At 35.2% G+C, this 139,119-nt stretch overlaps 1 pseudogene; it reads left to right on the forward strand.

Annotated features, from left to right (window-relative positions):
• The first annotated feature begins 4,864 nt into the window (after positions 1-4,864).
• Positions 4,865-119,028, forward strand: LOC139702422 (ubiquitin carboxyl-terminal hydrolase 31-like; annotated as a pseudogene).
• The last annotated feature ends 20,091 nt before the right edge of the window (positions 119,029-139,119 follow it).

A 139,119-nucleotide genomic window follows, 5' to 3' on the forward strand; every position in this document is an offset into this window, starting at 1 on the left:
ATGTTGGCCTCGTAGAATGAATTTGGAAGTTCTCCCTCTTTTTCTATTTCCCGAAGTAGCTTGAAAAGTATTGGTATTAGTTCCTCTTTAAAGGTTTTGTAAAACTCTGCTGTATACCCATCCGGTCCTGGGCTTTTCTTAGTTGGTAGTCTTTTGATGGTTTCTTCTATTTCCTCAATTGATATTGGTCTGTTTAGGTTGTCTATATCCTCCTGACTCAATCTGGGCAGATCATATGACTTAAGAAATTTATCTATGCCTTCACTATCTTCTAATTTATTGGAGTATAAGGATTCAAAATAATTTTTGATTATCTTCTGTATTTCTGAAGTGTCTGTTGTGATATTGCCTCTTTCATCCCGTATGTTAGTGATTTGAGTTCTCTCTCTTCTTCTCTTCGCTAGCATGGCTAAGGGTCTGTCGATTTTGTTTATTTTTTCAAAGAACCAACTTTTAGTTTTGTCAATTTTTTCAATTGTTTCTTTTGTTTCGATTTCATTAATTTCAGCTCTGATTTTAATTATTTCTTGCCTTCTACTTCTTTTGCTGTTGTTTTGCTCTTCTTTTTCTAGGATTTTGAGATGAAGTATGAGATCATTTATTTGTTGGTTTTTTCTTTTTTTAAGGAATGAACTCCAAGCAATGAATTTTCCTCTTAGAACTGCTTTCAATGTGTCCCATAGATTCCGATATGTTGTGTCTGTGTTTTCATTAATCTCTAAGAATTTTTTAATTTCCTCCTTGATGTCTTCTATAACCCATTGATCATTCAGTAACCTATTGTTCATTCTCCAAGTGATATATTCTTTTTCCTTCCTTCTTTTATCGTTGATTTTCAGTTCCATTCCATTATGATCAGATAGGATGCATGGTATTATCTCTACTCCTTTGTATTGTCTAAGAGTTTCCCTGTGACATAATATATGATCTATTTTTGAGAAGGATCCATGTGCTGCTGAGAAAAAAGTGTAACTGTTTGATGTTGGGTGGTATATTCTATATATGTCAATTAAGTCTAGGTTATTAATTGTGTTATTGAGTTCTATGGTTTCCTTATTCAACTTTTGTTTGGAAGATCTGTCCAGTGGTGAGAGAGGTGTGTTGAAGTCTCCCATGATTATTGTATGGTGGTCTATTAGACTCTTGAACTTGAGAAGAGTTTGTTTGATGAACATAGCTGCACCATTGTTTGGGGCATATATATTTATGATTGTTATGTCTTGTTGGTGTATGGTTCCCTTGAGCAGTATGTAGTGTCCCTCTTTATCCCTTTTGATTAACTTTGGCTTAAAATCTATTTTATTTGATATGAGTATGGATACTCCTGCTTGTTTCCGAAGTCCATATGAGTGATATGATTTTTCCCAACCTTTCACCTTCAGCCTATGTATGTCTTTTCCTATCAAATGCGTCTCCTGTAGGCAGCATATTGTTGGGTCTTGTTTTGTGATCCATTCTACTAGCCTGTGTCTCTTGATTGGTGAGTTTAAGCCATTAACATTTAGGGTTATTATTGAGATATGGGTTGTTCTTCCAGCCATATTTGTTTATTTATGTTACTAAACATGGTTTGTTTTCCACTTTGATTATTTTCCCCCCTTTAGTGTCCTACCTCCCACTGTTGGTTTTCATTGTTATTTTCCATTTCCTCTTCCTGTAATGTTTTGCCAAGGATGTTTTGAAGAGATGGTTTTCTAGCTGCAAATTCTTTTAACTTTTGTTTATCGTGGAAGGTTTTAATTTCATCTTCCATCCTGAAGCTTAATTTTGCTGGAAACACAATTCTTGGTTGGAACCCATTTTCTTTCAGTGTTTGAAATATGTTATTCCAGGATCTTCTAGCTTTCAGAGTCTGTGTTGAAAGATCAGCTGTTATCCTGATTGGCTTACCCCTAAATGTGATCTGCTTCCTTTCTCTTGTAGCTTTTAAAATTCTCTCCTTGTTCTGTATGTTGGGCATCTTCATTATAATGTGTCTAGGTGTGGGTCTCTTATGATTTTGCACATTCGGCGTCCTGTAGGCTTCTAGGATTTGGGGTTCTGTCTCATTCTTCAAGTCTGGGAAGTTTTCTCGAATTATTTCATTGAATAGATTGCTCATTCCTTTGGTTTGAAACTCTGTTCCTTCCTGTATCCCAATGACTCTTAAATTTGGTCTCTTGATGTTATCCCATATTTCTTGGATGTTCTGCTCATGGTTTCTTAACAGTCTTGCTGAGCTGTCTATGTTCTTTTCAAGTTGAAATACTTTATCTTCATTGTCTGATGTTCTGTCTTCTAAGTGTTCTACTCTGCTGGTAGTATTCTCAATTGAGTTTTTAAGTTGGCTTATTGCTTCCTGCATTTCTAGGATTTCTGTTTGTTTGTTTTTTATAACCTCTATTTCCCTGTATAGTTGATCTTTTGCTTCTTGGATTTGTTTATGTAATTCATTGTTGAAGTGATCTTCCATTGTCTGATTTTGCTGTCTGATGTCTTCCTTGAGACTCCAGATCATCTGAAGCATGTATATCCTGAATTCTTTATCTGACATTCCATCAGCTGCAGCTATTACCTCTTCTAAAGTTGAGTTGACCTGCAATGCTTGTGGTCCTTTCTTTCCTTGTCTCTTCATACTGTTCGTGTTCCTTTCTTCTTGGTGAAACTGTTGTGCTATTGAATTTTCCCCCTATATATTTATATTGGTCTTGTATAGTTGCAAAGTCTCCCTCGCAGGCACGGGCGGCGGCTCTGCCCCTCCTCCAATTGGGGCAATGTGCCTACCATGCCGGCAGGCCGCTGGGCCTGCTCTGCCAGTCGGTAGCAGGTCCGCCGACCTTGCAGGCGCGGGCGGCGGCTCTGTCCCTCTGCAGGCCGCTAGGCTTGTTCTGTTGGTGGTCGCAGTTCTGCCTACTTTGCAGGCGCAGGCAGCGGCACTGCCCCTCTGCAGGCCTCTGGGGCTGTACTGCCAGTGGGTCGCAGGTCTGCCTACTTTGCAGGCGTGGGGGGGGGGCGGCTCTACCCTTCCTCAGGCCACTGGGCCTGTTCTGTCTCTCGGTTGCAGGTCTGACCTGTTCTGATGGTGGTCTCAGTTCCGACTACCTTGCAGGCGCGGGGGGGAGGGGGCGGCTCTGCCTCTCAGCAGGCCACTGCTCCTCTTCTGCCGGTGGGTCGCAGGCCCGCCTACCTTGCAGGAGTGATTGGAAGCTCTGTCCCGCCGCGGGCCACTGGGCCTTTTCTGTCGGTGGTCACAGTTCCCCTACCTGGCAGGCGCGGGGGGTGGGGGGCGGCTCTGCCCCTCAGCAGGCCCCTGGGCCTGCTCTGTGTTTGGTCACAGTTCCCTCTACTATGCCGGCGCAGGGGGAGGGGGGTTGTTATTATTTTTAAAGTATCAAATTAAGGAATTCTTATCACTAAAGATTATTTTTATCTTCAATTCTAAATTTTGAGTTAATTTTTGGCATTATCTCTGTCCTTTTACTGTTATTGTTACCACTTTTTACTGGTAATGAGGACTTGCTTCCCCCATGCTGAAATATAACACCAGAGAAGCACACCAAGGCATGTTTAGAGTGGAGAATTGAAGCAGAAAACACTTCTCCCTGGAGAAAGAAGAGGACTCAATGAAGTGACACCTCCTTTCTCCACAGAAAAGCCCTCTTCACCATGGCTTATTTGGGGACTGTCAGCCAAAGAGTCTCTGCAAAAAAGTTCAATGTAGATAAACCCTATTTTTGTGTCACCCTGTTTACTTGGCCACTGGCCGAGAAGATACCAGCACTCCAGGTGCTGGACACCCCCTTACTAGTTTTTCACAAAAGTATCCAGTAGAGCACTTTGAAGAAATTTGCAAACAAGGCATCTGGCCATTGAGCTGAGCTTCACAGAGATGTCTGCATTTTTAAGATAAGTTACAAATGGGCTCCATGGTAACAGCTGGTAGGGGAGGGAAGAAAGGGGAGAAGAAGCTCTCCCCTTCTCAAGTGTTGTCCTTGAAGGGTTAATTTGCCCAGAACAGTGAAAGAAAAAGCTGCTTTTATGTGAACTTCTGCAGACTGTGAACTTCTGAGCCCCTTCCCTTACATGCTGGGTATAAAACTCTGAAACTCCCTGAACTCGGGGTTCAGGGGATTGATTGATTACAACAAAAACTGTGCCCTCTGAACCTGGTTGCAGCCAAATAAAACTGTTTCCTGCTATCTTCAGTGCCTTGCCTCGTTTTTCCCTACAACAAACTGGGGCACAGTGCTGGAGGGAGTTCTGTCACGTGTGGTGAGTCAGGGTCTGCAGGAGAAAACACCAACTGGGCTGTTACCACATACATCTTTCCCATTTCAGGGTAGCAACCTGATTCTGAGCATTGCCTCGAAACCTCTTCCCACAACAAAATGCCTATACATATAAGAGTCTACAGGCTGCACCATGTCAGTCACATGTCATTTTGAAGCCAATGGCAGATCCACATATCCCCACCACAGATGTTTTATCACACACTTGCACTCCACTGCTCCAGGCCCAGTTCCCAGCGGGGTCCAACTCACTGGCATCTCTGTTCTACACCATTTTCATGAACTCCAGTCAAAAAAGGCACTCTTTGGCTCAGTCATGATGAGCAACAGGAGATCCTAAGGTTCTCCAGTGCTTCCTGGTAATGGGAATTTCAAAAATTTCATGGTGTCATGTAGCCATCATTCAGGGATGAAGTAGGTGGCACTGTGGGTTTTGATTCATTCAGGAACCAGTAAGTGGTGAGGAATCTCCTTTCAATGAAAGCTCTGAAGAAGTCACAAAGGCAAGGCTTCCCAAAAAGCAGCCAAAAGTTCACGTGAAGCCAGGCCCATTGGGATCTAAAATGTGAGGTCCATGTGTGTTTTGGCTCTCAACTATGGCTGACAAGGCTTTCACAAAAAAATCATATGATTCCCAGTTCTGTGGAGAAAGCCACCCTGGGCCTAAATCTCAGTTTCCAAGGGCACCTCTCATGCTTGGCCTTCCCAAATCCCAACACAATTCATGGCAATACTTCTCTGAGGTCAGTTCCAGAACTCAGTCTCTAATGGGAATCACACCAGACATCAAGCTGAGGTTGGCCCACTCATCTCTTCCAACCACCACAAAAATGATCACAATTCCAACAAAAAACACTCCCAAAAGTCCCTCATCTTCTTCCATATAAACACTCATCATAACATTCTGGCTGGAGGTTTCCATATGGGAAGCAGTCCTAGATGGTGTCCAAAATAAGCTCCCATGCCCTCATTTGCCTAAAGCCATGGTGGGCTAGACACCCTTCTTGAGAACCATAATAGATAAAATGAGCCTGTAGTTAATACTGCTCTGCTTCTCAAATTAGATGCCTACTGACTGCTGGGGGTAGATTCTTTATGTGTACTGGAGTCATAGAATAAACCAACCACCTCTGTGCTAGCTACTGCAGGGCTTGGAACAAACCGTTTGACCCAAAGGATTCCTATTCTCACTTCAAGGAGGTCAGGAGTCTTACAAGAGGAAGGCAAGAGACTTCTTCCAAAATTACTGCTTTTATTTTGTCATTTTAGTTTTGCATGGACACATGGCATCTTTATTTAGTTTCATGAGGTGCTGAGAATCTAAGCCACAGCCTCACACATGACCAAGAGGCTGATTAAGACATATCCCCTTACAGAACACTTTACCTAAAAGCCACAGATGAGGCCTCTTCATTTCCGATTGAAACTGTTTTCTTGAGGATTCATAAAGGGGTGGCCTGAGACAAAGACCTTCCTGACATTCAGGGGAACAGATCAATAGGTAAGAAAAAAGCCTGGGGACAGACTTTTCCACAAGATGAACACTACGGCACTGACAGCTCCTGATCATGCTACTTGGGTTGCTATATAGTCAAGCAGGGTTTCTCCACTGAGAGCCTTACCAGTCACAATGATTTCTGAGTTTTCTGAGATGCTTGGAATTCCATTCAGCAATCCAGTGCATGGCTATGTCACAGAGCTTGGAGGTGATACATATCTTGGACACAAAACCACAAGCCCCTTCTGAAGAGTGGCCAAAATTCAGAAAGAATACAGAAACTTAGGAACATAGTAGGTGTTGCTTATCTGCAAGGCAAACAGCAATCCATTCATATATTCACCAGGAGGAGTTCTGGGAAGCTTTCATTTAGACAGGCACATCCACTGATGCATTATTTTTTACTGTCTACCACCACACACACAGTGGGATACATTGACATAGAAACACTCACCTTTAACAAAAGGACTCACTAGTAAATTCACTGTTTACTATTGAATACCAAACAAACTGTATTTCCTCTGTATTCTCAGAACATGAGACAAAACCAGAAATTCAAACACACACCCACAAAGACACACATACACCACTCTGGAGTTAGTCTGCATCTATCCAAAGTGTCCTCTGACTAGTGGGAGACAGTATGTTCCCCAAGAGTGGCCTGTCCTGTGTTAGCTCTGGTCTTCTTGGCCAACTCTGTGAAGTTGTCAGGAGCCAGCAATGAGCCAGTACCTTCCTTCTTAGGAAAGGCCCCTCTTCAGAGCTTTCCTGGTATTTGGCCATCCCCACATCAGTAGGTGCCAAGAAAGAATGACTCTGTCCTTGGTAAATCCAAACAAGTGAGCCCACAGGGATGGGACTGGCTCTGGGTGCCTCGCTACATGGATCCCAAGTAGAGAGTTCTATCACCAAGGAAGTGAGGTGAGGTCACTTCCTTCAAGGAAATAAATGAGGTCACTGCCTTGACAACCACTTTGTTTTAACAGTGGTTTTCAAGAGTCCCATGAGATGGAGGCTGCCCCATCCTCCTGTGACATTTTCACAAGTTATAAAAGTATATATACCATTAGCACCTAGGATCAGCTATTCCCACAGGCCTGGTTTGGTCCATATTGCCTTCATTGAGAAGAGAGAGGCTGATTCAGGCACATCCCTTCATCCTGACTGGGTTAATTGCCATGGAAGATGACTTTACACCTCTCAGGTCCTACATAGCTGCCTACATCTTCTCCAGGGATCATTTTTACATCTACCTTTGAGGTTCTCAACAGGTGTAGGATCTTGTACATACCTGTATTGCAAGATCAACTCTGTACTTGCTCTTACATGAAATTAGATTGAGGAAGCAGAGTATGTTTAGGGTTAATATCATGTTCAATTTGGGTTAGGAGTCATTCTGCTGGATGAGAATACTGGTATTGAGAAACTGAGATTTTTATCAGAATGTATAGGTGAAATGTAAGTACAAAAACAGAAAACTAGGTAAGATCTGAAGCACAGAAAGGCATTGGGCCCTTGATTTGGATACATAGTTTTGAATTCACTTCTGCACAGATATATCATATAAATCAATATACAATGGCATAGGATCTGGTAGTTTGGATTATTGAATATAGAAGAGAACATCCATTGAAATAGGGATAGTAGTGTTAGCATTGCAGTGTAGGTTTAGGATGAAGAGTGAGTTTAGCATTTGGAAAAAAATTTCTTTTGCAATAGGGTTTCTGTTAGAGAATGAATGTAAATATCAGCACACAGGAAGAGTCAGCCACAAGAATGGACTTGGGAAACTGTAGGAAAATAGATATCAATATAGATGTTAGGCGATCGGGAAAAGTATAAAGTGAGTGATAGGATTAGGGATATATTCAACAGGGGGGAGGTTGAATATATAATCTTAGGAAGAAACAAATATATAGTCACCATTAGGATTGAAATTTGAAAGCATTAGACAACATAGATATGGATGTTTTTAGTAATCCATGCTGTCATTAAAATTAAATCATTAAATCATTAAAATTCTTTGGTAGAATCATAAGACTGGATTCCCCCTATAGTACATATTCTTCATCTCATTTTTGAATTTCCCTGTGAAATGTTCCAGTGTCCATTCATTGTATTCAAGATAAAACTCAAAGAATTTATCTTGTTCTGAAAAGGTTTTCTGAGCATATTCCTTGACATGAACTGAATTGTCCATTACCACTAGTGGACACCAGTGCTGAATTAGATAAGCTGGCTTCACAGGCTCTGACCTGGAGCACCCAGGCCTTAGACAATTTTGTTTGACTGCTGGGCCGGTTTCATCCTTTTTCTTCTATGTCTGCCTCTCAAAATTGACTCTTCATTTGTGACCAAATTCAAAATCCATCTTCTTGAATTGGCTTTGTAAAACTACAGAGGCAAAAGGAGCTTCCCCCTTTCTTCCCTCCTGCTAGCAGATTGCTAGAAACTCTGCTCAACAAATACATCCATTCAAGCCCCAAGTGCTTTGGGGATTTTACCTCTTAAGGCACAGGATGATTGTTGGCTCCTATTAAATGTTCACAAACTATTTGTTGAATGACAGGTTAATATGTTTGAAATTATGTTCTCTTTCCCCAAACTGACACTGCTGACAGGTCCCATCTTCTCACGTAATCACAAAACAGGTCCCCATCAGGGCATAAAGCCTGAAGTCTTTCCTCCCCTACACTGTTGTCATAATGATCTCTCTGAAACAGAAATCTGGATGTGCCATGCCATTTTAAAAATTGCCATCATCCCTCCCTCATTTAAAGGCTGAATTCCATAGGCTTCATGTGACTTCTAAGGTCTCATGATTTTCTCTTTTTTCTGCAGCCAATTATCTGCAACTTGGAATTATGTGCTTCCCATCAACATCAGGGAGTTGCTTCTTACACAAGTGCCCCAAAGTCCTGCATCATTCAAAAGTTTCATTATTTAATAAAATTTCTTCCCTGTGAATAAATCTAAACTGTATAGATGTCATGGCATTCTGGAACAGTAGATTCACCTTGGAGGAACACATTTCACTCCACATGCCTCTGCCCAGAAGCTCTGTTATTAGTTCATAGCAGACATTTTCTTAAATCTACAGAAGAACATGTGATAGTGGATTGGTGAATTTCTTCCTTTTATTTTATTACATTCAAATCCTGTTTCAAAGTTTGAGATTTGGAAACATTACCCCAGACATTTGCCTGAGCCCTAGTAGCACTATTTAATAAAGATTTTAGTTATGTTTTTATAGTGTACAGGAAATTTGTAGAGTCGTGATTATGATTCATATGCCCCACCAAAATTCATGTTGAAATTTAATACCCATTGTGGGTTATTAAAAAGATAGAAATTTAATCCTTGTATGGGATTCAGGAGGTAATTAAGGTTAAATGAGGTAATAGGAGTAGAATTGTAACAAATGGGACTCTGCTTTTAACAAAAAAGAGGCAGAGAAACCTGAAATGGTACATTCTGCCTCATCCTGTGATGCCCTACACCACTTTTAGAATCTACAAAAAGGCTCCAACAAAACGAATAACTTTTCCATTTGATTCCCAAAACCATGAGCTGGGAAAAAGAAAACAAACAAAAAAAACTTTACTCTTTTTATAAATTACTTTGTCTGTGGTATTCAGTAATAGCAACAGAAAATGGACTAAGATAATTATGCACACTAAAATTATAGAAAAAAAAATTCAACAAATGCATTCACAGAAGTTTGAAGATAAACTTTGAAAAAGGAAAGGAGAAATTTCTCTGAATCAGCTAAAGTGGTAACATGAAATTGTAGAAACTGTTAACAAGGTTAAAGTTAATAATCTTTTACATTTAGGAAATTTTTCACCTTTCAGTTTCTATGCATAAAGTAATAATTTATTAATACCTCTCAAACTTTGTTACTTTAAGTCTGCATGTCTGGATTTATACAAAATAAAATGGCATTGTGTTCATATTTTCCTAGTACTTCTTGCCGTGACGTTGTTCCCTACTGCCTGGGGTTCATCTCAAACATCCCACTATGCCACATGTCATCCACAGTTCCTGATTCCTCTGTCACTCAGCAGGTTTTCTCCTCCATGCTGGGTCCGTTATTTGTTCTTGTGTAATGTGTCCCCATGCATAGCTTTGCCATTAGATTCACACCCACCCTACAGTGAGGATCATTTACTCCTTCTTGCTCTCTCCATGGTGAATGCAGTGTGTGGACATATGGATTCAGATAACACTGTTCCATAATGGAGGTCGCATGATACAAGTGTGTTAGTCAGATTTTCCTAACTGTGGAAAACCCTGAAATAGCGTTGCTTGCTGGCTTGGGGCCACTGGGGTGTGTGGGGCGCAGAGCCTCAGAGCCAATGAGGGCAGAGGGCGAGATGCGCTGGAGGCCACGGCGGGTCCAGGCGGGCAGGTGGGCGTGGTGAGGAGTGTCAGTGGCTGCCACCATGCCCAAGGTATGTGTGCTCCGGAGGGCCGGTGGTGGCAGGAGGGAATGAGAAGTGCTCCCTCAGCAAGGGGTGTTCTGGAGTGGCCGGCGGTCGCGCCCTCCTCGCCCTCTTTGGCGCGTTTGGTGGGCAGCTTCCAAGCTGCGTCCTCAAGATGCTGTCCATGCTCTGGCACCTTTGCTCCCAGGGCAAAGCCCGGACCACAGCGGCCTTCACAGCTGCTTCCGGCCAGGGCCCACAACTCGCCCGCCAGCCCGCCTGCACCAGGAGCCAGTGCCCGGAGTGAGGGGGCCGCAACCACACAACGCCTGATCTGAACGCTGTGCTGCAACGCCTCAGCAGCACCGAGCTCTTCCCAACCACCTGGGCTAGGCCAGTACCGGGCGGTGCAGACTGAGCCCTACCGGACGTGCGCAAAGGGGCCACGGCGAGGTCAAGGAGCAGCTGGCGCACCGGGTACACCCCTAGAGTACACCCCGCAGCACAGCCGTGATGTCAAGAGTACTAGGTCAAAGAACGCACTGCAGGATTGGGAAATCCGAGCATGATGCCCAGGAGTCTCTGCTGTGGCTTTTGTACCTAGTTCACGAAGACCTCAATCCTTCTGTAAATCAGAGTGGCCATCCTCCTCTGAAGCCTCCATCAGAGACTGATGTCATACCCTAGGGACCATCTTTTCCTGAGTGTAGCACTTTTGTACAAGAACTTTTTCAAGCCCAGTGCAGATCTTCTTTGACATGTACTCATTGTCAGAAACAGAGCAACACTTTAGATCTTTTCCTCTGCATTTCTTTGTCAGTTTCTCTAACCCACATAAGACCTCTCCATTTCACTGTAGTGTATCAAGGGAAATGTCCTCATTACATGAGGATTGCTGTGGGTGTGCCTCTGTTTGGGACTGTTGCCAGACTTCAGGAAGCAATATCTATGAAAACAAAGATCCCCACTGATCAGATTGTGTTGACAATCTATGATGGATTCCACCTTTCCTTTTGTGTTACAGATGACATGGAGACAGGCCATGAAAGTGAAGGCATTTTTGCTTTGAGACTCCAGAAATATTTCTACCTGAAGGAATTCTCAAATAGGAATTCACTTAAACAACAATCTCAATCACTTGAAGTTTGGCTTGGATCATCAGACTGTCTTCCTGCACATAAACAGCAGCAAAGCAGGGGAAATTGGACCTGCCCACCACCAGAGCAGGCAGTGACAAGATTGTCCTGCTGGTGTGTAACTGAGCCTGCATTGGGCAGCACAGGAAGACTGTCTTTTATGCTGCATTTAGAGAAGATGATAGCATGGGACCTTCTGCAGAAGAAAATTTTGGAGAAGATGAAGTATTTCCTGTTTGCACTCAAGTGTGTCCATTCAGTTTGCATGTGGTCAGTTTTGTGGGAATTACATACTTGCTGCCCCAGGAGGAACAGCCCCTGTGCCACCCAACAGTAGAAAGAGCATTAAAACCTTGTGGACCAGGTGGCACTGCTCATGTGAAGTTAGTGGTAGGATGGGACAAGAAGACAAAAATTTCTTATTTGTACACACTGAAGATGAGTATATCCCAGATGCAGAAAGTGTCTGCCTGCAGAAGGAGCGGCATCAAACCTCAAACCTGCACTTTATCCCAGTGTTTCCAACTGTAAGCCAAAGAGGAATGACTGGCCCCAGATGATGCCTGGTGTTGCCCACACTGCAAGCAGCTGCAGAAGGGGAGCATCACACGGAGCCTGTGCACTCTGCCTGATGTGCTATACACCTCAAGAGCTTTCAAAAGGAAGGAGACAGAAATGTGAAACTTCAGAACATGGTCAAGTTCCCCTTGACTGGCCTGGACATGACTCTTCATGTGGTCAAGAGAAGCCAGAGCAGCTGGAGTTTGCTATCCCATTGGTCCCCATGGAGGCAGCCCTATGGACTCAGGAGGGACCCTGAGGACAACATCTATGACCTGTATGCTGTGTGAAATCACCATGGCACCATGCAAGGGGGGCACTACCCAGCATACTGGAAGAACTCCATGGATGGCCTCTGATATTGACAATGGCTTCAATGACAGTGATGTGCAGCAGCTCTTGGAGAACAAGGTGTGCACGCAGACAGCCTATATAATCTTCTACCAAAGCAGACAGCCATCCCATTATGGTTGGCTAACAGCTCAGTAACCGGCTCCACAAGTTCTTCCCTGTGCAAGCACTGGGTGAGCCAGCTTCCAGGGAGCAAGCAAGCCAGTGTGACTTCAGCGGCCTCCTCCAGAGGCACCTCCCTGCCTCTCTCTTCAAGTCCATGGAAATGACCGGGGAAAGGAGTGAACATGATGGTGGCTTTTCAAGTGAGCCATTTTTGAGGAGTGTCCAGTGCCAGAGCTTATCCTCCAGATCATCTGTGACCAGCCCCTTGGCTGTTAATGAAAATTGTGTGGCACCTTCTTGGTCCCTGTCTGTGAAGTTGCAGATGTGCTCCAATTCTCCTTCCCACTTCTCAGGTTGAAGCCAGATTTAAAGATAGGTAGTTAGTGTAGTTATGTAAATCGGGTCTAATATTGAGTAAAATTGAAAATGAAGGCCATGTAGAGAATGGAGCCACAGAAAGCAGAGCAGCACTTGGGAAATTGAAATGTTACTGTTCCCAAGGCCCAGATCCCATCCCAAGGAAATGTTAATGAAGCAGCTCCAAGCAAACAGGGAGATGCTAATCCAAAAGTCCTTCCTGGCCAGATTACTCCTTTGGCCCACCTGCTCCCCACCCTTTGGGCCTTCCCATATACAATCCATCACTGAAAGGTAATAGAACAAAGGACAGGAATGCTGACAGAAATGCGGGAAAGCTGAATGAAGACCTTAGTTATAAAAGAGGGAAGACCTCCCCTCTTCCATGGATTCCACCTCTTGGGTCTCCTTCTTCCTCTGGGAGAAGTCTTTTCTGCTGTCCTTATTTAAGCTTCTACTTTCCACTCTAAACTTGCCTCAGCGTGCTTCTCTGGTGTTATACTTCAGCATTGGGGAAGCAAGGACTCATCACCAGTAAACAGCAGTAACAAGGGGACTCTCCAATTCATAGCTCTGCCTCCACCTTAGAGAAGATCCGGGAGGCAGTGGATGACAAGGTCTCCATCTCTTGCCTTGGCAGCTTGAGGAACCTTTCCAGCAGTTATCAGGAAACAAGTGATAGTCGCAGTTGACAAGAGCACAAGGCTGTGAGCTGAGTCCACCTGGCTGTCAAGGAGGGCGTGTTTAGAGATGAGTCAGATACCCAAAAATTGAACCCCAGTGTTCAATTTTAGATACACAGAGCAAAAACTTAGCCCAAGGGGATCACTTACCACCTGTCTCCAATGCATTTGATAACAATAACCAGATTGCTTACATGGATCATAGTGATCTCATGGACTGCTCTCCAGTCAAAGAAGTGAAACCCCCAGGCCACCCAGGCTTACTCAAAAATAGAACCAGAGAGCACAACCAAGAGGTCTCCCAGCTCCAAAGGCATTTCTGAGCCAGGTCAAAGCTTGCAAAGGGGAGAGCATCTTTGGCAAGCCAAGAATCATCTCTTTCAAGTACATCCCCTTTTTCTCCTGTTCCTTCCAAAGTTTCTCTAAAGCCTTCTTGCTCTTGAAGCAAAGCAGGTTCTTCCAGGGCCCATGGAAGGCATTCACGCCCTGCTTCTACCCAGCCTAAAAAGAAGTTATCCCCCCAAGTCCCATGATTCTTCACCATCTCCCTCACCACAGAAGCAGAAGTCAGCTTCTGCCCTCGATTACACTGTCTCCTCTACATCTGCCAAAAAAGCCTCATGCTCTGCCAGCAGGGGCCCCTTCCCTTCTGGGAAGAACAGGACTTCAGAGTGAACCGTGAGTAGGGAGGGCTCCAGACAAAGCCTGGGTTCACACAGAGCCAGTGTCACCTCCATCTCCAAACCCAGCTCCTCTTGGGTGAGCCAGGCCAGAGCCGGGGAGGGCAGAGGTGAAGACAAACATGTACAGAGCTCCTCTGTGGCCACCCTGCACCCTGCCCCCCCAGCCCAAGTGTGCAGTCTGGTCTGAATAGGGACAGCAAGTCTGAGGATAGGGGGCTGACCTCCTTCAAGTCAGCCTGGAGATACAGGAGACTAGGCGGTCGATGGACCTTGGCAAGACAACCTTGCTGTCTAAAAAGACACGTGGGAGCCCTGTCAAGTTGGACAGTAAGAGTGCCAGGGATGACAATGCTGAAAAAGGCCACCAGCCTCCGGGCCCCCAGCAGCCAAATGCACATGCAGTTGGAAAGGAGCAGCTTGTCTCCAAGGACCCTGCCCCCACTGAACATTCTCTGCTCTCTGCTCACAAGGCCATGTCTTCCCAGCTATATTCCAGACTTTCCCATCTCCCAGCAGCAAGCAGCCTGATGAGGAAGCCTCCAAAAAGTTTCCTTCTAGCACGCAGACCTCTGCATGGACTTCTCAGAAACCTCAAGGTCGTTTCTGCAGCCTAAGTGTTCTGTCTGTAAAGATGTTTATTTATTTAGCAGCCCTCCTCTCCCACCAAAGCCCTCTATGCATTTGTTTTGTTACTTTTTGGTTATGTGCCTGATTGCGTGTGCATGCATGTGTGCGTGCGTGAGTGTATGTTTGTATACAAGAAGAAGTAAGTTGTAAATTGTTAAAAGAGTCACCTTATTCTGCCATTGAACCAAGTAACAGCCATAGACAAAACATTGATACCAGGCTAACTGGAGTCATTATAGACAATGCCTGGACAGTCCCTTTACCAATTGTATATATTTCTTTCTAAAGAACTCTAATGGCTCTCACTGGACACTAGGGTCTTGAAACCTGTGAACCAGTTAAGCTATCATTAGTGTTTGGAAGAGTGGATTATTTGACTTGGGTTTCATCTGAGCAGCATTTGTCTACACTGTGGATTGTCGAGTAGTACCAGGAGCACTAAAAACTGGGACAATAACATATTAAACAAACCGAGGGAAAAACTGTTGCTTTCAGCACTTGCACTCCGTTTACCAGTCTTTGTAAAGGGAAATATTTTATCACTAATGTTTCTCAGGTATTTACACTCAGCTAGTCCAGGATGGATGTGTATCAGTAAATGGATTAAAGAGAAAAAAACCTGAAATAAATCAATTTAGAGGAGAAAATTTTCAATGTGGTTCATGGTTTCAAAGTTGACAGACCATGGTCAGTTGGCGCTGTGGCTTTTGAGTCTATGATGAAGCACAGAACGTCATGATATGGAAGACATCAGGAAGCAAAGCTGTTCATGGCAGCTGGGGAAGCAGAGAGAGGAAGAGGAGCCGTCAGGCTCCTAATATTTCCTTTAAGGGCATGCTCCAAATAACCTGACTTTCTCCCACTAGGCCCCACCTCCTAAAGGTTCCACCATATCCCAATAGCACCACTGGCTGGAGACCTGTGGACATTCAAGATCCAAAATATAGCAACGGGTATTTTGTACTTAAATATTTGCTAACTCTAGAGGTGGAGATCATGGAGAAGAGGAACTGGTACCCTAGGTCTATAACGAAAAGCTTTGTACATAACTATGCCCAATGTATGTCAAAAAAGTGCAATTTGCCTTATGCAAAAAAGACCTCTTCATTTATGTCATACTTCTTTTAACTCCCAGGTTACATATCTTTGGGCTAACGTATTCAACCAGAAGAAAGTGGATTTTTTTTTATGCTAGATTAATTAAGAACTGATATAATTAGAATGTAAAGATATTTTTATTTGGGGTTCAGTTGTTTCAAGTTAGATGGCTTGCCCAGGAAAACAATGCAGGAGATTTTGTCCTCCACTTCACCCCAATTGTATGGAAAAAAATATTATTTTTTAAATTAAAAGTTGAACCCACAGGCAATCTAGAGTAGGTATTGAAAAGTCATGATGAGACACCAAATTGCAGTTTTTTTTTTTGTGGTTTTTTTGTATCATTGATTACTGTGGAATTTGATTTGAATGTTTGAAATATAAAAACAATATTTAAAAATAAACATAAAATATTCTTTTGTATTTTAAGGTAATTTGAAGGCTCATAGCCTGAGGTCATAATACACAGTATAATTACCTCATATTTTTTAGCAGAATATATGGAGGATGAACCAGAAGATTTCTGAAATTGTGTATTTTTGTGGCTGGAAAGTCTTGAAAGGTACATCATTGTTATTAATGGAAAAGACTGACTAAAAACAGCAATGTTCTGTAAGTTGTATGTAAGTGAACAAATCCTTTATTAACCAAAAATGCCCTGTGAAACCAGGGATGGCTGAAATACATTATACTGAGACTCTGGAAATCTCAGTTCTATTTTTTACCTTTAACTAGTAACTTTTTCTAGCTCAATAAATCTCTCTCTATTTTTTTCTTGCTTTTCAAACCAGAGGAGCAATACTTCTTTTTTTTTTAACTTTCTGGATTGTTCTTCAATTTGACTGAAATAAAACATGCAGAAATCTTTCGGAATGTATTGCAAAGCATACAAATGGAAGTGAATAATCTTTGATAACTTTGTGACTCTATTTCTTTCAAATGCTGTTCTAGCTCAAAGTGGGTAATTTATCTTTCTTCAATTACCTTTGGTTATATGTCCATTATCTCCCTACCATTCGGAAGCCACACTTCATCCATTATTGGTCTCTTGTTTAAGTCTTTAAAAGTTTTTATTTGTATATTGTTGTGTGTTGATCCAATTGATTTTTATTCTCATTTAGTGTAGTTTCATGTATAATTAAACTGGTATAAATGTGTCCATATTGGAGAGTGTACAATGTCCCCAGACCTTGTTCTTAGCCATATATTATTGTAAACTCAGTTCTTCATGAATTATATGTAATATTAATAAAATTGTGAATGATATTCAATATGATTTTTGTATGGATTCCATGTATAAGAATCCCTATTGTAGCTGGTAAGACAACAATTACTCATAAGAAACTTAATCTTTACATACAACCTTATCAGTTTACCTCTTATTAATTGGTCCACAGAAAATAAGACTATGAAACATAGCTCACTGATTATTTTGTCATAAGTATAAGACCACACTCAACCTTGACTCCAGATCCATTTCTCGGATTCCTGCCCTGAAATAACACTACCTATAAAATAACAGTGATGTCAGAAATTTACTAATGTACATGAAAACACTGATCATTGATCTCATTCAGAGAAAAATGAAATGTCTCCAATGAGGCTGATGTCTAGAAGGCTATTATGCACACACAAGAAAGATAAAGCTCTTCTCTCATGCAAGAGCTAACTTTAAGTTTGTGGAAATTCAGTCTATTCAAATCACTAGGAAATGTTAAAATGTTAAAAAATTAAAATGTTAAAATTTGTAATTCAAGATATGAAAATCTGGGGCTTATTTTCTTTATCTATGTCTTTCTTATAACTCATAATTTCACCATAAATACAAACAGAAAAAAAATATAATGATCTGGCTTATGCAAATTATATTCCACTTTAAGTTTTATTAAAATGTGTAAAATAATTAAGAGATGATACAGTATTATTTACTCAGTAGTATGTTTTACTGTTACATAAAACATTTAGTCAAGTGGAACAATGTGATGTCTGTTATTTAACAATAGGATGAAATACATGAGTGTTAACATATAAACAAATATTCAGTTATAAGGACATATTGAATACATAACGTAAATATAGGTAAAAACAATGCACTATAAATTGGGAATGATGGTCCATGCTTGTAATCCAAGCAAATTGAGAAACTGAGGAGTTTCAGAACTTTAAATTCAGACTCAGCAACTTAGGGTGGTTTCAAGCAACTTAGCAAGACAGTCTCAAAATTTGAAAAAGTGGGGAGAGGGCTTAAGAATGTGGCTCAGTGTTTAAAAATCCCTAAATATAAACTGAAATACAAAAAAAATACAGTTTAAAATGTTACAATTCAGTGTTAAACATCAAAAAAATAGATTTCATATAATTCTTTTCTCCAGTATTCAAAAATGAAAATCGTAATTTTTTGATTTAGAAAACAAAAGTTATATGCTTTCAAAGATGAGATTTCTGCACTATGCATATATGATATTTATGACTGATATTTCTACCAAATAACTTGATAATGCTTAAAAAAATTAAGCAAAAGTTAAAGACAACTACTTATTTTCTATATTTAAATGAGTAATGTCTTTTACTGACCCTCATATACATCAAGGTGTAATGTAAAATAATGACTTTACTATACTCTCACATTTGTCAAAGTGTTTATTATAAATGTTTCACTTTTATATAAGGCATACATTTTGGACAAAATCTGTTCAATGTTCACTACTGGTATGAGTTTTCAGATGTTCAATGAATTCAAAATTTGAATAAGTTTTCAAAATATTATTTAACTTTTTAGGGTTTCTGGGCACAATGAATTCTCCAAAAATCAGTAGTTTTTAATAATCATATGGTTACAAAATATTTTTTTCCATTTGTATTTTCTCTAACCAGTATGTATCCACAGGTGCTGAGTATTGGTGAATAAATTTTGGAGGCATTGTCACATTGTCAATTTTCACATTTCAAATCTTTGTCTCTTCTATGGTTATTGTGGTGAGGATTAAATGTTGACTCTTTCTTAGAGGAATGGTTTGATGGTATCATTTGTAAATCTTCTCTCCAGTGTGTTTTCTCTGATGTCTAGTAATGTATGATATATAATTGAAAATGTTTCTACATTCTCTACATTTATGTCTTCTTTCCAGAATAAATAGCTTAGTGGTGAAAAAGAATTGATTTCTTATTAAAAGCTTTGCTACATTTTTTCATTAGTAGGGGTTCTTTTCTGTATAAATTCTGTTGTTAATGAGGTTTAGTTTTTCTTTAAAAGTATTATCACTTTATTTATATTTCACATTCACCAGGGTGTCGTCTGCTGTGCTGAATAAAGTTTTATTTTTTATTAAATGTTTTGCCACTTATTCACATTTGTAGGGCTATTCTCCAGTGTGAGTTCTGATGTGGTGAATAAGGCCTGATTTATGGCTAAAAGCTTTGCCACATTCCTTATATTTATAGGGCTTTTCTCCAGTGTGAATTCTGTTGTGGCAAATAAGGGTTGATAATTGAGTAAAAACTTAGTCACATACTTTGCATTTGTGAGGCTTCACTACAGTGTGATTCTGCTGTGCAAATAAGGTGTGACTTTCGAATGATAGCTTTGCAACATTCTTTACAATTGTAGGGCTTCTCTCCAGTGTGAGTTCTTCTGTGGCAAATAAGATCTATTTTTTTGACTGAAAGCTATTCCACATTCTTTACATTTGTACGGCTTCTCCCCAGCGTGAGTTCTCTGTGGCAAATAAGGTGATTTTCAACTGAAAGCTTTGCCATCTTCTTTATATTTGTAGGCCTACTCTCCAGTGTGAGTTCTCCTGTTGCAAATAAGGTGTGAATTTCTACTGAAAGCTTTGCCACATTCTTTGCATTTGTAGGGCTACTCTCCAGTGTGAGTTCTGCTGTGGTAAATATGGTCTGTTTTTTGACTGAAAGCTTTGCCACATTCTTTACATTTGTAGGGCTTCTCTCCAGTGTGAGTTCTGCTGTGGTAAATATGGTATGTTTTTTGACTGAAAGCTTTGTCACATTCATTGCATTTGTAGGGCTTCTCCCCAGTGTGAGTTCTTCTGTGGCGATTAAGATGTGATTTTTTACTGAAAGCTTTGTCACATTCTTTGCATTTGTAGGGCTTCTCTCCAGTGTGAGTTCTGCTGTGTTGAATAAGGTGTGATTTTTGACTAAAAGCTTTGCCACATTCTTTGCATTTGTAGGGCTACTCTCCAGTGTGAGTTCTCCTGTGGCAAATAAGGTATGATTTTCGACCAAAAGTTTTGTCACATTCTTTGCATTTGTAGGGCTTCTCCCCAGTGTGCATTCTGCTGTGGTGAATAAGGTGTGATTTTTGACTGAAAGCTTTGCCACATTCATTGCATTTGTAGGGCTTCTCTCCAGTGTGAGTTCTGCTGTGGCAAATAAGGTGTGATTTTTTAATGAAAGCTTTGCCACATTCTTTACATTTGTAGGGTTTCTCTCCAGTGTGAGTTTTGCTGTGGTAAATAATGTCTGTTTTTTGACTGAAAGCTTTGCCACATTCTTTACATTGGTAGGGCTTCTCTCCAGTGTGAGTTCTGCTGTGGTAAATAAGGTGTGATTTTTGACTGAAAGCTTTGCCACATTCTTTACATTTGTAGGGCTTCTCTCCAGTGTGAGTTCTCCTGTGGCAAATAAGGTGTGATTTTCGACTGAAAGCTTTGTCACATTCTTTGCATTTGAAGGCCTCCCCCCAGTGTGTGTTCTGCTGTGGTAAATAAGGTGTGATTTTAGACTGAAAGCTTTTCCACATTCTTTACATTTGTAGGGCATCTCTCCAGTGTGGGTTCTTCGGTGGTAAGACCTATTTTTTTACAAAAATCTTTGTCACATTGTTTATATTTGTAGGGCTTCTCTCCAGTATAAATTCTCTGGTGATGAACAAGGTCTGAATTTTTATATGATTTCTGGTGTTCACTCTCACTTGTAGTTTTCCATATTTTCTTTTGATGTAAATAGTCAAGATTACAACTTCTATATTTTACACTTATCACTTTATGAAATATATGTTTTATAACCTTTTCTGGTGAATATTCTTGGGTGTCTTGAGAAGTCATGACTGAAATAAACAAAAATTTAAAAAAAACAATACCTACTAGAGTGGGATAAATATACTTTGCATACATAATGTGAAATTAAGGTAAAATAAGTACATCAGGAGTGTAGCAGATTAGTATGTTCAAAGTCATCATGAATTAAAAAATATATCAGTTCAATAAAAATGTACAAACACAATTAACTTGAGAATATTACCCAAATTCTTTTAGAGACCACAGTATCCAAGAGGAGTACATCATTAAGAAGAGTAATATAACAAAGAGAAGTAAAGTATGCTATTTTTATCATCCACAGACTTTTGTCCTCCATAAGATAGCATTACATACTTAGGAAATATCCAGCAGCTATCTTCACTCTCAGTAGAATAAGAGAAATGTAAAACGTATACAAACATTTGTGGCTTTTTCAAAGAGTGTCCAAAACCTGGTTTTTGTCTACCATGACATAGAGATGTGAAAATAACTAGTAAATTTTGAGTGATAATACCACAAATAGTCAATAAGGGTAAAGAGGCTATGGACTCTTAAAACCAAATATGAACAAATTTTACTAAGAAATATACACATATATGTCTATAAAATTTTCCATAAAAACATTTTAAAAGACTATAAAAATCTTGCATAGTCTATGCCATAATACTTGGCTGAAGTCAACACCTGACAATCAAGTGTAATAAATTGATTTTCATATTTGTAAATTCATGTGATATGACGATTTCTTTCATTGACAAATACAACTTTGTTTATTTACTAAATATATCATGGTATTTTATACTATATATAAAAGATAATATGACTAAACAGAATGAATTAACACAATCATTATTTCATATAATTATCAGTTTTGTTCTTACAAGGTATTGTATTCCTTCAACTAGTATTTATGAAGAACATAATACACTCACCATTTGATAAAACAAAACTCTTGACCCTCTTATGATCAATAAAACAAAACTATGGAAACTTTGACTATAGTATCAACCCTACACAAAACACAGTATCTGGTGAGCACAATTTTACTCACTAAATTACTGACTTCTACATGTGAATCAAGTGCTCCTGCAACTTAATCTCTGCCTGCCACATTTGACTTAATGCAAAGTCCTACATGTATTTCTTAAAACACTTTATGAGACAAAATATTTTCATTACTAACTAATAATAGTATATAAGTACAATATTTTTACTCATTTGATCATTGATGGGCACATACCATTGAGTCCCTACTTTTAATACTGAGAACAATGTTTGCACTAAACACAAAAGCAGAGGTATCTCTTCAATTTTCTGATTTAATTGTTCATAGATACATATTTAGTACTGGCATTTCTGGATCTTTACATCATCAAACTTTTAATTTTTCATGTGTGGTGCTTGAAAAAATTCTATATCACTGAACTATAAATCTTTTTAAAATTGTTTGAGTCATACTGTTTCTAAATTTCTGTGACTTCCCTCAAACATGAAGTACTTTTGCATGGCCTCCCAATTAGCAAATATTACAAGGATTCAGCACTGTTCTTGTGTATTTTTTATTTTTTTTTAAGTTTTTATACTTTTTTTCCCAAAATTGACTATATAATCTACTGTTGGCTCCTTTAATGAACAAATAAAAAACAGTACAGCAAATATAAACAAAGATTAGAATGGCTTAATCCAAGTAACAAAAGAAGAAGAAAAAAACATTAAGAACTGAACATTAGGGTACTGACCATTATGAATTACTCAAAGAACACTAAATAACTATTTAAAGAAAGTTTAGAGAGTAAAATTGAGACCAAATAGTAATATAATTGGGCACAAATTGTGTATGTTTATAATTTTTAAGAATAAATGACATGGGGATTCCTAGTGTGCAAAGCTGAAATGTTACCAATATGGGAGAGGCTTATCAAGCAGGACCAATGTTAAGACAAGTCTAAGCAACTTGTGAAATACTGGAAAAATTCAAAACTTATAGGATATATAAAGGGAATATATATATATATATATATATATATATATATATATATATGAAAAGAATCCAAGCATACCACAATAAAAAACAATGATCCAGAAATTAAATCATTAATCAAAATAGAAAATAATAAGAAATATAGAAAACAACTTACAAAATAGAAGTATAATGAGCTATTCACTTCAAAATATTTATGATTATTAATGCATTGTTGCAAGTCACAATACAAAAGAAAAAAATTGACTAACAGAATTGAATCTAAAAACAACAACAAAAACAAAAAACAAAACAAAACAAAACAAAACTGCCAATTCAGTTCTAGCAGAGAGCATGGAAAGAAACCAAACGTAATCTGCTCCTAGAAGCCCTATTTGTTTAAAGATGGATAATGCCCCTGCCTTTACATCTCATCCTTTTGCACAATTTTTAGTCAATGAGATATAGTTTTAAATAATGAAATTTCTCATAATCCTTTTGGACGAGCTATGGTTGAATGAGCAAATTGTATCCTAATACTTGCCTTTTAAAACAGAGACAAACAAAGATCTAGCCTCTCTCATATTAATATGTATTAAATATTGTTTTATTTACAGTTAAGGTGCTCAATATACAACATAAAGTTAATAATCAAAATTGGTCATGTGCATTCAATAGACATTTTATTCTCAAACAGCCATTACAAAAAAAAATGTAATATATAAGATTCCACCTGACCAGCATGACAAGATCCTATGCCTTTGATCATGTGGGGAAAAGCATGAACTGCTATACTTATGCCAACATGTCCTGTTTGACTCTAGCTTGATGTATAAAATATAGGAATGTTGAATGTACATCAGAGACTTCACAAGCTGATTCAAAAGTTTCATTTAACCCTGGAAGATAAGAGTCCCTTCAAAGAAGAGAATAATCATTCTCCTCAGATGAGGAGAAACATTAAAAGATGAACACAAGACACTATAATTCCACTTACTTGGAGGGATATAAAACCATTAACAGCCTTAGCTCAAAAGGTGTTGGCTCAAATAGGTTAGAATGTACTCCAGATAACTTAGTTACTGCTTTGATTGCTAAACTCACACAAAACTCTGTAAATGTTTTGGTCTCAATAACAATGTTACTCATTTTTTGTACATAAGCTGTGGGAAATTTAGTACTGTCAGATCCTGGACTTCTACAACCCATTAAAATATCTTGACTCACTTGAATGAAATTGTTACTTGCAAAAATTTCTCACAGTATTCATTCTTTTCTTAGCAGAATAACTGTGTCCTTACCATCCACATAGTATTTAATAGGTCACCATCCTATGCAATTTATTTATAAAAGATCTATACTTCTTGATAAAAACTGTGATAATTCAGTGAACCTTCACACTAAGGCAGAATTTGATGCTTTGACATTCTCCTTAGAGGGTTTTCCTGGACTAGGTCTACGGGCTTACAAAACTATTATGAAACTCACCTATCCTATCATAAAAAGTATTAGCCATGCCTCCATGGCCGTTAATATGCTTAATAAAGAATAAAAACAACATTGTCAAGCCATACTTGACATTCATGCTGCAATTGATTGTCTGGTATTGCTACATCATAATGGATATCAGAAGTTTAATAACATGTGTTCCTTCAATTTAAGTGATAATAGTAATTTTATTTCAAAAGAGTTAGATTACTTAAAGATATCATTAATAAGGTCCAACATGATGATTGATGTTTAGCCTTGTTAGATTGGATAATTTCATGTTTAATCAATTTGATCTGGGTCAAAAAATATTCATAGGTGGATGTTTACTGATGTTGGCACTTGCTGTTTTCAATGGCTGCCTTATTTTTTGCCCCCACGAGCATTAAGAAGATAAGTAATATTATTTATTCAAAAGGCCTTAAAAAAGGAGGGGAGGCTGTAGGTATTCTGACTTTGGAAATAGACAGGAAAGGATAGGGGTGATGATAACTGGAACCCTGAGTTCCACAATAGTAATGCCTGGCAGTTTCTCCTTGAAGCTATTAAGACAACTCTACAGGTGCACTATCTAGTTTCTGTGGTAATGTCCTTAGGGAGAAGGGGCTCTATGTTTGTAGTAACTGTACCTTATCTTCATTAGCTAGCACTTGGGGTTAAAATAACACTAGGTTATAATGTAGTCATGGTAACAGAAGCTATGTAATTTTGGGGTATACTATGTGCAGCCATGAAGAGGAGTGGCAAGTTTTTTTCTTTGTTCCTTTTCACTGTGAGTGTGTCTCTCTCTTCTGTTTGCTTCTTTACAGGTTTCCTCACAAGATTTGTAACAGATCATGATGGCCCTCAGCACAAAAGGTAAGTTTTGGTGGTTAATCTGAATAAACTGGGACATCACTAAAGAAGAAAACAGAGGACTACAAAAAATTTGAAAATGTAATAAATGTAGGGCAGTATGTGTTCAATGATTACAATCAAAAGAAATAAAGCTAAGCATCTGAAAATTTTTTCTGCTGAATAACTACTCTGCCAACATTTTTTAGTTTGGTTTTCTCCATTTGAACGTCTCAGCTGTGTCCCCTGTTATGTGTAGACTACAATAGTTACATCACTAAATTATGCTAAGTACTACTTATCTAAAGTGGAGAATGTACAACACACCAAGAAAGAGAGAGATTAAAGAGTAAAATAATATAAAGAGTACAATATCTGTACTAAAAATGTCCTTTTTATTTGAAACACAAATCTGAAACTCATAGAGAAGTTCCCAGAAGATACAACAGAAGTAAATTAAATAATAATTATTAATTAAAAATTTTAAAGGGAAATTAAACTTACCAAGGAAGGCAAAGTTTCTATAGTTCTCTAACATCACATCTTTATATAAGTTTTTCTGAGCAGGCTGAAGGCATTCCCACTCTTCTTCAGTAAAATCAATGGCTATATCCCTGAATTTTAACAGGTCCTGAAATAAGAAAACATAAATAAATAACACATTGACCACATGAACATTTGCACAGTCTGTAAGGTAATTGAAGTTAAAATGACAGTTAATATACTATCATGTAGGTGGTGTTTTGGAACACAATGATACTATTATCTACTTCTGCAGATAAACTGATTTAAGTTCAAAAAAGTATATATACTCTGCATTTATGAAACACAATATAAAACTCAGGCATTACCACAAAATATATATTTTGTAATTTTTTATATTATAATCTATATTACACACATTGTTCAGATGAGAAAATAATGGTAATTAAGAAAGGGAATGATCAAATTTTAATGCACAACCACTAATCAGAGATTTAATAGAGTGTAGAATCTCATTTCTTATTTCTCTGATGGATCTGGCTATTCTGAATATGTAGTGAAATCTCTAGTAATTCCAATACCAATGATATAAGAGAAATTTTGAAACGTAACAAGGTAGACAGACCACTTAATGGAAATATTTAACAATGAATTTAATTTCAAACATTTTATGGTATTTAGTATGTTATTAATATAAAAAATAGCAAAAACAATCCTGTTTGGATTTTCCTTTTTATAATTTTAACAATTTATAACATACAAAATAATAAATACATATATATAAAAACTTTGATTGATGTATATATTGTATGATGTTTATAATAAAATATACATGTAGCTTTACAAACAAATATAATTTGTTTTTTTTTATTTTAATGGTACTTTCTAGTTCTACCTGATAGTAAAATCAATTTTTATGGCATTATGCAAACATGGGATATATCTTATACTAATTAAAATCCTGTTCTTTTTGGTGGCTATCATGGTAGGCTGAGTATATGTTAGAGGATAGAAATATTAAAGACATATATTTAATATTTCTATCCCTTTCCCTTTTGTTTATTTATTTATTGTTTACCATTGTGCAATCTACTGATCTTTTTTTCTTACCCTTCCCCACTTTATGAGCTTTAGATTTCATATATCAGCAAAAACTTTCAACCTTTGGTTTTAAAGAAATGGTTTGTTTTACTTAGCATAAAATCTTCAGATTCATCCATTTACTGACAAATGTCATAAAATCATTCTTCTTTATGACTGATTCATAGTTTATTGTGTACATAAGCAACAATTTTTTATCCTGTCATCACTGAATGGACCCATTCATCATTGAATGGTTGTATTTATAGCTTAGCTATTGTGAATTGTGCTGCTATAATCATTAATGTGGCTGTGTCAATGTAAGTATGCTGATTTTATATTATTTGCGTATACACTGTAAAGTCAAAAAACTGGGTAAAATTGTGGTTCCATTTCATTAACAATATCTATACAGGATATTATGTTTTACTTAGACCTCCATAGAGCTGGAAAAAAAAATGGAATTCATCTAAACCTGAGGTTGAAATAAAACATACAGAAAAAAACTTAGTAAGCCATAAAATGACTAGAATTTATTATCAAATCATCCATTCCAATGAAAAGTAAATTTTATAAACTAAAAGTAAAGAAAATCTTAAGCAAATGAGCAAAATTAGAAGCTATTAAAGGTGAACATAGCACAGAGAGAGTTACCAATATCAATGTTGGTGCTTTTAAAAAGCAAATGAGCCCGGTCTAGTGATGGACAACTTTAGTTCCAGTGACTGAGGAGGATAAAAAAAAGGATCATAAATTCTTAGACAATATTATATACAATATATATAGTATTGAACAACTTAGTGAGCACTTAGCAACTAAGCAAGACTCTGTCTCTAAATAAAATATTAAAAAAAGGACTGAGAATGTGGCTTCATGGTTAAGCACCCCTGAGTTCAATCTTCAGTACAAAAAAAAAAAAAAAAAAAAAAAAAAGCAGATACAACTTAAAAAGCACAAGCAAATGCAAATTTGAAAATTCAACAAAGAAAAGTTATCTCAATTATACAGTATATAATTTCAAATATATGCATATATAATAATTTCTCACTTGATGGAAATACACTCAGGAAAATTTATCCTAAGAATCTTTTGCAATTTTCCAATTCTCTGAGTGTAATGACAAGAATCTAGATGATATAGACTAGTACATGGATAAAACTTTTGATATATCCACTGTTGTACATAAAGTCTACTGCCGACCGAACTACCATGATGCCACATGATTGATGTTATGAAGTTAAATCAATCAGGGTAAACCTCATAATAAAATAAATGGTGGAACTTCAGAAAACATCAACAAAACTCTTAATAAGTCTCTTGTTACTTAAGCAGTTATACATAATGAAGATTACTGTGCATGGAAGAGAAAAAATGGCATTCATTTCAAAGAAAGATGCTAGGATATTGGGAAAAGAGTGTGATAATAAAATGCTATTTTATCCCTTAACTCAGAAATTATAACAACATATTTTGACACATTAAATGCTGAATATAACTTATTAATAAATAATACTGAAATATGTAAGAAAGTACAAAGCTCAGGGTTTCATACAAAAGATAGGGTGCATATGGTGGTGCACACCTGAAATATCTTCTATTCTGGAGGCTAAGACATGAAATTGAAAACTTATGGCCAACTGAAGAAATTGAGCAAACCCCATCTGGAAATAAAATTTAAAATAGAACTGAGAATATGCTCAGCAATAGGACACTTTGGTTGAATCCCTAATATCACAAAAGAAAAAAAATAGTTTATTTGTTTTCAAAATTATACAATATAATAGTTTTAAACTTATGAATTACAAAATATTAATACAAAAAAATCTATTCATCAAATTATTACATTAAAGGTGCAAAAGTGACAAGGTAAAAAAAATAATTTCCTCACATATAATCGAATGCTTATAAGAAGAAAAAATAAAACATATTGCAAAAGAAAAACAGAATAAATTCTTGAAGAGCCACTTTAAAAGGGATATATCTAAGTGTTAAATAATCATAAAAACTCAAAATCATATCATATAGATGAATTAAATAGTATTGATGAAAATGTGGAATAAATACATTCACAAAAGAGGAAAATAATAATTTAAACTTTTATTATCCATTTGTAGAAACTATTTTGTAATGAAATGTATATGATACACTCACACAAGAAACAGAGACTAAAATTAAACCAACTGTAAATGAGAATACAGCCATATTCCTCCAGAGTTGAAACCAAGGTGCATGGTTAAAGAGAAAGAAATAATTATTAAATTCTATAAAAAGTAAATTCTAGGAGCTAGAATTTTTTTGATGTATTATATCCAGTTTGACAAATACTATAAAATAAAATGTATGTTTTTTGCCGGTGTCACATGAATATTGCATTTCATGAAAGTATATTTATAAAAGGAATATGCAGTATTTGAGAAAATAAAATTATGGAACTAAATTTTCTTTTCTCTTGAGCAGATATCTTGAAGTAGAAACACAGAGTCATGTAGAAGATATGTATAAGTTCATTAAAAATATGTTGTTTTCTAAAGTCATTGAAATATCTTCAGTTCCCACCACTCATGTAAAATTGATTCTTTCACATCCTTAATAGCACTTGATATTATCAGTATTTAATTTTGGCTATTATAAGGCAAATGCAATGGCATCTATGATGTCTTGATTTGCATCTCTTTAGAGAAAACTAAGTTGAATACCTTTTCAAATGCTTCTTGGCCATTTCTGAGTCCTTTAGTAAAGGGTCTGCTCAAATATTTTGTCCATTTTATTATTCTTTTTCACTATGTTAAAAATTCTTTATATATTCTGTATACAGGAAATGATTTTTCATATTTATACTAACCTAATTATCCAGTTTTCTTGCTATTTTTTAAATTTTCCTTATGGTCATTTAAAACAGAAAAGATATTATATTCATTCATTTATCAAAATATTATTTTTTGTGCTTTTTATCTTCCAGTTAATAAAACATTGCTTGCCCAAACCCCATTGAAATTTCTTCATTTCCTCCTGAGAATTTTAAATTTAGATTGGGCATTTAAGTCCATGATCTATTTAATTTTAATTATTGTATATAGCATTAAGCAAGTTTTTTGTTTCTGTCTTTCCATTGACATTTAATGCATCTTACACAAACTGTAGAAATGAATACTATGGAATTACCTTATCATCTTCAGCAAAGGGAGTATCAGAAACAGTGAATAAAAATATTTTTAACAAAATATAATAATACTGGCATTATTATATTTGCATGCCAGATCCTGTTAAATGTAATTATTAACCATGTACTAATAAAGTCTTACAGACAGCAATTTCTACACTTGTGAAACTTGCATTCTGTTCCTGGTGCCACAAAAACATTTCATAAATACTTTTAAATGATCTGCTGTGTGAGAGGATGATACATGCTAATGCAAAAAGGAAAAGCAAGCTAAGGATGTTTGGAAATGCTGGGGCAGCCTGGACGTGGTTGCAGTGGCCAATTGGGTCATCAAGAGAAGGCTCATTGAGAAAATGAGATTGTGCAAATACAAAAATGAGCACCAAGAATCAGTAGAGCAGAGATGGAGAAAGCATGATTGAGGAATGCACAGCTTGAAATATGTATAAAAAGTCAATGTCCATCATTTGGCTCCACTGGGTTTCTCCCCTCATGCCCTCATCATGATTGATTTAACTTTTATTAACATATACTGATTGTACATGAGTCACTTAATATGATTCGTAAAGTACAGTTAGACATCCCTGCAGTGTGATGTGTTGAAATAACACTTTCTATCCTCCTGACAAGAGCCAACAGAAGAAAGCCATCCTCACCCACGAGGGTGATGCTCCTGGAAGACAGAAGGCGTCATCAAACAGCAGCAGCCGACATGGGAGAGAGTCTCAAAAGGTGAATGTCCCTGCCATGTGGAAAGAGATGTGGTAAATTCAGAAAGACTTCAAATTTCTTCTTTAGTCAAATAAATGACAAGCCCAGCTCTATGTTTTTATACCCTTATGACATAAAATGCCTGGGGATTCTTTAGAGGAATTATCACTTATTAGGGTACTTTGTAGGGTGTGGAGTTCAAAGTTCTTTATGAAATACACTCCAGACACTGTGGCATTTCACCAATTGTCAAAGCACGATTCACAGATTTGACCCTGTCTTAAAATGAAATATGTGACTGCATTTCAATAGACAGTTTTAAGAAACTAGTCTAATCTCTTACAGTGTTAAAAGACATAGTCTTAAAAATGAGAATTGCTTTTTGACTTAATGTCATAGTCACCCTTGGTAAAGCCAAACAACTGGCACCTGTTAGTCTGACCCTACATAGTCCCCTCCAAAAAACAAAGACCATACTGCATTCAATAAGGGACAGTTCTTATGTTTCAATGAAAAAGGAAATCATCTGACAGCTTCACTATTAATATAGAAAATGGATAAATTAAGAAAAGTTTATAAAATTAATTCTGGATACACATGTTCTGAAGTTTCAGTAGTGTTCTGTAGTGACTTTCTCTTTGCCTCCACAGACTGTGTGTGAATTGCACTTGGCTCAACAATAAAGACAGTGACAACTGAACTGTGACTCATTAAGCATACCTTTTACCATCTTTTGGCCTATTCTTAAAATGGCGTTTTCCATATCTCAATTGCATCTCTTAAGATACTGGACTGTTTCAAGGTGCATCTTGTTGGTGTGAGTTGAGGGACAGACACATAGCTTGAGAACTGCATTAAAGGTCAATCAATGTTCCCATTATCAGTTTCAGATCAATCAATGTTCACATTACCAGTTTCATATATTCTTACATCATCATGTTAAATTTTATGGTAATACAACCTGCTTACTTCTTTTCTTTGCATTTGGATTCCAGCTTTATTTATAAAAGATAAGACAATGGGAAGCTGATTTTTCACACATTTTAATATTCACTAGGCATAGCATTTTTGAGAGTTGTTTCTTTTAGTAGAAAATAGAATACAAGACAAGATAGAAAAAAGTAAATTCTATTTTGTTTTATATAAGACATTGCCACATAGAAGTAGAAATATGTGAAGAATTGGCTGAAGTAAACATATTATTATCCCCCCCCCCAAAAAAACATAAAATAAAAGAAAATAACCTAGAAATTTCTTTGAGGGTTTTGGTCACAAGGTTGGTGACAATGTAATTTCATGGAGGAGAAAATTAAACTTTTGTTTTCTTGCATTTTTCTCCGTAAGTTTAAAATATTGGACTAACTATAGATATTACATTACAAAAAAAAACATATCTAGATGGAGCAATGTCAGACAATAAGCCCCATCCCATAAAAACATATCTAAAACTCCCTTGAACATTGGATAAAGAATATTAATTCTCTATTCAAGAACATGTGAAACTTTAGGGGACAAACACAATTACAAAAAAAAAAAAAGTGCCCTAAAATGAAAATTGAAGATTGAAGGCCACTGAGTGAATCTTCTGTATACAAATGCCTTAACAATGTTAGTTATGCAACTTAATGTAAAGAGTAAGTAAATGAAGGTAAATATCACAAAGTGACCAAGTTTGGTTGCTTATTCTTATGCTACGCCACGTTCTATGGAGAGAGAAGACAAATTGAATCAAACCTGATCTAAGTAGTTTTTAAACTGTATTAAGTTTACAGTCCCATACCATTGATATATATTCTGTGGAATGACCACAGATGGACACACATGCAAATATACAAACATTCACAAAATATCAGATTCTGTCTCCCTGGGTTCATTTAATGGAGTAACAGCCATTCTGCCTTCTGTCTTCTCAAGTCAGAGAGCTGGGGCCTTGGAATGGTAGCCAGCTCCTTCTAAACACCAGCGACTAGCTGGTATCACACATTCTCAGATGTATTTTTATTAAAATCACTGCCTTCTTAGGACCATCAATTGCTTTCTGTTTTTTGTGGCTTGCTCAATTAATTTCTGGTCTTTCCTGCTCTGTACCTATTTCAGGGTGGCTCTTCTCTGACTTCCTCTTAAGTCCTATGACTTGGAAGTTTTCCATCTTGGATTTGTTTTTAGTCAAACTTCATGCACATTCTCTGAACTATTTAACTTACTCCCTTGGGTTCAATTAGTATATATAAGCTGAAGACATCTGATGCAGAATCTTTTAATTATGATTGCACCTGCTAAATACCCATAACCCAAAGTAGCATTCCCCATATCTCATTCAGACATTGCGTCATCTCCATGACTAATCACAGGATTCCTCTTTGAGTTCCAATAGTGACCAACTGCTTCATATCTGACTCCAAATTCTTCCCCATCACAGAATCTTCCGGCTTTCCTCTTCCATGTTTTCCATTTTGTCTTTTAATGTTCGATCTTGGCTTTCTCTCTGTTCTGCGACTGTCCCTCCTGTTGACTTTGCTGTCTTCATTTTGCCTCTCCTCCAGGATCACTCTTCTGACTCCTCACAATGTGCTCCTCCGGCTGCTCAGATTCATCGGAGAAGCCAGCCTTCCGTTGCTCAGAGTTTTCCCTTTCAGCCTATCACAAAGGACCTCCTCAAACCCTGAACTACTTTGTTACCATCCTGGCTTTTCCTTCTTATAAATCTTTCCAGTACTTATGTGTCTTCTTTCTAAGTGGTTTGGTTGCATTTTTATTTCCTTCAAGTAGAACACCAGCTCTCAGAGGGCTGCCTTTCCTACTGTATCATTCCTAGGACATGATGCCTGCTGCATAATGGATTTGGTTACTACTGGGAATAAGCGAGTGTCTTTTTCTATAGCAAGGCGACATTTATCAAGTCACCAAAACACAGTTTCAAATTAGTCTATGCTATCTATAAAGGATGCTATAAAGAAGGATGTGTTTTCCTTTGATTGGAATTCGTATGGAATTTAAAGGATACTATTTTTGCTAGTTCATTAGGGGTATACATAATATTGAAGTTCATTTTGACTTATCATAAAAGCATGGGTATAATCTGCTCCAATTAGTTCCTCAGTACTTCCCCTTTCCATCTTCTCCTCCCGTCCCATATTCTCTTCCATGTACTCTACAAGGATTTTTTTCTATTAATTTATAGTTTTTTGAGTGAGTGCATTACGGATAAACATAAAGGTGAGATTCACTGTAGTATATTCTTGTATGTACACAGCAATGTTTGGCCAGATTCATTTCATAATTTTTATCTTTTCCCTCTCTTCCAACCTCCTCCTCAATCCTCTTCCTCTACTCGATGGGCTTCTCTTCTATTTTCATGGGGTTTCCACAAACCTTTCTTCCCCGCCTTTTTTTTGGTCTGCACAAGAGAAATTATCAACCCTTGACTGTCTGGGCTGTCTTATTTCACTTAGCCTAGTATTCCCTAGTTCCATCCATTTACCAGCAAATGGCATAATTCATTCTTATTTCTGGCTGAGTAAAACCCCATTGTGTATCTATACCACATTTTCTTTATTCATTCATCTGTTGATAGCCACCTAGGCTGGTTCTAGAGTCTGGCTATTTTAAGTTGCTCTGCTGATGTGGCTGTGTCCCTATAGTATGCTTATCTTAAATCTTTTGGATGTATATAAAGGAGCGGCATAGCTGGGTCATGTGCTGGTTCCTTATGGTGGATTTTTGAAGAATCTTCATACTTCTATCCAGAGCTGTTGTACTAGGTTGCAGTCTCAATAACAAAGCATAAGTATACTTTTCCCTGCTCTTCATTGCCAACATTAATTATAACATGTATTCCTGATAATTGTCATTGTGACTGGAGTGAAATAAAATTTCAAAAACCATCTGGATATCATTTTCCTGATTGCTAGAGATGTTGAACATTTTTCATATATTTATTGATCATTTGTATTTTTTTTCTTTTAAGGAGTGTGTCTTTAGTTCTTTTGGCCTATTTATTAATTGGATTATTCGGGGGGGGGTTGGTGTTAGGGTTTTTGAGTTCTTTATACATGCTGAATGTTAATCCAATATCTAAGGAACAGGTGGAAAAGATTGTTCTCCCCAAAGTATACAATTTTAACCATGACATCTTAAAAATGAATAATCGGGGATTGCAACAGAAGAGAGACAAACAGAATGTGGGATCACAACCTTTGACTTTGGAGGAAAGCTGATAATCACATGAGTGTGATTTTGACATTCAAATCAAACATTATGTTTTCTGACAGTGTTCTCTTGTTTCTTATAATTATGTTATTTATATTAACATACACTCCAAAACATATTTATGTAAGAAATGCAGGAGGCTTACATGTCTGATTACCCTTCCATGGTTTGGAAATCACAATGAATTATGCTTATTCACAATGCTGTTTACTGTGATTACACAAGATAGAAAAAATATGGACACAACATTTTAAATACTTTAAATTATTCCTGAAATGAAATATATTAAAATAATTTAATAAATCATTTAGTGTTAGTATTAACTAAAGTTCAATACTTCATTTATAGAGAAACACAACAGAATATTTTCATAGATTTCCTTGAGCTGGACAAAGAAGTAGGTCTTATGATAAATGTTATTTCTAAATTATCCTGTTGAAAACCTTGTATTTGTTATCAAGCAATTGTGTTTATGAATAATTCTACTGCTACAAAACAAATCAATCTCAGTTTACTCCAAAAAAAATTAAAGTTCAATGAGATTACACTGCATTGCTTTTCAGGATTGAAACTAATAATTGATTCTGAAATATGTTTTTCTTTGCTTATGACCATGTTTGAGTAGATCATCTAGATCTCTTCAAAAAGTAAAACAGTAATCATACAGTATCTCAGGCGAGAGAATTTTTTCACTTGATCTTACATAAAAAATCCACATCATAAATGTACTTTATGAAATATATGAACTCCCAGAGGTTATTCCATATGGTGTCAAGTTGAAGAGTTAATTATATGATCCTTGACCCCAAAAATATCAGGATTTATCTTCTGATACAAATTTTAAAATCCCCCGACTTAAAAAAAAATCATGAAAAAGACCCTTTCTCTTACCCAATGACCTGAGAGTAATATCAGAGTAATGAAATAATCCCCAACATTCTTATGATGTCCCCATAATTTTCTGTCTTTCTTTCTTTTTATTTTTTGGGGTTCTTTTTCACTATACATGATAGTAGAGTCCATTTTGATAAAATTATACAAGCATGGAATATATCTTTTTCTAATTAGGATCTGTTCTTGTGGATATACATGATGGTGGAGTTCAAAGTTATTTTCATATATGTACATATATGTACATAAAATTATGTTAGATTCATTCCACTGCCTTTCTTGTTCCCATCACCCCCTCTTCCCTTCATTCCCATTTATCTAATCTACTGAACCTCCCCCAGCCCCTTTTCTGTGGTGTAGCTTCTATGTATCATCAAAAAAGATATAATCTTTTGTTTTTTGAAATTGGCTTATTTCACTTGGTGTGACTCTTTAAGAAGGTGAAAGTGATACACCCTAACTTTGGTGGTTCTGTTTGTTTACTTGTTCACTTGATTTGTGGGATGGGGACTGCACCCTGGGCCTCTCACAGGCTTCCATGTTCCTTTCAGTTGTAACTCAAGATCCAAGGACATCAATCTCTACAGGATTGATTACTTTGCATTGAACTCATAAAAGACTTTCACTTTTTGAAAGACAAGTATGTATTCACACTTCTCCAGAACTAATCACCTTTGACAATTGTGTTCTTGGGACTTGTTTTTCATCATTTTATTATGTATTTATTTTCATCTTGATCTTGAAGCTGGTGTGGTACCAGCAGCAAATGGATATGTGTTACCTTCCCTCTGGAAACCTTGGCTGTTGAACTGGAGCCTCTGACCCTGCACACTCTTGATTTTTAATTCAATTATCCTATATTGCCATCTTACTATTTATTATCTTTTGCACCATCATTTTGTTCTTTGTTTTCTATCTTATTTTAATTAAAATGGATTTTATTACACCTCCTTATTGTCAGTTATTCATTTATAATTCCTATATGTGTGGGTATTTGTAGCTACTTCAGGATTTGTAGTCTATATTTTACTTCTCAAAGTAACATACCATGTCACATATATTATTTATAAAAATGTGATGGCAGTTTATTGTCACTTCTCCCTGGTGATTGTGGTGAAACATTTCATAAGGCATATGAGTGCACACAAACAAACACATCTTCTACCTAGGTCATAAGCTTCACAATGCATTAGGTCAGATTTTGCTGTAGGATATATTACTTTTTCCAAGAATCCTACAGATAAGAAAACACTTATATTATCCTTGTTTTACAATTTCCAGAAGTTGCCATTCTTTTGTGTTGATTCAGGTTTCCATCTGATATAATTTTATGCTTGTTTGGAAATCTTTCCTTAACATTTCTTAGAGTAAGGAGATGCTGGAGTTGAATTCATGTAGCTTTCATGTATCTTAATTTTTTAAAAAAATTTTTCTTTGGTTTTAGAAGAATTTCTTTTATAAATTCTAAGTAAAAAAATGATTTCAGTACTTCAAAGACATTTCTCAGGTGTTTCCTGGTTTGAATTATTTACCAGAAAGAAATACACTATATTCACCTGTATCAAGGAGTTCCTCATCATTTTTACTCTCTATCTCTTTTTTTGCCTTACAATTCTTAATATACATATATACCACAATTTATCATATCTCTGTTGGTATATAAGGTATGTTGACACCAAATTCAAATCTTCATACATGTATTTTGTATAATGATGACCATCCCTTCCCACCATCCTTAATATTCCCCTCCCCCTTCCCTTTCTCTCCCAACCCTTTTCCCTATCCAGAAATAATCTTCCTCCTATGCTCTCCCTCCCTATCCCACTTTGAGTCACCTCCCTTATATCAGAGAAAACATTTGGCATTTGTTTTTTGGGGATTGGCTAACTTCATTTAGCATAATCTTCTCTAATGTCATCCATTTACCTGCAAATGCCATGATCTTGTTCTTTTTTTAGTGCTGAGTAATATTTCATTGTGTATAAATTCCACATTTTTTTATCCGTTCATCCACTGAAGGACATCTAGGTTGGCTCCATAGTTTAGCTATTGTGAATTGTGCTGCTATAAACATTGATGTGGCTGTGTCCCTGTAGTATGCTGTTTTTAGGTCCTTTGGGTATAATCCAAGAAGAGGAATAGCTGGGTCAAATGGTGATGAGTCCCTCATAATTTTTAATGCACAGGTCCTATGTAAGACGCCTATTTATTTTGACTTAGTATTAAGAAAAAAGGAAATAAGGTCAGCAATTATGGACTTCTCTTAGTGCTCTCCGATAAAATGTTCATATCCCCTCACAGTCATGGGAGACTATTACCTTTTCATTCTGCTTTTCATTGTTGTGACAAAACAGCTGGGGAGCTCAACTTAAGGAAGGAAAGGCATATTTTGGGTCAAAGTTTCAGAGGTTTCTCTTCATGGCCCACTGGCTCTGATGCCAGGGAGACACTGTGGCATGTGTGACAGAAGCAGTCGATTACCTCCTGGTAATCAGGAAACACAGAAAGTCAGGGAAATGGGCTGCGGACAAAACACACCTTCCAAGACATGACCCAGTTGCCCTCTCATCCTCCCAGCCCCGCCTGCTAGAGTTCCCTTCCCCTTCCCACAGCACCACCAGTTAGGGACTGAATCACACAAACCCTCAGGGGACCTTCTAGATTCCAATTGTAACAGTAATCATGCTTCCTAGATTTGGAATCTGTACTGTTTTGGTGGACTTCCCTTAAGAAATGCTTGTATTTTCAGAAAGAAAGAAATTAAAATGACATTTAAAACTTTATTTTAAAGAAGAAAAGTAAAAATCATGTGTTTTATGTTTTTCTATTTCTAACATTTCATTTTGATTCTTTCAGAATTTTTGTCATTCTACTTACCTTAGCCTTTTTCTCCCCATTGTGTATTGTCCAGATTTTTCATTAGAACCCTTTTCCTACTAATAAAAGGTATGTTAAAACCCCTGTTCTGACAATTCAATCAAAAAATCTTATCTTAGTCTGGTTCTGCTGCTTGTCCTGTCTCTTCCAGATTTTGAGGGGGAAGGAGTCCATTAGTATGCTTGGTAATTTTTGTTGAATAATAGACATGAAATTTTCAGTGAAAGGAATTGAGTTTCATCTCTGAGTGTGATGTTTTATGTTTTTCTGGCAATGAGTGAGGCTGCTTATTGATTCCTGTAGCTGTTGATACCAGAGGCTTCAGTTTCTACTTTTGCTTTTTCTCTCCTAATATTTTTAAGTTTCCCTGGAGACACTTTCTTAAATAGAACAAGACCCTTGAAGTTACTTCCAGTTGTAGTACCATTTCATTTTACAGGATCCCCACAGATGGTGGGGCCACAGGAAGTCTCCCATGATGCAATGGTGGGCTCTCCATCTTTAATAGTTCCAATATCCTGTGCTGTGTCATTCACAGATTTCCTTAAGAACTTTTTTTTTTTTTTTGAACTTTGAGGTGAGGCAGAATGGCTAAATGGAGCTAGAGATGAGTGTTTTCCTTCTCCCAACTTTGTAAGACTCTAGTAAAACCTATGGTAATTAATACTGGACAAAACACTTTCTACTGAGGTAAAGTCCTTGTTAAGAAGTGCAAAATAGCCAGGTGCAGTGGTGCACAGCTATAATCCCAGCATCTCAGGAATCTGAGGCAGGGCCATGACAACTTTGAAACCAGCCTCATAAATTTAGTGAGTCCCTAAGAAACTTAATGAGATCCTGAATTAAAATGAAAAAGGGATAGGAATGTAACTCACTTGTAGGTACCCCCCCCACAAAAAAAATTGAGCATATTTCTAAGGGGTTACATTTTTTTCTCCTATGAGTCACATGAGGTGATTTTTCTCCGTCCTGAGCATCAGGCATGACTCCTGATGATGAGATGCACAAATGGGGGCATCCCTCGTAAGACTTTCCATCCAGAAATGTATGTCCCGCCATTCCAAAGCCCTCTGTTTGCTCCACGATTGCTCCAATAAGCTCTGCTACTCTGTACCAGCCTCTGTGCAGCTTCCAAGGTGTGGCCCAACCTGGGGTTTCAGTTCTCTGAAGGCTCCAACAACAGGTATTGATTTTCTGTCTTCTAGCTTTTTCCTGGTTATGAGGATAGAAGTGATTATTCCTAAGAGTTTTTGTATGTTGGATTGGAAACCAGAAGTTAGAAACGGATTTTTATATACTAATTATATGTACTGTTTACTGTACAGATTAATTCATATTTAAATCAAAATATTGACATTAATGTTTAGAAACAAGAATGATCACTAATTTTTTCTTTGCAAATTATAGGAGTAACATTAGTGCTATAGTAAAGAAAAGTTAGAAAATTATTTCTGTAGGACAGCATGTGTAAATATATCATATTGATGTAGTGGGGCCTTCTGCACTTTGACCATGTATTTTTAAACTAACTTCCTGTGGTCAGAGAATATAATCAGGGTTACATTTAGATTTCTTAAATTTATTGATATTTTTATAAATTCTTATTTGTAAAGGTCCTCTTTTATATTTTGAAAATAATATTCATTTTCTGTTTATCTGGTTTAAGAAGATATAAATCTGTTAAATTCTACCAATGGTGTCGTATTTCTTAAAGTTGCTATTTAAGGACTGTCAGTTATGAATTTGCTTTTGAGGTTAATTTAATCTGTATTTGGGGTAAAATTGGGAGTTCAAAACCCACTTGAATCAAATGTATGAAATATGATATGTCAAGAGCTTTGTAATGTTTTGAACAACCAATAAAAAAAGAATAAGAAAAAAAACATTAGTATACATTATTCTGCGTGATTATTCCATGATTACTCTGAATTCTTATTGAATTAATTGATCCTTTATTTTTTATATTTTTCACAAATTAGTCAATTTCTGGTCATTTTAGTTTAATTTTTTTTTCTCAAACTAGTTCATTGAAACATTGCTAAGCTTGTGATATAAATATATATTTTAAATACTTATTACATAATAATATATACTATTACTTATTATTACATACTTGCAATTTTGGGGGTAATCTATAAATGCATACAATTTTATTCATTGACTAAAAGTAAAATTAATTTGATGAAGCATTTGTTACTATTGCCTTATTTCTAGCATAACTTGCACAATTCCTTGGAAGATTTTTTAAAGTTTATTATTTTGCCATAACTTCAGACTTAGTTGTACCCATATTTTCTTTGTATCCTTTTTCCACTTCTGTCATGTGCCAAATAGTCCATCATATTTGCTACACCTTTCAAGTTCTCTTATTTTCTCTGTGTCTTGGTCTCTATCCCTTATTTCTGTGTCAATCAGTCCCCTTCATTTTTGTTTTTCTGAATTACGTTGCAGCAATTTGCAGAGTTGCACAAAGCATGACATATACTTTTGATTAGGTAGTCCTGATTATTCCTCATGATTTGGTCCATGAGATTATAGCTATTTCACATTATTATCGCAGTAATTCTGTATTCTCCCCTGTGCTATTGGTCATGAGGTACATGCTATTACTGTGTCCCATTCATTGTGATTTTACTATAATCACTTGCTTAGAGAAGTATCCGTCAATTTTCTGTATTGTAAATTACTCTGTCCTTTCATAGGCAGTAAGTTGTTGTTTGCGAGGTACTTTGAGCTGAATCATGAGGTTGTTCTTTTTAGTGACCTGTCAGAGTAGCAAAGTGTGGTGAATTTTGTTTGTTTGCTTGATTATTTGTGTAGAGGATAACACAAAGAATGGTTCTGTATTCCTCTTTATTTTCTATTTTCTTGCAGGCAAAATAAATTCCCCATGTTCCTTCTATTTCCTTTTACTGTCTTTGCCAAAAGTAGTTTTTATTTTTATATTCTTCTCCCCTGAAGCATAATATCCGCTAGTTCAGAAGCTATAAACATACTTTATTCTTGCAATGTCTATATAAATTTTTTAAAAAATTTATATTTTAGTATACTTTCTAGAGTTTAAAATGTTTCAAATCTCTATCATTTTCTTATTTATATATCGTAGTATACTTTAACAAGAGAGAGCTCCACGCCCACACTCCTGAATATCTTCTTTTTATACAATCTGCAGTATTTACTTTTAAAATCGCCAAAATATTGTTAATGTGTTTTGAAAGTCAGTGACACAATGCTTTTTCATGCATAAATGAATTTATTTCACCTTTATCTTTCTCCTTGCTCCCACAATTTGGAAGGATGATGTACGTTCTTCTATAATGATTTTAGTCAGTGTGGATGGGGTGCTCTCTTGGTCTCAGAATGTTTGTAGTTTGCCTAGAGTGAATCCAATTTCTAATTCTTATATATCTTCATGTAATCTTGGCTTAAAGCTTTATTTTGTGTGCATGTCAGTGTATTTGGTTTAATCTCTCTCACCTTGTCATCCTTCCCCATGTCTTGTCTGATATTTTAAGGATTGGATTCACTAGGAGCCCCAAGGCTCCCAATTCAAAACCATATCTTTGAGTTGCCTCACAGCATCTGAAATCAATCACTCAGCAGCGTGTGCTTGACTTAGTCCTGATATGTAGGACTCTGCTCTCCATCTTCATAGGTAACATGCCTACGCAGCCATAACCCTGAGTGACAGGAAACAGTTCTGTCAGTCGCTTTCACAAGACAGCCACCTTGTCCACCATGTGCTTCAACTGAGCTCCAAGTTTCTCATGGAACACATTTAGTCTCCAACTCCCCATGAAGAAATGATCCACCCACCTTTGCTTTTGTTCAGAGCCAAGATCTACAGTTTCAACCCTTTCTCTTTTGTACATCTGGCCTGTTTCTACTCTCCAAATCATGTTTCTCTTGTTATTTTTTTTTGTGTGTGTGTGTGTAGTTAACAATTTGAGTATTTGACATATTTTATGTTTACAGACTAGTGTGTGCTTCAAATAAAATACCCAAAGAAATTATTATATTTTTTAACCAGGATCTCTGAGTGTTTTTCTAAAATTTAAAAATATTATTTCTGGTAAAAAGTATACATAAGCATGAACACACAAAGACCTATACACACACAATTTCTGTATAACACGTTTATTCAGAATATGAAATATTCACCTGAAATTAACCAAAAATAAACACACATAACTCATATAGTTACTAACAGCATTGTAATGATTGATGAATAGGTAGAACTTAGCCCATGATAAAAACAACTGATATATTCAAGCTAACAATAATAAGAAGTAAGAAATATTAATCTAAATCATAAATTTGGACATAGATTTTCCTCTTATTTTGGAATTTTACAAAGTACAAGAAGAGATGTATGAAAAAAACTTCAACTTAGAAGTTAATTCAAGTTAAAATAAAGTAATAATTTTGAAACAGAACATTTTGAGAATTCTTTGATTGTCTAAGAATTGGACATGACCCCTCTGAGTCCTTCTCCATCTTGCTAGGTGTTTGTTTGACTTAACACTAGGTTTTTCATTGTTTTTGTTAGCTTTAGAAATGGTTCTACTATCTTTTAACTTGTTCTACAGCAAAGTCATCTGCTTATTTACATTCATTCATTAGTCAGGTATTTATTTAACATGTAGTATGAATCTGGCATTGGTAGTTGACAAAGTAATTGACAGTGTAGACAAAATTGCCACTACCATAATTCTACTTGCTTATGTTGGAGTCTAAGTTTACACAAACAAAAAACTATACACACAATTATAAAATGTGCCATATTGTAACCTGAAGGTGTATCATGAAGCAAGCAGTAATGGAGGACAGTCTCCAAAAATGTATATCAGAGGCATCCAAATGACTAAGTAAGTGAACTGAAAGATGTGTGTCCACCAGCTTTGTGACTCTTTGATGGAGGCTCTATAGGAAAGTTCACAATGCCTTTGCATTGCTGGCCTGCACTCTGAACTCAGGGGGCACATCTTTTAAAATAATTCTATCCATCTCACAGCATTGATCACTAAAGAGCTGGCATTTATGTCATTGTAAAAGTTGAAATTTAAGAAACCAAATAAAGCTACCTGAAAATGTGTATGGATGAGTAAATAGTTATACATTTTCTCCTTTTAAATTTATCTTTTAATTATATGTGGTCTTAAATGTGTGTGTGTGTGTGTGTGATGTATAGTATGGTATTTTATACAGGGTATACAGAGATGCAATATATAAAAGGAGATCATATGCTAGTAATTATATATAATTGTGTGGCATGCTCTTGATATTCCATATAAATTTGGTTTGTGATTTAATGGAATTGCTTTGTTATGGATATCCTCACAGTCTTATGAATGTATATGATGATTGACAAATTAGAAGGCCTTCAAAGTGGCCTTATTTTGACACCTGTTATCACATAAGTAATTACTTTCTGGTTATTAGCTAAGGCAACATTTTCTTTCATTTTAAATGAACAGATTTTGAGATCAGGTTTTGGAAACATAGCTTTTACAGACATATTAAAAAAAATAAGCTTTGATGTTCAAGAAAGTATGACCATTCAATCATCATCATCATCATCATTATTATCATCAAACTATTGTTCTTCCAAAAAAGAAAACAAAAAAGGACGGAATAATAAGTCCTCATGTTGAAAAATGGCAATTCTTTTTTTTTAATCCTTAATAATGTAAGTAACATCCTATTGGAAAAAACAGAAAACAAAGCTGACAAATAGAAGAGAATAGAAAGCACTCATAAATACAGATACTTATGTATGTATATGAAAACATAATGCTTAATAAAGATAATACTGCAAATTGATGATAAAATAGTCTTGAGAAAATCATATAAACACAAATATTATAAGGTATCAATTAATATTATACGGAAGGCAAACTTAAGGTATTTTGAATTGTATGTAAAAAATTATGAGTAAAATAAAATATTAGGCAATATATTATTTAAAATGGACATGAATGTCTTTACATTAAAATTTCAAATGCAAATTTTTGAAATGTTAATAAATACAGCAACATTAATCTTTGAAAACTTTTATTTCAAAGGAATGGAAGAAAGAAAACAGAAGGCAAGGGCAAATCACAGAGATGAATAAGGTAATCTCTCATTTATATTCAGGATACAGAAAACACAACTAAAATCAAGATGAAAGAGTATATATTCTGCTAGTTAAACTGAAAAGAGGTTTCAACTAATCCTGTAAAGGAGAGTACCCAAATACCTAGGAAACTTATGAACATATGGTTATTTTATTAGCCATTAGATAAATGCAAAATGAAGCTTAGAGAAGGTACATTGCACACCTACCAGAACGCTGACTTCCTCATCTACAGGGGTGTCTCCCATATTGCAGTGGAAAAAGAATTTCTAGAGGAATTCTGGGAATAGTCTTCTCAATGTTTTCTAAAGCTTTACAAATGAATGTAAGATTCGGTAGTAATATTTTTTGTTGATTTTTGTATCATATTCTACTTTTTGAAAGCTATATCTTATAAATCCTTAAAATTAAATATGCATATTTTAGTTATTATGTGCTTTGGTTTACCATTAAAACATTTCCAACCATAATTACATACTTCACAATCCTCTATCGAAGATTTAAAAGTAAAATTATTTTTATGGTGTTATAAATCGTACTTTTCAACTCTTAAGAAGATGGAGAATCAGTAACTAGGAGGATATAGGATGACTTGTGAAGTGCTATTGTCACACTGTCTCGGAATTTCCGTTATATATTTATGAAATTACCTCAGTGAAGGGAATGGTGGGTCATGCTAATTTAAGTAACCTTTGTGAGCTCTCTGAAAGAGTAAAAAGAAGAGAAACAGCACATAAGCACTGTTATTTAGTTGATAATGCTGCTCCCCAAGGGCTATGGGTTAACAATTTTGAAAACAACATGCATGTGTACTGGGATCCAGTCAATGAAAAATGTGTCATGGGTGTTGTGAGCCAGGTTTCTAAGAGCTGATGTGGAAGGTTACAGATGATGCTGAAGAAGAAGGTAGAATTCTTCATGTGATTACTAAATTGAAGAAATAACATAAACTTATTTTTTTAAAAAAATACAAATTCTGATAGAGCTATGTGGATATATTTAGAGGTATATATTGTTTATGCAGGAGTTAAAAACAGCACCGTCAGCTAGGATGGCTTAGAAGCAGCAAAATCCTGGAAGCAGTGAACACATCTAACATCTCTCTTAAATAAATGGAAGCAGGGGTCCTTGAAAATGCAGTTGATTCTAGAATAGTGATAGGAAATATGATGAACAAGTGATTTTATAATTGCAGAATGTAAGACCATTGCATTCAATAAGAAGTAAAAAACCTATAATGGCCAGGGTACATGAAAGAACCCAAGAGCCAACTGACTTGATGTCTAACAACCCAAGCTGTAATAATCTGGGCAACAAAATAGAGAAGTCATTTTGCATGTATAGACCACAGTACAAACCAAGTACCTAGGAGTCCATATTCATAAAGGCAAATCATGACATTAACAACCAAGTGATGGGGGAGGAGTAAACCACCAGAGTGCAATTCCAAATAATGTACAGACTGTCCTCACTCCAAGGACAAAAATCACCCACTGGACAGAAACTACTCACTAGAGTGTGGAACGTGCGTATTGACCTTTTCCAGTATAGAAAGGGGAGGAAAAGAGAACCTTGACAGCTGAAGAACTGGACAAAAGCTACCGTGCATTACCCTTCAAAATTCTCAAGGTCATTAAAACAAAAACTTGAGAATTTGACAGCCAAAAGGAGTCTAAGGTTGCATGAATACTATATTACTGTGAGAGCCAACGAGTATCCTGTAATAGAAAAGAGCATTAGCATACATTAAGGACATCTGAATAAAATATGAACTCCAATTAATCATAAATATCAAAATTGCTTTAATAAATCTCACAAATGTACCATACTAATATTAAGATTAAATAATAGGCCAACGATAGTGGAACATAGGTTCACCCTCTATACTATCTTACATTACTGTGAGATTACAGAAGGCTAAAACAATTCTCATATATGCTTAGGAGTGTAAAATACATATATGGAGATACTGTGCAATTGTAGAGGCAGGAAACAAATGATAAATCTGTACTAGTTATTTAAATTCCCTGTGAAAGTAATATTGTTCTAAAAATGGCCTACTAACAAGAAATACAAGTGCAGGTGTGTACATGTGTTCTTGCATGTTAACAAGAAGACTCATAAAATATTCCATATATGAAAAAAGATTTAAAATTATATAAACATTAAAAATGTATTTGTCTCCATCATTCCAACCAAACAATATGGTTAGTTTAGTTATAGAAAATCAATATATTCAAATTTAATAAAATGGGTTGCATTTCAGAAGGTCATCAAAAATTATTCAGTGAGTTAATGCTCCTTATAGTCATGTAATTATGCTTTCCTTTTTGATAATCTAGGTTCCAGTATAGACCCTTCGTAATATTTGGTGTAACTGTTAATAAAAATGATGATACCATCTTTTTTGTTCTGATTAGTTATACACGACAGTAGAATGCACTTTGACACATCATATTTAAATGGAATATACCTTCTCATTCTTTTGGCTGTAAATGATATAGAATCACACCAGAAGTGTAGTCATATATGTACACAGAGTAATAATGTCAAATTCATTCTACCATTCTCACTACCCCCATACTCCCTCCTCTTCCTTCACTGCCCTCTACCTAATCTAAAGTAACTCCATTGTTCCCAAGCTTCACCCCCCATTGGAATTAGTATCTGCATATCAGAGAAACTATTCAGCCTTTCATTCTTGGGGATTGGTTTATTTCACTTAGCATGATATTCTCCTGCTCCATCAATTTACTGGCAAATGGTATCATTTCCTTGGTTTTAAAGCCCAGTAATATTTCATTGTGTTAATAACACCATCTTTGACAATAGTTTACATCTATTATCTTTTTCTTGCCTTTGTTTAAAGTGATTTATACACATCGGTTTATTTAGTTTGGGGGCAGCTTCTGGAGGGAATCCACACCACTGAAGCCTTTGTGTTGCTGGAGAAATGGAGGCAGAGAGCAGTTGCACTGAATCCTCACGAGAACACAGCCTAGGAGTCCATCTTCCATGCTTCTTTCATTCTCATGAAAGTAGGAGAAAAATCTTCTGTTCATGTTATTTAAGACCTGATATTAGTTAAAAGATAATATTCTTGAAGATTTAAATTCTCCTCAAATTGCACTGTTCATTCAAAAAAAAAATCAATGAAATAAACACAGCTCTAGCTTTTTAAACTAAACCTCAAGGCAACTGTATATATAACATAGTGAAAAGTGCGATGAGTCAAGTCAGTTTTGAAGAATTAAAAAAAAAAGTAGGTAATTACCCTTTCAGACATCAAGTCTTATTATAATATGAAAATATTTGAAACTGTGACATATCAGCAAACAAATGGAAAATTTTAAAAGATACATTTAGAAAACAGATTTCAAAAGTTCATACATTGTGAAACCTTGATTTACTATGAACACACCTTTTAACGACAACATGAAAAAGATGGCTCTTTTAAGAAGTCTTGTCCCCCAAGAGGTATGTAATATTGCTAATTGTTTTAGAATTAATACTAGAAGGAAAGAAGCCATTATGCATATCAACATTGGAATGGATAAAAAGCAGGAAGTGAAAATGGTATTATAGTAAATTCTTCAAGGGAATTTTTATATGTCAACTTCACTGAGTCCTTGTGCCTGGACAATTGGTCAAACACTGTGCTGTGTGTTTCTGTGTGAGTGGAAGAATTTTATGAAACAAGAATTTAAATTGGTTGATTAAGTCAAGTAGATTTGCCTTCAGAATATCAGTGCACCTCAACCAATCAGTTGTTGATTGAATAAAACAAACACTGACTTTGCCCAGCTAAGAATTCCACAAAGCCCAGCAGTGCATAGCTGTAATCCCAGCATCTTGGGAGGCTGAGGCAGGAGAATCTCAAGGTTAAATCCAGCTTCAGCAATATACCTAGCCCCTAAGCAACTTAGTGAGACCCTGTCATAATTAAAAAACAAAAATGGTAGAAATGAGGCTCAGTACTTAAGTACCCCTGGATTCAATCCCAGCTACAAAAAAAGGAAAAGAATTATTGTTGTTGTTGTTATTATTATTATTATTATTATTATTGCTTTGAATTGGTATAACAACATTTCCCTGTCTGTGTACTCAAACAAAAACATAAAACATTTGGCTCATTTTGAGAATTTTGGCCTTTGAACTAGAACTAAACCATTGTTTTTCCTGGTTCTGTAGCTCACCACCTCATCTTGAAATTCTTGGGGGCTACTTAATTCAAAGGCTCTATAATTTCTTGGGCCAGTTTCTTATAATAAAAAAGAACAAGTGTGTGTATATACATATGTGTGTGTGTGTGTGTGTGTGTATGAAGAGAGAAAAAATACACACACACAAACACACACAGAGAAAGAAAGAGAAAATGAATAATAATATCTCCCTACATAGTGTTATATTTTTTTCTCTCTAGAAAACCCTTATTAATACACTGGCTAATGGCAATATGTTAAAATATCAAAATAAGCTATATATTTTATACATCAATCTCATAGTCAGACAGTTGAGCAAAAGAAGTCATAATGAAAAAAGAAGTAATATAATTTAGTATGATTCTATGGGAAAAATAGTGAAGAAAACAGATGTGAGGTTAGTACTCAGGATGGGGATAAGGTCATGGGATGGTTGGTTGGAGCAAGAGGCATATGTGAATATTCAAATACACAAAGGTGTGTGCTTTCACATCTATTTCTTGACAAGGGTGTCCCCAACTACTGTGCATTCATTTTGTGGTAGTTGAATTGTACACCAAGAATTCATGCATTTTCTCTGTAGGTTATAAAAAGATAAAGTTTCTATAATTTGGTCTACATCTAACTGTGTGTATTTGGGGAGAACCATCATCTTTTATTTAATACAGGACAACCAACCTTCAGAAAAATGTGACTTTAAAAGTGGCAAGGGCTACTTTTTTTAAAAATTTTTATTGTTGGTTGTTCAAAACATTACATAGTTCTTGATATATCATATTTCACACTTTGATTCAAGTGGGTTATGAACTCCCATAGGAACTCATAGAGGATAGGAAAGGCAGCAGAATACAACAGACACTAGTATGGCAATATGTAAATCAATGGATGTGTAACTGATGTGATTCTGCAATCTGTATAAGGGGTAAAAATGGGAGTTCAAAAAGGGCTACTTTTTTAAGTATGATTATATTAGCTGTTAAGGAGATAGCTAATGAGAATCTTATTATATAGCCTTTTGCTCTTTATGAAACAAACAACATAAATTCAAATTATATTCATAATAAACTTTATTGCAAGAAGTAATATTTCCACAGTAATATTAATAATAGCTTCATAGTTCAGAAATATTGAGAAAGATCAAAATGTTTGCTCTTATCTACTAAAGCCATAGGTCACCTGGCACAGGGAAGTAACAACCAGAAAGACACTGATCCACAGTGAGAAAGCTGTACTGCACACTGAATGCTTTGTGAGTGTTGGAGAGCCTCGCTGGGCCTCAGGGAAGGGTCATCTGGAAGTCACATGTCACTGCGTTGATTCACCCAGGATCATTCATTAAACTTACAACACACCATGAGGTTCAATTACCTGTCAAATTTTTTAGGTACTTTTAAATCTCAGCTTTCCATCTGGAAACAAACAAACAAAAACTTTTGAGGGGAAACTAAAGAGACCATTTACTCCTGCAGAAACTGAGGCTCAAGCATGAAATCCGTTTCTCCAACACAGACACCATCCACTTCTGCCCAAGCGGAGGGTTTTCCATTGTGCTCTGTATGTAGAAATCCTCTGTGGGTGGAGCCAGGCAAGCAGGACCAGGAGGTTGGGCTGTAAATAATTTTAAAAAATGAAAGTCAAGGGCTGGGATTGTGGCTCAGCGGTAGAGTGCCCTGGGTTCGATCCTCAGCACCACATAAACATAAATAAGTGAATAAAGGTATTGTGCCCAACTACCACTAAAAAATAAATATTTGGAAAAGAGGAATGTAGAAAAGACATAAAATATTTTCTGTATTTTTCCCATTTTTAATAAGGGAAGATTTTAATTAGCTCCTATTAAGGTTAATTTTATATAATTGTCCAAGCGTGGGATACAAGTTGCTCTGCTTGGGTTTCTATTACCTCCCTTATCTCTCCCATCTCCCTCTCCATTCCCTTCTCTCTTCTCTGCTGATCTGTTCATTGTTGTTGTATTTTGTTTGTTTGTTTGTTTTTTGTTTTTGTTTTTAAATTAGTTCCTTAGGTATTTTTAGAAGGAGACTTTGAACATTGAGGTGAGTGGACATAATATAAAATAAATACACTTGATTTTAGTATAAGAAATGCATAAAAAGAAGTTTTGGTCAGAGATCGACGGAACCAAAATTCACCACTGGGAAGCTCAAGAAGAAAATTATTTAATCACATGGTTTAGTATCTCTATTTTTAAAAATGATATTGCTTTTTACTCAAAACTTAGAGAATTAATTTTTACATGGGTTTATAAAAAGAACATTAAATAACGAACTCAATCATATATTTTATTACTTTAGTAATTTATTTGTACATAATTAATAAAGTGATATTTTAGGATATACTGTATATGATAGACGTAAGTATAAGGGCCATTCCCTAACATCATCATATTTAAGCAGAAAGCACAATGTCATAAGGTCATACTGTTGTCAGTAAAATTGATTTCTCAAACAAAATACAGAGCTCTGTTTGGTAGACTTGTATAATTCAAGAAGGACATTAAATTGAAATTCAAGTTTTTCTTTTGGGTATTTAGGAAGACAACTGATATGGCATTAACTTTACATCCCATGAAATTGCTTCACTCACTAGTTTTAGGAGTTTTCTTTGTTTTTAGTTACATATTTATATAGATAAATTTGTTTTCAGATATACATATATGTTTGGAATTTGGAATTTTCTCTGTGGCTAATCATGTAATCATGTCACCTGCCTATAAGAATAGTTTTCTTTCTTTCTTCCCACTACAGGTATATTTTGTTTCATGTTTTAATGAACTGGTTAGGATTTTCCATACCATGTTGAATCACAGCAGTCAGAGAGGACATACTGGCCTAGCTCCTGATCTTGAAAGGAATGATTCCCATTTTTCACCTCTCAATATGAAGTGGCTGAAGTTTTTCGTAGATCATTAATGAGTTGGTAAATAAAAATTGTTGTATTTTGTTTGCTTGTTTGTTTGTTTAATTAGTTCCTTAAGTATTTTTAGAAGGAGACTTTGAACGTTGAGGTAAGTGGATATAATATAAAATAAATACACTTGATTTTAATATAAGAAATGCATGATAAGAAATGAGTAGATAAACTCTGCATTCCTAGAGTGCTGATAGTTTTGCAGTTGTTGGTGCTGTTGTTTTAGATCACAAGTAGCTCTAGAATTTATTTTCACACATTTTTCTATCACATAAAATAATATGAACATATGATTTTTCTTCTTTACTCATTTGATGGATGATGCATTGGTTGATTTTCAAGTGTGAATCTGTGAAAAACAACCTCTTATATCATGGAAAAATTTTGATACATTACAGCACTTGATTTGCTAATAGCAGTAACTGTAGTTTTGTAGAGTGTCCTCACATTTGGCTTCTGTGTAATATTGGCCTCATAGAATAACATGAATTGTGTTTCCGCATCTCTCTATTTTGGAAGAGTTTGCAAAGAATTTTTAAACCATTCTTTAGCAGTTTAGTAAACTTCAACTATTAAACAAGGGAAGCTATCTGTTCTGGGCTTCTTTTTTTCTAATTACTAATTCAATCTCTTTTTGGTCTATTCAGATTTTCAATTTCTTGCTGAGTCAGCTTCAGTAGGTTCCCCCCCCCCCTTGGAATTTTTCAATTTCATCATAGTTTTATACTTTGTTGGCAGGAAATTGTTCATAATATTCCTTTATTTCTTTTTATTTATCTGAGATCTGTAATAGTGAATCCTCTGTCTTTCCTGACTTTGATAATTTGAGTATTCTCTATTTTTCTTGGTCTGGATTTTTGTTTACTTTTTTCAGAGATCCAAATTTTGAATTTGTTGGTATTTTGTACTTCTTCATAATTTTGATTTCACCGATTTCCACTATAATTCTCATATTTTCCCTTTTTATTTTTGGAATTAACTCAATCTTGTTTTTTCTTTATATTCCTTTTTGTAGATGTGTGGGTGGGATAAGTAGGTTGTCAATTGAAGATATTCCTTTCAAAGCTGTTAGCAAGACCTTGTCTCTAAATAAAATCAAAAAAAAATAATGACTGGGGATGTGGCTCAATGGTTAATACCCTTGGGTTCAATCCATGATACCAAAAAAAAGGCTTTCTTATTGTCATTTTAATTTTTTTATTTGTTTTTGTTTTAGTGTTTACTTCTATAAATTTTCTTTTAAACTGTGCTTTCAGTCTATGACTTAACTTTGGGATGTTGTGGTCTCATTCTAATTTATTTCAAAGAATTTACGAATTTCTCTTGTAGATTCTTCTCTGAACATGTAGTTAGCTGGAAGTGCAATTTTTAATTTACATCTATTTGTGAATTTCCTAAATCTCTTTGCCATTAATTTCTAAATGTATCTTTATGTATTCAGAAAATATTTTGTACACTTCCAGTTATTTTAAACTTAGAAATAATTGTCTTATCTCCTAGTATATGATCTAACCTAGAAAAAGTTCCCTGTACATTTGGAAAAAAATGTTTTCTGTTCTGATTAAGCAGGGAGGTCTACACATGTGCCTAAGGTCAAGGTCTTACCTAGCACAGGCATTGCTCACTTTCTACTTGTTGATATTCTGTAGAGTTTCTGTCCTCACTGAATATAAAGTACTAAGTGTTCAACGTTGATATTCTTGTCATTTAATAATGTCTATCTTTATCATTAGTAACTTTTTTGTTGTTTTTGTGTCTATTGTTTCTTGCACTTTTATAATTAATGTGACTTTTCCATGCTTGCTGTTTGAAATAATAATGCTTTTCTCTTTCTTTTACATTGAACCTACTTGATTCTCTGAAAATGAATATTTGCTTTAGATGACACATATTTGGATCTGGTTTTATTATTATCCATTTTGACAATTTCTAAAATTTTATTGCATTGCTTACTATATTGACATTTTATGTTATTATTGACATAATTAGTTTTGAATGGGTCATTTCACTTTGTTTTCTTATTTTCCCCTCATCATTTTTGGTTTCACTATTACTCCTTTATTGCTTTCTTTTCATAGAATGATAATGTTCAGGGTAATTCTTGAATAATTGCTTTGAAATGTTATATGAGTTAATTCCTTACTAATTTCTCTAGTTTTATCATCTACCTCTCAACATCAGATTTGTTCTCACTCCTTTCAGGTGACCTAGAACATGTTTCTCCCTTACAGATCTATTCCCTCTGCCCTCTTTTGTACTAGTATTGTGAAAACATATTACATCTATGTTTCCTTTTTCCCTAAATTTCATAGGATTTTACTGAAATTTCTTTAATATTCTTAACATGTGTTTCAGTTCTCCCTTAATTATTAGTGATCTGAACATACTTGTAAAATTATCACTTTTAGTCCTAAGTCTTTCTTACCATAATAAATCTAATTTCCATCTTCCATTGCTTAATCAAAATTAGTCTCACTACAAATAACTACAACTGCTTAACCCTAACCTTAAACTACCACTTCTTATACTTCATGTCAGGCACCCAGTTTTCCAACCTCCAAAATCTTTTGACTCCTCCAGAGCAGAAAATCAGATGCAGAAAAAAACAAATGAACAAAAACAAAAACACAAAAGGAAACAATAAGCTAAATTTAAATTTTGCAACAAATAATTTTTAGTACATCTTATGCATACTTTGAGCATATTTGTTTACAAAGTCATTGTTTATTTGAAATTCACATTTAACTAGAACCTTATATTTTACCTGGAATCCTTACTCCACAATGAATTCCTTTAGTCAAGTTTTCATGAATCCAATCCCTGCTCCTGTTTCTTTTTATTCAAACTGATTTTAAAAGTCAGTGACTAGATTCACTGTCTGGAAAACACTCAGTTCTAGAACACACAGTTCTAAAACCTTGCCTTCTTCCTATATACTTTGAGACCAAAAAAAACCTCAGCCTTGTGAACAGGGATGGAAATTGAAATCCAGCTCTGCCCTGTCCTCTAAGCTTGCACAGTTAATTATGGCTGAAGGTAAATTCTGGACATGTGGCCACTACGTTCAGGTGAGCCTGAGATCAGTGTCCCTGATTTAGCCACACTTTTTCCTAAGCAGAGAACATAAAGTATAATATCCCAAATCTGAATGCAAGAAAATTGCCTCAACGAGAAGAACCTGCTCAGTGGGAAGTCTGTTGAAGAAGACTGAGAGGTTATCATGTCTTCCACTGTCCTTCTGTCCTTCATAACCTTTAGTATAACACAATGAACCAAAAATATAGACAAATTTAAAAGTTCTTACAACGCATAGCAAATACTACTGTGGAAGTTGAATGTTATCTTCAAAAGTGTATCCGAAAAAAAAAAAAAAGGTGTTGCGACTTATTAAATACGGCTGAACAAACCAGACCCAAGGTGATTTAAAGTTAAATCCTGAACATGTCACCATGATTTCTAGGTTCAAAAGATAGTTTCAACCAAAGAGCCAGTAACATTTGAGGGGGCACATGGCACTCTCATACTCAAGCACCTCATACTCCCTAGGGTTTTCTATCGCCACAAGTATCAATGGCAAGCAATGTTCTTTGCAGCTGTAAGTTGCATAGATTTAGGAGAAGAGGTCATTGAAGATGTCAGCAAGGCCTCGGGTACTTTGCAAAAATAACTGAAAATCCTTGTGCCAGCTATTCACTTGAGTCCACTCTCTCCATTTATTTACCTTTTGCCACTGTCCATAGGTGAAGGAGGTGTAGTATTTTGTTTTACACATTTCAACAAAGGTGATATTAACTTTCAGCACAATGCTCAGAGAATTGACATGGTAAGTCTCTAGTCCTTTGCATAAAAGCAAATGGCTTTCATGGATTGCCACATTACATGTTTCTTCAAAACGTCATCCTGTAAAAGACAAAACTATGTAAATGTATGATAACATTGGATAAGGAAAGTGAGAGCACATAAGAAATTAAATAAGAAAAAATTACACAAAAACAGCAAGAATATTTTAAGGTTAAAAATAAAATAACAAAATTTTAAGTAGAAAACTGGATGAAATGGTCACAGTGGAAAACATATAAAATGATATTTTCAAGAAAGAGTAAATCAGATATGCTGTAATTTGGAAGAGAAATATGGCTTTTGGATATTATAAATAATCTTCTCTACAGAAAATCTAAAATAGTCAAAGTATAACTTGTAATCTAGAAAAATATTTTAAAAATAAAACTAAAAAGTAACCTCTATATTAGTAACAGAAAATTAGAAAATGAAGGGGGAAAAGTAGCTTTAGCAGGAGCAACAGCTATTAAATACCTCTAGAAATAAACCTAAGAAATACAAATATCTTGAAAGAAAAAAAGTATATTGTATTAAAGAAACAATGATACGATCAGCATATGCAGATCCTTATTATAGTTAATTTTGGAAAACTTTATATTCTGCCTCAAATTTAAGTATAAATTAAATATAACCAAAATTTAAATCTAGTTGAAATTTTATGCTAAAGAAATTGTGTATGAAAGTATAAAAAGCTTCAAATAACTAAGCTATGCATGAAAAAGGAGAATGAATTTAAAAAAATTCACTCTCCTAGGTGTGAAAACAATCCTTAGCATAAAAACTAAAATGACACGCTAGAGAAAATTTGAAAACTCAGGAATAGACTCATATGTATTTCATAAAATTGACTTCACAATTCAATGAGCAAAAGATTACTTCCTAAATGGATTAGGTCTAAAAAATGTGGTTCTGAATATGGAGAAAACTCAATGTGTGTACATTTCTAAAATAAATGGAGTGAGTATTGGGCAAGGACACTCATAAAGTAAAGGAGCAAAGCCAGTGGGGAAAAGAAAGGGGGGAACATACCTTGTGGTCACTGATGTCCATGTGCTATGTATATGAGAAGTTTGGAGCTAGGTATGTAGCTCAGTCTTAGAGCACTACCCCGGAATGCCTGAGACATTCAATCTCCAGCATCATAGAATAATCAATCAATCAATCCAGTGAATTATTGAAGACATTTTTTAAAAATCAAAAGGAAAACAATGAAATTCAAGAAAAAATAAAATGGATTAAACCCAGAAAAATAACTCAAAAATTACCAAATGTTGTTGGAGGGCTTAAACTTAATCTAGTTAAATGAAAACATGACAAAAAAAATAACCAGATAGCAATATTTTTGTTAATGGGTTCAAAGATCCAATGTGTTATGATGTGGTAATTCTACTTTTGAATTTGTGTCATTTTAGAGAATGACCACATAGAGGTACAGTCCTCTGTACAGATAATCACTCATTAGTGATTGTGCTAACAACCAGTTGAAGTTTATGTGATGAGCCACACCAGCAGAGAAATAAGCAAAACCCCAAGGATCATCATTACATTTTGCTGGTGCTAGATAGAGGCAAAAGTCTGTAACCACACCATCGTGAGCAGATTTTAGAACTTAAATGCTTGGTGAAACATTCCAGAAAGGAAGACAGCCATGTGGCAAAGTATCTTAGTACGTGGAGTTGTACACATACAAGTACAAGTACACATTCATATCTGAAGAAATAGAAATCAGACGCTCAGAACAAGTACTTTCAATTGGAACAGAAAATTGGTATATAAGTCTTTGTACTTACTGAAATTCATGGAAATTAATGACAATAACAATTTAATGCATAAAGTAGTTTTGGCATTCGGTCAAGCCAATGTTCAGGCAAAATTCATAGGCATATTTGTAAGAAATTATTTCTTTCAGACTTTCAAAAGTCTTAATTGACTTTCTTCTAAAGAGACAAGAAAAATGCAAAAACACCAGTGTTTTAGTCAGCTTTTTCACTGCTTGACTAAAAGACCCAACAGGCACAATAGTAGAGGAGAAAAGTTTTTTGAGGGTTCGTGGTTTCCAAGGTGTTCATAGTGGAAGGCCGACTCCATTTTTCAGGGTTCAAGAGGAGCCTGAACATCATGGAGGAATATGTGGCAGAGGGAAGCAGCTCACATCATGGTGATCAAGAAGCCGAGAGCGTTTTCCATTTGCCAGATTCAAATATATATATCCCAAAGCCACGTCCTAATATCCACCTCCTCCAGACATACCCTACCACTTCAATTACCACTTAGTTAATTCCTATCAGGAGATTAAAACATTGATTGGGTTAAGACTCTTGTAACGCAATCATTTCCCCTCTGAACCTTCCTGTATTGTCTCACACGTGAGCCTTTGAGGGACACCTTACATGCAAACCATAACAGTCCCCCAAATTTTAATAATGGCATATAGAAAGGAAGATCTGTAAATGGGACATGGAAACATCCATTAAAGCTCCACATTCCTCAGGATATTTTTTTTACTAGAGTCTATGAATGAATATTCCATAATGTTTAATAAGAGTGTTCGAACAGAATTGACAGAGATTTATTACTGTTGAACTCTTGAGAATTGTATTATGCTGGTCTAGTCTATACTTTTCCATAATAGATATAAGCGATATCCTATACTGCCAAATATATGTGATTCCAGACACTTTGGACTTTTGTTAGTTTACTTTTATGTTAAAACAATATAGCAGCTGGACACAGTGACACATGCCTGTAATCCCAGTGACTCTGGAAACTGAGGCAGGAGGATCACAAGTCCTAGCAATTTAGTAAGACCCTATCTCAAAATACAAAGTAAAAAAAGGACTTGGAATGTGGCTTAGTGATTAAGTACCTCTGGGTTCAATTCCTAGTGCCCCCCCAAAAAAATATATATAGACACACACACACATACACACACATATGTCTATATATATATATCATACATAAATCTATATAATACATAGATACATAGACATAGATCTATACACAGATAAATATATCTATGAGTCTATTTATATATATATATATATATATATATATATATATATATATATATATCATATATATCTCTATATGTTATCATACATATGTCTATATAGCTATATGTCATATATATGGAAGGTATGGACCTTAGATTATTAAATAATATGTTTTTAAATTTTGAGAAAAATTAGCAACCTAGACAGATTTATCTCATGTACTAAATACCCAATCACGACCAGAGTGAATATTGCTCCCTTCAATGTCGGCTGGCTCCTGTTGCATGACACTCACTATGCACCAGCTTTTTGATGCAACTGTTGTTTTCCACAGTAAACACCCCACAGCTATTTTTCACTTTTGTAGACCACATGTAACAACTTGTTAGCATTATGACACAGACTAACTATTGCTTTTCTAGTTGTGATATTTGTTAGTTTGTTGGTTAACAGGGGATTGAACACAGGGGTGCTTAACCCCTGAACCACATCCCAATTCTTTTTATATTCTGTTTTGAGGTAGGGTCTCACTAAGTTCCTTAGGGCCTCACTAAGTTGCTGAAGCTGTCTTTGAACTTTCTATTCTTCCTGCCTCAGCTTCCTGAGCTGCTGGGATTATTGGTGTGTGCCCCTAAGCTCAACCTAGTTTTAGTATATTCTTCTTTTATTTTTAAAATTTATTCTAATTTGTTATATATGACAGCAGAATGCATTTCAGTTCGTATTACACATATATAGCACATTTATACCCCAAAGAAATAAAAACAGCATACTACAGTGACACAGCCACATCAATTTTTATAGAAGCACAATTCACAATAGCTAAACTGTGGATCTAACCTACATGTCCTTCAGTAGATGAATGGATAAAGAAATTGTGGTATATATACACAATGGAATATTACTCAGCATTAAAAGAGAATAAAATCATGGCATTTGCAGGTAAATGAATGGAGTTGGAGAATATAATGCTAAGTGAAGTTAGCCAATCCCAAAAAAACAAATGCTGAATGTTTTCTCTGCTATAAGGAGGCTGACTCATAATGGGGATGACAGGGGGAAGCGTGAGAGTAATAGATGAATTCTACATAGGGCAAAGGGGAGGGAGGGAAAGGGAGGGGGATGGGGTAGGAAAGGAAATGGAATGAGATGAACTTCATTACTCTATGTACATGTATGAAGACACAAATGGCGTGACACTACATTGTGTGTACAAACAGAGATATGAAAAACTATATTATATAGCTTTACTGTATTCTTAAAGAAATTATAAACATTTGAATTTCATCTAAGTAAAATGAGAATGCAAATAATTTACCTCTTATTAAAGCAATTACAAATAACTTCTCTGTGATCCTGCTCTTTACTTTATAAGCATATTTGTTTTTCTATCCACTTTCATTCATTTTTTTTAATCTAATGAGTGTTGAAAATCATTTTTCTCTAATTTCATTTTAAAATGTTCAACAATTTTCTATTTTTCATTATGAGGGTGCCATTTTAGAAAAATTGGTTATCTGAAAATGTAATTTCATCTCTACTGAAAATAATGACTATTTTTACATAATTTCATTTGAGTATTATATTTCAAACAATATTTTCTTACAAAGGTGGTTTTGAAGTTTTTTAAAGATTTAGGGCCACTTATAGAAAATACAAAGTTTTGGAAGTTCTATGTTTTAACAAGCAACCAAATCTTTTTCATTTCAAAGACTTAGGTTTTATTTCCAGAGGAAAAAAAGTGTATATTCATCAGCCATTCATTATTATTGTTTAGTTTTACCACTGTGTAGGATGGCAGGGATGCTGGGAGGGGCGGTTTTGAGTCTGGACAGCTGTGAGTAGTGAGACAAATGAGTGGACTGCCCCTTGTGAAGTGCAGCTGTTAAGCTGTTTCTTAGCCTCCATGGGATTACTTAGCAGTAAATGGATAAAATAGTCATCATTGTGGTAATTCCTTCATAGCATGGTATGAAAGCATGCAGCATTTATCACAGAGTTAGACCTGACAATAAATGGCATGTGTTAATTTACATTTGATAAACCATCAACATTATCTGCTAAAAATACATAAGTTTCATGAGAAATATAATTTTACTGTATCTAGTAATTTTCTTTGGGTAAAGGGCAAATGAATAGTGAAAAGAGAAAAAGCTTCTAAAATAACTAATTCATTAGGAACATGTTTAATTTAGACATTTAAAGCACACTTCAAAATAATTTTAGTGTGTTTACAAACATCTGAGGAGGTCACATTTTTGTGTCAAAAGCAGCCCAGAGTAGGCATCATCCTGCAGTTGGGTGTGAGGCTGTCCCATTCTTCCATGACACATCTGAAAGAGAAAGGACATTTAATGCAGGGAACTTACCAATCAATAGTACATCAAGACTACCCTAAAAGAAAAGTGCTGGGGCATTTACTTATGTTTATCAACTTCTTTGTGGTATGAGTTAATCAGGGTTCTCCAGAGAGAAGCAGAAAGGATATTGTGTGTGTGTTTCTATGTGTGTGTGTGTGTGTGTGTGTGTGTGTGTGTGTTTGCATGCGAACACACTCATGTGTGCAAGTGTAGGCTCACTATGAGGAATGGGTAATGTGATGAGGAGGAGGCTTATCTCACAATCTGCCATCTGCAAGGTGAAGAGCCAGAAAAGTGAGTGGTGTAATTCAGACCAACTCTGAGGGTCCAATAACCAGAGCAGTCAATAGTCTAAGAGCCAGTCTGGGTCAAAAGCCTGGGAGAACCTGGTCTTAGGCCTAGAGTCTGAAGCCCAGCAACCAAAGCTTTGATATCTGAAGACAGAAGATGTTTTCTTAGCTCACAGAAAGAGTAAATTCTTCCTCTCTGTTGTTTTGTCTTCCTTTCTCAGTCTCCTGATCCAGATTCTCATCTCTTCAGGATATGTCCTCATAAACAGCCCAGAAATAATGTTTTGCCAGCTACTAGACACCCTATAGTTCAGACACGTGGACACATAAAATGAATAATCACACAAAATATTTAATTTGACAAATAAAATCAATCATCACATAATATGTTTAATTACAGATTTAGTCATTATTTTAAAGAGCTGTTAAGCCAAGATGATCTTAGACAATATTAATTATATTCAGTTGTCCCCTCTGTTCACATGTGACAAACAAAGCAGAACTCAGAACATCTACAAAGTAATTCAGGCTGTTTGGAAACCAGAATTAGGTCAGTGTACTTTTTAGCTTAGCCAAAAATTTATGCAAAATGTTTCACAGTAGTAAACAGCTAATAAGAAGTCATAAAATATTCAATTGAGATTAGGTTCCAGGCAAATAAGTGATAAAAATGTGAAGAAATCAAAAGAAGTCTTATACATACAAAATAAAATTAGTGGAATGAACACAGAAATTATAAAAGAGCTAGTGACTGTGATATAACTATAAAACTGTTAAACAGAAGATGTTTCATTAACAGAATCATGATTTCCAGAGTATCCTTGGTGAATAGAAGAGATGTACCAGGCAAACACACAAGCATGTAGAGGAAGAACCAGCATTGTGAGCTGTGGAAGACCATGTAGACCTGAGAAGAACAGATTTTTCCCCTAAAACTGAGATTAATGAGCCCTCTATAGTAATTTTATCAGATAACAATATTGAAACTGCATAAACCAAGCTTTCAAATATAAATTCTTTAAATATTCAATAATTGTTCTACAGTTTATTCTTATCTGTATCTTCTACAATATCTCCATATTTGAATATATTTTATTGACATTTTGTACTCAAAAAGGCATGTCCATCTACACTATCTGGCACCTTTTAGACCAAAGATTGTCAGACATTTTTTTTTCTCTAAAATATCAGGTGAGAAGTACTATTTCCGGTTTTGGAGCCATGCATTCTTTGTTACAACTACTGGACTCTAGCATTGTCAAACAAAGCAACTTTGAGCAACACATAAATGGATGGATGTGACTAGGTTCCAAAAACATTTGCATGCAAGAACAGGATTTGGCACATAAGCCACCATTTGCCAAGTCCTGCTTTATAAGCTTAAAATATATAATGATCATTCTGACAGCAGCTCTATGGTATTGATGAGATCACATTACTTTCTAAGATTAGTGTAATTTTCATTGTTACTATTTCTTTATCAGAAAGATAGTTTAACACCATCTTTATTATTTTTGCTCCCCTCTTTTTATCTGTAGCTATCTGGGTGAAACTGGTGCCCAATGTATAAAAAATATGATTGAATTCCCGCTACTATCCATAGACATAAAATCTATTCCAAATAAAATCATGACAGTTTTAAAGGAGTAAATGTTAAAGAGAAACCTGATAAAATATTTTCAACCACTATTGTCAATAAATGGAATAAGCTTTAGGGCTGGGAAGGAGTTCTTAAGAAATCGTTGTGTAAAATACAGATAAAATGAAAATAGTCAATATATTAAAACAATAACTTAAAATGAATAAAGCCAGAGAGCCAATAATCATGTGGAATATATCCCAAACTTCATTATCCATTATGGAAGAATTATGAAAGAACAAATTTTAAAAGTATCATACCTAATGTCATTTTATCAATACAGAGATACATCTATACACTCAATAAACTCGCAAAAAACAAATTTTTAAAATTATCACCCAACTAAGTGTTGGCAGAGTTGTATACAACAAGGAGACATTGCCAAATTGATTTGTGAGGTATAAACTGGTAAAAACGCTAGAAAATAGTTTGTCATTCCAAAATGTTTATTCTTCAAGATATTTAGTGTCTGTAAATAAAGATATACATATGTTGATTCATTGTTTTAGCTTTATTCTTAAAGTCTCCCAAACTGATAACAAACTAGATTCTCTAGAAAAAAGAATAAATCAGATCTTGATGTATTTATGCTATTAGCTATTATACTGCAAAGATAGTTAATGGATTTGTTCTATTCCAATATTGAGGCAAATTATCTCTAACAAAATGGATATAGAATCAGTGCACACAAGCATGCATTTGGTTAGATGCAAGTTGTATAAAACTCAAAAAGAGAACTTCATACAATATTTAGAGAGGAATCATTCACAGGTAATGTGGTAGATAGAATTGTAAGATGATCCACATGATTTCCCTTCCACTTTGTGTATAAACCCTGAATATTCCCTGTAACTCTTAATATGATGGATATTAGCCCAGTGACTGGGTTATGCTATAGGGCAGGTGACTTTACTATAGGGAGAATTTTTGAGTTATTCTAATCTAATGTTGATCCCTTTAGAAATCACAGATTCTTTTAAAGATATTTGAAGATTGAGAAGAGGAGGCTTTGGCAAACAGCTGCTGGCTGGAAGATGGAAGGAGTCAAATGGAAAAGAGCTAAGACTGACCTCCAGACATCAAGCACACAGAACTGGAAGCTACTAGCAACTTATGTGAACTTGGGAGTAGATTCTTTCCTAGAGTTTGAAGACTGGAAATCACTCTGCCTAGTATCTTGATTTCTGCATGCGGATACCACAAGGAGGGAATTGTATATTACACTATGCTTCTGACCAACAGAACTGAGAAGTAATAAGGATGTGTGATTTTAAACCACGAAGTTTGAGGTAATTTGGCACATATATACAAATATCCCAAGTGATGAAACTGAGGAAGGCAAAGAAATTTCTCACAGAACATGGCTGTACCCAAAAAAGAAATCAGCTGTGAGTGGTCATGTAGGAGGCAGCAAGCAACTGACACAGGCTTGAATCTCTGGGTGGGGAGAAGTCAAGACAGTAGTCTAAGACCTCAAGCTCCTGTTAGGATCCAGGTTTGATGAAATAATATGAAGAAATGGGCTCAGAAAACCAGTGACATCTTGTATCTGCAAGACAACCATATGTATCTTCTGTATATTCTAGAATTGTTACACAAGAAAATATTGGTCATAACTGAATAAATATGTTCAAAAATAGAGAAATATATTCACATGCATTCTTCCAATATGGTCTAATTTTTAAAGACCCATTTGACAAATGCAGATTTTGAGTTCATATTCAAAATCAATATTGCAAGTTGAAGTCTATCCGTGGATACTACACCTCACAAGATAAATCTAAATACTACTTGAAAGAGAACATGTTAACATGTTACTCATGTCAAGAAAACATTTGAACATATCTGAACATTTGAACATATTTGGTTTTTAAAACTGTGTGTACTATTGGCCTGTAGTGGGTAGGGACCAGGGACATTGCTAGCTATCTTATAACACACACAAGAGGAATCTACAACAAAGAAAAACATGATTATTCTAACCAAAATGTCAATAGTGAAAAGGTTGAAAAAAGAAGATGTGTTCATTATAGCTAAAATAATAAATAGATATATTATGTATAAATAATAAAGTAAAATTAATATCCACTTTAAAGTCTCATGATGGAATATATGTATGTGTATATATATGCTTTAATTATACATCTCATAAATGAATAATGTAAAAGTCTTATATTTATAGCAAATATTGAAAACTGATTGTAAACATAATGCATATTGTGTTTAAGTTAAACGCATATTATAATCTATATAGTGTTATAAAAATGAAGAATTACAAATATAAGCCTTATACGGCTATATAATATATATGATCACACTACAAATCAAATTATGCATGTAAAACTATACTTTTCTAAGGATAACATCAATAACCTAAACTGTATGTGTTTTGTTTATATTTCCAGGACTCTAAAAATTTATATTCAATAATAAATGCATAATTTTTGGACAAAATGAGTCATGGTATTTTCTAACTTGTTAAGTAAGGTCAAAATCAAAATTCATCATATGATGTGTGAAACTAATACAACCATTAGCTAAAGCTTGAGTGAAGAGGAATAATCAAGCTTATCATTAAGAAGAGATCACACTAGCTCTATTTTTTTCTGTCTTCTAATGTCATCTCTATGAAGTTAGTAATGCTTGAACACCCTGCAGCTACTCTAAAAATAGTCACCAAGGTGCTTCTTACACAGTCTAAATCAGAGAAAATTAACTCTTCACTACTTTTTATACTAGCATAGTATAGTTATTGGGTTTATATGAAGTTTTATATTCAGCAGCTCTTACAGTTCAAATTAACTAATTAAATAGTCCTATAAAAATTTACTTTACGTTTATACACTTAGAATTATAATCAATTTGCAAAGATCTTTTAAAAATGATATTTGGCCAAGTTTCAGGATTAAATACAATTTTTTAAAAATATGGATCATTCTATTGGTCATCCTTGCTATTGAAGAATAAATATTATCTTTAGACTTGTACACAAACTAAGAGTTTTGTCTGGAATATTATTAAAGTTAAAATCTAATAAAACAATTTTTACTTCTATCATAACTTCTCCCTTTCATATGTTTCTCTTTCAGTGTTATGTGTTCAGTTATCTCTTTTGGTCTAATTAATTTATCAGTTTTAATTAATTAGATATCAATTTTTAATAAAATGAAGAAATATTGCTTCTCTTTTTTTTTTTTTTTGGTGGTGTTGGGAATTGAACCCAGGGCCTTGTGCATGCTAGAAAAGTACTCTACCACTTGAGCTATATACCCAGCCCCAACATTGCTTCTCTCTAATAAACTGTTTTTTATAATATATGTCAAATGCTAAAATACTTCTATATTCTCATTCCTATAATTTTGAATATTTGAGGCTTGTAAAACGTCCAGTCTGCTTTTGGTATCCTAGAAACAAAACCTTTTGTTCAAGCTATAAGTATTTTTCATTTTTATAATTTTAAGTGCCAACTTTACATACATTTTTATTAAAATCTCATCTCTCATGAAAATTAGAAAATACCAAATATAGTAATAAAATATTTAATGTGATTTAATTCATTGATTATGTTTTTAAATCATCTACATAGCAATAGTCTATCCTAGAGGTAAATATAAAGACATTTCATCCTAAATGTTTAGCCACTTATTGTGAAATTTGGATCTAACATTTCACTGCACTCTCCATACATAAATATGATAGGATTAATTGGTAAAATCAATGCTTTTAAAAACTGACTTTTTTGGTACATTATTTCAGATATTATTCCTGAATTTTCTACAAACAAACAAAATCCAATATGCCACTTCCTAAACTTTGGATTTTACATTGAAGATAAACCAGAAAATTATTTTTCTTTGACAAAGTTGAAGATTTGTCAGTCTTCCATTTACCATTAATTTGTATCTTCTCAGTAAGTATACGTTTTGCCACAATTTAAAAAATAACTCGATGTCAATATTAATATTTTACTTTTTTTGGTGATGGAATTTTAGTCTAGGGGTGCTTTACTGCAGAGCCACATCTCCAGCTGGTTTTATTTTTTATTTTTAGACAATTTCTAAGTTGTTGGGGCTGGCTTTAAACCTGCCATCATCTTGCCTTAGCATTCCAAGTTGCTAAGATTATAGGCATGAGCCAAATTAGTGAGATTACAGGCATGAGCTGGGCTATTTAAAAAAAAAATTCTTTCTTGTGCATTGAATTAAATGTTGAATATTTTGAGAATGTTTGATTGCTTTTTGACCAATCAGCAGAGATATCAATACTCTAATAGAACTGTGAGAATACTTGTATTTACTTTTTATGAATATATTAAAGTAAGTACTTTTAGTTCATTACACATATTTGTTGCATAAACTGATCCACTGTGTTCTTTTTAATTATTTCCCGTTTATTACAAATTGATTTTATTTATACTACTCATTTTAGCATTTATGATGTTTTTTCTGGCGGAATTCATGTTTCATTGTCAAACTCTAAAACTAAAATTTTTAAATACTATTCATTTAATACAATTATGATAGCAATAAGAAAACTGTATCAAAGTAAACATGTTGTTTTTCATTATACAAATATAAATTAATTTTTGCTAATTGCTATTAGCAAAAAAAAGTTGTTTCTAGCTCTTCTAATTTGGGGAATTTTTCAATAGACATTCTGTGTTAAATTATTTATTAATATTATGCCTTCTCTGTCCTTTCTCGTGGTCATATGTTGCATGTTATTTGTATTTATGGGAAAATTAAATTATACATAACTTGGTCCTTTATTTGAAGGTGTTCTGTAAATTGTGAGAATGAAATGACTTACTTTTTCTGAAACACTTAGAAAAATAGGCCCTTTAAACATATTTTTTTATGTTTTCTTCTCCTTAATACCATCATCAAGGAAAGAATTAAACAATTATTATCCATGCAAAAAATTGATTTATAAAGTAAAAACTTAATAGAATCTATTTATTGCACAAAGTAATGCTCAACAAATTATGTTTCTTAAAATGAGTCATGTATGAGGAGTAAGAAACATAGCTATACTGTCCATAATTAATATCCTTAACTGAAAGATATTGACAAAAGTATTTCTCAATTTTAGGTCTACTAGAAATGGTTGACCATGCAGTAATCCATGACTATAAGCACCACATGGATTTACATCAGTGGTTACACTGACTCCCCATTCTACACAGGAGAAAAAGTTACAAGACGGGCACTTGACAAATATTTGGTAATAAATGTTAATTTCTGTCTTCATATTACTAAATTATTACAGTAATATAATTTATTTACATTAATGTATAATGCTAAACATTATTTTGTAAGCTTAAGCAGATTTTATAACATATTCTCTGAATCTTCAAGATTAACATCTCCCTTTTTTATTATTTTTATGATTATAGGTTCAGTTTTTATTTACTTGATGATTTAGAAACTTTGGGAAGATTAACTGTGTGGATTTCGCTAGCTGGAATATTTTTCATCTATTTCTATATTCTTTCAACAAAAACATCCATTGGACTTTGAAATATTTCCTCCTTGAATAAAAAAATATAATCTCTCAGAAACATTTTATAATTTCCTTGCTCTAAGCCTAGAATTAGTCATTTTTGTAAATATCCCTGTTTATTTGATGCATATGAACTGGATCTGGCCCCATGTATTTTCACTGGTTTGGAGAGCTTCCATTTCCAGGTTCTTTTGGTAGACAGAAAATATGTTTTAAATATATAGCAATTATAATGTTCTCTTTCTATATGTTTTATGATAATTCTTGTTGTATCTTATTTTTTATGTATTCATATTTTTTATTTTTTTCTTCATCAGTTTAGCTAGTGAGTTTCTTGGTATTTTTAGCAACAACCACCAAAACAAGGATTTAGAATGTTAACTATATATTTTTTCTCTTCCCTACCTAATTGTTGCTGGTTTTTATAATGACTATTTTTATTCCAGTATGTTTCTGTTACTATTGTTCATGTACTGAATTTGAATTTATTCTATCAATTTCTTTTTATATTTTTGGATACATGTGCTTCAAGTTTACAGTATATATTCCATTGGTTTAAATATGCCACATATAATAATATTTTATATCAATTGTGACATTTGTAATATGTTATAGTAACTAACATATGAATTATGTAATTTTTGTTTATATATGTATTTCAAGAATGAATTACTTAGTAGAAGAAATGTATTTAATTTTTAATTAAAATTGTCATTAGGTATGGCAATTTCTGTTAGATGTCTAGTGTTTATATTATTATTATTATTATTATTGATAACTTTAAAAAATATTTCTACTCACAGGATTTACTAAGGTTTTCTTTATAATTCTGGCAGAGAATAAATGTTCCAAGTGCATATGAAAGGAAGGTATGTTTCTATTATCTGATGATAGGGTTCCTTATATGTGTCAACTATCTATCTTATTATTATTTACTTATGTCTTATATACTATTTCTTATATTTTGTTGATTTATTAATTTTTAAATTTTTTAGTTGTATATAGACACAATACCTTTATTATTATGTGGTGCTGAGTATTGAACCCAGTGCCTCACATGTGAGAGGCAAGTGCTCCACCACTGAGCTACAACCCCAGCCCCATGATTTATCAATTTTATGTTGACAGAGATGGTTTCATGTATTGGTCTGATGTCCAGATTTCCCAATGAACTACATGAGTTTTAAGGTAACATGTCTCTACTGATGATAATGGCACAAAAATATTAATTGGGGTAGTTTCATAAACATATTACAGCATTTTATTCAGAAAGACTGTGGTCTACTCTGATCAGTGATAAGTGAAGAGGGTCACCTTTGCATCTTCTGGGAAAGTACCTCCCACTTTTTGGGAGAATTTCAGGTGCATCATATAACTCTGGGCTAGGCTTTGATGAAAAAGCAAGTGGCATTGGGTATTATTGCTGTGAAGACCTCAGTCATAGTAAGAACCAAGTCCATGTATTAAAAAGCCAGGTTAAAAAAGGCTCTGTGCCACTTTGCAAACTCTCTGACATCTATTTTACATAAAATTAAAGTATTAAAGTTAATAACTATCCTCACAACAATTTGAGTTTCCTGTTACTAATTTCAAAATTGTATTAACTTATCCCTGCTTATATTAACTATTTAACTGTTTGTAAAAACAATGTTCATTATCCTTTAAATACAAATTATAAGTATACTATCTAATGAGAAATCATAATGCCGGACATAGAAATCACAAAATCACATAATTATATGAGTGCTTAGTAAATACCAAGACTTATTTCCCCAACATCATAAGCCAATCAGAATTCAAGCTCTGCCTGAGTACTCCAGGTGACAAGCCTGCTGGTTCATGGAGTTTGGAGTTTATCTTCCACTCTCAGACACCTGCCTGTAACCTGCATTAATACATCTGAAAGAGGAGGAACACTCCCAGCTCTTTTATACTTCATGCCTTCTGCAACTATAAGAAACACAGATTTGGTATCATATTCTTAGGCAAAAAAGCTATGTCTCTGACATAAAATCATTGTTTTGATTACCTTAGAATATTTTTGTTATTAAAATAAATTTTCATATCCATTTTCACATGCTATCTCTAGAATCACAAGGAAAATCACAGAGAATATAATAATACTATTTTACATCTCGTACAAATGCCAAAGGTCTGTATAAGATTTTTTTATTCTTTTCTTTGTTGAATGTTTTATTTGCTTTTTTTCATAGGTTTGAAATATGTCTAACCCTACAGTGATTTCACTATTTTAAATACCCAATGAATCCAGAGTCTGCTATTTCGAAATCATTTTTGCAAATATGTTTTTTAGCTTTAATGATTCAACAAGTTTAAATATACATATTTTTTCCATAACTAGATTTGGTGTCTCTGGCACATCTTGAATTCTCTATTCATAAAACTCTTCTCACAAGTGACAAAGTTCCATCCTTATACTTTTTATATACTTTTGTGGGTCAATGAAAGTGTGTGGGGCAGTTTTAATTTCCTTTTCATTTGAGATATTAAACTTTTATTCATTCAGCCTCATGGCTTAGAATGAAAATAGAAACTTCTCTATTTTTATTTGGGAAGGTTAGGTGATCATTTAATGTAGATGTCCATCCACTCAATTTTATAAAGAATGGGAAGTTTCTTTTCAGAAATGAGGATAAGATAATATAGTTATTTATAATCCCTTATTGTACAATGAGAATTCTAGCAGCATTATGACCTATTATGTTCACAAAGTGACTTTGATTTAAATACTATATATGTCCTCATTTTACACTCTGCTTATTGAAGCTTAAAGATACTAATTAGCAACCACATAAGGGCAGCATTAAGCCTTGAATTTGGAAGTATTTACTCTTCAATCACAAATTCCAAACCAATATGATATTTTGCTTCAAAGTAATAGATAATTTTCTGGAAATGTGTACATACTGTTTTGTAAGACAAATAAGAAACTTTTTAGGTTTCCATCTCTCTTTCTCTCTCTCAAAAAGCAAGTTGAAAAATCTCAAATGGCTGTTCATGGAATGTGAAAATAGAAATGTCAGCAACACAGTTATATTATTCACACCATTGCCTTTAATGAGCTGGCTCGGAGCCATCGTCATCAATCTTGACATTTACATTCCTTTCATGTTATACCAGAGCCTTGTGATGACATAATTGTATAATGAGTGCCGATGTGAAGTACATTAGCCATGAAAAACCTAATTTATAACCCAAATGGCCAGTTTGACCATTATCTGGAAAAAAAAATTTGAAGAAACTGTGAAGTTTCAGAAGAAAAAAATGCTACTCCAAGATAGATAAAATATATGCTTAATATCTTACAACGTGGTGAAGACTGCAAGGTTGATTGAAATGCTTCAAAAACAGGGATGAGAGTGGTGCCGCTGAGCAATATAGGACTTGTAATTTATTTCTTTAATATAGCAACAGTTTGTCAGGAGTGTCACAAAAATGTGTATTTGGCTTTATTATTGCTTGCACACTGCTCAGCACAAATGAATAATTCATTCCAAGAAAAGAAACACAAGAAATATTAACCGTGATTTAACTTGACCACTGTAATATTTCAAGGAACTGTATTGTCAACAGGGATTCCAAATAATATGCAGAACCCCTAGTTAAATTTAAATCCTGGATGAATAATGAATGCTTTATCCAAACACAAGTATGTCCCAAATACGGCAACCTTAGTGGTCATTGTGTTCTTGGTTCCCTACGGCATGCTGTATGAGCCAGGAGCAGAGAGGTGTGTGGAAGATGAGCCAATTTTAAGATCTGCTTGAGTTTATTTCAATACTTTTGTGTTATTTTATATGGAAATTCATTCTTGATCATTCTACATGAATCTCTTCAGGTACCCAGAAACAACTGAGACAAAAAATATACACTGCACTTAAGGCATACTTTAAAGTATATAAAGCAATCTTTCTCACTTTGATATAAGAATGGTGTTCATTTTTAATAGATGGGGACAAATTTAATAATGGGTTTCCCATAAATTTTCTAGAGTATAAACAAACCTGCAAAGACAATCTAAGTTACTGAAAGCCAAAATAATGTTCTATACTTTAAATTTGTTTTGGAAAAAGTTCCAGTGAATTTGGGTTTGCTATTACTTTTCACACCATCAAAAAAGGAAGATATGTATGGTATTGAAGCAGATGGTAATTTTGGTTCATTCCATTACTAGTCATTGAAAAGGTGTTTCAACATAATGATCTGCCAGGCCATGTATTCAGCCAAATCACTGACATATTTTCTCAGAAGTGTTCATCTGATAATTTTAGTGAACCTAGTTTTTTATTTTATCAAAAGGTTCAATGTGTTGTAGCCTGGAATACATTACTAAGTTTTTGTGTGAAGAAAGTAAATTAAAAACCATGAGATCTTTCCAGTTTGAGCCACAGAAGTCTTGCACAGCAATCCTAAATATCACGAGATTATTCTGGCAAGAACTCCAGGTCATGATGGGTTTATACACAATTACAGACTGGATAGGAGGTGAAAATAATCTATATAACAGCATGATTGAAAATACAGATTTCTATAGTCGTTTATGTGGTTGTCGTTTGAATCTTAAAGATTCTACAAAGCCTTGTGTTTAAGGGTTGGTCATTACTGGGTTGTGTCGGAACTTTTCAGAGGTGGAGCTTCATGGAAGGGGGTTAGTTCACTGCAGGGCTTGTTCTTGAAGGGAAGAGCAGGATCCAGAACCTCTCTCTCTCTCTCTCTCTCTCTCTCTCTCTCTCTCTCTCTCTCTCTCTCTCTCTCTCTCTCTCTCTCTCTCTCCTTCTCAGCTTCCATGGTATGATTAACTTTGCTATGCCACCCTCCCCCCATGATATTCTTCTTCACTATAGGACCAACAGGAAACAGGACAACTCACCGTGGAGTGAAATGTGGACCTCAAAAAATCTTCCCTTCTTTATAAGTTTTAATCTCATGTACTTTGTCATAGCCATGGAGAGTTGACTCACATATACAGCATGCTTTTTTGGAGCTACATTGTATTAATCATTTTGCCTAATTTTGTTCTCCATATGATATTTATAATTGTTGTCACCAATATGTAGACTACTATATTTTGCTATGGAAGCACATTATAGTCATAGGATTTATCTCAATGAACACTTAAATCACTAAGAGTTAGAGGACCTTTTTTTTGAAGACATACTTTACTCCATCATGACTAAAATTCATAAAGAAGATCTTTATAGGATAGAGAAACTGTCAGGGAGCATTAATGATCATCAGCAGTACTCAATGTAAAAACAAAGTAAAAAAAAATATCTGAATTATCACCAAACTTAAAACATGTCCATGTACAGAAAGGTATTACTGGTGATTTGGCTTTTATTTGGTGTATTGGTGTTACATTTCCTATAAGTAATAATCTGTTTTATTGTTATAGTTGGTTTGTTTTAGTCAGCTTTATTACTGCTGTGACTAAAAGATCCAACCAGAGTAATTAAAGAGGAGGAAAAGTTTATTGGGAGCTCACAGCTTCAGAGGTCTCAATCCATAGACCTTAGGCTGTATTATATCTCAAGAGAAATGAGAGGCTGAAGGCTCTGTTCTGATGAGCAGAGGTTCAAATAGTACATATGAAACCAAGATATGTACGCTGTTGAAGCAGATGGTAATTTTGGTTCAAAAATACTGAAGATGAGGCTGAATACTATGGCAGAAAAGTGTGATGGAGGGCAGCAGCTCACTTGATGATCAGAAAGGAGGGAAGGAGTGAGGCAGGGAGGGAGGGAGGGAGGGAGAGAGAGAGAGAGAGAACAAACTTGCCAAAGCCATGCCCCCAATGACCCACCTCCTCTACCACACCCCTCCTGCCTCCAGCCATCACCCAGTTAATCCCATCAAGGATTAATTCCCTGATTGGGTTAAGCTTGTCACAACCCAATAATTTCCCTTTGGAAATTATTGGGTTGTGACACATTGTCTCAAATATGAAATTTTAGGGGACACCTCACATCCAAACTGTAATATACTATAACATACATATTGGAAATCTGTAAAATATAGTTTATAGATCTTAGTCAGTTATGTTCCTCTTTCAAAGATAGAATAGATCTTGCATGATGCTGCATATTACATGATATTTGAATATTATTTTTAATAACTAATTCTTAATAATAAGATGAAAAAACATTGAAGATTTTGGGCACTTGTAAGGTTATATAAAAAGAAAGGAAAAAAATTGATGTTACTATTTTCTGCCCAACATTTACATATAATAAGTCATATAATGTTCAGGTAAAAAAATAAAAACAACTATGCTAGGAAGAATAAGATGAGACAAATACATACAGGTAGGAAGTAGAAGAGCAAAGCCTGTACCATTTACAACATATCGACTCCTGATAAATGACCAATTGTATAGAACACACTGTTTAACACAACACTGCTCTCTGCTGTGTCAGCCTTGAATGCCAAGGCTCAGCATCGGACAGGGTGGGCAGGGCAGGCTTTTGAAAACAAGAGCTTAGAACCTTAGCGGCTTAATATAGTAATATTTATTACTCATACTACATTATCAGTCTGTCTTGGCGCAAGGACCTCCCCCACTATTCACTCCAGGACTGAGCCTTCTCTCCAGCCCACTTGTCCCTCAAAAACAAGAAGTTGTAATTGAATTAAGATAGCACTTTTGCTTATTTCTACATACAAAGGAGTTTTATACTCATATAAATTTCATATCACTGAGATTCTTAAACTTTTGTTGTTTACATTAAAAATTGCATACCCCCTCCATTTTTTTCCCTGTGAATACACTAAGTTTTTCCATCTTTACTTCCCATACTAATTAAATTTCAACATGATAAGTCTGTGGCCCTCCACATTAACTAGGATGGTTCTAAACTTTTGATTGAAAAAGTTTTATTCTCATGGAGTATGATGACAAAGACCCTAAAAATTCTTACTCAGCTATCAATTCCACTTTAAAGTGTCCCTCCACATTTCTCAAGAAATTCTCAACTTTGGTTACAAAATAAAGGCTCAGAATTTGACATTAAAATACTGACCTTGACTTCACACTGAGAAATTGTAGGGCAATTAAGGCATTCTTGTCCCAATTCAGACTTGATGTTTGGGCACTGTTGCTAGGAGCTGAATGCAACAGATACTTGATTGGTTTTTTGGTAGGTTAGACTTATCTGAAATAGCCATTTTCTTTAATAAAAACGTCTCATCCTTTTTATCCTGAGCCTGTACTATCACATCTACTCCTGAACAATTGCCTCATTTCTTACTGAATGAGAGTAGGTCTTGCATTATGGTGGGTTATAGATGAAGTCTTATTCTTTTAAAGATTCCTGGAGCATAAAAGCACAATAGTAAAAGCAGTAAAAACTATATATATATATAATTAAACTCCTTCTATGTTTAATTTTAACACTTGTAGGCATCAGTCATTATCATTATCATCATGTCATCAATTAGGATGTTGAAACACACTCACCAAACACAGTCTCTTTTGTTCAATTTCATATCCTGGCAGCATGATGAATGAAGAAATAGAATAATTAAGGTAATTCATTTGTTCCTTATATACTTGTTTATTTTTCCAGGCTTTATTCTAGGTCATCACATTTTAACAAGGGAGGTACCTGATATCATCTTGGTGGATGCGTGAGTTCTCAAAATAATGGCAGACATGCCAGTGGAGGAGAAATGTTTTCATGCTGTAGGTGCTGCTGCTCATGGATGTGCTAGGTAAGGTGCGCTCAGGTCTGTTGGGTTGATAAGAGCAATGATTTCACTGATATGGATAGGACAAGGACACTGTAAAAGACAGAGGATGTGAAATGCAATCTTCACATCTTCCAAAATTTCATTTTAGATCGGACTTCTTTTTTTAGTGTAAGGAATAGAAACAGGTGTTTTGTTTATTTTGTACTATTTTTGCTTTTTTGTAGGATGAGGGTGGTGGTGGTGTGGTGTTCTAATTGTTCATGTTACTCTCATTGCTTTGTGAGGATGGCATTATGGGCACGGTTCCTTAAAGGCAGACCAGAGCACTCCTATGATGCTTTCTGTAAAGCAGGACAGTCACCCTCTAGTGACATGTTGAGCTCATTAGGAATAACATCCTTACAGTCTCTTGCCCTTTAGCTGGTGATACAAAAAAATCTTCCTTTAAGTCATTGCAGAGTGACTTTAACCCCTTGTTTCTGTAAGCATGAGCAGTTATACCAGAAAATGTGTCACATTAGCTTGATACTCAGAAACTTGGAAACATTTATATATATTCTCTAATAAAATGTCTTTGGTTTCATTTCTACTATTTGAACCTCTAGTTTGTTCATTTTTGTTTTCAAATCTTTAATGACAACTTATCATATGTTTACATCAACTAAAATTCCAGAGAACATTAGGTTGTGTTTTCTTGCCAGTTATACGGTTTTGAGATTTTTTTTCTATTCCAATCCAAAGAGAAAGCTTGAATAGACTCCTTCATTCAAATAAGCAGTTATGCAATACCTACTATATATGAAGGTGCCTCTGTGCATAGGACAAGGGACACACAGATAAACACCAACTCCCCTGGTTTCTTGAAGATGACAGATAGGCCCACATTTTGTATGCTATAGAATAAGGTGATCTTCAAGTTGAAGATAAGAGAGATTCCCAGAATTTTTCTCTGACAGGATTATTATTTATCTAAATGCTGAAATTACATTGTCAATAGATTACTTTTACCTATTTGATCCTTCTTGCTCTGAAATTATATCTGAATGTCACAAAAAGACCCTGGCTGAAATCTCTCTGCAACTGTGATTGTCAGGCTAACTCATTTATGGATCTTATGCTGGAATACATTACTCTTCAATTATATAATTAAGGTATTGTGGTAATGATATTCTAGAACTAATGCAGTAGTAATGAATTAGCTTTACAATTGATGAATAGTTATCTTGGAAATTCTTTAAAAAAATTAAATCTAATCCTGCTATTAATAACTCCATCTACCTTGATCTATGTTTTTCCATCTTCAGGACTGTAGCTCTTGAATGGATATCAAAGTCTGCAGAATTTTAAAGTTAATTTTAGGTCACCTGAATTTTACATTCACTCTGTTGTTTAAAGTGAATAATTAAATGAAGAACAAGGGAGACTGGAAAAGCAAATTCTCTTTTGTTAAGTTGTATAGACCTAAATTCTTGAATAAATGGTACAGATGTGTATTTAACTAAGTCTTTTTTTTTTCTGCTGTGAAATATGCTTCAAAATTTACTGGAGTATGCTTTAGTGAAAATAGAATGGGGATAAAGTGATTAAAAGAACTTCATGCATATTTAAGGAAGCTGTCAAACCTTGTATTGCTTACATGTGTTTCTGTGGTGATCCCTGTAAGAAGGCTGAGTGTGAGATGGGAAGTTTTTGAAACATGAAATTGATTTTGAACATCTCTCTATTTCTGCTACTATTTGGTAATGTCAGAAAAGCCTCCAAGTAGCTAATGGACCATTGGGACTTCACTGCCACTGTGGAGTTTATGCTTTTTCATAGATTAAAAGAAATGTCAGTGTGTGTTGTGCGTGCAGCAAAGGACACCAGGTGGTTCTGGCTGCAGGCTAACGCTGAAAGGTTTAAAGCATAAACGATAAGAGCATTCCCCTTCCCCTCTTAGATCTGTCAGTTCCCATCTATTGTGGGGTGACAAAGATGTTTTTGTCCTGGGGCAGTTGATTTAACACATCCCTACTGAGTCCAAATTGTTGTCAGTAAGAGGGATTCATTTTCCTCTCTCATTAGGTGATGAGGTGATGTGTGAAGGGACGTCTACTTAGAGGTGAAGGAAGATTCCAAAACACAATTTTATTCATCTGAAAGTAAGGAGTGATGGGAAACCTTCAAATCTGCCCTTTCAACTGCTGCTCAACGGTCCTGGTGGTAGAGGAAAAATGTAAATAAAACAGGATTCCCAAGGGTTCGGGATCTTATTGAAATGTAGGCAATTTCACTGTCCACTTGAATGATTGCTTAGATTTAATAGATGCATGATGGGTATACAATTTCTGCACTTTTCTTGGCAAAAGGTAGTACAGTTAGATGCTAAAAGAACTTTGCTGTTGAGATGGTGGAGGTTCATCTACAGTGCACCATTAAGTCTTTATTGTAAACCACCCCAGTTTCCTAACTGTTCCTTAGTCTTTGTTCTTTTTCCCCAACTAGATTATAGCCACACCTCACCAACTCCATGCCATTCCATGGTTCCCCATAGGTAGCATGTACTAAGTAACATGGACTAAGTTTTCCATACTGGGCTGCTCTATAAGACTACAGCAGAGGTTTTAAAAGAGTGAAAGGTGGTGACACTATGAGGACTAGAGAATTTAACTATGGAGCTTTGCATCTCAAAATTCTGGTGGTGCAGGAAAAGTAGTGTATTTTTTTCTTAATCTGTCATAAATCAGAAAAATTTTAAAAAGACATATGGGAACGTAAATTAGCTCAGCCATTATGTAAAACAGTATGACAATTCCTCAAAAAGTTGAAAAATAGAATTACCATGTGGCTCAGTAATCCCATTTCTGTGTACATATCTGTAGGAAATATCATCACTGACCTTGAAGAGACATATGCACTCCAATGTCCACTGCAGCATCCTCCAAAATTGACTTGATGTGGAAACAACTACGTGTCCATCAGTGGATGAATGGATAAAAGATTTCTCACACAAATAAAATATTGAATAAAAAAACAAATTCTTCCATTTGCCAAAGCCTAGGTATACTTGGAGGACATTATGCCCGAGTGAATTAAGCCAGAAATAGAAAGACAAATATTGTGTGATCTCACTTTTATGTAGAATCCAAAACAGTTGAACTCATAGGAAGTAAAGGGCAGGGTTGTGGATAAAGGAAAATAGGGAGATGGTGGTCAAAAGGCACAATGAGATGAGTAAATTCAGAAGAACTAATGTACAGTGTGGGGAAGAGAGTTTAAAATAATGTACTGTATAAGTGAAATCTTCTGAAAGAGTTGATCTTGAATTTCATCACACAAAGTAGAAAAAAATGTAGCTACTTGAGATGATGGATGCTAATCAGCTTGACCATGCTATAATAATTTCACAAGGTACAAGTACGTCAAAACATCACATGGTTTGTCTTAAATATATGTGATTGTTGTCAGTTATGTCTCAATAAATCTGGGGCAAACAACACAAAGTATAAGCCTGTATTTTTTATCTTTTGTCTCACCAGCCACAAAATTTATCTTCAATGTACCATAAATACTTTGAACTACTCTCGATTTTATTCTGCATTCATTCATCACAGCCTGGGAGAGTCTGTGGAGTATCTATGGTGCATCAGGCACACATGGGGTGGGTATGGATTAGATCATGCATGACTGACTAGTTTTAATTTATTATGCATAGAGTAAATCATAATTTTATTGCTTAAGTGTACTTCATTTTAAGTATATTTTGTTCAACTATAAATGTGTAATATTAGGAAGAACATTTGTTAAAATTTAGTAATTATATGTGTGGAATAGTGGGAACTTAGTTTATTTTATAGTCAAATATTTTGATTCTAGAGAAGAACTATTTTTCTCTTTTTCTTCTTTTTAATGTGAATTACCTCCCCTATAGAATTAAAACATTGTAAATGGCCAGCAATATTTTCTTGACATATAGATAGGTGAAGAAACAAGAAGAGAGATTGTATAACTTGAGAAATTTGAGAATGAGAAAAATCAACATTCTTAACCATAGAGATACATTCATATATTGTCTTTGATCTTCATGCTGTAGGCAGAGAGAAACATTGTTTCATATTATTAACTAGAAAACCAGGCATATTTCTTCTCTCTCATAAGCTGTTTTATCTCCTTGTTGTGCTTACTAACAAGAAACACCACATTTTCAGACTACTGTTTATACTTCATTTGATTTAAGTGAATTGAGAGTTTGGATGTAAACTCACAGAAAATGTAAATGTGATACTCAGCTCAATTGAGTTTCTTTTCCTTAGGACAGATTAAATATAGTTAAACTATTTAAGCACTCTTTTTTTGTTTTATGACTTATTTCTATCAGAATCAGCAAAATACACCTGTAGCCCATATCTGGCACGCTACCAATTTGTGTTAATAAACTTTCAGAATCATGGCCTTTGCTTAAGTATCACCATGGTCTACTTTTGCATTTATGTCAGAGTTGAGTAGCTAGGACAGAAACTGTGTAAACTACAAAGATTAAACTCATAACTAGTGAGCCTTCTACAGAAAAAATTTGCCAGCCCCCATTTAGATGATGAACTGAACTTTAGCTGAAGCTCTGGAAGTTTTGATTAGTATTAAAAACATGGAGGATTTGTCTGAATATTATTGAAAAACAAGGATATTAAGTACAGATAAGAATATGGAGAAACTGGAATTTGTACAGTATTGGTAGATAAGTAAAAACTGAGGCACCTACTTGAGTTAAGTTTTATCTTTTCTGGAGCGGAAGCTAGAAATGGACCTATTTTTAAATAGGTCATTGATTAATTCCATCCATCTACACTATCAAAAGTTTCTAAAATATGGACAAAATTAAGCAAAGCTAACCTGCAGAGAGACCTCACAATGTGCCAGGTGCTGGTTTAAGTTCTTAGTTCATGATTACCTGTACACTCTTTGTTAAGCATCATAAAAATCCTATGAGGTAGGTACAAATATCATCTTCTATTATTTTCACTTTACAGATGCAGAAGCAGGTTGAGATGTTAAAGGATTTGGTGAAGCTCCTGCAGTTACTATTGGCAGATCTGTGTGAGAATTTCACATATTTTTATTCAGAATCAACATTATTAACCGTCAACCTCCCTCTATATAACAACAGCAATGAAAAAAATTCCTTCTTTCCTTCTTCTTTCCTCCTCTCTTTTATTCTTTCTTTTTCTTTCTCTTTTTTTTTTTTGTGTGTGTGTGTGTTTGCTACTGGGGGTTGAACCCAAGGGCACTTAACCACTGAGCTGCATCCCCAGCACTTTATTTTATTTTATTTAAGACAGGGTCTCACCAGGTTACTTAGAGATGGTTTTGAACTTGTGATCCTCCTGGCTTCTTCAGCCACGGGATTACAGGCATACACTACCATGCCTGGCCTAAAAATTTCTTAATGGAAAATTTTAATTTCCTTATGAAAGTATAATTGTTATATGAAAAACTGCATGTTTAATGTATTCAATGTGATGGATCTGAACATACGCATTCATCTCTAATACTATCACTACAGTCAGGGTGTAAAACATAAATTTGTCTCCTGCAAAAGTTTCCTGGTCTTCTTTGGTGGTAACAATGTTCAACATTGTAAGTGCACACCCACACCACTGTGGTGCACCGTATACCCTATGTTGTACACCAGGTCACCAGATACTCATCTCACAAAGCCAACACATTCTCCCTGTCGATCACATCCCATTTGCCCTCCCAGGCTCTGGAAACCACCATCCTGTTCTTTGCTTCTATAAGATACACCATTTTAGTTTTCTCATTTCTGAATTTGTCTTTGTAGGATGGGCTTGTTTCACATATTATTGAAAAACAAGGATATTAAGTACAGGTGAGAATATGGAGAAACTGGAATTTGTACAGTATTGATAGCTAAGTAAAAATTGAGGCACTTACTTGATGGAATTGGGCAGAAGTTCTTCAAAAATTTAAGAATATAAATACCATGTGATTCAGCAATTTCATTTCTGGACACATCTCCAAAGGGATTAAAACCAAGATCTCGAAGAGATAGCTACACTCATATGCTTCTCACACCATTACTCATAGTGATCTAAATAAGGAATCAACATAGTGTTCAGCAATGGAATGATTCAGTCTTAAAGAAGAAGGAAATCCTATATTTGTGACAACATGGAACTTAACACACAAGTTCATTATTTTGAACATATATTTTCATAGTGATCTGTAAGATATATTTGCATACACTGTAATATCCTGTTATTTCTGAATGTTATTTGGAGTTTTCTTATTACTCTTACTTACACATAGTACATCATTAAGATTTTCTGATCAGTATTTTAATGCAGTTCCCTGTACTAGTAACAATGGCAACTAATTTTTAGAATGAATTTTAACTTCTATGTTAAAAGTGCTACAATCTTAGACACAATTTGAGAATAGTTAACCATATAAATATCCCTGAACATTGTTCTTTGAAGACAGTTTCCACTCTTTCCTTCTGAGACAAGGATGAAATAAAAAGTGTTAGGCTGAGAAAATGAAATACAAAGATACAATTAAATAAAATTATAGGTAATCCTTTATGTAATCATCTTGCTGAAAATTACAGGGTTTCATTGTCTTGTGTAAAAAAAAATGTTTTACCCGAAATGTTTCTCCAACTTCTCTTTGGTAGTATATTAGCAGTTAGACAGTGGTGATGTGATCCAGAATCAAAGTAATTATAGGAAATTTAGCCTAAAAATATGCACTCATTGGCTGTATTGGTAAGTGAGGCAAAGAGAAACATTGAAAAAATGTAGTCTTCCAAGTATTTTTGATGTGATGGCCCAATTTTAGAATTTGAAATGAATTTCTTTAACGATTAGTATCACAATTTAGTACCAGGTTTTCTGGAGTTAAATGATTCTGTCTCAGGAAGTGCCGGGGCACTCTTACATTTTTCAATCTAAGATATTTCAAAGTTTGGAAATTGTGAAATAATTGGAAATTTGTCAATTAGAATATAGTTTTTAAAGTGTTCTGAAAAAGTGTCATCTTTATTAGTAAAGCATGTGGCCCTGCAGGTGTGGAGAAAATGAAGAACAAAGTCTACTGGTCTCTCCTGTCCTTGTTGCAAATTTCTCATCTGTGGAAACCCTTCTATATTTAGTACTGCAAAAATAATTATAAACTATGATGAAGACAAACTTATAAACCAAGGTCTTTAAAAACACAAAGGATATGAGAAATTTTAGTTACTGGAAGAAGCAACCCAAGCTCTTTCTACTGAGCACTGTTGAAGCCTAGCTAAAGACCTTTGTCCCCTTCTGTACCTTTTGGTCGTTTCCATATTGTCAGTTATATCATGGAAACCCAAAGTGTTCCATTTGCCAGCTTCTGAAGTCTACAGAGAGAAAAAGTGTAGCTTATTTTTTTACCAAACACTTTAATGTGTTTTTTGTTTGTTTGTTTTATTTTTAAAAGAGCTACCTGAAGAAACATGTAGAAGTTCCAGGTTCATCCTATCTGCTGAACCAGGCAATGGGCTGGGTGAGACACCTGCCTGACATTGCACCATTTGGAAACCTTGACAATGTATTCTCCTTTTCCAGGGTGCTGTGGTTTTGATTCTCAGAGTGGCTCTTAGAAGTTCAGACTGCATTTCTCTCCAGCTGCCCATCAATTCTATAACTTCTCAATCTCTCTTGTTAAATCTATTCCTTTCAGAACTAATTAGAGTGAATACTGTGCATGTGTATGTGAGGTAGGCTAAACACTCTGAAGCCAATAAAAGAACTAATTAGAAACTGGAGAACAAATTTTTGGACCAGAATCTAAAGCACTGAGAGCTAATTCAAAGGGAACCTGCAGTCAGGGGATCAAATGAAGCCCAGCTCAACATTCCCTGTCTCTCAACAATATAATTCCTCCTCCCGTGCTCTCATAGCCCCATGCGAGCTTGCTCAATTTCACTGAGATCTTCAATCTGTTCATTCACAGATTTCTGGTTTTCTGTTTTCATCTGTCCTGTGTTCCTCACTGAACTCCTACTGTCACATACACTATTGCATTTCTCCCCTCCTTTCTCCCTCCACTGCACAAAACTAGATAAACCCAGTCCTTAGTCTCCTGCACATATGTGCAATTAAGAATTGTCAGAGAAAATTATATTATTATATCCTCACTGGTATTTATTACTTATATTTATAATCTCTAATCTTGCATTACAGTAAGACAGAAACAGTTTTATAATAAGCTTGCTAACTCGCTTCGTACCTGACTATGATTTTTATATGTCCTTACATTCCATCCATCTTTTCCACTGCTCCAATCTTAAAGATAATTTATTTTTATATTTCATGGAGAAAAAAATGATAAGACCACTATTTATCTCTCTCCTCTTCCCAGGTCCTGACCAAAACATACCTGTAGGACCTGCTGTGAGCCCATCCTCTCTTTTCAACTCTAGTTCCTTCTTTCACAAGAGGCAGGTCCCTCCCTTTGAGGTCAAGACCCCATGTTTTCTGGCTTTCCCAGGGAATTCTACTTCTTTGGATCTTACTGCCTTCCTGCACCAGCAGCCCTTCTCTCTCTCTACCAGATTTTCATAGCACATGTAACCATTCTCTTAAATTTTACAACGTTCCCTGTCCTTTATTTATTCCTTCAGCTACTAGATCATTATGTGACTACACTCTGAGGGATTTTTATATGAAGTATCTAATCACATGGTCTTCACTCCTCTTTAAAACAGAATTGTGAAGCAAGGATGGTGGAAGGAGATGGTCATCATTATATAAAATAACATATATGAAGATGTGAATTTGGTGTCAACATACCTTATATACAAACAGAGATATGATAAATTGTGGTATAAAGGTGTATTAAGAGTTGTAATGCAAAAAAAAAAAACAAGACAGCTCATGTATAATGGCATAATTTGGTGTGAACATACTTTATATACAGAGTTATGAAAAATTGTGCTATGAATGGGTAATTATGAATGTAATGCATTCCCCTATTGTCATGTATGTAATAAATAAAGAAAAATAAATAAAACAGAAGGCTACATGTGAATTTTATAGAAACTCAAGGGCAGACAGTATATCTGGACCACAAGGAAGGCTGGTTCTTAGAACTGGAAAGGCATTAAAAACTGATTTCCTATTCTGAATAGTTTGCTTTGTGTGGTCTTTTTTAAAAATTTGTATTTTATTTGGAGACAGGGTCTCACTGACTTGCTTAGCACCTCACTTTTTGCTGAGGTTGGCTTTGAGCTCACCATCCTCTTGCCTCAGCCTTCTGCTGGCATTGCAGGTGTGTACCACCATGTCCAGCATGACCTTCTACTTCATTCTTTACATGTGCTTAAATATTTTTTTTTCCCTTTGTAAAATAAAATAAGGTATGGAGGACTGGGGTTGTAGCTCAGTGGTAGAAGTGCTTGAATGTGTGAGTCCCTGGGTTCAATCCTCAGCACCACGTAAAAATAAATAAATAAATGAAAGATTCTGTGTCCATCCACAACTAAAAAAATATTAATAAAAAATAAAAAGAAATAAGGTATGCAGAGGATTTCTATAGACATTTTTATCAGACAAAATGTATAAAAACCTTGACCTGAATCTTTTAAGAAAGCCTCAGTCAGAAGTAAAAAACAAAACAAAACAAAACAAAAACATGAATTGAGTTTTCTGGATTAAAGATCTATTATTCCTTTGAATACATTTCCACCTAGAGACTGGCCAGACAGGCACTTGGGTTTTATTGCACCTATGTGTATATTCTCAAAAGGCTTGCTTTTACTTGCCATTTTCCATAAATTTCCCTTTTGAAGATTTTTGTGTAGAATATAATGTAAACAAGAAACTGAAATCTCAAAATCAGAACTATGTGATGTCGGGAACAGGCCCCATGTGAGATATAAGGCATAGTATCAGATTCAAAATTTTTATCAGAATAATTATATATCAAGCTGGAACATTCAAGGATAGCTTGATCACATTGCCTTGATTTGAAACCGATTCTTCCAGTTGTTGATGAACATTTCTTAATAGTTCCTCTACTCTTAGGTGATATAATGTAGAGTCTGAAGGTAGAGAATATGTGACTCCAAAATCTCACTTTGGTACTTGTTAGTAGTGTTACCTTCAGAAAGTCATTTAATCCATTTGTACCTCAGTTTATTCCTCTATGAAATGAAGCAACTGGGCATAAAACACATACATGAGATCCACATCTGGTGATAACAACCAGTAAAGTTAGTCTTCATATATCTGAAAATATTTACCATGCACTCACTCTCAAGTCATGGCTTGGTATAAAGTGCTAAGCTAGCAGAACATTTCTTTAGAATCTTGATGAGATGTCTCCCTGCATCTTTGTTATTGAAGGTGTGCAGTTGATGGGAATTAAGTCTTTTTCCTCTGGAAGATTTTATTACTGCTTCCTTATTTTTGCATTAAAGAAGCAATTTTGTTACAATGTTTCTAAAATGCATCTGATCTCATTTTTTTTCTGCTTAATATTTGGGATACAACTTACACATTTCTTTAGTTTATAATTTTTTTCCCAATTAGAAAACCCCAACCAGAGAACAGCAGCAGCATTGAAAGGGTTTCCTGAAAGCATTGCTCTTCTATGCCTTTTATCTCTTTCTGTGTTTTTTTTTTAATTTTTATTTGTTCATTTAGGTATATATGACAGTAGAATCTATTTTGATGTATGTAGACAAACATAGAGTATATCTTATTCTAATTAGAATCCCAGCCTTGTAGATGTACATGATGGTGAGATTCACTGTGGTGTATTCATATATGTAGAGAGGAAAGTTATATCGGATTCATTCATTCCACTGTCTTTTGATTCCCATCCCCTCTCCCTTCCATTCATTCCCTTTCATCTAATCCAGTAAACTCTACCCCTACCCCTTTGTTGCATGTTAGCCTCCACATATCAGAGAGGACATTCAACCTTTGGTTTTTGGTATTGGCTTCTTTTGCTTAGTAAAGATTCATATTGCAATGTCTCCACAGTCACTAGTCAATCTCTCCACAGTTTACTTTTTAGGGTTTATTCTAGATATTTCATTTTTAATTGATGATACTCTAGCTTTCTCTTTTTTATATTTTTTTTACCATAATCTGCAACTCATTTATTCCTCATGTTGCAGAATTTCTTTTATTTTTACAGTAAAATTATGCCTTTGTGTTTTTGTGTTAAACACATTCATTTTAAAGTCTCTCTCTCTCTCTCTCTCTCTCTCTCTATATATATATATATATATATATATATATATATATATATAAAGTGAAATTTATTCATTGTGAATTAATGATCTGCTATTTTATTGGTCTTCTGTTATCATTGCATTTCTTCAAGTGTTTTTCAAATTTGTATTTGAACACTGATTTTGAGAATCTCTCTCCTTCTCTGACTGTTCTTCCTCCTTCTTCCAGAGATCTCTTTCTCTCTGGACCTAACACACTCCCTGACTTTTAGCTGGACTTGGTTCCTTCCTCTGCCCACTGAGCCCCCACCCTTCCCAGAGATAATCTGATAAGGGCAGTTGGAGGCATCTCCATTAAGAGACTGGGATTTGGGAAACCCACTGTGGCTCCAAGGAGGACCTGTTTGCTTCAGACTTGCTTATTCTCTTTTATATTTTTTCTGTTGTTTCTATTCATTACAGTGAAATATTTTCCTTATATTTTAGGCTTGCTGTGCATCTTTTTACTCTCTATACGTTTCATCTTCGATTGCTCTTTATTTAGCTTATTAAAGCTTGAACATCTGCACCATATGTATCCAAGCATCTCTTAAATATTTATGCTTTTACTTTTAACTGTAATCAGGGATTGACCAAAATTCTCTCATAAAACTTATCAAAACTAAATGCAATGTTTTTTCTACCTGTCTACTTGATGTTTTAGTAGCACACAACACAGTTACTAATTTGACGTGTGACATCTAGAACTTGAGAAATGTCTCCCATCCCTAAACTTCCTTCTTTGTCTCTTTGCTTTCCTAATGCTAGCCTGTATCCACATTTTTATACATTTTCTTCTAAAAATATCATATTCCACTTTCGTGATTTTAAATTTAATAACATATGCTCTCAATTCAACATTGATAACATCAGGCCACTCCCATGGTATCTGTTTTGAATTCCAGTTATTACTGTATCATATACATATTCAAGTCTGACTGATGCCTCAAATCCCTGGTGAGTAGTGGCTAACTGCATATCACCTACATTTCTCCTCAGAAGACAGAGCAAAACAACACTTATGAGTCCTTGCGCTTATCTGCATCTCACCATGGCATCTGAGTTGATGTGCACTGTCCCTTCTGATATGAAACAGTTAACAGAAGGCACACTGCCTCCATGCTCTTTTCTGTCTCTTATTTGATTGCCAAATGATACCAGGAAAACTTGAGTTTGTTTATTGAAAATGGAAGGGATGCATACCTCAGACACCTTTGATTAGGAACATGTCCTGGGCTTATTGTGACAGAAAAGCAGTCTTCAGCGTAAGCCATTCCACATTCGGGTCCATCTGTGATTACAACAGTCAGTAGCCTACCCTGCTGATTGTAGACCTAAATATTTTTCTTTTGGGTTGGGTCTCAATAGGGTCCTGGTAGATTTTATTCCAGTTATTTAAATAGGTAAAACTTTGTTTTGGTTTTGGAGATTTCCTTCTGTCTGGAATGCTCTCTCACTGCCTAGGTGCCTTTCATAATTATTTTTCTCATATTTCACTTCTGACTTTTAACCCAACTTTTTTAGGAACTTTCTTTAACCAAGGAATTTACCAGTAGTACCCCTGATCCATTATTCTACAGAAACACCCCGTTTATCTTATTCATAGCAATTAGTCATTACATATTTGTGTATGTTCTTGTTTAGATTTTTGCTCCCTAAAAGAAATTCTGGGCAACATAATCCAAGAAAACTATTTCATTAGTGCTGTTTTCATCAGCTAGTGTAGAGCTTGGTACAGAACATATGTTCAGTACATATTTGTTATATATATGAATATCTGAATAAATTAATTAGAGGTCAAACTGATCCTTTTAAAGCCCAAAATTTTTTGTTGTATTTAATAGAGTATTTCCTTCTCCTAATCCTGGCTTTAAGGAAGATGCCATTAAATGCTTTCTCTGTGACTAAATCACCTTAAGTCTTTCTTCTCTCTTAACAGGAAACCAAAGATTTGTCCAATCAATAGAACAGAGAGACAGAAATGTCAACAGGGAGAGGCAGAAGAATTTGTAAGCAAATGGAATTTGAGAAGGTCATTTCATGTGTATTCTATTCTTTCTTCCCAGGAACACTTTCTCACAAGGGAGAAAATCCATCCAGAACTGTTCTGGGGAAACCACTGGTATATGCCTACATATAAACAATATTTAGATTTGGTGTTCTTAAAGGTGAGAGTGCTTGAAGGCATTCTGTGTTTTAGGGGTCAGTAATGCCACCAGTGGAGTTTCAGTACAATTCCATTTAGGCCACTGAGGCCATTGAACCAATGTCATTATTTGACATGAAAACTATCTTCATAAAATATATCAAGGTTGTTTCTTTTTTTTTTTTACAGATGTATATAAGCCACAAAACCCTAAAAGATATGGGAATGCTAAAGTTTAGATTTACTAGAATACTGAAACAAGGTTTCTGAAGAACAACCTATTTTGGCAATGATTTACATATTAGAAAGCAAAGGCAACTAAGATTTTCAAGACGTGACTCTTCTTAATTGTTGTTGTGTTTCTCTAGGCCCAGTGGTGCACATCTGTATTCCCAGTGACTTGGGAGGCTGAGGCAGGGTTGCAAATTCAAGGCCAGCCTTAGCAACTTAGTGAGATTCTGTCTTAATATAAAAAGAGAAAGGATTAGGGATGTAACTCAGTTGCAAAGCAACCCTGGATTCAATTTGATTAACCTCCACCAACACTCTTCCCCACCAATAGAAAGTATAAATTTGTTTCTAAACAATTTAATTTTCATTATTTTTCTAATAAATCTTTATTGGCTTTCTAGCATTTCCCAGGACTCTATTATATAGTTCCAGTAATTTTATGCATACACACACACAAAAAAAAAACATCATAACATGTTGCACAAGACATATCAGCAATATGGTAACTACAAAGTGTACAAAATCTTCTTGCTTCACTGTCACAATTTTCTCATGATCACACTTTTATATGTCAACAGGATTAATAGTTGGTGTGCCTCCTAGACATTCACCAGGTCACACAGTATTTGTTGAATGTCTGATATAGGGTAGGCATTGTTGATGTAGAGCCTAGGAATAAATAGATGTGTTCCTTATTACAAATGAAGAGTATTCTTATACCCCTGTAGGTAGACAAATATCTCATGTTTTTAACTCAATGCCAGCCTAGAGATACCATGTTGGCATGCCCTAATTCCATGTCCTTATACCATGTTGCTGTGTTCTAGTGTCCTTTTTCTCTTTAAAAGGTAGATATATCCTATGTTCATGCCTTTCTTGTCTTTTTCCACAGGAGGATATTTATGTTGATATATTCCATGTCTTATCTGGCCCTTTTTATGTATATCAAGTTGTCTTTAATAATTTGTTCTCATAAATAAAATTACATTATTTATGAGAAGATGCTTGTTAGAGTCCTTAATGGTAGATTTACAGCAGAGATATTTCAATTCTCAAAAAGGAAGAAAGAATATAAAGACCTCACAAAAGTTACATGAGAAAATACAGTATTTCTGTAGTTGGAAAGAGATTGCTTCTGAGACAGATGTTGCCCTGAGAAAGAACATTGTAACTTACTATTAAATACAATGTTGACACTTCTTTAAGTGTATAATAAATAGAGACAAAGGACAATACAGGATGCAATAGCATAATATAAAAAATAGCATAATACAAAACTTTGTAATAATCAAGTGACAATTCATATATTCATGACATAAATACACATTAGGGCAACTAGGGAAAGAATAATTCAAAAAAAGAGAATAAAACATGACACTTAGGAGGAACACAATAAGGGTCAAAGAGTAAACTCCTATCTAGTAATTATTTTAGCCAATTTTTAAGGTATTTATTTCTGATACTTAAAAAGGTACACTGTACACTGCTGGTGGGACCACAAATTAGTACAACCACTCTGGAAAGAAGTATGAATATTGTTGAAGACAAAGAATGGAACCCCCATATGACCTGGCCATCTCACTCCTTGGATTTATCCCAAATAACTAAAGTCAGTCTAATATCATAATGCAGGCACATTAATGTTTATAGCAACGTAATTCACAGTAGCCAAGCTCTGACACTAGAACTGCCCAGGTGCCCATTCCCAGGCGAATGGATGAAGAAAATGTGGCATATATCACAATGGAGTTTCACTCAGCTAAAAAGAAGAATGAAATTATGGCGCTTGCTGATAAATGGTAAAATGGGAGAACATGAAGCTATGTGAAAAAAGCCAGATTCAGAAAGTCAAGGGCTTCATATGCAGAAGCTGGACATAAATAAGAGAACAAAAGATGGGAAGGGAAGTACCATGAAAATAGAAAAGACCTGAAAGGAGTAGAGGAAAGAGATTGTGGGGATGAGAGAAGAGACAGATAAGAGGAGGAACAGTGGAATGAAATTCACCAAATGATGCCATGCACATGTGTCAATGTACCACAGTGGATGTCAGCTTTATGTACATCTGTAAAGCACCAGTTTTTTAAAAGTATAAATGAATAGAAGAGGAGTAGAGTAGAAAAAGAGGAGGCATGGGGGAAGGAGGGAGGGAAAGAAGAAGTACTGAGGACTGAAATGGGCAAATTATATTCCATCTATTATGTAACTCATATTACTTGCATTGTATCAAAATAAACCCCAACATTTTATAGAAATATAATGCACTAATACAAACATAAAAAGAAAAATGAAATTTAAATTACAAGCAAACAAAAGTCACATGGTAGTAACTTGAATATGCAATTTCAAGAATTTGATCAAGTATTACGAACAAAGAAATCCTCACTCTGCCCTTCAGTATATTAAGGGAAACCCATGTTTATGGAAAACATATCCTCATTCCACACAACTGTAATATGAGTGTCTCAATTAACATAGTGTTGTGTAGTACAAAAACTGCCTGCACTTTTTTTTTTGTATTTAGAAACTCACAATTTTTAAATTTTAATTTTTAAATTGATATTTATTTGATACTTATTTCATTAAAAACTTAATTTTTAATAATCACACTATTCATTTTTTTTAAACTTGATGGCTCTGGGAAAGTTTTGAAAAGATAAAATAATATTTAAATCTGAAAAATTTTATGCAGAACCATGCTACAGGATTCAGAAAATTTCTGTTATACTTACTAAATGTGTAGGGGGTATTAATTCCTAGATATAATCAATTTTTCATTTACCATAATAGGAGTAAATCGTTCATAACTAAACATGTTGAGTTCATTAATATGTACATATTATATTACCTTAGATATTACCTCTAAGTTCAGGAGTTTCAGGCCAGCCTGGGAAGCATAGCAAGACTCCATATTAAAAAAAATTGAACAAAGTCCTTCAATTTCTTAAATCATATCAGTTGTAAAACTCAAAAAGGAGGAAAAATTTGAAAAAAATTTTCTACATTAAGCAAAATTTAATAATACTTCAAATTTTTCAGGCAATAAAATTCTTCACACTAACAAACTCATAAAAAGCACACAAGTTAACAATAAACACAAAAAGAAACTACTAGATTAAATTCAAAACCCATTTGTGGCAAAGCTTTTATAAAAAACTAATAATCGAAGGAATTTGTTTAATGTAATAAAGTTTTTTGATATATTAGAGAGAATGTATACACACACACACACTCACCATGGCTTAAACTCTACCTAATGTGCAGGAATTGCATGTTTTTTCATTAAAAATAATGTATGCTATTGTCTTTCCAGCACTTCTGTTCCACAATATGCTGAAAGTCCTATTTAGTTTAATAAATTATAAAAAAGGGGGAAAAGTCATGTATTCAAGAGAGGAAAAGAAAATATAATCTATATTTCTTTGCAGATGATCTGATTGTTTATATAGTTATTTATGTAGACAACTTCAAAAACCAGCAAACAAACAAAAACAAAAACAAAACTCTTCTGGAAACAAATGAATGAATTGAGTGAGATCACAGGGTACAATGAAAATAATGACAGCCAATTGTTATATATACAATGAACAAATGCATTTGAAAAACAAACAAAAACATGATTATAATTATAATAGCACCAAAAATGAAGTAGTTATCACCACAGAAAACAGATATGCAGGGTGTATATTGAGCAAAGTAGGAAGCAATGACTAAAGACAACATTCAAGATGGAATGGAATGGAAAGGAGAGACATGGTGTAGGCAGATTGAATGACTCCGTATTGTTAAAATATCAGTTCTTCATACTTTGACCTATAAATAAAACATAATCTTCAAAAAATAGTAGTAAGATTTTTTTAAACATTGACAAATTTAATCACAAAATTTATATGGAAAAGCAGAGTTACTAAAATAACTCAAACAATTCTGAAAACAAACAAGACAGAAGAATTACCTTACCACACTTCCAGACTTTGAAAGCTGGAGTAAAACAAGACAGTGTGAAATAATATACACATAGATCAATGGACCAGTGTAAAGAACCAAGAAGTTCACTCACATAACGTGCTTAAGTGACTTTAAAATAAAGATAGAAAGGCAAATCAATGGAGAAAATATTATCTTCAGAACAAATGGTGCTAGAAAAATTGGATGCCGAACATAAAAAAGGCCCTTGACCCAGCCCTTACCCCTATGTCTCTCTAAAACATTAAGTGAATATGAATTGTAGACCTACATATAAAGTATAAAATTACAAAGGTCCCAGGGGGGAAAATACAATAAAATGATTCATGAATTGAGGACAAAGGAACCAACCTGGAAGAGCTCCCAATAGCCAAAGGTGGAACACTGAGATGACAAAGTAAACAACCAAATATTTGAGTAAAACTCAAAGTTTAACCTCAATATCTGTTAGTCCATACCAACATAAATACATAAATTGGTGGAAAGAGACCACAGATCACATAAAAGACAACTGCCATTATGGAAAACTGTTGTCCAATCTGTGCAGAAACCCCTCTGAGCTGGAATTCACCTGCCATCCTCCCTGAGTGTGCACTGCACTCAGTGACTCACGGTGCCATGCACAGTATTGGAGGGAGAGTGAAAGTCTGTATAGGTGACTTTTTTTTTTACAATGACAAAGTCAGACTAACAGTACTTTAATCAGATGAGAAATGATGTCACACTGATATTATTTATCCTTTATTTAATGTGATGAGAATGATATTTTTCTTCTGTGACCCTCCTTCTCCAAACCCTAACCCCAGGGCTAACCATTTGATAAGCATCATAGAGACTCAAATTAAGAGGATTCATATAAGTTTACAATATATCAGACCAGTGCTTAGCACAATTGTCAAGGTCATCAATAGTAAGGAGAGTTTGAGGAGCTGTCATAGGACACAGAAGTTTGAGACACAAACATCATTTCCTGGAAGAGAATGGGGGCAAGAGACACGTTTATGACATCCAAACATCCAGGGTGAGTTTTCTTAATAGTAGTAGTGTACAATCAGTGGTGGCTCTTTAGTTAGACCAGCATACTATATTAGTGTGAGATAAATTCTGGAAGGAACCTGGTGAGGGCATGTGGCAACTCCTAGAACCTCTGCAACTTTTCTATAAATCTAAAACTTTTCTAAAATAAAATATTGATTTTATATGATTTTTTCTTTCAGAGCTACAGGTCTTATTACACAGAAAGCTTAACTAGGAGACAGGGTGAAGGGGTCTCACAGCATGGCATTCTCTATTTTGCAGAATCTGTCAAAGAATATGAGGTTTCTCTAGGGTTATTTTGATAAACACTTGAGTTTTTAAAAATACACTTAAGAAGCAAAGAATAATGTTAGTTCTAATGATCCTAAAGTTAAGATGACATCCTAACAGATTAGATTTGATGATCAACATGCTAATAAATTATAACAGTTGAAGCAGGAGAAACCATAAAGCAAAATCTCTCTAGGTTATTATAAAGTACTCCAAAAGCTAAACACCAAAAAAAAAAAATCAATAAATGGACCAAGGACTTCAACAGACACTTCTCAGAAGAGGATATACAATCAATCAACCAATATATGAAAAAAATGTTCAAGATCACTAGAAATTAGTAAAATGCAAATCAAATCCACTCTAAGATTTCATCTCACTCCAGTCAGAATGGCAGCTATTATGAAGACAAACAACAATAAGTGTTGGCAAGGATGTAGGGAAAAAGGTATACTCATACATTGCTGGTGGGACTGCAAATTGGTGTAGCCAATATGGAAAGTAGTATGGAGATTCCTTGGAAAACTGGGAATGGAACCACCATTTGACTCAGCTATCCCTGTTCTCAGTCTGTACCCAAAGGACTTAAAACAGCGTACTACATGGACACAGCCACATCAATGTTTATAGCAGCACAATTCACAACAGCTAAACTGTGGAGCCAACCTAGATGCCCTTCAGTAGACTAACGGATAAAAAAAAATGTGGCATATATACACAATGGAATTTTACTCAGTAATTAAAGAGAATAAAATCATGGCATTTGCAGGTAAATGGATGGAGTTGGAGAAGATAATGCTAAGTGAAGTTAGCCAATCTCCCCAAAAATGCTAAATGTTTTCTCTGATATAGGAGGCTGATTCATAGTGGGGGGTGTGGAGTATGGGAAGAATAGTTGAACTCTAGATAGGGCAGAAGGGTTGGAAGGGAAGGGAGTGGGCATGGGCTTACCAAGGATGGTCGAATGTGATAGACAACATTATCCAAAGTACATGTATGAAGACACAATTGTTGTGAATATACATTATATATAATCAGAGATATGAAAAACCATGCTCCATATGTGTAATATGAATTGTTATGCATTCTCCTGTCATTTATTAAAAAAAAATAATAAAAAAGTAATCCTTGGGAACTAATGCAATCTGATATGATGTCCTGTAAATGACAATATTTTTGTATCTCTCTCACTCTGAGCGGATGTCAAATTCTGTGGTTCTGCTTAAAGATTCAGGGATCACCTTCATTTTTTTAATAGTTTCTTAAAAATATTTTATTTTATTTTTAGTTGTAGTTGGACACAGTACCTTTATTTTATTTATTTATGTTTATGTGGTGCTAAGGACCAAACCCAGAGCCTCACATGTCCTAGGTGAGCACTCTATGGCTGAGTCACAGCCCCAGCCCCAGGGATCACCTTCTTTGGTCATGACTCATTGGGGAATGTCATCTGTCAGAAAGAAGAGCAGTGCTTCCAACTCAGTTAAACCTGAACAGATAAGATCATAGTTTAACACAGGTTACCAACTTAATGAGGGTTTGTTTACAGATTAAAAGAACTTAGTTAAGTACATGTAAAAATGGAGAAAATTAGAAAACTCCATCAGGCACGAAAAATAATATTTTCTACTCTATATTTCATTTGAAATTTACACAAAGGAATTTTTTAAATACATATAATGAATCAATTTGGATATCCCACTGGCAAAATCAGAAGCGAACAAAAATTATGAGAGGATAAATATGTAAATTGATCAATTGGTTTAGCATAAAAATCATAAATTATCAGAAACTGGTACAGAAATATGCAGAATAAGTCTTTCAATCCAAAAATATTTTAGTAAGACAAAGAAATAAATAATTTTTGCTTTATTAAAGAATGAATATACAATACATTTTCCTCTGCTCTCCAGGAAAAAAAAATTACACATCTCACACCCATGACAATAAAGCTTCCCTAGTATGGGGTCATTTTTCAGAGACTTGTAGTATAATTGACTTTAAAGAAATCTGCTAGGCACACTGAAAATTTAAAGTTAGAAGGACACAGTCCTGATGGATGGCTGCAAATGCACCTCCCATTAGGTCTGTGTTTGAAATAATGGAGATTAGTGGGTACTTCAGTGTGCAATTGCATATGTTCACTCCCTTGCTGGTACAGAATGTACTGACTGTGTGTTTGAGTGTTGGCTTCATATCCAAGTTCCAGGGGGACAAGACTGTGTATTTCTTGGTTTTAGCACATTTAAAGAAGCAGCATAGCAGCTACCATCAAAGAGAAACATGCCGTGGGTTGGAGAGGTGATAGGTATGTCAACGCCCTCCAGTCAAGACCACCAGCAGCACACCTGCAATTGAACTGTTGGCTTACTACAGCATGAGGTGAGGCAGAACTCACACCATGGGGAGCTGCAGGGTTTCTCCATCAAAGAGACCTTGGAAAGTATTTAGTGTGGGTTTGTGCATGGGTTAGGTGGTCTTAAGGAGAACCTAAGAAGGACGTGGCTGTGGGGGACAAATGCTGTCAGAGAATGACAGGACCTTCCCTAGAAGAGAGGATGACTAAACATAATTGATCAAGGAACAAGAGTTGGCACTGTCAGCATGATCATTTTTGTAGTTAGGATACAATGACAAGTTAAAAAAAAAAAAAAACTTATAAATCCACTTTGTTCAGATCCTTGACAAGGCTTTGGAGAAAATATATATCTTTATGCATATATATATATATATATATATATATATATATATATATATATATATATATATATATTTTGGGGGCAGGTACCAGGGATTGAACTCAGGGGTTCTTAACCCCTGACCCAAATCCCCAACCCTTTTTTGTATTTTATTTAGAAACAGAGTCTCACTGAATTACTTATCACCTTGCATTTGCTGAGGCTGGTTTTGAACTCATGATTCTCCTACCTCAGCCTTCGGAGCCTTTGGGATTACAGGCGTGCACCACTATGCCCAGCTGGGGCAAATATATTAGGATAGTTCATTTTATCAGACTTCAGTGTTTAGTGTTTACCACAATGTCCTGGCTACTTTATAGCCAGTTCTAGGATTTATTTTATCTCTATAAAACATTAGCCCCTCCTTCCCTTTCTTTCTTCTATCTCTTCCTTCATCACCACAGCTTTTTTTTTTTTCAGGCTAGCCTTAAAACCCCTGAGAGATCAATTGTATGTAGCACTAGTACTATAGAGTCTGTTTTGTAAATTAATGAGATTTTGAGTAGTAACAACTTCTGTAAACATTGTTGATAAGGTGTAAACATGTAGCATTTCTGCTTAAATTTTTGTTTTTATGCTTTATACCACCAATTAAATTTGTATTTGTTCTTTTTTAAAATTGAACATTTAAAGTATTTATGGATTTCATCATAAGTCATATTTTGTTATAACCAAATGCCATTTTCGTCATTTTTATTATATCATGTAGCACTACATATAAATATTCATTAACCTGATTTGCTGGTATGTATATAGTAATAAAACAACCTTTCATCTTTATTCATAGAACCGTCTTATAGTTATTTGAAATGGGCTATTTTCACCAATATTAATTTCTCTAGAAAATATTTCTCTGAACTGGTCTGATGAATTTGTTCAGCCAAAGTTGTAAGCATTAGGGATTAGTAGATAATACTTAAGAACAACATTTTAATTTATTATGTTATGTTGACTTTCTTCACCACTATTGAGAATACAAAAGGATTAGAAATAGGGCACCCATCCAGGTAATGTATGAGATCCTTAATATCAAGTAGGAGAGAGACAAGTTGCACCTGCATTCAGAATGAAGGCAGTGTCCCCTCTTGTAAGTTGCCTGCAACTCGTACATTTCAGGGAAGTTCTAGCAGCATGACACTCCAGGCCTCTGCCTGCTTCCCTAGTCCCTGGTGCCTTGTGAATGAGGTGTGTCTTTCTCTGATGATGCTTGTGGAAGAAGGAACGTGGGGGGGGGGGCGGAGTTCCGATTCAGGTTCAAAGCTCTGTTCTTCTTTGTTTTAAATATACAGTGTAGTCTGGGGCAGCCCCAAGACTCCTCAGCCACTCTGTGCATTCTGGCTCCTTTCTATCAGTTTTCTGAATGATGAAGAATATATCCTCATCTCCCAACTCCCATTCCCCTTTGAATAATCTCAAGATGCTTCAGACCTCTGGTGGAGAAGAATAATGTTCTTCTGTGGGTCCCCTCATATCCTTAATGGAGAGCTTAAGTGAAATGATAACTCTAAGAATAATGAGAGGTAGACAAAAAAGGGAGAAAGGTTACTGGATTATTTAGTTATTTAAATAATTAAGACTAATTAATTACTTATGGTATGTTCTTGAAAATTGTTCTTTGACAAGCCCAAGACAACCCTCTGCAGTTCTAAGGACAGGGGAAGAATGATGTATGTGCAGAGGGGAAGATGGTTCAATGTTATCAGAAGAGCTTTAGAAAGAGAAAGAAAAGGAGGAAAAATTTTAAGTTCTCATCTATTTCTGTAGTATCCTGATAATTCATTCTGTATATGTATATTCCAATATATGTTTTATTTATGAGTGCACAGTTTTATTCTATTTTATCAGAATAAAAATTATGAGTTAAATGAATACTGCTTTATTTTTTTAATGATAAATTTTAAGGGTTGTATGTATTCATTCTTGGGGCTTAAAATAGCTTTGAATAATTACTGTCATGCAATGCATTTAAATTTGCTTCATAAAATGTATTTTAAAATGTAAGAAACTGGAGCACAAAGGGATGTGAGATTGCACAGATATTAAGTATTGGAGCAGAGATTTAAAACAGGACACCCTGAATTCAGACACCACTTCCTTCATTGCACTTATTTACTATGCATCAATTTTTTTCAGGCTATTTTTGTATTTTTTATCTTTCTATGTATTTTGCACAAGAATAAAAACATAAAGATACAAGACTATAAAAGAGATTCGCTTAAGCCATGTGCATTTGCAATCAAGAAAATGGTTGCTACAACAATGGCTTATGTAAATGGACATGTTTCTCCTGTGAGAACTCTACCAGAAGCAAACAGTTACCTTTGCTTCAGTGGAAAATGATGCTAATGCCAAGATCTCTGCAGCTCCAACAATCATCTCCGTATTCAAGACAGGAAGACGAGGTCAGGAAGGAGCCCCTAGCCAGCTTCTTCTTTCCCTTCCTATTAAAGGCACTATCTCATATTGAATCTTACTGCCTTAGATGGGCACAGAAAGGCAGGCGGGGCAGAACAAATAAGTGGGCTCTCTGTATACACGTTTTGCTTACATCCATTTAACCAAATATGAATGAGTGTTATTCTTCCAAACATCCCAGAAATTTCTAACAAGTAAAACTTGAATTTGCCATATGCCCATCTCTGCGATGAGTCCAGGGGAATTAAGTTATTTGTAGGCATACTCTGCAGCAGCCTCCAATACTCCCCAGTCTCTCACCAGCTCAACAAGTTTTGGAGCATTGCTCTTCTGGTGTCTTGTTAATGTGCTCTGTAGTTAAGGTTGTGATGGTTGGGACTGTAATGAACATGTGGAGACTTCCTGGTCAACCTTCCCTAAAAAATGCAATTGTTTACATCACATTTATATTTTTTAGGTATTACAATTATGCTAAAGATAATTTAACAAACACAGTAGGATACATATAGGTTGTATGCAAACACAATGACATTTTTACATAAGGAACTTGAACAGCTACAGTTTGGCTATCCATGGAGGTCCTAGATCCAGTCCCCCACAGTTACCAAGAATAACTGAACTTGTCTTTCTTTTAAGCTTCAATATTGAGAGCAGATACATTTGATAAGGCTCTTATAACAAGCACCTCTACTAACTGAGTTTCCCAAATTTCTGTAATCTGCCTAATGACTCATTTCGTGCTTTAGAGAATGTACAGAATTCTAACTTGTCTGAATAAAATTTATCTGGATTTATTCAGTTTCAAATAATGCACATATAGTGACAATTTTTTCATATTCTGAGCAGTTTATATTGTTTTCTGTATTTCATAAAATAATCATTCCTTAGCCCTGCCCTTCCTACCAATAGCCCCCTCTTGCATTATCCATGACTGTATAATCCATGAGAGAAAAGTTCATGACTATTTTTTTTTTCAGAAATCTTCTGATTTAAATGTCACGCATCTGACATTATAGTATATTTATGTGTAAAATTTAAAGATGGATAGTGGTTTAAAATAACTTAGCAATAAGTTGTTCTAAAAATATTTTGTGGAGAAAATTTATATGTATAAACAATTATAGGCAAAATTATAAAGTGCCTGGTATTTTAAAAGAAAACACAGAAAATACAGAAATCATTGCAGAGTTAGGAAATCTGGTGGTAAAAAACAATGACTTACAGTATTTGTAAATTTTGTTTTCAAAACTGTCAAAAAATCATAAGTTATAAGAAAAACCCGTTCCCCTATATAACTCTCATCTCTATTATGGAAAGTTCTGGTAAAGGCTAAATCTTGAGGAGGATTAGGGATCTAACTGCCTCTTGAAAGCAGGATGTTCCCTATGCCTAACACAGCACAGGGACCATCATAGATCAGTACCAACTTCCTCCTATTCAAGTATACAGGACTTGAGAGCATTGAGTTTTGTAATTTTGTCATAAATGCAGAAAGGATGAATGGAAAAAGAAGCCAATTTAGAATTAATGAGACCTATTTACAAAAGTGCTGCTTTGATGTACTTTCAACCTGGTTTTTTCACTATACTTAAATTTTAAATGCATAATTATTAGAAAATTGATGTTTTATTTAAACAAAAGTGAAGTGAAGATTTGAGACTTGCTGAATGTAAGCAGAACATCCAAGTAAATGCAGTATAGATTCAAATATGGATTTGTTTGAGAAGCCTTGTTAATTAAGAGATCTTTTTCCAACAGTAACATTACGAAAGCTACAATCAAGATAAGTCAAGGATAATCATCCTTTGTTTCAGAAATGTCAGGCATAAGCTGAATGATTTCAGTGTTAACTAATTCTGTTTTTCAGCATTTAGCCTTGAATAAACACTTTAACAAATACATTTAATTTTTCCCCATGAACTAATAAACTCCCAATGAGGAGTAGAATCAGAACTCTGTCATATTTTATAACTAGACTGGCTGCTCAGATATTTCCTCTCAAGTTTGGGGTATAATGGAATCTCTGAATGTTTCAATAAATTAGAAGTGAAAAAATTGAACTAGTAATCTTTGGATGTGGGTAAATTTGGTTAGGAAACCAAAAGTAATAGAGGTTGATTCAGTTCAACTTACATTTATTTGTTACCTTTAAAATCACTCCTTTCAGTTTTGATTCACAAAAGAGAATACATACACATATATAATCTATAATTTAGTTTCAAATGATAAGCACATGATGGATATTCATGAAATTTTCATTTACCCCACCCCTCATGCCAAACTCAAATATGTCTCATGTTTGAAGTAGGTCTTGATTATTCAAGTTACATAAGACTGAATACATTAAATGAAGGAAAATCAATAAAGTTCAGTAAGTGAACAACACTGACTTTTAAAAAACTATTCTTAGGGTCAATAGAAAATAAGAGCACATGCCTATATTTGCCTTTTTCAGGGCTGAACGCACTATTTAAGTATGCCATTAATATGCATTTGCTTACACAGAAATATTTATGTTATTCATGGATAAATCATATTTCATTATTTGAGAGATATATAATATGTACTCTATTGTACCAATAAATACCTATGTAGATGAATGTAACAATTAAAAATAAGTAAAGAAAGATAATATAATTCTATTATCATCAGTCCCTAGGTGTGAATACCCAGTCTGCAACTTGCCTAAGATTCTTTGTTAATAGGCAATCACTTATGTTTACATTTCCAGAGTTGTTTGGATGATCTGGCTGGAGAGGTGGGTTTTCCCTTCCTCCCCAACCTCTCCATGCGCATCCCTTCTAAAGATGTACACGTTTTGGAAGAGGATGACCTTTCCCGATAGAGGAAGACCTTTCTTAGGTTGCGGGTATGAGTAGCTGTACAACCCTGCGAGAATCTCTAAATAAGCTCTCAAAGCACATGTGTAGCTTTCTTTGGGGTGTAGTATAAGGTTAATTTTGTATTCAGCTTTTGCTTGAATTGTATTTTTCCTTCTGTTAAGCAAATCAATACTTCCTGAGATGTAGGGTATTGATTTTGTGCTTCACCTGTTGTCATTGACCTGTATTTCAGATAGTTGGTGTCTGAACCCGTTTGAAAACTGCCAGCTATTTATCAGCAAAGACAAAATAAACAAGTACATGCAGAAATATTAAAGATATTGTTTTCTTTTGCTTGGGAATAATTATTTTCTCATTATCCCTGTTGGGTTCTTCTCTAAGTACATTTAGTTCAATTTCTGGTATTGATTACAGCCTTCATGAACTGCTTACCCCTGGTCCAGTATGATCATCTTTGTGGACTACTGCATTTACAGTTCACTGTGAGCATCTAACTAGGAATTTCTCTGAAGGGTGCTGGTCGCAGCTATGAAATATGTGAAAAATGACTTCACATTTAAAATCAATTTGGCCTTCACCCAATATCCATGCCTTATTTAATATAATTAATTTTATATTTTTCTGGCTATCTCAGTTTATTGCAAACTTAGAAGTTGTGGGTTTATTCCTGTGTCACCTAAGGTGGCTAGAAAATGACTGGTATTTGACCACTAGTCAACAGAGTTTGTTTGAATAAATGAACATTTTCCTTCTACATAATGTGTTCTGTTGGAAAAGACAATGCCTGCCATATGGTATCTATCTCTTCACAGCATAAATTTCACTGTGGCCAATAAGTATATAGTTATTGATTCAACTTGGGATATTTTACTATGATCAAACTTTATAAATAGGCAATCACTTATGTTATAATTTTGGGAAGTAAAGTCTTTCCTCCAAAATATTTTCATTTCCATTCCTACCATGGGTCTTGAGAACTTGAAATTGAAATTGCTGTGAAACTCTTGAACTGCAAAGAATAGAAGCTCCTTAAGTGTCGGTAATCAACCAATAACTTAGCTCTGCTAAAAAGAAATGGGAGAGCACTGAATTTGGCATTTCCTTTAAATTCCATTCATCTAATTCCATTAAGAGACTGGAGGAGCAGATTGAAAGTCAAGATTCTATTTCATTGTGTCCAGAGAGCTTTAGGCCAACAGAGTGATGTGGCCTTAACACAAGAGCCTTTATGTGGCTTAAAGGAGGTGAACCATAGGGAAATAATTCATCAACTTCAAATTTAGAAAAAGTGTCCTGGAATTAGCTGAGTGCTTTCACCTGCTCTGGTGTACCAACCAACTTTTCTTCAGGACTTAGGCAATCACTCCACCCTGGCTGGTTTCTGACTTGTCAGCTCACTGCTCACACTTGAGTTCCACTCTAGGAACTGCCCTCAGTGAAGGGGGACTATATTGTGCAAGATTACGTGTGCTTTCTTGGGGTACCCTAAATTTAATGAACTGATGTAGGAATAGAAGATGAGGCTCCCTTGCCTCAGTTAGAACAAGCTGAAGTTTTCCCAGCCCCAGAATCCCACCACAATATCAGTTGAAACCACCCATAAAACTTCGCCACAGTTTAATCTCTCTACCTGGTCTATCCTGCTCTCTTCATCCCTCTTTCTGAATAAGCCACTTTTTTTTGCAAACATCAGAAACTCAATATATTTGTTTCCTAGTAATCTTATTTATGACAGTTGATGCCAACTGTTCCCAGAAGGAAGCTGACTCTGAAATGTGGGTTTCAAGCTGGATTGTTCAGTGATTGGCTGGCAGTGAAAACTGTTTTAGTTGTGGAAAATGGAGCATGATTTATCCTGACATGGGGCTGTGATACAAACACTCAACTCTCATTCATACAGCCCTGGGATGGAATACTAGGGAAGGGAATGTGTTGGTATGCATACAATATCAGGTGTTCGGTGAATTTGGAGCAAAGTGGAACAGGAAAGCCTTGCTGGGGGTCATTGGTGCATTCAGGAAGGGTAATCAGAAGTTGAAGGTGGGCAACTCCAAAATAAAGCAAAGCATGAAGAACAGAAAGCCGTTGCTGCAGTACATGGAAAGCATCTTAGCACCCTCAATCAGTGGACAGAATAAATGAGAACCTGGTTCAGGTCTTATTTATGAAATGAGTGGCAGAGATGTAGAGAGCACTGAATCTTCAACATCTGTTATATACAAGATCTGGTATAACAAGGTCAGGAAGCCCATTGTGAAGAAGTGAGATTCTTAAATCTGGAATGAGAACATCTGGATTGAACCCTCAAAGCCTCAAATCTCCATATTCCCCTGAACTTGTTGGAAGCCACCCATTCTGTGAAAGGCTAGAACTCTTCTCTTTCTTCAAGATGTTACAGAGGCTTCTGCCTTGTCAGACCACATGAACCTCCAGGGCCTAATTCTATCTACCTCCCTTCCTGACCTCTCTGGGAGAGTCCTGGGCCTGCACAAGCATAATGTAGACCAATGGCTGCAGAGCTCAACCAAGATGCTCCATTGACAGTGGATTTGTACCCAAATATGAGAAAGTTGGATCATGAGGAATAGAATATAAAGTTGGTTAAGGGAGAGATGTGGAATAGAATTAAAGATCCTGCAGTAGGAGAAACTGAGATCCCTGAAATCCACTGGAAAGACAGAACCTTGAAACAATTGAGGCCACATGGCAGTTTTTCTAATTATTACATGATAGATAATTATATACTATTGGAGCATCTTGGTTGAGATCTGCAGCCATTGGTCTACATTATGCTTGTGCAAGCCCAGGACTCTCCCAGACAGGTCATTTTGACATAATTATACAAGCATGGAATATAATTTGCTCCAATTCAGTCCCTAATACTTCCCTTTTTAACCCATCTTACTACCCCATTCTGTTTTCTCTACTCTAGTGATATTTCTTCTGTTTATTTATAGTTTTTTTTAGGTTAATGAATTATGGATATGCATAAAGGTGAAATGCACTGTAATGTATTCTTACACGTACATAAAAATGTTTGGTCCCCTCAATATCCTTCCTCTACTCCACTGATCTTTCTTCTACTTTCCAAATGGAAGTTCTTATTCATTGACAAGGAAAATGTTATAAGTGTTGGCTCCCTCCAAAACTCATGCTGAAATTTAATTGCCATTGTGATGGTATTTGGAAGTGGGATCATGAAGAGGTGTCCCAGTCTTGGGGGATCCACCATCACAAATGTACTAATGCCATTATCTCTGGAGCTGTTTTATTATTGTGAGAGTGGGTTTGATTTACCTTGCTCACTCATGTGCCCGCCCCCTCCCTCTCCCCTCTTTTACTAATGTGAAGCACTCTGCCATGTTATGATTTAGGTGAGAAGGGACTTGCCCAATACCAGCAACTTTGTATTGGAGTTCCTAGTCTGTAGAAATATGAGTCAATAAATTCTGTTCACTCTAAGTTACCAACTCTATCATATTCTGTTACAAAAGCACAAGACCATAAAGATATAGGCAAAATAATTCTAATGAATAACTATATGAGAATGTCAACTGGGGGTCCTGACCACAAGAGTTTAAGATGTGCTTAATAGAAGTTGACAATATCATAAACAAATATGTAGGTGACCAAGAAGTGTACTGGTCAATCTTCCACCAAAAGAAACAAAGGGATGATCAGGAGGAAGAGGTCATGTACCTGAATGAAAAATCAGGTCCCTAGAAGAGTTTCTGAACTTCAGATAAGAGAATCTGTGTAGGAAGTTCTGTGTCAAAATGAGCAAAAAGTAGTAATGAATTTTTAAGTTCTTCACCGAAGGGACTTGTTTTATTCAGCTTTTTGGCTGCTATGTCTAAAAAAATCTGTCCAGAACAAGTTTAGTGGAGGAAAAGTTTATTTTAGGGCTCACAGTTTCAGAGGTCTTAATCCATAGAAGGCTGGCTCCATTCCTCAGGGTTGAGTTGAGGCAAAACTTCATGGGGGGAAGAGTGTGGCAGAGGGAAGACACTCATATCAAGATCAGAAAACAGAGATAGAATGACTCCACCCTCCAGATACAAAATTTTATACCCATAGCCATGTCCCATTCCTACCTCCTCCAGTCACACCCTACAACTTCAGTGACCACCCAGTTAATGCCTATTAGGGGATTAAATCACTGATTGGGTTAAGACTCTTACAGCCCAATTATTTCTCCTTTGAATCTTCTTGCATTGTCTCACATGTGAGCTTTCGGGGAGCATCTCACATCCAAACCATAACAGGACTAGAGCCTGGTATTCAAGACTACTAGACACTGGCCATTCTTAGAATTGGTGCTTGGGAACTTCAAGCATCATCGTGTAGCCCTATTAGAGTGGAGGTATAATAAAGTCAAGTAGTAGATAAATCCATAGCCCAGTTTTGTCTCACAGATGATCCACTAGTTCTAAGGACCCACTAAGTAGTAATTTTCCCTTTCCTGCCATAATAGAATGAAGAATGTCTGGACTTATTGGCAAGGACTCTGAAATTGGGCAGTGTCAGAATGACTTCTGACACTACCATTCTCTTGGTTAAGATACATAAAGCCTAAGGAATATTGCATTCATGGGGGACAGGAATCAGAGACTACTGTCATGTTTAAGGACAACACTTTGGGAGTATGGTCTCCATCATATCCCCATTTAATTTATAAATTTGGTTATAAAAACAGATTGATCTTGGAGGATGACAGTCAATGACTGCAACTCAATTAACTTAAAAGCTGGAGTAAGTGCTGTATTATTACAGAACATGTTAGTGGGAGTTCACGTAGACGGTGAACAGCCATTGGTATGGTGCTTCTCATTCCTACTAGGAAGGAAGATCAGAAGCAGTTCACACTCACACAGGGATATCAAGAGTGCACATTTATGGTCTTACTTCTGAGATGCGTTAATTTACCCTACCTTAACACATTCTGAAATAACTAGGAACATTCTGCAGAATACCACATGAATCTACTAAGTTCATGACATCTTATTAGTTGAAAAAGAAGAGCAAAAAATTTCAGGTATGCTGAAGACATTTGAAAGATATACGTACTCCACAGAATGGGAGATAAACCTAAAAAGTTTCAGGACCCAAACACATTGGAGAAGATTGTGGGGTTCAATGGTCTCAAACACACTGTGTTAGCTCCTTTTGCCACCAAGAAAAAAAGATGAAAATCTGGTAGGTCTCTACAGGTTCTGGGCAACACAATCCATACTTGGCAACTACTCAGTTAATTTATAAAATGCCAATGAGAGCTGCCATATTGTGATAAGGAACAGAGAAGGTAAAGATGCTGCAGGAGGCACAGTCTGCATTAGAAGCAGACTTTCTACTTGATCCATATAAACGAACAGTTCCTGTGGTGTAGAGGTGGCTGCAGTGGGTAAAAATGGTATGGATTTATGGCAACTCCCAGATGATCATAATGTATACACCTGAGTTATGGGAGCACAATATGGCATACATGACAGGCAATTATATGTCACATAAAAGTTACTGAGATAGGAGAGAGAAGATAAAATGACCGAAAGGCATTAGCTGTCCTGTGTTCTAAGTCACCAACCTTTAACTGGATTTATCAGTCCTCTCAAAACAATATATTCTGTTGTCCTGAAAGCAACCATGGAAAAAAAATGGAAAAAGAACATCTGGGTTTACACATAGACAAGGAAAGAAAGCACAAATAAGCTGCATAAGCAGCAACTGAGTCCTCTATATTATCCACCACATTTCACTAATGTCTACATCTGCTCACACCTATGGCCACATGAAGACTTCCTTATGAACACCTGATGGAAGAAGAAAAACATCAGTGTTGATAGATGAGTCTTCTGGGTATGTGCAAAATGAAAACAGAAGATCCTAAATTTCTCTCAGTGGCCTCAAAAACAGCAGTTATGTGAAATCCTCCCATTGGCCAAGTTCAGGCAATACATCATGTTGTGAATTTTGTGTGGATAGAAAGTCATCCTGAAGTAAAATAATATATTGGACTTATGGGCAACAAGCATGGTTTGGCTGCTTAGTAAATGGCTGGGCATGAAAAATATTGGACCATCAAAGACAAGAACTATGTAAAAACTGACATATCTGGCTAACATATATAAGTGGGCATAAAATGTGAACATCTTGATATGACATAAATGTTCAACAAAGCGCATTGACCTATGTCAGCTGCCTATATCAGTGGCAACTCTAGTGCTTGCACAGTGGACATATAAATTGAATGTTCATGGTGGCCTTTATCGTCATACTTGCTGGAATGTACGTTGTCTCTTGACACAGCATGGACTCTCACTCACCTGGATAATTCACATTTATTGCTTTGGAGAATTCATCCTCCCCAGAGGTCCTGATGTGACACTGTCTCTTGAGAAAGTCAACCACCAATACAAACTTCACACATGGCAATTTGTCCTTCTCGTTTATGAGACTCTCAAGCTCGTCTGCTTTGCAGTTTTCAGTTTTAAGAGGGGGATGCTTCCATTTGGAGATGCAGCAAAGTTCTACTGAACTTAAGACTATGAAGCAATCCATTGTCCTGACTGGACAGAGTTTTGCCACGATGGATAAAGGTTAAGCCCTTATATGGAAATTGACATTGTCAAATAAGCTGCCTTTCCTATGGGTATACAACATGACTAATAGCAGGTCCATGGAGTAGACATGGATCCCATCCTCTTTCCCCAACTGGGAAAAGTCCATGGGGTTTCCAGTTCCCAATCGCTAAACATATCGCCAAAAGCTTCTCTGCAACTGCATCAGGACTACTCCTCCATCCCCCAGTCCTACTTCCCTCACTGCTGCATGTGATTTTCTAAAGACCACGTCCCAATATATACACCATCTACAAATCTCAGAATTCTGAAGTCTGTTTCTTGGGGCATGTGATCTACAGCAACATTTAGGATAGAAACTGGTGCTGTAAGGAGAGTCTCTAAGTCACAGAGGCTAAAAAGGAGAAAGCACAAATTTTAGGACAGAAGATAGAGACACAGAGTTTGACTCTTAGAGGGGATCCACTGAAGGTCAGCTGTGCTTTGACTCAACATATCTCCATTCAGAGAGCTAATCTGATGGAACTCTTTATCTCTGTCATTGGCCTTCCTGTGGCAGAGAGGAAATAGGTCATGGAGAATTATCAGTAGCTCTTCTGTATCCTCCCCAGAATGAATTCCTGTCACTGCACTCAGAGATCAATGCCCCAAACACATCATGTGGCCATACTTTACACAGTGATGTTTACCTGGGGGATGGAGCCTTGGAGTGGAGTGCTCAACATGGGTAAGCAGTGCTGTAGGCTACCACCTGGACTATGGTGGGAACCACCAGACACAGCTTAGGTAAGAGAATTTAAGCACAAGGGGCAGACAGGTTCACAGGAAAATAAGTAGAAACTATGAACATGTGAGAGCTTTTGACACCCCCAGATCAGAGGTTATGTTTTTAAATTATGTAGTACAAAGCATGTGGGTTGGCTAAGAGCAAAGTGTATAAACTCTGTAGCCTTGGGAAAATTCTTCAATATATATTAAACTCAGAAAATGATACAATAGAAGTTACCATGTAGTGTTTTTTGAAAGATGCAATGAGATAAGGCTTATAAAATGAATAGGACTATGCCTGGCATCTATTGTCTGCTCAGTGGATATTAGCTTTTATGGTCAGTAAAGGTGACTTTTCCTCTCTTCGAGTAGTAGATCAAAGTGGATTTGATTTTTTTTTTTTTCTGAAATCGCATGTGTTTCTGAAGATTACAAGTAGCCCTGAATTGGTAGCGGGTCAAATAGAGTTGGTGAATGAAAGAAAAAGGATACAAGGAAGGCATGCGACTAGATTTCTAAACATTCTGGCCCTCTCTTACAGAAATTAAACCTTTCCATCTTACAGTACAGGTATATTTTATTAATTTTTGTCAAGTAGGTGTTAAGTAATTTTTCCTTTCTGAGCCCATATACTATCCCTTATTAAGCTTGGTTTTCATGCAATACCACTCCCAATTTAGATGATTATGATTTATTAATAGGATCTAATATTGTCATTCCTGTTTCCATTATTATAATTCAATATTCTGTTTAAAAATCATGCAGGGGAATAGAAGTTCATTGGATTATTTAAAAAATGGGTGTTAAGGGAAGGAAGGGGAGATACAAATAGGAAAGACAATAGAATGAATTGGACAAAACGTCCTATGTTCACATATGGATACACAACCAATGTACCTCTAGTCATGTACAACCACAAGAATGGGAAGTTATACTCCTTGTATGTACAATATGTCAAAATGCATTCTACTGTTGTGTATAACTGAGCAGAACAAATTAAAAATTTTTAAAAATCACAAAGGGTATGGGTACAGCTTGGATATGAAGTATCCCCCAAAAGCTCATGTGTGAGATAATGCAAGAAAATTCACAAGCAGAATGGATTGGGTTATGAGAGTCTTAACCTAAGTCAGTGCATTAACCACTTGAAAGGATTAACTGAGTGATAACTGCAGGCAGGTAGGGTGTGGCTGGGGAGGTGGGTCACTGGGGGTATGAGTTTGAGGTTTATATTTTATTCATGGTCATGAAGCTCTTTTGGACTCTTTGTTACCATGTCCCAAAAGATTTTCCTCTGCCACATGCTTCCACCATGATGTTCTGTGTCACCTTGGGTCCAGATCTCTGGAGTCAGTTGTATAGAGGCTGAAACCTCTAAAATCATGAGCCAAACAAACTTATCATCTTTCAATGGCTCATGTTAGGTCTTTTGGTCACAGTGATGAAAAAGCTGTCTAAAACAGGTGTCTCAGATATTTTTTGAGTTTTGACTTCCTTGGCTTGCCAAATAGTGTCATTTATAATCTGGTTCCAACATAATTTCTAGTTTTATTTCCTACTAACTACCTTCATGCACTATCTAAACTAAGCTATTTTTTATTTTTCTGTACCTGTTTGTAGATTTTCTGAAGTCCTAACTTTGGCATATGTCTTATTTTTCTTCCCATCTGTGGTTATCAGACAGCTTTTATCATACTTTTCCTGCCAGTCACCCACATTGATGTTCTGCTCCAAAACATTTATAAGATTTCCTGGTCATAAGTAAATGTAAAAAATATATTAAATTAATAAAAAAAAAGTTGGAACATGACTAATCAATACAGACCCAAGGACAGGAAACTGAAAAGATGACAGGATGAGTCTGGATGCTGAGTCTAGTTGGTTTCCACCATCTAGAGAGTGGTTCATGCCCATGAGTAAGCTCCTTAACTGCCTATGTGTATCTGAGCCAGGGACAAATGGTCATCTGCACTGGGTTGGATGGCAGTATGTTCTGGACTAAGACACTGGGTTAATGTTGTGGCTCTAGGCATGAGTTCTGGGCCCCCCAAATAATCCTGCCCTGTTTGTAATATGAGTTTTCCCATGGAATCAGAATATTATAGATAACTGCATAAGCAAAACTAACATTTTGGATTTGGACTCAGTTATGAGAGCATTTTAAAACATTGTTTTCATTGTTTTAGGCAGACTTTGTTGTATAACAGAAATATAATTTTATGTACAGTATTGAACTTGGGTCAGGGGACATATTTTGTAGCAGCTTAACAAGAAATAAGAATAGAATGAATTATGACTTGAAAATTTTTTCTGCATTAACAATGGCAATTTAATCTAACCATCTAGGATCCTATTTTTTAGAACCTAGTATGAGTGGTTTATTAAAAATTTAGAGTTGGATGTGATAAGCATTCTTGTTTTTTTTTTCCCCCCTCAACATGCCATCTTTTCAGTTTCTGGTCCTTGGGTCTGTATTTATTAGTATTAAGGCCATACTCCAAGTTTTGATTTTCTTTAATTGTTTAATGTTTTTTTGCATTTACTTACAACCAGGAAATCTTATAAATGTTTTTGGGAAAGATACTTTAATATATTCAGAACAAAAGAACATAAAATCATGGTACTAAATTTTTAATGAGACAGAGCCTTCTGTAGACATAAAAAAAAACAGGTGTTCCATGCACATGGATCAGAAAAGCCTATTTAAACACAATTTTGATTTCATGATTGCTATTCGGAAAATATCTCAGAATAAAACAAATAAAGTCTGGTGCTACGTGAATGTGAAGGATTGTAAAAATGAGTTTGAAATGAAACTGTACCAATTTAACTAATCTAAGTGAAAATTAAAGCATGCTATAAATACCTGGATATGTTCTCCACATGTTACCAAATGTCCAAATATGTGGAAACATTTGGCTAATTTATTATTGTCATTTTCATTGACATAACTGGTGCTGTGGCAGAATCACAGAAGTAGGGAGATGAAATCGTCCATGTCATCGAGATGAACATCGTTAACTCAGCAATAAGAAAATTAAGACATTACTTAGTCAAGCACAGCGTATGGTAGAGCTGAAAGAGGGACAAATTGACTACTAGCTAAAAAAATATTCTACATTATCTTATAGTTCAAACTCTACTACAGTTTTTGTATTCAAATAGAAAAAACAATTTTGGCAATATCACAACAGACACTTCAGAAATACAGAAGATAATCAGAAATTATTTTGAATCCTTATACTCCAATAAAATAGAAGATAGTGAAGGCATCGATAAATTTCTTAAGTCATATGATCTGCCCATATTGAGACAGGAGGATATAGACAACCTAAACAGAACAATATCAATTGAGGAAACAGAAGAAACCATCAAAAGACTACCAACTAAGAAAAGCCCAGGACCAGATGGTTATACAGCAGAGTTTTACAAAACCTTTAAAGAGGAACTAATACAAATACTTTTCAAGCTACTTCAAAAGTTAACTCAAAATGGATCAAGGAGCTTGATATCAAATCAGAGACACGCCATTTGATAGAAGAAAAAGTTGGCTACGATCTACATACTGTGGGGTCGGGCTCCAAATTCCTCAATAGGACACCCATAGCACAAAAGTTAATAACTAGAATCAACAAATGGGACTTACTCAAACTAAAAAGTTTTTTCTCAGCAAAAGAAACAATAAGAGAGATAAATAGGGAGCCTACATCCTGGGAACAAATCTTTACTCCTCACACTTCAGATAGAGCCCTAATATCCAGAGTATACAAAGAACTCCAAAAAATTAGACAATAAGATAACAAATAACCCAATCAACAAATGGGCCAAGGACCTGAACAGACACTTCTCAGAGGAGGACATACAGTCAATCAACAAGTACATGAAAAAATGCTCACCATCTCTAGCAGTCAGAGAAATGCAAATCAAAACCACCCTAAGATACCATCTCACTCCAGTAAGATTGGCAGCCATTATGAAGTCAAACAACAACAAGTGCTGGCGAGGATGTGGGGAAAAGGGTACACTTGTACATTGCTGGTGGGACTGCAAATTGGTGCAGCCAATTTGGAAAGCAGTATGGAGATTTCTTGGAAAGCTGGGAATGGAACCACCATTTGACCCAGCTATTCCCCTTCTCGGTCTATTCCCTAAAGACCTAAAAAGAGCATGCTACAGGGACACTGCTACATCAATGTTCATAGCAGCACAATTCACAATAGCAAGACTGTGGAACCAACCTAGATGTCCTTCTATAGACGAATGGATAAAAAAATGTGGCATTTATACACAATGGAGTATTACTCTGCATTAAAAAATGACAAAATCATAGAATTTGCAGGGAAATGGATGGCATTAGAGCAGATTATGCTAAGTAAAGCTAGCCAATCCCTAAAAAACAAATGCCAAATGTCTTCTTTGATATAAGGAGAGTAACTAAGAACAGAGTAGGGACGAAGAGCATGAGAAGAAGATTAACATTAAACAGGGATGAGAGGTGGGAGGGAAAGGGAGAGAGAAGGGAAATTGCATGGAAATGGAAGGAGACCCTCAGGGTTATACAAAATTACATACAAGAAGAAGTGAGGGGAAAGGGAAAAATAATACAAGGGGGAGAAATGAATGACAGTAGAGCGGGTAGAGAGAGAAGAGGGGAGGGGAGGGGAGGGGGGATAGTAGAGGATAGGAAAGGCAGCAGAATACAACAGACACTAGTATGGCAATATGTAAATCAATGGATGTGTAACTGATGTGATTCTGCAATCTGTATACAGGGTAAAAATGGGAGTTCATAACCCACTTGAATCAAAGTGTGAAATATGATATATCAAGAACTATGTAATGTTTTGAACAACCAACAATAAAAATTTAAAAAAAGAAAAAACAATTTTGGTAATATAGTGGTGGGAAACCCTAATAACTAGCTTGGGATTGCCCAGGACTGACTCATGAAGACTCGTGGAAACTAAGGACTGGAAGTAAATTGATCTCCCAAGGGATTAGAAACAGAGTCAGGATAGGGTGCTGGGGCAAAGCTCCCCTGTTCTTGCCACAGGACTGGACTCTCCTCCTTTTGGCCTTTGTTCCATTTGTTCTCTCCACAGATCAGCTTTCTCTTCTCTCCATCTTGCAAAGGTGGAACGTGGCATTCCCAGTCCACAGTCCACCTCACTGCCCTCCTTAGTCACGGTTTGTACCCAAGTTCCCTCAACTTCTACTTCTGCAAGAATAAGGAAGGATCTGACTAGATTGCTCAGGTCAGTGTACACCCTAGGGCCGGTCAGTTGTGGCCAATATAGAGGGAACTTTACTAACTACCAGGTTCACCTCCAAATGGGGAGGAGTGTTCTCAAAAGTGGGGGTTTGAACTTGCTGACATTCCGTGTAATCTGATAGAATAAGTTTTCTTCATTCATCATGCACTTACTGAGGACCCCATACTGCATTCTAGGTTGAACAAAGAACCCATGTGCTTGCATTCTAACCTACAGGGCACAGAGATGCATGCAGAGTGTAAGTGTCAATGTGACACATTCTTTCAGCTTACAGTGAGTTGACTCGCACACCAGTAAGAACCCAAGTCTAGAATCCCAATAACTGAAGAGATTAAGTGATTTTACAATTTACCATTTATGACATTACCAAATAAAATCTATGAACATTTTTGAGTACCTACTAAGTAGTATTCTAGGTACTTCATGGGATATATAGAGGGAATAACGTAGATCCTGCTGACAGGATATTAAACACTGTCAGAGTAATAATTTATACTGAGAACAATTATGGAGGTTAAATATATGTGATTAAGTTTATGCTGAAAGCTATAAAAGAAAAAGGCAGGAGGAGAAAACACAAATCTCTGCAGGCTGGGGTCGCTAAGGAACATGTGAACATCCATCTGGGATTTGTATTTGGACAGAATTCCAATATGAAAATGATATTAGTTTCTATGAATTATAATCTTCTCTAGTGAACTGTTAAGAAATGGTGTTTTTTTTTTTCTGGAGGAACTACAGGCAATACACAAATCATGAGTAGGTATGAACCCTAAATACCAAGATGAGACATGAATGGCAAGGATAGCAGATATAGGATTTCAGGCATGTGTGGTACTCTGGGGCTTACTGAGGGATGCAGATGCTTTACAAAGGCAGATTATGGGAGAATACTGTCATGGGTCAGTGCCAAATGCCCACCCATAATGGAAAAAGTAAATCAAACTAACTTCCTTCCTTCCTTCCTTCCTTCCTTCCTTCCTTCCTTCCTTCCTTCCTTCCTTCCTTTCCTCCTCCTCCTCCTCCTCCTTCCTCCTCCTCCTCCTCCTCCTCCTCCTCCTCCTCCTCCTCCTCCTCCTCCTCCTCCTCCTCCTCCTCCTCTTCTTCTTCTTCTTCTCCTTCTTCTTCTTCTTCTTCTTCTTCTTCTTCTTCTTCTTCTTCTTCTTCTTCTTCTTCTTCTTCTCTCTCTCTCTCTCTCTCTCTCTCTCTCTCTCTCTCTCTCTCTCTCTCTCTCTCTCTCCTATTTATCTATTTTTACAGGATGAAACCCAGGGCCTCATGCATGCTAGGTAAAAGCTCTACCATTGAGCTATAGCCTAGCAAAAAGTGATTTTAATATGGCTTTAAAATTATATTTCCTGTACCTATTTTCCCTTTCCTCAACACTCAATACCTACAAATATCTGCAAAATTATGGATCATGTTATTTTACACTATGCTTTATAACTGTCATTTGGGGGGAAATTTACATTACTTAAATTTCAGATCACTAATACGTTTCAGATCCTGGAATTTCCTGTCGTTATTGCAGACTCTAAAGTTTTAGAACATATAATTTGGGTTGAAGAATTCTTAACCAGTTACCATTTCTTTTTCCTGAAGCACTCTTTCCTGAAGTCTTCTCCCAAAGGGTAATGTAGAAGAGGCTGCTCAGTCACCTTCCCAAGCAGTGAGATTCAACACAATCTTTCTTCTTTTCCTTGTGGGCCTAAAATATTTTCCAGGTAAAACTGTACACACATCTGTAAAAAAAAGACGGATTCTGATGTGGGAACATAAAGTTCAGAGAAGATGAAATGTGGATGACAGAATTAACTGTCAAGCATAGTTAACGTTCAGAGAAATTATATGAATCACAAGCTCATTGCCGGTTGAAATCTCGCCTTGAGTCTTGAGATGGCCTTGGATGGTTGTGTCTTTGAAGAATGTCTACTGGCAGACTAAAGTACAGATTCATGGGCAGAATGAGGTAACTTTTCCTTACTTTCTCTGAACAGGCTGTAGAGAACTGTCAGTGTACTACAGAAAACATGAATTATGCACAAACCTTTTAATAAGAAATGTGCTCAACACAATAGGTGCGGCTGTCTTTGAATCAGACCACAGTTTTATTAGTTTGATTTCCCATATAGAAATCAAGTGAAATCTTATTTAAGGTTTCACAACTGGACTTCTACCATTTCCTTCCTGAAAATAACACACACATACACACACACACACATACACAATATGTACACATGTACACACAACTAAAAAGGTATACACTGACAAACAGTACTCATAGATATCCTCAAACACTATAAATATGCACACATACCCACAAACATACCACCACATGCACACATTCTTCATATTTCAAAATTGAAGTCTTACCTTTGTACAAGCCGAAAAGCAGAGAAAACTTACCTTCCACAGAATCCCAAAATAATCAGAACAGAAGATTACTGAAAATTCTAGGAAAAACTACTTTTTGTGTCTAAAACTAGACTATCTCCCTTAGCCCTTGACACATGAGGAAATGGGAGTCCACCAGCTTTCTCCAGATTTGAGCTCTATGTGGAGAGATGGTTACAAGACAACTTCTCTGATGAATTCTGTCAGCACAAGATCTCTGGATGGCTGCATGCTACTCCTGAGTCACAAAAGACCATTTTTATTGCCAAAGGGAACATATCTTTCTCTCCCCTAAAACACTTTCATCTCTCTTTTTTTTAGAGAACCAAGTCCCCCATGCTGTCCTTTTCAATAATCTGGCTTTATTCATCATTCTAGCTTTATTCCACATCCGTTTCTCTCTGCTGACTGCCTTGCCATTTTCTTTCTTGAGTAAAAGTTTGAGTTAGTGGTCACTGAAAAGCAAAAGTTTTTATTATCAAATTTTTAGGCAGTATTGAAAAGATATTTTGGGGAAAATAACAAGGAAAGTTATTTTTTTTCCCTCTGGATCCTCCAGCTGTCTATGATTTTATTAAATTGACTTGTGGGGTGATTATCTCCCATTTTTCTGAAAATCAGACTATTCCGGAGGCTACACTGGGGACAAAGGAGGAAGAACTGCATGTTCCATGGCATTACAGCCCTCCCGAGGACCAGAGGATGCTGAAGGCTGCAAGCCCACAAGTTTTTCCCAGGTAAACACAGGCAAAGGGGCCCACATCTAGATTTTTGGGCGGCTATTTACTCATTTCTAAGTTCTGCAACTTGTGAATAACAGTTTCCGATCTTTAATTACTTTGACTCCAGTATGAATTATAAGGCTAATTATCGCCTCCAAAGGAAGGCCAGTGTTCTCTGCAACTGTGTTCCGCTTCCTGGCCAGCCTGCACCAAGCCCTGGCTGTTGGAAGTCTCCAGATTGGCTGGAGAGCAAAGAAAGCTATTTGCCTCCCAGTGAGGAGTGCTTCTGTTAAACTGGGCTGTGGGGCTTCTCACCAACATGGCACATAGAAATACTGCTGTGATTAACTCCCCAGCTAATGACGAGGTAAAAGAAATGATTTAAACCATTACCTTAAAATATCCTGTACAGCAGCTTGTCCTTGGTGCTATGCCCTGGAAGAAAGGCTTGCTGTGTTTAATGTGGTGTGATTTAGGTCACGTAAGGGAAAATATCGCATTGTTTTTTATTCCATTTTCTCCTGCTTTCCACTTGTTTTGTCTCTATTAAAATAGTAGAAATTTCTTCCCATTTTTCTTTTAACAATTGGAATTAAAAATTCCCTTTTATTTATACTTCTTCTCTGGGAAACTTATTCCTAAATTATTCTCCAATTCATTATCTGACAAAGGATCTCTTTTTTGCTCAAGGACATTTACAATTTCTTAAAAATTCTTCCATAAATGAAACCATGTATGAAGTTAATCTAGATATTTTAAAGTAATGAGAAAAGTTATATTAAATATTTCTATTGTCCAGTGTCTGACACAATGAACCCACTAGAATATGGACTCTGTTACTTTCATTTATTCACCATTCCTCAGCTGAAATCTAAGCACTTTAGTACACTTTATATGAATGTTAAAATTTAAAAATAAATCAATTGTCTTTACTATAAGGAAATAGAATTCTAACATGCAAGAATTATGAAGACATCTACACAATAACTGGTGGATACTGATAAAATTCCTCATTTAATTTTGGATGCAGTTGAAGTTAGTTTGAAGTTCAATGCTAATTACAAAATTTTTCTCATTCTTAACATTTACTCTTATTGATATTGGTCTTAAAAACTTAGAAACAATATAAATTCTGTATACAACATACCCGAGAAGACTAAATGGAAATATATATATATATATATATATATATATATATATATATATATATACACATTATATATAATGATCTATATAATGATACATGAAAGAGATAATGAGAAAGTGTATAAGATGTTAATATCAAAATCAGGTATGCATTTTATGGTATAAGTAAGTAACAGAAAGTCACTTTACGATAATGCAAATTCATACCATAAACATTATAGAATGTTGAGTAATTGTGGTAAAATTTTAGATTTTAACCGGGCCTGGTGGTGCATGCCTGTAATAACATTCACTTGGGAGGCTGAGGCAGAGGGGATTTTAAGTACTAAGCCAACCTCAGCAACACAGCCAGGCCCTGACCAACTTAGGAAGAACCTGTCTCAAAATAAAAACTAAAAATGTGATGTGCTCAGTGCTTGAGTACCAGGTTCCATCCCTGGTACATAAATAAATAAATAGATAAATAAACAAATAAATTTTCTGTACAGAACTAGATGATATTAACAAATGCAATGTCTTGATCCCACAAAAATAAAATGTTTCTAAAACCAGTATCTGCATAATGTAGGGAACCAGTGTATCCCAAAGAGTAATAAATGATGTGAGAAAATCATGACAGGGTAAATGATCCTTCAGATTGTAAGAAAATGAATTTTTATGTAAAAAGTACATGATACAAATTTAGATTCTACATTATAACTAATCATTAATAAATCTAGCAAATCACCACTTGTCAAACTTTATTATTAAAACAAATAATTTCCACAATTGTATAAAAATTCTTTTAAAAACTTTTCCATTTTTAAACTTCATTCATGTATGTGGGAAGCAAGAAATAAACCTGCTGTGATCTGTTAAGCCAAACATGAAAAAAATGTGCAAAGCTGTAATATAATTCTACTCTCTCTTTTTTGGTGTGTGTGAGGGTAGAATATAGTAAGATATAGTATTTTTTTCATAAAGATAGACTATTTATATGAACAAAATATATTTATTAGTAATTAAAATGAATTAGTAAATATATGCCACAGTCTGGCTGGGCACAAATCATGAGCCACTTGAAGATTCAAGCAGGAACGAACTTTATTTTTAGAACCCACGCTGCACGCCACCCACATGAACTCTCCAGGAACTCCCTGAGAGCTCAAAAATAGCAGGCACCCAAGGCAGCAGGAACTGCTCCTTCTGGCAAAATGCCAGGCACCATCTTGACCTGGCAGTGGCTCTCAACAAATATATATTTAAAATTTCATAGTTTTAATTTGTAATGTGTTAGATTTATATATGTATATATATATATATATATATATATATTTTCCACAAAAATCCCTTTATATCCTCAATCTATTTATGTAATATAAAGTGTTCCTATGAATGAAAAAAAAAAGTTTTAGAATTTATAATCTAGAGAGTTGAGATATTTATGTTGTTAGAATTTTGGTGGGGAACATAAACAACTGGAAATTGAACACAGGAGTACTTTAACACTGAGTTTTTTCCCCAGTGCTTTTTTTAAATCTTGAGACAAGGTTTTACTCAATTCCTGAAGTCTCACTAACTTGCTGAGGCTAGCTTTGAACTTGAAATCCTCCCATCTCAGCCTCCAGAGTTTCTGGGATTATAGATCAGGAGTATGGCAACACACTAAGCCATTGTTTGACTATTTTTAAAAGTGATGTTTTCTATAAAATCTTGGTTTTCTCAAAAACTACTTTTAAATGTGATATCTTTTTTAGGGGGAGTGTATCTCATGGAAGACAGAATGAATAAATTTGTTTAAATCAATATAGAGTGAATTAATTTGTCTGCAGGAACATTCATCTGCGAGCAATAAATATTGTCTTTCTTTTCTTATTAAATTTCTTTATAATAGAAAAAAAGAAATCATGCTCCATGTCACATTGTATTTCTCAGTCTGTTTTCCCAGAAGCAATGTTTGCTGAATTCATGCCCAATGACTAAAAGTTACACAAATAGGATCCTGTAGGAGCTGATGTAATTGAAACTCTGCATTAGATCATGCTACCTCCTGACTCCATGATAAATCAAACTGAATAAAAATTTTCACTCTAGAAAGTACTATTTAGATTCACAAAGAGATACTTTATCAAATATTATTTCAATTAAGTTTTTTTAAATGTTTAATTCTATTGCCTAAAATATTTAATCTCAAAGGGCTCCCATCTAATTATCCAGTTCTATTTGTGGCCTGCAATGTAAAAGCTCCTATTAACATTTCAGACTCCTCTGCTAAAAATAAAAGCAGTGACCCAAGATGGGTGTCTGCACCTAGAGAGAGATAGGACACCTGCTGGCTATTTATTGGTAGATATCTACAAAAGTAGTAAGTAGGTAAAATTTAGCAGAAGGAAAACATTTTTTTCAGAACTAAAAGATAAATCTGTAAGGCATTGTTTGAGGGTAGGGGTAGGAAGTTTAAAGTCATCCTAGAATATGAGAATTGCTGTATAAACAATAGATGGCCTACATTTGTATTCCCAGGTGTTTCTTAGAGTAGTACATCTGAACACAGTATACCTACTATATACACAGTATATCTAATATGTATTTACTAGTCATCTTCTATTTTTCTCATTCATGTTTCTTAATTTTGAGAATACAGATCATTCAAATTTTTAACTAAATTTATTCATAAATATATTTTCGATGACATTATAAACAAGATTAATTTGTTTTTCAGATACTTTACTCTTAGTGTATAGAAATGTTCACTCTTGGATCTTGCAACTTTATTGAATCTGTTTATCAGTTCTAACACCTTTTTTTGTGGAGTCTTTAGGGTTTCTTGTATAAACCCTGTTTCCCTGTTTATCATGTCCAAACAGAAAGAATTTTGCCTCTTATTTTCCAATTTGAATGTCTTTTTTTTTTTTTTTTTTTTTTTACTTGTGTGGCTGCTCTGGGTAGGACTTCAAGTTCTATATTGGATAAAAGTGGCAAGTCTGTGTATTCTTGTTTTATTTTTGGTCTTAGAGGAAATGTTTCAATGTGCATGATGAAGACTGATTAGCTAAGGGTTTGTGATGTGTGGCCCCTGTACTTAATTTGGTGAGAGCTTTGACCATGAAAGGATGTTAAAATTTGTCAATATTTTTTGTGACTATTGCATTGATCATATATTATGTATCCTTCATTGTACTCATGTAGTAAATAGCACCATTATCTGCAGGGGAAAATCCCCAAAACATCCCACAAATGCCTGAAAAGATATCATAGAATGATATATTTGTGGGTGAATATATACATGCTATTGTATAATGGTTCAGAATAGTCTTTATGAATATATTGTATTTCTGTGGTTTCTGTTATAGTGTTATGATATCTCTTTTCATTCTTGATGTTGTTTCAGTCTTCTGTCTTTCCCTGTTAGTCTATCTTAAGATTAATTTATTATCTTTATTGATTTCTATATGTTGAACCAGCGCCACATCCTTGGGATGAACTCCACTTGACTATGGTGCACTATCTTTTTAATATGTGTTTGTATGCAATTTGCCAGAATTTTGTTTAGAATTTTTTAATCTATGTTCATCAGGGATATTGGTCTGAAGCTTTCTTTCCTTGATGTATCTTTGTCTGGTTTGGTGTCAGGGTGATATTAGCCTCATAGAATGAGTGTGGAAGGGTTCCCTCCTTTTCTATTTCATGGAATATTTTGAGGAGTATTGGTGTTAATTCTTCTTTGAAAGTCTTGTACAAGTTGGATGAGAATCCATCTGATTCTAGGCTTTTCTTAGTTGGTAGGCTTTTGATGGCATTTTCTATTTCATTACTTGAAATTGATTTGTTTAAATCATGTATGACCTCCCCATTCAGTTTGGTTAAGTCATATATCTCTAGAAATTTGTCGATCTCTTCAATATTTTCTATTTTATTGGATTATAAATTTTCAAAATTTATAATTTTAGACATGTGCATTGTGATATTTCCTTCTTCACCTTGTATTTTAGTGATTTGAGTTTCCTCTCATTTTCTCTTTGTTATCATAGCCAGGTATTTATCTATTGTATTCATTTTTTCAAAGAACCAACTTTATATTTTATCAATTTTTAAAATTGTTTCTTTTGTTTCAATTTCATTTATTTCAGCTCTGATTTTAATTATTTCCTGTCTTCTACTGCTTTTGATATTGATTTGTTTTTCTTTTTCTAGGGCCTTTAGATGTAGTGTTAGGTCATTTATTTGTTGACTTTTTATTCTTTTAATGAATCCACTCAATGCAATAAACTTTCCTCTCAGTACCTCTTTCATAATACCTCAGAGATTTTTATATGTTGTATCAGTGTTCTCATTCACCTCTAAGAGTTTTTTATTTCATCCTTGACTTCTTTTTTATACAGTAGCTTATAATTTTTATTTTATTTTGATTTCTAATTACATTTCATTGTGCTCTGATAGAATGCAGGGTGCTATCTCTGTATTTTTGTATTTACTAAGAGTTGCTTTGTGGCATAAAATATGGTCTATTTTAGAAAAGGAGCTGTGTGGTGCTGAGAAAAAGTATATCTGCTCATTGATGGATGAAGCATTCTATATATGTCTTTAAGTCTAAATTATTGATTGTATTATTTAGTTCTATATTTTCATTATTTAGTTTTTATTTGGATGATCTGTCCACTAGTGATGAAGGTGTATTAAAGTCACCTTGTATTATTTTATTGTGGTCTATTTGACTTTTGAAATTGAGAAGGGTTTATTTGATGTACTGAGATGCTCCATTGTTCAGGGTATAAATATTTATAATCATTATGTTCTGCTTATATAAACTTCCCTTAAGAAGTATGAAATGTGCTTCTTTGTCTCTTCTGATCAACTTTATTTTGAAGTTTACTTATCTAAGAGAATGGAAACCTCTGCTTGTTTACACAGTTCATATGTGTGATAAGTTTTTTCCTATCCTTTCACTTTCAGCCTGTGGATACTTTGCCCAAGAGGTGAGTCTCTTAAAGACAGCATATTGTTGGGTCTTGCTGTTTAGTCCAATCTGCCAGTCTATGTCTTTTGATTGATAAGTTTAGGCCATTAACATTCAAGGTTATTATTGAGATATAATTTGTGTTTTCTGTCATGTTGATTTATTCCTATTATTTGATTTATCTTAGTTTCTCATTTGGTTGAATGTCACTTTAGTGTAGATCTTCTCTTTGCTAATTTTTATTTTTTTTTCTTTTCACTTCATCTTGTTAGAATATTTTGTTGAGAATGTTCTGTAGTGTAGGCTTTCTAGCTGTGAATTCTTTTAATTTTTGTTTATCATGGAAGGTTTAATTTCATGTTTAAATCTCAAACTTAATTTTGCTATATATAAAATTCTTGGTTGACATTCGTTTTCTTTCAGAGCTTGAGATATGTTCAAGACCTTCTAGCCTTGAGGGTCTTGGTTAAGAAATCAGTTGAGATTCAAATTGGTTTCGCCCTATATGTAATTTGATTTTTTTTCTTACATAGCCTTAAAGATTTTATCTTTATCCTGTGTGTTACTCATTTCATTATAATGTGTCTTGGTGTGGGTCTGCTGTAATTTTGTACACTTGGGGTCTTGCAAGCCTCTTCTGTTTGATTTTCCATTACATTCTTTAGATTTGGGAAATTTTCTGCTATTATATCCTTGAAAACATTGTGCATTCCTTTGGTTTGTATCTCTGCTCCTTCATCTATTCTGATCACTCTTAAATTTGATCTTTCTTGGATGTTCTGTTCATGATTTCTTGCCATCTTCTCTGCATAGTCAGCTCAGCTTTCACAATTACATATTTTGTCTTCATCGTCTAAGGTTCTGTCATCTTCCAAGTGGTCTAGTCTGTTGGTGATACTTTCTATTGAATTTATAATTTGATTTACTGATGCCTTCATTTCAAGGATTTCTGCTTTTATTTTCACAATCTCTAATTCTTTATTGAAGTGGTCTTTCACTTCCTGTATTTTTTCTTTGATTTCACTCCTTGTACTATCCTTTATTTCATAGATCAATTGAACTATGTACATTCTGAATTCCTTGTCGCACATTTCTTCTACTGTAATTTCAGTGGCTTCTGTTGTTGAAGCATCTGGTTTGTTTGGGGTGCTTTATTTCCTTGATTTTTCATGTTGTTAGTGTGTTTTCCCATCTAGAAGTATGGATCTGAGGCATCATAAATTCTACCCTGAGACCTATAGTGTCCCTGAAGTTTTCCAGCACTTCATCTTTAATGGTGAGACCAATATCTACAGCACCCAGTGTACACAATATATAGTCTAAAACCTATCAGCTCCCACTAAAGCATCTACTGCTCTCTCGTGTTAAACCAAAATGATGAGTTCAATAACTATCTATGGTACAAAAAGAAAATTCACTAAAATGGTTTACCATTTCAAATGGTGGATTAGAGAACAGAGTAGTATGAGATATTCACAAGGGAGGAAGAGAGAAGTTAGAAGTAAAAATTCACAGGAAGAGTGGAAGAGGGGATGACAGAGATTGGCTGTTGTTTGAAGAAATGTTGGAAAAAAATCCAAGAAAATAGGAGAGATGAGGAATATGAACAAAGAGAAAAAATTAAAGACTCAAGAATACAACAAAAATGCAAAACACCAATCATGTATTATTGTCCTCCACACACTGATGCATAAAAACATACTGTTCCAAATATGGTAGAGATTAGCAAATCAAAAAATAAAATAAAATGAATCTTGCTGGAAAGCTGAACGGACTCTGTCAGTGTTCAACAGTTTCTCAGCCCTGTCTCTGAAGTCTCTCAGGATCACCAAACCCAGATCAGCCCTCACAAACCCAGTCTCTATCCCACTGATCTGGGTTTCAGATACCTCAGGCTCAACCACGCTGCAGTCCCAAGATCTCAATGTTGCTCCCAGTGGCAGAGAGACCACCAGGGGTACACTCATGCAAAGGAGCAACCCCAAGATGAAGCAGCAAGACAAGGGCCACCAGCATTCTCAGCAAGAAGACCCCAGGCTCCTCCAAACCCACAGGCACCCCCACACTGGACCTGCAGGTCCCAGCTGGAGTCCCCCCACAGAGGCTCTTGTGGTGGTAAACTTGCTGGCACCTAGGACCAAGCTCCTGGCTGGTGTCCCCAAATGGGTGCATCCACATGCAACCAAACCTGGAGTCTCCCTGGAAGAGTTCTCTAGGCCATGGTAACAGCAGCGTTAGTGGCGGTGGTTTTTGGCAGCAGTGGGTCATCAGCAACAGCAGCAGATGTAGCCACGGCAACAGCATCAGCAACTGCAGCTGTGGGGACAGTGTGACCAGGCAATGTCCAGGTGTCAGTAGCAGTGTTGGCTTCAGTTACTTGCGGGGAGTGGTGTTTTCTGAGGCAGCAGCACCCAGAAAGAAGACCTCGAAGCCACCTCAGAATCAGAGATGCAGCCATGACGGTATTGAAAGGAGATTTCCTGTTCAGTAGCAGATTCCACAGAGGTAGCTTGGGAAGTAGAGTCTGAGGTAACTGAGGCAAGCGAGGCCATGCCTAGAGAAGAGACCTCTGGGCACTGCAGTGGCATCTGCAGCCTCAAATCTTATTTTTTAATCCAGGAAGTTAATCTATATATTTTTACAAATTTTTGTTTTTTTTTTTGATACCATGGATTGAACTCAGGGGCACTCAACCATTGAGCCACATCCCCAGTCCTAATTTGTATTTTATTTAGTGACAGGACAGGATCTCACTGAGTTGCTTAGCATCTCGCTTTGGCTGAGGCTGGCTTTGAACTCGTGATCCTACTGTCTCAGCCTCCCAAGCTGCTGATGTTACAGACATGCACAACTGCGCCTGCTGATTTATTCTTTATAGATACACACGGCAGTAGAGTATATTTTGACACCTTATAATACATAGATTATAACTTATTCTAACTATGATCCCAGTCTTGTGATTACACACACTGGGGAATTTCACTGGTAGGGTATTCATATGTGACCATAGGAAAGTTATGTCTGATTTATTCCACTACCTTTCCTATTCCTACTCCTGTTCCTTCCCTTCATTTCCCTTTTTCTAATCTACTAAACTTTTATTCTACAGACACTTCCTCACCGCTTGTTGTGTTTTAGCATCCATATATCAGAAAAAACACTCAAACTTTGGTTTTGGGGGACTGGCTTATTTCAGTTACATGATAGTCTCCACATTCATCCATTTACTGGCAAAAGTCATAAGTCATTTGTTTTTACAGCTGAGTAATATTCCATTGTGTATATATACCACATTTCCTTTTCCCCTTCATCTGCTGAAGGATACCTAGGTTGCTTCCATAGATAAGCTATTGTGAGTCGAGTTGCTATACACAATGATGTGGCTGCATCACTGTAGTATCCTGATTTTAAATCCTTTAGATATACAACAATGAGTGGTATAACCAGGTCAAATGGTGGTTCCTTTTCTAGTTTTTTGAGGACTACATTTTTTAATTGGGGCATTTAATCTAATTATAGTAAATTAATAATTGATAGGTAAGAACTTGCTACTACCATTTTTAAAAAATTAGTTATGCATTGCAAGATGACATTTTGGTCAAAAATGGTAGTAATCCTGTAACATTATATTGCTTAGTGATGCAGTAGCCACTTTAGATTGTGTAAGTACTCTCTGATATTTATGCACTGACAAAAATCACAAAATAATGTACCTCTCTAACTATCCTTATGTTTACAGGATTCAGTACTTTATTTTCTTTTCATTGGTGAATTCCTTGTTCCTTTTGAAATGGTTTTGAAATTGTAGATACAATGGAGGACAGTACAGGAACATTATCTACAATAGCCAAAGCGTGGAAACAACCTAAGAGTTGTTAATGGACGAGAGGCTAAAGAAATTATGGTATTTACAATAAGATATTATTCAGTTTTTAAAAGAAAGTCTTATCATCTGGTACAATGTGGTTGAAGTTGGAGGACAAGTAAGTATTGCAAGTTGGAGACAAATATTGCATGAGCTCTCTTACCTGCATATTTCAAAATAGTTAAATTCATAAAAAAGAGAGAAGAATGGTGGTGGCCAAGGATGTAAGATAAGAGAGCAAGGGAGTGCAGCACCTCATCAAAGGTAAAAATTTGCATTTATAAGTTGTGGAGAACTAGTGTATACCATGGGGACTATAGCTAATAATAATGCAATGTGTACCTGAAATTGCTAATAGACCTTATTACATGGACATGTTAATTAGCTTGATAATAGAAATCATTAAACAGTGCACATATTATAGACCTTAGAGATATAACATATTTATTTACTAATTATACCTAAATAAAAACTTTAAATTTTTTTAAATGCAAAAAAAGATATTTCCTATAGAAACATTCTAAATTTAATCAAAGTCAGTATCCTATTTGAAAATTTCACTCCAAAAACATATTTGAATAAAATTACATTAATAAAGATCAAATTTTGACAATTTAAACCCTGTGTTGAAGAATACTTCCTTGAGCACAATCTTTTCCTCACTCATTATGTACAGATAGCACATGTATTTTATTTTACAAGAGTCTTGCTGAAAATTAAAATTTTAAAGAAATTAAAATTTGTGAAAATTATTAGGCTTCAACTTGAAATTTTATGAATAAGTGTTGAAAAAGTCATGTGTCACTTAGGGATTATCATACTTTCTGAAAGATGCATCATTAGACAATTTCATCATGTGTAAAACTTACAGGGAAGATGTACATAAACTAAGAAAGCTGCAGCCCCACTAGGGATTGTAATCCAGTGGGGCCTTTCTCTTGTATGCAGTTCATTGCTTATTGAAGTACCATTACATGGTTCATGGCTAGTACATCCTGCATGTTATATAAAAGATATTGTATACCCATGTGCTCCCACATTCTCTTCCAATATGTTGGTACATATTTTGCATGTTATTCCTAACCTGGAGTTTTTTTTCTTTCAAACATAACTTGGAGCTCATTTCCTATCTGTGGATGGAAAGCTTTCTCACTCTTTATTTATGCAACATAATATTCAACTCATGGTTTAATTATGTGCCCTTTGTATGGACCCCTGGCTATTTCTCATCTCTTGGCTATTAATAAAGATGTTGCAGTTAATAACTCTGCACATAACATTTCACTTTTAATGCTGTTGGAATTCTAGGATAGACTTCTAGACATGGGAGTGTTGTGTCAAATTATGTATGCATTTGTACTTTTGTGAGCTGGCTATAAAATTATATTTTCTTTCACTCTACCCCAGTGAAAGTTCAGCTCTTTATTTCGGGTTATACATTGGAAAGAACATCTCAAAACCTCCCCTGATGCTCCACTTTGTGCAATTATTCTCACTGTACCTTGATTAGCAGGATGGTTCTGTAATACCTACTGTAAGAGAAGGCACCCAACAGAGCTTGTGGGGGGGAGGGTGCTAGTGGCTCTGAAGTGGGAAGTCATTCCTATGAGGAGGACATCTGGAAGACAGAGCAGTGATGTCTCTAGGAAAAATAGGCAGTTCAGTGGGACCAAAGCCAAACAGTATTTAATATTGAAGGAGCCTAGAGGAGTGTTCTCATCCATCATTCTCCTGCAGGAAAAACTAGAAATGAGGAAAATGGATTTTTTTGTTCCTCAGCCTGCTCACATATCTATTTCATAATCTGACAGATTTTTTTTAAAGTTTCTTCCATTTCTGAAATTCTTACAGCACTTGAAAAATACTGTGACTTTAGAGCATGTGTTTAAAACATTACTTCATTACATCAAACAGACAAGAAAACTCAACCTAAATTTTTCAATAATAATTTCTAAGGACCTGGATCTGTGTTTGATGAAATCAGTCTTTTCTCAGTTAACATCTTAGTCAGACCTATGCACTTAGTAAATGGGAGATCCAAAGACAGGATCTAGCTTAAGACAGTAATACAATGTAGTTAAGGACCAAGATCATCCCTCCCTCCACCCATGCAATGCTTATTTGCTTCCTTCACATTAAGCTTATCTTGCAAGTAGGAGACAAATATTGCATGATCTCATTTACATGCATATTGCAAAATAGTTAAATTCATAGAAGAAGATAGAAGAATGGTGGTGACCCAGAATCTATCATAAAAAGGTTGGGGAAGAGCAGCACCTTATCAAAGGTAAAAACTCACAATTCTAAGTTGTGGAGAACTAGTGTATAGCATGGGGACTATAGTTAATGATAATGCAATGTTTACCTAAAATTGATAGTAGACCTTAAGAGCATTTAGACAGGTGAGTGGCAATTATTAAAGCTGCAGCATGTGTTGTTTCTATGTTGGTTAAAAGGAATCAACTGTAAACTTTTAGCAATCTCTATAAAATACAGAGGGAACAAAAGTTTTGATAGCAAGTATGGAAATTAAAGAAAGGGAGTGGATTTGTAGCTCAGTGGTACAGCGCTTGCCTAGCATGTGTGAGGCACTGAGTTTAATTCTCTGTACCACATATAAGTAATTAAAATAAAGTTCCATGAACAACTAAAAATATGTATTTAAAGAATTTTTTAAAAGAAAATTAAAGAAAAATAATACAAACTTTATTCTAAAGAAAGACTGCATCAGGGGTAGATCATATAAAAATCAAACTTTCACTCTTTTTTTTTTTTTTTTTTTTTTTTTTAATTAAGGGTTTTCTTTATTCCAACATCAGGAGTGCTTAAACTTAAGATGTCTTAACATACAGAAAAAAAATTATTTTAGTATCAAAGGCCTCACTCTTTAGGCTATAATTATTAAGAGTCACCACTTGCCAGGTATTAACAGCCAATGCGAAGGGCTAGGGGGTTGCAGGTCCTTGGCATTTGGGAGGAACAGCAATGTGACACATGTGCCTGGGCCAGGGCAGTGAGGTTGTAGGATGTGGGGAAAGCAGGTCACAGAGGTAAGAGGATGTCATATTGTATCTGAGGGGTTTTCTTTTGAAAAAAACAGGAAATTAAAGATTAAAAACAGGAAATAAATTTGGAGGGCTTTTAGGAAGATAGAACAGTAGGCATACATTTTTATCAACTTCATTCTGGCTGCTGAACTGAGACCAGGCTTTCATTTAAGATTTTGCTTTAAAATTATGTTCATAAATTATTTTTCACCAAAAGATTCTCCATAGAAGCCTCCAATCACTCTCTCATTCATTTATACATACATTTATATATTCATTTATTCATTTGTCAAAGTCCATGGAATACTGACTGGTTTTCCAGCACTGTTCTGTGTATGGGGAGTATCTTGAAGAACCTGAGATTCTCTGCTCTCAGTAGAGGATCCTGAGAGATGTGTAAAATCAGTAGCGTTTACTGAGCTAGATGAATTATATGATCTATTTTAAATTAATAAAAATAGGTATCAGTGGAAGAGAAATTTTATTGAGAACACACAATAATATTCAAAGCTTTCAAATGTGTGATAATTTGAATGGTTCTATTTCATAAATTTACTTTATGGACTATTAAATTTATTCTGCAAAATTTTATATATATAGAATTATACACATGAAAAGATATGTATTACACATCTATGCATATTATATATTATTCCTATGTGCACATTGCATATTATATGCATACAATACATACATATATGCTATGTTTACATGTTATACATGTATATGTACATGTACACTATATATACATGTGTGTATATTTGCGGATGTGAGGGGGGATGTAAACTCAAAGATTTCAAAATGTTGAAAGTAAGCAAACCACTTCAGGAATGTATCTCAGCCCTAAAAGAAAAAAAAATGTTTTTAGTCATTATAAAGTTGTGAAGATGTGAGATTTCAGGGAAACATATTTAACTCTAACTGCTTCAATTCCAAATGCATTTGCTGCTATTAAAATAGTTCACATTGTGTTTGCATTCATTTGACTCACAGAGCAAGTTAACATTTTTTATGGAATTTTCATTTGTTTCCTATATTCAATACACTAGAAATGATGAAAAGTTTTTGGATGGCATTTCCCTTGGATGTAATGTTTACATTGATTCTCCTTTTACACAAAGACCACCATGTCTAAGGAAGTAGAGGGTCCATTTCCCCATCAGGGAAACCAGACTAGTGGATGAAAATATATATCCCCTTGGGATTGGTTCAATGGTAGAGCAGCTCCCTAGCATGTGTGAGGCCCTGAGATCAATCCCCAGTGAAGAAAGAAAGAAAGAAAGAAAGAAAGAAAGAAGAAAGGAAGGAAGGAAGGAAGGAAGGAAGGAAGGAAGGAAGGAAGGAAGGAAGGAAGGAAGGAAGGAAGGAAAATATATCACCTTATTAGGCATCTTCAACAGTTGACTGAAGGTTACTTGTATACCTGGATATTGGAAACTGAAAGGTCTCAAAATTCCCATCATTGATTTGAGCAGGATTGACAAGACAGCTAAGAAATTTGGATTATGATCTCAGTGTAGGTCTTACTCACTATGTATTCTGATGTGCAATTTGCCTTTTCAAGGTCAAGTTTTCTGATTTATTTCCCCATTCAAGATTCTGGGCTTTCTGATATCTAAAGTCTCTTGTAAGTCATCTGAAAATTTTATGACTTTTTATTTTATTTTATCTCTTCTTAAAAAACAGTCTTTCTATAATATTTGGAAAGAATTTGTGGAGACAGTTGATGTCATATAGCCATTTCAATTCAGCAAGTAGTTTTTTAAGCATAAAACACAGACCTTGTTTTACATACATGTAGTATATGAGATGAGTTTAGCAATATGTGTTACAGTAAATGTACACATAAAATTTGCTGGAGAACTTCTGCTCTGGGTAGCCTTTTGTGAATGTCTCATTATAGTTTAGGACTCTGCTATATTATAGTAATGAAACAGTAGTAATGACTATTATTTACAGAGTATCAGACACAATTCTAAGTAGTTTACATCTACCGATTAATTTACTCCTTTGCATATTTTGGTCTCTTTATCATTATCAGAACATGGGAAAGCAAGGCCCACAGAATTGAAGCAGTTTCTCAAATTCATAGAGCTACCAAGTGTCAGATCCAGTATTTAATGTTCTATAGCTTGATGCTCCACTTTTCTTCCTTGAATCATATTTTAATGTGAAATTTTAAAAACATATACAATGCTATTGTTACTGACCCAAGTTTCTTTTTCCCACAGCACAGTATGACATTCACTGAAACTACAGGTTTTGCAAGAAAGAAACAGCTTATTCTCATGATGCTCAAGCTCAGACATGTGATAATAAGTCTCAAATCTGCCACCCCAAAGACAAAGTTTAGGGGTACTGATGGGGTAAAGAAGCAGGGTGGTCTGAGGAGTGGATAAAAGCATTGTATGAAAGCAGAGAGAAGTAATCCGTGGACTGCATTTGTGTAATAACCTTCATGCTTCTTCAGAGAAGGCGTGCTCAGAACATGGCTGCTTCTAAAATCAGAAAGGAAATCAAGCCACTAGGAGCAAGCTAAATTAGAGACTTATTCAGGTTTTCTGTTAATTTTACTCTTCGGTCTCCTAATCCAAGGAAACAATAACATGGATAAATTAACCATCATTTCATGACTCTTGCCTAAGAGTTGAAAGATCTAGAGTCCCATTTTTAATATTCTCATTACACAGAAGTGTAGCATGTACTACAGAAAAATTTTGATTATTATGAAGTTCATTAATTATAGTTTTTCTGCTCAAACTCTAGATCAATTTTGATTCAGTGCCTACTATTTACCTACTTTTAAGTAAAAATAAATTACTCATGAACAGGAGGCCCAATATTCTACTTTAAAATGCCTTATTCCCTGGGTAATTCTTTTTTACTGTGTTCTTTTCTTTCAAACAGAGGACGATTTATTAAAAAAAAAAAAAAAAAACGTGTTGGACATTTGTTTCCTGCTACTTGGAAGTTCATTATAGCTGTAACAAAATGATACTTCTTTCATCTTCTGTCCCTTCCATATGGAGGCGTTTCTGTAAGGTGGCTCCTTGAAAGTAGCACAAAATTCTATTTGGTATTTTCTTTGGATTTGGTATACTTTTATAATCTGATAAAAAATAATGAAATATTAATTGTTTATTTTCTGTGGGTTGTATAAAGTTGTATTGATTTAATAATTTATAAAAACTTATAAGTCAAAGGTTGAATGTTTATTTTGTCACCTGGAAACTAGAGAGAAATAAAGAAATAAAATTAAAAAAAAAAAACAGCTACAGGAAACAGCCCAGGAAAATAGAAGGAAGATCAGTGAAGTAGAGCAAGAGGATCAAAGGGGAGGGAGCAGGGACAAGCAAAGGGAGAAACTGTGGAATGAAATCGACCAAATTATGCTGTATACATATACCACAGTGAATTCTGCCTTTATATGTACCTATAAAACACCAACTGAAAAAAGAACAAATAAATAAAAGGAAGACCAGTAGAGGATGGGGAAGAGAGGGAGGGAGGAAGGGAAGGAAAGAGAAAGTACTGGGGATTGAAATGGAGTACATTATATTCCATGCATGTAGGAATATGTCAGAATGAACCCCAATATTATCTATAAATGTAAAGCACTAATAAAAATCATTTCAGTAAAACCCTCTAAATGGAACTCATGCCCACATGGACCAAGTGAATTAACCTTGCTACTGGGGGAGTCATTCAATGATCATTTAGGCCAGAAATCCCTCCATACACAATTTGTAAGTTATTATATTGGTCCATTGCTCACACTAGATAAATGATAATGTCCCCAACTCATTTACAAGTTACGGTTTCTTCCTTCTGGAGAAAAGGGAGTGTTCCTCCAAAGACTGGAAGTTTTTTTACTCACATTATCTTGTCTCTTCTTTGTTGAAATTCCAGGGTGTAGTTGTTCAAATTTTATGTATACTCATTTTTCTCCAAGTTTTATCTTCTTCTCTTTGATTATTTTGTTATAGTTAATATATTTCCTATGTGCAGATATTTGATTCAGCTCTAAAATTTGAGACATCTACTTAACAAGTATACATTTACAATGGAAGAGGAAAAACAGTTGTTTAAATTAATATTTTAAAGTTAGAGAACATGGTTTTCTATAAGTCTTTGTATAGAACCGGATTCAGAAACAAAATGAACATATGGGATCTGTTCAAGACTTATTAAGAATTTTAAAACAATTTAACAAAACGTTTAGCCAAGCACAGAGACAGTCTGATCAGGAAGCTCTGTAGGATTAGAGTCACCTTCCTATGAAGCCAGCTCTGCCTTCTTTTCTCCTGGATGGAATGCAGGAAAGAAAGAATGTTCTGGAAATATTGAATATTTATGTGTGAGATTAATCAATGTTGTGGTTTTTTACATGTTTTTTTTAAATCAATATATGTTTCTTCTTTTCACCACCCTGGTCCCTCCCTCCCTCCCTCCCTTCCTTCCTTCCTTCCTTCCTTCCTTCCTTCCTTCCTTCCTTCCTTCCTTCCTTCCTTCTTTCCTTCCCTTCTTCTGTCTTTCTTTCATCAAATGATTATAGAGAGCTTAGCAGCAAACTATAATCACAGATAGAGATGAAGCAAATGTGTCCTGGGGTATATACTAGTAAAAGTCATAGAACTGATAAAAAAAAAAAAAATATTGACTTTAGGAATTTCAGAAGATTGTCAGGGCAAAATCTAAATGTTTTGTGTAGTCTGAGTTTCACAAGATCTATTTCTCTTTATAAACATCAAATAATTCTGTATACAAACATCAAATTCATTTATGTGATGAAAGGAAATTCTATACATAAGAGAAACAGAAAGCTAAATTCCTACAGTGTTTTTAAATGCTACCTAGCCAGATTTCCTTTCTCCAATTATGCTTGGAATAGGGATTCCAGGAGCCTGTAAAAATTAACCTAGAATTCTAGGAAAATTTTTATTTTGAAATTACTTGTTTTAACTAAAGATGAATATTAATTTTGTTTTGGTCCACTGCTCTTCATGTTTGGACCTGCTTCAGAAACATCAGAACCACCTGCAGTTTCTTAGATGCACTCTTTCTCAGGCCTTGCCCCAGACCTTCTGAGTTAGAGAGCCTGGATGGGGCGGGGGGGGGGGGTACTTAGGCCAGCAGTGTGTTTAAGGAGCACATCAGCTTATGTCAACACATGCTGAAATTAAGGACGTGGCACTACTGGTCTATTCCCTCCATTCTAAAGCCTTTAAATGAAGATTGTTATCAGTGTAATGAAATAGTAAAGATATTATTTAGATCAATTAACCTTTTAAATGTTATAAATTCATGGGACTTTTCAAAATTGAAAAGTAAATAGATGTAGGCATTGCATGATTAAAACTGGAATAAGTGTTGCACTTATAATGGCAGTCTATGATCAATTATATCCACATTATTTCCTATAGGGAATTTGAAAAATGTTTTATTCATAGTCTAAATTTTATTTAATTTTGTATAATCATTTATAGAAAAAAACATAGCTCTTTGTAAAATTACCACCATACCTCAGATTTATATCATGCAAACCTCTCTTTCATTTCTTTCTTTCATTTCTAGTATTTATCTGTAAGAATTTATACCTTTGTATAAAATACTTTTATATGTTGTTTGCCTGAAGTCAAAATCTAAATTACAATAAAGTTTGCTTCTGAAATGGAAAATCCCCTGAAAAGAAACTTCCAGCCAATGAACACATTCTTAAGAGAACTTTCCACAGTTTTAGAAATGATACAGCACATTTTCATTCATCAGGTGAACAAAGAATTAAGTATCTGGTGCATCTGAAGTAGACTCTCATTTTATATACATGGACAAGTAAATTGAACAGCACATATGCCAGAATTATACCAAGTTTGCATTTTTTGTGTTCAGTACTGACATTTTAGCTTACAGAGCCAATATTAGTAAAAATTTTCTTTGAGGAATTTGGTACTTTTTTTTTTTGTATATATATATATATATATATATATATATATATATATATACACACACATATATAGTTATACTATGTGAAGATATCTCTATATAATTACATATGATATGTATATACACACACACATATATATATGAGTTATTATATAAATTGAAGTAGTATAATATATATTAAATTTAAATAATAGCTACAGGATCTGGACATTTGTAGGCTTTTTCTGAGAGGAATATATTATATCCTTCAGAAAACTCTTCCATAATCTGCAGGTAACTGAGTGAAATTCAAAGGCACCTGTACAGAGTATGCAGTGGGGAGCGTGAGGCCTCCTTTGCCCTGCATCACAGATGAGTTAGATTCTTTGAAAACTAATATCGAACAGCAGACACATTGGTAATATTTAAAGATTTAGGAGTCATCAGGCAGGACTTCATTCTCATTGTCTTCAGATAATGTAATGATGGAATCTAGGATCTTGAGACTTACATAGGTTAAAATAATTTTCATGGAAATTTACTGCTTTATAGCAGTTATACCACAGTGCAATATTAGTTCCACTGTTTAACAGTACATATTTATCTCTCAGGCTTATATTTCAAAATATTTTCCATTTCCAAAATAATAGGTATTTTAAATTGTCTACAGGAATTCAACAGCTGCTTTCTCAATTTTCATGGTGTGAACAGAAACCACTACTTAAAATGGCAGGGAAAAATTTGAGGACTATGTGCAAATCAGGTCTGTGAATAATGGTCATTACCAGGGATACATATTGCTGGGGAGCTGTTAAGCAAGAAATTTGAAACATTTTTTTTTTCTTCAAATGGAAGATCTTATTCTATAACTTGAATTCTAATGTTCAATAACAGCTTATGCCTCGTTGGTCACTCCATAAAATGTGTGAGATACGGACCATTACATTCAGGTTCCAGTTGATTGGGTTTTAAGTGTGAAGCTTCAGGGATATTATTCACTGAAGTGGGATGTGAAGTTTAAATATATCACTTTTGTTCCTTTTGACAAACACATCCAACAGGAGCAATGCTTACACCCAAGAAGGCAGAGACTTAATGGGAATGTGGCTATCAGAAAACTGATCAGATCAATCTTGTGCTGATACACACTGCTCCCCCAAATGTGATCTATCCATGTAACAATATCTAGTTCCATCATAAAAAGAAGTCCTGACACATGTTAAAATAGGGTAAGCCTTGAAAACCAATGCTAAGTGAAAGACATAGTCATAAAAGGCCCAAAGTTGTACAATTCCATTTATTTCAACTATCTAAAGTAGGTAAACCAAAAGACAGAAAGTAGATTAATGGTTACCTTGGGATGAGGATAGCTTATTTAATGGATTTGGGGGTTCTTCTTGGGATAATAAAAAAAAATGTTCTGGAATAGATAATCGTGAAGGTTGTACAATTGTGTATCTATCTAATG

The sequence above is a fragment of the Marmota flaviventris genome, chromosome 17 (genome assembly GCF_047511675.1).
Source record: "Marmota flaviventris isolate mMarFla1 chromosome 17, mMarFla1.hap1, whole genome shotgun sequence".
Taxonomy (NCBI): Eukaryota; Metazoa; Chordata; class Mammalia; order Rodentia; family Sciuridae; genus Marmota; species Marmota flaviventris.